The 116,313-nt window shown below is 44.1% G+C and overlaps 3 protein-coding genes across 8 annotated transcripts; 2 read left to right on the plus strand and 1 right to left on the minus strand.

Moving 5' to 3' along the window:
- Positions 1 to 35,960: 35,960 nt before the first annotated feature.
- LOC124003263 (14-3-3 protein beta/alpha-1-like) lies at positions 35,961 to 46,195 on the plus strand. The gene is made up of 6 exons (XM_046311359.1): positions 35,961 to 36,118; positions 41,575 to 41,875; positions 42,204 to 42,327; positions 42,728 to 42,891; positions 44,203 to 44,298; positions 44,432 to 46,195. Exons 2-6 carry the CDS (start codon positions 41,582 to 41,584, stop codon positions 44,486 to 44,488), a joined length of 735 nt encoding a protein of 244 aa, XP_046167315.1. The 5' UTR covers positions 35,961 to 36,118; positions 41,575 to 41,581; the 3' UTR covers positions 44,489 to 46,195.
- Positions 46,196 to 63,149: 16,954 nt separating this feature from the next.
- LOC124004064 (mitochondrial import receptor subunit TOM34-like) lies at positions 63,150 to 82,694 on the minus strand. Of its 6 annotated transcripts, none has more exons than XM_046312827.1 (9): positions 82,556 to 82,692; positions 79,872 to 80,019; positions 66,077 to 66,216; positions 65,786 to 65,882; positions 64,789 to 64,941; positions 64,484 to 64,635; positions 64,196 to 64,343; positions 63,898 to 64,024; positions 63,150 to 63,803 (listed from the first exon to the last, which is right to left on the minus strand). In XM_046312827.1, exons 3-9 carry the CDS (start codon positions 66,204 to 66,206, stop codon positions 63,702 to 63,704), a joined length of 909 nt encoding a protein of 302 aa, XP_046168783.1. In that variant the 5' UTR covers positions 66,207 to 66,216; positions 79,872 to 80,019; positions 82,556 to 82,692; the 3' UTR covers positions 63,150 to 63,701. The 6 variants fall into 6 exon arrangements, with proteins under 6 accessions (XP_046168783.1, XP_046168785.1, XP_046168786.1 ...); XM_046312829.1 differs by having other exon boundaries at positions 79,868 to 80,019; XM_046312830.1 differs by lacking the exon at positions 79,872 to 80,019 and having other exon boundaries at positions 82,556 to 82,694.
- A 23,755-nt stretch (positions 82,695 to 106,449) lies between these two features.
- Positions 106,450 to 108,498, plus strand: LOC124003541 (cytochrome c oxidase subunit 6C-1-like). Its single transcript, XM_046311872.1, has 4 exons — positions 106,450 to 106,607; positions 107,508 to 107,622; positions 107,853 to 107,984; positions 108,397 to 108,498. The coding sequence occupies exons 2-3, from the start codon at positions 107,518 to 107,520 to the stop codon at positions 107,976 to 107,978; spliced, it is 231 nt and encodes a 76-aa protein (XP_046167828.1). The 5' UTR covers positions 106,450 to 106,607; positions 107,508 to 107,517; the 3' UTR covers positions 107,979 to 107,984; positions 108,397 to 108,498.
- The last annotated feature ends 7,815 nt before the right edge of the window (positions 108,499 to 116,313 follow it).

Genomic DNA, 116,313 nt, shown 5'->3' on the forward strand with positions numbered 1-116,313 from the left:
AAGACAAAGAAATGGAGGACATTTTGGCCAGAATGTGCCAGAATATTTTATGATTGACAAGATGTGATATGGACAGGTCATACTGTGAGGCCTGCTTATGAAATATTTCAACGTTCCAACTTTTTTTTTGCAAAATTGTATTTGCGTACTGTAAATGTGAGCTAAACTTTGATATAATTGTTTTGCATAACTGGATTGTATATGTTTAAATTTTGGGTTCATTGCTCTGCCATTTCGTGTGAATCTGTTAATATTTCTCTAAGCTTGTTTTTTCTATTAAGGATATCTCTACATTCCTTTTTTATGTACTTTTCTCTATATGCGCATTCTGACCTTGAATTTAAGCATGAGTATAGAATGCTATTCACCCACTATTAGTTTGGGGTGGAGATGAAATAAATGAAGGTGTGGCGGAGGTGTGTCTACAGATACTCTGTATTCTGGCCTTGACTTAATTCCCTAATAATTCAACCACATTTATGCGTGAGGAAACCATTAATAAAGTTTAGCGACCCTACCAGTTCCAAGTGGGAAAAGCATCTACTATATTTTCAGATAGAAATAACACCATTCTCCATGCACTGTAAATTACAACTTGAGCTATTGATACGAGCTAAAAGACATGTAGTCTAATTAAATCGTTATGGAGCTGTCACGCCCTGACCTTGGTTATCTTTGTTTTCTTTATTATTTTGGTTAGGTCAGGGTGTGACGAGGGTGGTATGTGTGTTTTTGTCTTGTCTAGGTTTTTTTGTATTCTATGGGGTTTTGGTATGTCTATGTTTATGTAGGTTTATTGTGGCCTTGGCCGGGCTAGAATGGGCATCCAGCCAGGAAGGAGGGTGCCGGCTTAGCGCTCCTGGTCTCCAGTATACCTCCTTGGACCAGGAAATCCTGCGCCGGCTCTACGTACTGTGTCTCCGGTGAGTCTGCAGGGCGAAAATAAACATCCAGCCAGGACGGGTTGTGTCAGCTCTACACTCCAGACCTCCAGTGCGCCTCCACAGTCCAGTACGTCCTGTGCCTGCTCACCGCACTCGCCCTGAGGTGCGTGTCCCCAGTCCAGTACCACCAGTGCCGGCACCCCGCACCAGGCCTACATTGCGCCTCGGCAGTCCAGAGCGTCCGGCGACAGTACCCAGTCCAGAGCGTCCGGCGACAGTACCCAGTCCGGAGGGTCCGGCGACAGTACCCAGTCCGGAGCGTCCGGCGACAGTACCCAGTCCGGAGCGTCCGGCGACAGTACCCAGTCTGGAGCGTCCGGCGACAGTACCCAGTCCGGAGGGTCCGGCGACAGTACCCAGTCCGGAGCGTCCGGCGACAGTACCCAGTCCGGAGCGTCTGGCGACAGTACCCATTCCGGTGTCTCCAGCGACGGTCCCCAGTTCAGAACATCCGGCGATGATCCACGCAGCGAGGGTCCCCAGCCCGGGGCCTACAGCGAGGATCCGCAGTCCAAAGCCTCCGAAGATGAACCACGGGTCAAGAGCGGACTCAGAGTAAAGAAGGGGGGAAGCATCCAGAACCAGAGCTGCCACCGAGGTTAGATGCCCACCCAGACCCTCCCATATAGGTTTAGGTTTGCGGCCGGAAGTCCGCACCTTTTGGGGGGGGGGGGTACTGTCACTCCCTGACCCTAGTTATCTTTGTTTTCTTTTTGTTTTCTTTCTTTATTAGGGATAGGAGGCTATGGGTGTGACGAGGGTGGTATGTGTGCTTTCGTCTTGTCTAGGGTTTTTTGTATTCTATGGGGTTTTGGTATGTCTATATATATGTAGGTCTATGGTGGACTGAATTGGTTCCCAATCAGAGACAGCTGTTTATCGTTGTCTGGGGATCTTATTTAGGTTACCATTTTCAATTTTGGTTTTGTGGGTTATTGTCTATGTGTATGTCAGCAGTTTTGTTAGTTTGTTTAAGTGTTCTTCGTTAAATAAAAGAAGAATGCATTCCAATCACGCTGCGCCTTGGTCTCCTCGTTATGACAAACGTGACAGGAGCAGCGAGCAGACCAAGCCATAACAGTTTGAACCAGAGGCATGGCCGTCATCACACAGTTCCATGGTTAGTGCAGGCAATAGACAAGGGTATAACCTACACTATTCTCCCTATTATAATTACACAAATCTTCCAACATTACCATGGGTGGAAAAACTGAAAGTGGCAATTTTAAGAATGATTCAAACCACCGTTTCTTTATTTTGTGCGTAAAGGTTCTCCAAACCTGTTTTTTATGATTCATAAATACTTTCCTAAAACTAAATAATCTACAAGATCATCATATTTTTAAATATACCAATTGGTGCTGAAACCGAGATGGATACTGTAAAGTTTAAATAGCCGCCTATCCCTTTTAATAGCCGGGCATTGTCACATATTTCATCAAATAAACGGCAGTTTCAAATAAACGCTGTGTAACGATTTTCTTCTTCCTCTGACGAGGAGTATGAAATATCGGACCAATGCACAGCGTGGTAAGTGTCCATAATATATTTATTAACCTGAACACAGAATACAAAAGAACAAGAGAAATAAATGAAAACCGAAACAATTCTGTATGGAAAACACAGACACAGAAAACAACTACCCATAACCCATAGTGGGAAACCAGGCTGCCTAAGTATGGTTCTCAATCAGAGACAACGAATGACAGCTGCCTCTGATTGGGAACCATACCAGGCCAAAACCAGAAATACAAAACATAGAATGCCCACCCCAACTCACGCCCTGACCAAACTAAAACAGAGACATTAAAAAAGGAACTAAGGTCAGGATGTGACACACTGGGTATTTAGGAATAGTTTATTAGATTACCATGACTATTTTAAGGTCTCTCCAGATATGTTCAATCGGGTCCGGGCTCTGGCTGGACCACTCAAGGACATTCAGAGACTTGTCCCGAAGCCAATCCTACATTGTCTTGGATATGTGTTTAGGGTCGTTGTCCTGTTGGAAGATGAACCTTCACCCCAGTCTGAGGTCCTGAGTGCTCTGGAGCAGGTTTTCATCAAGGATCTCTTCATCTTTCTCTCAATCCTGTTTAGTCTCCCAGACCCTGCCGCTGAAAAATATCCCAACAGCATGATGCTGCCACACTAATGCTTAACCATAGGGATAGTGCCAGGTTTCCTTCAGACGTGATGCTTGGCATTCAGGCCAAAGAGTTCAATCTTGGTTTAATCAGACTAGAGAATCTTGTTTCTCATGTTCTGAGCGTCTTCAGTTGCCTTTGGGAAACTACAAGCCTGCTGTCATGTGCCTTTTACTGAGGAGTTGCTGCTGTCTGCCCACTCTACCATAAAGGCCTGATTGGTAGAGTGCTACAGAGATCGTTGTCCTTCTGGAAGGTTCTCACATCTCCACAGAGGAACTCCGGAGCTCTGTCAGAGTGACCATCGGGTTCTTGGTCACCTCCCTGACCAAGGGCCTTCGTCCCCGATTGCTCCGTTTGGCTGGGTGGCCTGCTCTAGGAAGAGTCTTGGTGGTTCCAAACTTCTTCCATTTAAGAATGGTGGAGGTCACTGTGTTCTTGGGGACCTTCAATGCTGCATACATTTTTTTGGTACCCTTCCCCAGTTGTGTGCCTTGATACAATCCTGTCTCGGAGACAGACTACAGACTATTCCTTCGACCTCGTGGCTTGTTTTTTGCTCTGACATGCACTGTCAACTGCGGGACCTTATATAGCCTTTCAAAATAATGTCCAATCAATTGAATTTATCACAGGTGGAGTCCAATCAAGTTGTAGAAACTTCTCAAGGGTTATCAATGGAAATAGGACGAACCAGAGTTCAATTTCGTATCTCATAGCAAAGGGTCTGAATACCTATGTAAATTAAGGTATTTCTGTTTTTTGCAAAGTTTTATTAAACTGTTTTCGCTTTGTTTTTATGGGGTATTGTGTGCAGATTGAGGAGGGGGAAAATTAATTTCATACATTTTAGAATAAGGCTGTAACATAACAAAATGTGGAAAAAGTCAAGGTGTCTGAATCAAAATAAAAGTGTCACAGTGTGTAAATGATAACACATTAGTGCAGGAAATGAAGAAATTGATTAAAATGCTGAAAGTGAATGCTGGAATTAAACAATAAACTATGCAAATGATCAAAAGCTGTGTACATTAAAGAAATAGACACCTGGCTCAAATAGAAACATGTCTCTAACAAGGGCCTATTGTGTTCAGGGATTAATGGAAGTTTTATGGTATATTTAGATGGCCCATTCTCTCGATATTCAGTATTCTAGTGAGTCTGTCGACAAAATTCTAACTAAAAGGTACACCATATTTAAAGGAGCACTGTGGAGAAATCGCTCCACCATTTCCTGGTAGCAAAAACTCTAATATTTAGCCTAATTTCAGTTTATTGACAAAACAAATTTCAAGTTTTATTGTCACATGCACAAGTAGAGTGAAATGCCTTGCAAACTCAAAACCCAACAATGCAATAATCAATAACAATTTAATACTTGAAAAAAACACAAGAAATAAGAATATGAAATACACAATATAAATAAGTAAGTAAGCATACTATATACAGGAATTCCAAGCCATACCATAGTTACATGATGTTGGAGGGATGGAGGTAGATATGTATAGGGGTAAGGGGACTAGGCAACAGGATATAAGATAAACAGAGTAGCAGCAGCTTGCATGTGAGTGGGTGTGTGTATGTGCATATTATGTATGAGTGAGCAAGTGATGGAGTGAGTGTTTGTGTGTGTTGTGTAAGGTACTGTGAGTCTGCATAGAGACAAATATTGAAATGAAAGGTCAATAAAGGTACAAGGTCAACTCAGATAGTCCGTGTAGCTATTCTGATAGCTATTTAGCAGTCATATTGCTTGGGGATCGAAGCTGTTCAAGAGCCTGTTGGTGACAGTCTTGACGCACCTGTACCGCTTGCCGTGTTGAAGCAAAGTGTCATGTTTGTCATTTATTATCATGTCTTGTCCCTGTGCTCCCCATTCTGTTCGTTTCCCTCTGCTGGTCTTATTGGGTTCTTTCCCTCTTTCTATCCCTCTCTCTCCCCCTCCCCCTCTCACTCTCTCGCTCTCTCTTCTCTCTATCGTTCCGTTCCTGCTCCCAGCTGTTCCTATTCCCCTAATCATCATTTAGTCTTCCCACACCTGTTCCCGATCCTTTCCCCTGATTAGAGTCCCTATTTATTCCTTTGTGTTCCGTTCCTGTCCCGTCGGTTCCTTGTTTAGTATTCACCGTGCTGTGATTGTGTTTCGCCCTGTCCTGTCGTGTTTTTTGCCTTCATCAGATGCTGCGTGTGAGCAGGTGTCTCTGTCAACTACGGCCTGCGCCTACCCGAAGCGACCTGCAGTCTGTGGCCGCTTCTCTTGTTATTCCCCTCTACAGACTAGAGGATTTCTGTTATTCCCTGTTTGGACTTGAATAAACTCTGTTTCTGTTAAGTCGCTTTTGGGTCCTCTATCACCAGCATGACAGAAGGAACCGACCAAGGAATGGACCCAGCGACTTCAGACGCTCGTTACACTGCCGTCAAGATCCAAGGAGCCATGCTCGGCAGACACGAGCAGGAATTGTCTGCTGCTCGCCATGCCGTGGAGAACCTGGCCGCTCAGGTTTCCGACCTCTCTGGACAGTTCCAGAGTCTACGTCTCGTGCCACCTGTTACTTCCTGGCCTGCCGAGCCTCCAGAACCTAGGGTTAATAACCCACCTTGCTACTCCGGGCAGCCCACTGAGTGCCGCTCCTTTCTCACGCAGTGTGAGATTGTGTTCTCTCTCCAACCCAACACATACTCTAGAGAGAGAGCTCGGGTTGCTTACGTCATTTCACTCCTTACTGGCCGGGCTCGAGAATGGGGCACAGCTATCTGGGAGGCAAGGGCTGATTGCTCTAACAAGTTCCAGAACTTTAAAGAGGAGATGATTCGGGTTTTTGACCGTTCAGTTTTTGGTAGGGAGGCTTCTAGGGCCCTGGCTTCCTTATGCCAAGGTGAACGGTCCATAACGGATTATTCTATTGAGTTTCGCACTCTTGCTGCCTCTAGTGAGTGGAACGAGCCGGCGCTGCTCGCTCGTTTTCTGGAGGGACTCCACGCAGTGGTTAAGGATGAGATTCTCTCCCAGGAGGTTCCTTCAGATGTGGACTCTTTGATTGCTCTCGCCATCCGCATAGAACGACGGGTAGATCTTCGTCACCGGGCTCGTGGAAGAGAGCTCGCATCAACGGTGTTTCCCTGCTCCGCATCGCAACCATCTCCCTCCTCTGGCTTTGAGACTGAGCCCATGCAGCTGGGAGGGATTCGCATCTCGACTAAGGAGAGGGAACGGAGGATCACCAACCGCCTGTGCCTCTATTGCGGAGTTGCTGGACATTTTGTTAATTCATGTCCAGTAAGAGGCCAGAGCCCATCAGTAAGCGGAGGGCTACTGGTGAGCGCTACTACTCAGGTCTCTTCATCTAGATCTTTTACTACTATGTCGGTCCATCTACGCTGGACCGGTTCGGGTGCTACATGCAGTGCCTTGATTGACTCTGGGGCTGAGGGTTGTTTCATGGACGAAGCATGGGTTCGGAAACATAACATTCCTTTCAGACCGTTAGACAAGCCTACGCCCATGTTTGCCTTAGATGGTAGTCATCTTCCCAGTATCAAATTTGAGACACTACCTTTAACTCTCACAGTATCTGGTAACCACAGTGAGACTATTTCTTTTTTGATTTTCCGTTCACCGTTTACACCTGTTGTTTTGGGTCATCCCTGGCTAGTATGTCATAATCCTTCTATTAATTGGTCTAGTAATTCTATCCTATCCTGGAACGTTTCTTGTCATGTGAAGTGTTTAATGTCTGCCATCCCTCCCGTTTCTTCTGTCCCTACTTCTCAGGAGGAACCTGGCGATTTGACAGGAGTGCCGGAGGAATATCATGATCTGCGCACGGTCTTCAGTCGGTCCCGAGCCAACTCCCTTCCTCCTCACCGGTCGTATGATTGTAGTATTGATCTCCTTCCGGGGACCACTCCTCCTCGAGGTAGACTATACTCTCTGTCGGCTCCCGAACGTAAGGCTCTCGAGGATTATTTGTCTGTGTCTCTTGGCGCCGGTACCATAGTGCCTTCTTCTTCTCCGGCCGGGGCGGGGTTCTTTTTGTTAAGAAGAAGGACGGTACTCTGCGCCCCTGCGTGGATTATCGAGGGCTGAATGACATAACGGTTAAGAATCGTTATCCGCTTCCCCTTATGTCATCAGCCTTCGAGATTCTGCAGGGAGCCAGGTGCTTTACTAAGTTGGACCTTCGTAACGCTTACCATCTCGTGTGCATCAGAGAGGGGGACGAGTGGAAAACGGCGTTTAACACTCCGTTAGGGCATTTTGAGTACCGGGTTCTGCCGTTCGGTCTCGCCAATGCGCCAGCTGTTTTTCAGGCATTAGTTAATGATGTTCTGAGAGACATGCTGAACATCTTTGTTTTTGTCTATCTTGACGATATCCTGATTTTTTCTCCGTCACTCGAGATTCATGTTCAGCACGTTCGACGTGTTCTACAGCGCCTTTTAGAGAATTGTCTCTACGTAAAGGCTGAGAAGTGCTCTTTTCATGTCTCCTCCGTTACTTTTCTCGGTTCCGTTATTTCCGCTGAAGGCATTCAGATGGATTCCGCTAAGGTCCAAGCTGTCAGTGATTGGCCCGTTCCAAGGTCACGTGTCGAGTTGCAGCGCTTTTTAGGTTTCGCTAATTTCTATCGGCGTTTCATTCGTAATTTCGGTCAAGTTGCTGCTCCTCTCACAGCTCTTACTTCTGTCAAGACGTGTTTTAAGTGGTCCGGTTCCGCCCAGGGAGCTTTTGATCTTCTAAAAGAACGTTTTACGTCCGCTCCTATCCTCGTTACTCCTGACGTCACTAGACAATTCATTGTCGAGGTTGACGCTTCAGAGGTAGGCGTGGGAGCCATTCTATCCCAGCGCTTCCAGTCTGACGATAAGGTTCATCCTTGCGCTTATTTTTCTCATCGCCTGTCGCCATCTGAGCGCAACTATGATGTGGGTAACCGTGAACTGCTCGCCATCCGCTTAGCCCTAGGCGAATGGCGACAGTGGTTGGAGGGGCGACCGTTCCTTTTGTCGTTTGGACAGACCATAAGAACCTTGAGTACATCCGTTCTGCCAAACGACTTAATGCCCGTCAAGCTCGTTGGGCGTTGTTTTTCGCTCGTTTCGAGTTTGTGATTTCTTACCGTCCGGGTAGCAAGAACACCAAGCCTGATGCCTTATCCCGTCTGTTTAGTTCTTCTGTGGCTTCTACTGATCCCGAGGGGATTCTTCCTTATGGGCGTGTTGTCGGGTTAACAGTCTGGGGAATTGAAAGACAGGTTAAGCAAGCACTCACGCACACTGCGTCGCCGCGCGCTTGTCCTAGTAACCTCCTTTTCGTTCCTGTTTCCACTCGTCTGGCTGTTCTTCAGTGGGCTCACTCTGCCAAGTTAGCTGGTCATCCCGGTGTTCGAGGCACTCTTGCGTCTATTCGCCAGCGCTTTTGGTGGCCGACTCAGGAGCGTGACACGCGCCGTTTCGTGGCTGCTTGTTCGGACTGCGCGCAGACTAAGTCGGGTAACTCTCCTCCTGCCGGTCGTCTCAGACCGCTCCCATTCCTTCTCGACCATGGTCTCACATCGCCTTAGGCTTCACTACCGGTCTGCCTTTGTCTGCGGGGAAGACTGTGAGAGCCGCCAATAAACGCAGGATTAAGAGTCCAAGGTATTGTTGCGGCCAGAGAGTGTGGCTTTCCACTCGCAACCTTCCTCTTACGACAGCTTCTCGTAAGTTGACTCCGCGGTTCATTGGTCCGTTCCGTGTCTCCCAGGTCGTCAATCCTGTCGCTGTGCGACTGCTTCTTCCGCGACATCTTCGTCGCGTCCATCCTGTCTTCCATGTCTCCTGTGTTAAGCCCTTTCTTCGCACCCCGTTCGTCTTCCCTCCCCCCTCCCGTCCTTGTCGAGAGCGCACCTATTTACAAGGTACATAAGATCATGGACATGCGTTCTCGGGGACGGGGTCACCAATACTTAGTGGATTGGGAGGGTTACGGTCCTGAGGAGAGGAGTTGGGTTCCGTCTCGGGACGTGCTGGACCGTTCACTCATCGATGATTTCCTCCGTTGCCGCCAGGATTCCTCCTCGAGTGCGCCAGGAGGCGCTCGGTGAGTGGGGGGGTACTGTCATGTTTGTCATTTATTATCATGTCTTGTCCCTGTGCTCCCCATTCTGTTCGTTTCCCTCTGCTGGTCTTATTGGGTTCTTTCCCTCTTTCTATCCCTCTCTCTCCCCCTCCCCCTCTCACTCTCTCGCTCTCTCTTCTCTCTATCGTTCCGTTCCTGCTCCCAGCTGTTCCTATTCCCCTAATCATCATTTAGTCTTCCCACACCTGTTCCCGATCCTTTCCCCTGATTAGAGTCCCTATTTATTCCTTTGTGTTCCGTTCCTGTCCCGTCGGTTCCTTGTTTAGTATTCACCGTGCTGTGATTGTGTTTCGCCCTGTCCTGTCGTGTTTTTTGCCTTCATCAGATGCTGCGTGTGAGCAGGTGTCTCTGTCAACTACGGCCTGCGCCTACCCGAAGCGACCTGCAGTCTGTGGCCGCTTCTCTTGTTATTCCCCTCTACAGACTAGAGGATTTCTGTTATTCCCTGTTTGGACTTGAATAAACTCTGTTTCTGTTAAGTCGCTTTTGGGTCCTCTATCACCAGCATGACACAAAGAAAGCCTATGGCTTGGGTGGTTTGACAATTTTCAGGGCCTTCTTTTCACACCACCTGATATAGAGGTCCTGGATGGCAGGGAGCTCGGCCCCAGTGATGTACTGGGCTGTCCACACAACCCTCTTGTGCTATTGCCATACCAAGCAGTGATGCAGCCAGTCAATATGTTCTCAATGGAACAGCTGTAGAACCTTTTCAGGATTTGAGGGCCCATGCCAAACTTTTTCAACCTCCTGATGGGGAAGAGGCACTGTCGCGCCTTCTTCAAGACTCTGTGTGTGTGTGTGTGGACCATTTTAAGTCTTTAGTGATTTGGACACCGAGGAACTGTCTACCTGCTCCACTGCCGCCCCATCGATGTGGATGGGGACTTGCTCACCTCACCCGCTTTTCCTGTAGTCCACGATCATCTCCTTGGTCTTGCTGACATTGAGCGAGAGGTTGTTGCTCCGGCATCACACTGCCAAGTCACTGACCTCCTCCCTGTAGGCTGACTCATCATCGACGGTGATCAGGCCTACCACTGCCGTGTCGTCAGGGAACTTGATAATGGTGTTGGAGTTGTGCATGGTCATACAGTCGTGGATGAACAGGGAATTACAGGAGGGGACTAAGCACACATCCCAGTGGGGCCCCTGTATTAAGGGTCAGCGTGGCGGAGGTGATGTTGCCTACCCTCACCACCTGAGGTCGGCCCATCAGGAAGTCCAGGATCCAGTTGCAGAGGGAGGTGTTCAGACCTAAAGTCCTAAGCTCGGTGACGAGCAAGTACAGTGTAGAGAATCATTGTACCATTTAAACTGCTGTGAAATATATATTCTATAACCAAAAATATTGTATTTTCAGCTGTATGCAGCTGGTGTACAAAACTGAAATTAAAAGATGCAAAACTAAAACCAGAATGGGAAGCATAGAAATAGTGCACATAGAATAGATATACCGCTTCTTAGACTTGCTTTCAATGAAAATGACAGATCTAGAAATCACATTTCTATGTGAGCTTGGCCGGGTTACCCAAAAAGATTCATATAGCAGCTTTAAAGGGATGACTTAAGTCACATGTATTGAAAAACCTATTGCCTGAAAAGTCCACAAGAAAATATTTTGGCCTGCAAGTTTGAGGGTTTTCAGTGGTTGAATGAAAAGTATTCAGAGCACGCAAGGTAGCCACATCTGCAGAGCACGTTATGCGACTGAATTAGGTAAGTCTGAATACCAAATACTGATGAAAGGAGTGTGTAGGAAAGGTGTAAAAGTCTGAATTGGCCCCTAAGTGAATTATTCCAACTTAACTTTTGAGGTGATGCACTTTATGAGAACTTAGTATCTGATACAGTAAATGGCCAAAGCATTGTTTTACAACTAGCGTGAGGTACATTTTCGCATTGAGTTACAGTTGAAACACATTACTTTCTTGCAGGGAATGTCTATGTTGTGCCAGTTTTTCCATATTTTGGCCAATTTTGTGCAACATTAATTAGCCCCATAACTCTCGCAGACGCCATTGTGCTAAGTGCACATGATAGATCTTTATTAGAACTGTGACATTTGAACCCGTCAACAATATGTCATATAAATGAGAATTATGTCATGGTTGATTGCAAAGAGCTCAGCAGGGTTGTAAAGAAATGTAATGTATTCCTCTGTCTTAAAAAAGTGGTTCCATTTGTTCGTACCAAATGATTTTGTACAAGCCAACACAAACAGAAGCATATGAAACATTCCCTGTTGAAAGCACAGTTAAGACCCAAATATCTCCCTAACACACACATTATATCTCCCTCTGCAGCTATTAAATGTTAACTTGTAACATCTCAGTCAAATATTGATATCACTTTTAAATTGGAAAATAAGTGTTTCTATGCTCTTTGTTGCAGTGAAGATGACTGCCTTTGCTCGTAAAAACAGTATTATGACATTGAATGTTTGCTTTTTTACTTGTGTGTTATAACTATTAAAAACATAAGCATCATTCAATTTTTATTTTCATTTATATTTTGTAAGTCAAGCTCAATTGCAATGGTCATCGGTGATTCACATCTTGATTGACACTAAAGGGCTTTGTTATCATTGAAACACGGAAAATGCATCTTATCGATAATTGCAATTCCATGTCGGCAGAGCCTTTTTTTCACGGATACCGTCATCTTCTCACTCAGAGCTTGAACAATACCAGGTCTCTCTATTATGTAGCTCTCCAACATGTAGATGGAGGGGATATCATCCATGTGGAAGTACTTACGCTCCATTGATTGTATCTATCCAAACCAAACATAGAAAATGAAACCTAGAACCCCAGATAGAAATAATAAACTAGACTAAAACCCCTAGTCACGCCCTGACCTACTCTACCATAGAAAATACAGGCTTTCTATGGTCAGGACGTGACACCAGTATAACAGTAAAGTAGCTGCATTTGCATTCATTTAAGCTGTTTTCTAGTGACATTTATTTGGATACATAAATAACAAGGAGCTAATGAGGTGTGATTTTGCCTGGCAAAGAAAATGTTCTCACTCGTCTGTTGTCCAGAGGAGCTTGCCAGCAACACAGCTACAGTAAAACAATGACTTCAAACGGAAGCTGGAAATACTGTAAATTAGCTGCTAAAAATTATGCCAGCTGATTCATGATTTCGACTGGCTGAGAAACACTGCCTTCTTGTCTGTCTCATCCCAAATGGTTCATATGGGACAGCGGGAGATCGAATTTGAATACTGAAACAATGTTGCAAATGTCAGAGAGATAGAGCAAGGTATACACAAATCTCCGCTGTTGAAAATTAATTAATGCTTTTAGTTTATAAATTGACTGGCCGGGCTGATGAGACAGTGGATTGCACAGTCAGATGGAACAGAGTAAATAGGCATTTTAACGTCATAGATTTAGCTGGTGGTAACTTGTGGAAAGACAAGCAAAAGTACTCTTTACATTTTGAATGCTTAGTAGGACAGAAAAATTATCTAATTCACGCACTTATCAAGAGAACATCCCTGGTCATCCCTACTGCCTCTGATCTGGAAGAGTCACTAAACACAAATGCTTCATTTGTGAATTTTGTCTGAGTGTTGAACTGTGTCCATGGCTATCTGTAAACTAAAAAAACAAGAAAATCGTGTTGTCTGGTTTGCTTAATACAATACGTTTTTAATTATTTTTACTTTTACTTTTGATACTTAAGTACATTTAAAACCAAATACTTTTAGAATTTTACTCAAGTAGCATTTTACTCAAGTTAAAGTGAAAGTCGCTTTTACTTAAGTTATTTTCTTTTAAAGTATCTTTACTTTTACTCAAGCATGAAAATGGGGTACTTTTTCCACAACTGCAGGCTGCTGATGCTGAGTGAGTGAGTGGTGACTGGGAAGGAGCTTCATACAGTCATTGAAATAGAAGGGCGGGCTGGAGGGGTGTGTGTGTCGTACTGTTGCGTCAGAGACAGAAACTGAGAAATAATCATCCAACAGTTTCAGAGGGAGAAAGGATCAAACAACTTGCTTTCTCTCTGTGTATGTAGCAACGTGCAGAGATGAGGACAGAGGAACAAACCGATTTAACACACTAGTTTACTGGCTATACACGATTCTATTGTCAGTATGCCAGGTAAATGGGGAAAATATGGGCCAAAATATTGCAAAGACTGGGAAGGAGAATGGGATATAATGGATTAAGAGCATCCCAGGAGATGACAGAAAAGCTTACTGTAGGTATTGTAAATCGGAAATGTGAAATAAATCAGAAATTTCTCATGCACAAACGGAGAAACACAAGAGAAATGATGCCCCATTTTCTAATGCAGGAACTACATTTGTAAGTGAGAATAACACAGTTATACCAAATAGTTTTTTATTTATAACTCGACCGAGATAGACCACAGCCTGTCGTTTCCAATGGGAACAAATTAGTCATAGTGGGCAGAACATTTACATTTACATTTACATTTAAGTCATTTAGCAGACGCTCTTATCCAGAGCGACTTACAAATTGGTGCATTCACCTTATGACATCCAGTGGAACAGCCACTTTACAATAGTGCATCTAAATATTTTAAGGGGGGGGTGAGAAGGATTACTTTATCCTATCCTAGGTATTCCTTAAAGAGGTGGGGTTTCAGGTGTCTCCGGAAGGTGGTGATTGACTCCGCTGTCCTGGCGTCGTGAGGGAGTTTGTTCCACCATTGGGGAGCCAGAGCAGCGAACAGTTTTGACTGGGCTGAGCGGGAACTGAACTTCCTCAGTGGTAGGGAGGGGAGCAGGCCAGAGGTGGATGAACGCAGTGCCCTTATTTGGGTGTAGGGCCTGATCAGAGCCTGGAGGTACTGAGGTGCCGTTCCCCTCACAGCTCCGTAGGCAAGGACCATGGTCTTGTAGCGGATGTGAGCTTCAACTGGAAGCCAGTGGAGAGAGCGGAGGAGCGGGGTGACGTGAGAGAACTTGGGAAGGTTGAACACTAGACGGGCTGCGGCGTTCTGGATGAGTTGTAGGGGTTTAATGGCACAGGCAGGGAGCCCAGCCAACAGCGAGTTGCAGTAATCCAGACGGGAGATGACAAGTGCCTGGATTAGGACCTGCGCCGCTTCCTGTGTGAGGCAGGGTCGTACTCTGCGGATGTTGTAGAGCATGAACCTACAGGAACGGGCCACCGCCTTGATGTTAGTTGAGAACGACAGGGTGTTGTCCAGGATCACGCCAAGGTTCTTAGCGCTCTGGGAGGAGGACACAATGGAGTTGTCAACCGTGATGGCGAGATCATGGAACGGGCAGTCCTTCCCCGGGAGGAAGAGCAGCTCCGTCTTGCCGAAGTTCAGCTTGAGGTGGTGATCCGTCACCATGTCTGCCAGACATGCAGAGATGCGATTCGCCACCTGGTCATCAGAAGGGGGAAAGGAGAAGATTAATTGTGTGTCGTCTGCATAGCAATGATAGGAGAGACCATGTGAGGTTATGACAGAGCCAAGTGACTTGGTGTATAGCGAGAATAGGAGAGGGCCTAGAACAGAGCCCTGGGGGACACCAGTGGTGAGAGCGCGTGGTGAGGAGACAGATTCTCGCCACGCCACCTGGTAGGAGCGACCTGTCAGGTAGGACGCAATCCAAGCGTGGGCCGCGCCGGAGATGCCCAACTCGGAGAGGGTGGAAAGGAGGATCTGATGGTTCACAGTATCGAAGGCAGCCGATAGGTCTAGAAGGATGAGAGCAGAGGAGAGAGAGTTAGCTTTAGCGGTGCGGAGCGCCTCCGTGATACAGAGAAGAGCAGTCTCAGTTGAATGACTAGTCTTGAAACCTGACTGATTTGGATCAAGAAGGTCATTCTGAGAGAGATAGCGGGAGAGCTGACCAAGGACGGCACGTTCAAGAGTTTTGGAGAGAAAAGAAAGAAGGGATACTGGTCTGTAGTTGTTGACATCGGAGGGATCGAGTGTAGGTTTTTTCAGAAGGGGTGCAACTCTCGCTCTCTTGAAGACGGAAGGGACGTAGCCAGCTTTCAAGGATGAGTTGGTGAGCGAGGTGAGGTAAGGGAGAAGGTCTCCGGAAATGGTCTGGAGAAGAGAGGAGGGGATAGGGTCGAGCGGGCAGGTTGTTGGGCGGCCGGCCGTCACAAGACGCGAGATTTCATCTGGAGAGAGAGGGGAGAAAGAGGTCAGAGCACAGGGTAGGGCAGTGTGAGCAGAACCAGCGATGTCGTTTGACTTAGCAAACGAGGATCGGATGTCGTCGACCTTCTTTTCAAAATGGTTGACGAAGTCATCTGCAGAGAGGGAGGAGGGGGGGGAGGAGGATTCAGGAGGGAGGAGAAGGTGGCAAAGAGCTTCCTAGGGTTAGAGGCAGATGCTTGGAATTTAGAGTGGTAGAAAGTGGCTTTAGCAGCAGAGACAGAGGAGGAAAATGTAGAGAGGAGGGAGTGAAAGGATGCCAGGTCCGCAGGGAGGCGAGTTTTCCTCCATTTCCGCTCGGCCTTCCGGAGCCCTGTTCTGTGAGCTTGCATTGAGTCGTCAAGCCACGGAGCGGGAGGGGAGGACCGAGCCGGCCTGGAAGATAGGGGACATAGAGAGTCAAAGGATGCAGAAAGGGAGGAGAGGAGGGTTGAGGAGGCAGAATCAGGAGATAGGTTGGAGAAGGTTTGAGCAGAGGGAAGAGATGATAGGATGGAAGAGGAGAGAGTAGCGGGGGAGAGAGAGCGAAGGTTGGGACGGCGCGATACCATCCGAGTAGGGGCAGTGTGGGAAGTGTTGGATGAGAGCGAGAGGGAAAAGGATACAAGGTAGTGGTCGGAGACTTGAAGGGGAGTTGCAATGAGGTTAGTGGAAGAACAGCATCTAGTAAAGATGAGGTCGAGCGTATTGCCTGCCTTGTGAGTAGGGGGGGAAGGTGAGAGGGTGAGGTCAAAAGAGGAGAGGAGTGGAAAGAAGGAGGCAGAGAGGAATGAGTCAAAGGTAGACGTGGGGAGGTTAAAGTCGCCCAGAACTGTGAGAGGTGAGCCGTCCTCAGGAAAGGAGCTTATCAAGGCATCAAGCTCATTGATGAACTCTCCGAGGAACAAGCAAGGAGGTGGGCAGAGCCAAGCACAAGGTCCTAGTGGTGTGTTCTAGGTATGCATCTGCATATTTCCGTTAGGGAACACCTATAGGGAACGCCTACTCTGTGATGTGAGCGTGTACAATAACTCAATTCGTGTCACGTCCTGACCATAGAATGCCTTTATGTTCTATGGTAGAGTAGGTTACGGCGTGACTAGGGTTTTAGTCTAGTTTATATTTTCTATGTGGGGTTCTAGTTTGTTTTTTCTATGTTGGTGTTTTGGTATGATCCCCAATTAGAGGCAGCTGGCTATCGTTGTCTCTAATTGGGGATCATACTTAAGTAGCATTTTTTTCCACCTGTGGGTTATGGGATATTGTTTTGAGTTATTGCACGTTAGCATTCTCTGTAGTCATGGTTCGTTGTTCGTTTTTTTGTTGTTTTGTCTTTGCTAAGTTTCACTTCTTTAATAAATATGTGGAACGAACGTGACAATTTGCCTTTGAGCACCTTCTAAACAATGGCATTTAAAAAAAACTTTTGCAAAGGGTAAAGTATCCTCAAATTAGTCCACTCTGTGTTTAACATATTCTAGTTTTGGAAACAGAAAACTGTATTGAGATCAAATGTTTCATCGATAACAACATTTTCAGAATATCAGACAAAATCCCTCCTTCCATCTTCTCGCACTGCCCGCCAGTGGGATTCCTCTCACTATCATATTGGCTTCACATTTATACAGTGCATTCGGAAAGTATTCAGACCCATTGACTTTCTCCACATTTTGTTACAATACAGACTTATTCTAAAATGGATTAAATCATTTTTTGCCCTCATCAACCTACACACAATACCCCATAATCACAAAGCAAAAACATAAGTATTCAGACCCTTTACTCAGTTCTTTGTTGAAGCAGCTTTGGCAGCGATTACCGCCTAAAGTCTTCTTGGGTATGACGCTACAACACTTGTATTTGGGGAGTTTCCCCCATTCTTCTCTGCAGATCCTCTCAAACTCTGTCAGGTTGATGGGGCGTGTCGCTACACAGCTATTTTCAGGTCTCTCCAGGCCCGAGATCTGGCTGTGCCACTGTAGGACATTCAGAGACCTGCCCTGAAGCCACTTCTGCATTGTCTTGGCTGTGTGCTTAGAGTCCTTGTCCTGTTGGAAGGTGAACCTTCACCCCAGTCTGAGGTCCTGAGCACTCAAGCAGGTTTTCATCAAAGATTTGGTATTTGGTATTTTATTAAGATCCCCATTAGCTGTTGCAAAAGTACAGAATAATACATAATATAGAACATAATTAGACAAGAACAACTCAAGGACAGTACTACAAAACCAACTACATACATCTCTCTGTACTTGGATCCATTCATCTTCCCCCTTGCAGCTGAAAAACATCCCCGCACCACCCTGCTTCATATCACAATCAAATCAAATCAATTTATATAGCCCTTCGTACATCAGCTGATATCTCAAAGTGCTGTACAGAAACCCAGCCTAAAACCCCAACCAGCAAGCAATGCAGGTGTAGAAGCACGGTGGCTAGGAAAAACTCCCTAGAAAGGCCAAAACCTAGGAAGAAACCTAGAGAGGAACCAGGCTATGTGGGGTGGCCAGTCCTCTTCTGGCTGGGCCAGGTGGAGATTATAACAGAGCATGGCCAAGATATTCAAATGTTCATAAATGACCAGCATGGTCCAATAATAATAAGGCAGAACAGTTGAAACTGGAGCAGCAGCACGGCCAGGTGGACTGGGGACAGCAAGGAGTCATCATGTCAGGTAGTCCTGAGGTGTGGTCCTAGGGCTCAGGTCCTCCGAGAGAGAAAGAAAGAGAGAAAGAGACCATTAGAGAGAGCACACTTAAATTCACACAGGACACCGAATAGGACAGGAGAAGTACTCCAGATATACCAAACTGACCCTAGCCCCCCCGACACAAACTACTGCAGCATAAATACTGGAGGTTGAGACAGGAGGGGTCAGGAGACAACTTAGGGATGGTGCAAGGTTTCCTTCAGATGTGAAATCAAAATCAAATCTAATTTTATTTCTCACATACACATGGTTAGCAGATGTTAATGCAAGTGTAGTGAAATGCTTGTGCTTCTAGATTCCGACCATGCAGTAATATCTTACTTCTTATGGCTTGGGGCCAATATTTCGACGTCTGGATGAGAAGCGTGCCCAAAGTAAACTGCCTGTTACTAGGATATGCATATAATTGGTATATTTGGATAGAAAACACTCCAGGCGAAATCCTGAGGAAATTCATCCAGGAAGTAGGATTTTTTTGATTTGGGTATTTTCAATTGAATACCTATAGAGGATCTAATGGGTTAGGACCCAGATTGTAGTTCCTATGGCTTCCACTAGATGTCAACAGTCTTTAGTCATTGTTTCAGGCTTGTTTTCTGAAAAATGAAGAAGAATGAGACCTTCTGTCAGTGGACTGAGGAAGAATGCAGAGCTGGTTTGCGCACGTGACCATTTGTGGGCACTTTGTTGTTTTTCCTTTCTATTGAATACGCTATTGCCTGGTTGAACTATTATTGATTATTTAGACAATTGACAACCTGAGGATTAATTATAAACAGGATGTATTTGTCTGCACGTTTTGAGCATGTGGATTACTGAACAACAAAACAGCGCCAACAAAACAGAGTTTTTGGGTTATAAAGAGGGACTTTATCGAACAAAACAAACATTTATTGTGTAGCTGGGACTCTTGTGACTGCAACCATATGAAGATCTTCAAAGGTAAGTGATTAATTTTATCGCTATTTCTGACTTTTGTAATTCCTTTACTTGGTTGTAAAATGTTTGTATGCTTTTGTAAGCGGGCGCTGTCCTCAGATAATTGCAATGTATGCTTTCGCCGTAAAGCCTTTTTGAAATATGACAAAGCGTCTTTAAGCCGATGTATAACAATTGTATTTTTTCTGAATGATTATTTCATCGGATGTTGTCAAGGTGGGTCGCTAGCGGAACGCCTGCGCCAGAAAGGCCAACAAGTAATCTAACAATTCCACAACTACAACCTTATACACACAAGTGTAAAGGAATTAATAAGAATATGTACGTAAAATATATGGATGAGCAATGGCCGAACAGCATTGGCAAGATGCAGCAGATGGTATAGAGTACAGTATACACATATGAGATGAGTAATGTAGGGTATGTAAAGATGATATAAAGTGGCATTATATAAAGTGGCTAGTGATGCATTTATTACATTCATTCATTTTATTCATTTTATTGATAAAGTGGCTAGAGATGAGTCAGTATGCTGGCAGCAGCCACTCAATGTTGGTGATGGCTGTTTAACAATCTGATGGCCTTGAGAAGCTGTTTTTCAGTCTCTCGGTCCCCGCTTTGATGCACCTGTACTGACCTCGCCTTCATGATAAGCGGGGTGAACAGGCAGTGGCTCGGTTGGTTGTTGTTCTTGATGATCTTTTTGGCCTTCCTGTGACATTGGGTGCTGTAGGTGTCCTGGAGGGCAGGTAGTTTACCCCCGGTGATGCATTGTGCAGACCTCACTACCCTCTGGAGAGCCTTAAGGTTGTGGGCGGAGCAGTTGCCGTACCAGGTGGTGATACTGTAAAAGTTTGTGAGTGTTTCTGGTGACAAGCCAAATTTCTTCAGCCTCCTGAGGTTAAAGAGGCGCTGCTGCGCCTTCTTCACCACGCTGTCTGTATGGGTGGACAATTTGAGTTTGTCCATGATGTGTATGCCGAGGAACTTAAAACTTTCTACCTTCTCCAATACTGTCCCTTCGATGTGGAAAGGGGGCTGCTCCCTCTGCTGTTTCTTTAAGTCCACGAGCATCTCCTTTGTTTTGTTGACATTGAGTGTGAGTTAATTTTCCCGACACCACTCCGAGGGCCCTCACCTCCTCTCTGTAGGCCGTCTCATCGTTGTTGGTAATCAAGCCTACCACTGTAGTGTCGTCTGCAAACTTGATGATGGAGTTGGAGGTGTGCATGGCCACGCAGTCATGGGTGAACAGGGAGTACAGGAGAGGGCTGAGAATGCACCCTTGTGGGGTCCCAGTGTTGAGGATCAGCAGGGTGGAGATGTTGTTTCCTACCCTCACCCCCTGGGGGCGGCCCGTCAGGAAGTCCAGGACCCAGTTGCACAGGGCGGGGTCGAGACCCTGGGTCTCGAGCTTAATGACGATTTGGAGGGTACTATGGTGTTAAATGCTTAGCTGTAGTCGATGAACTGCATTCTTACATAGGTATTCCTCTTGTCCAGATGGGTTAGGGCAGTGAGCGGTGTGATTGCGATTGCGTCGTCTGTGGACCTATTGGGGTAGTAAGCAAATTGGAGTGGGTCTAGCGTGTCAGGTAGGGTGGAGGTGATATGGTCCTTGACTAGTCTCTTAAAGCACTTCATGATGACGGAAGTGAGTGCTACGGGGCAATAGTCATTTAACTCAGTTACCTTAGCTTTCTTGGGAACAGGAAAGCTTTTTTTAAATCAAAATGCATTATTTTGGGCAGAAATACCTTCTGGATCATGTTAACTTTCATGTGCCTTAATAACAAACTTGTATGCCATCTGTAAATACAAATAAAATTGTTAAAGTACGAGCCTAGTTGGTTTAGTTACAGAAAAAGCAAGGAACCTTCCCTTTAGTCATGAATGGCTGAGATAATGAAGGCGCTGGAAATAACGAGCGAACCACATGGACTCGGAGGTGTTCGCGGTGGCACTTAAGGGAAGGGGTTATACTTCTTTGTCTTCCACCACACTGCATCCATGTCCTGCAGCCACTGGACATGGCATACTTTGGCCTTTTAAAGGCTGAGTTCTCCAAGGTAGCTGGAGCCCTCAGCCATTTTGTCCACTCCTACATGGTAAGCAAACTACCCGTATAAGCGCTGCAAGGACATGCACTACAGTGGGTATAGAAAGTCACCACCCCCTTTCAAAATGTTCACATTTTGCTGCTTTACAGCCTGGAATGAAAACCCATCAAATTGGACTTTGTCCAGCTTTATTTATACATAGTAACCCAAAATATCCACACACTTTCTAGTGGGCTTAAATTGAAGACATGGCAAAAAAGTGGCAATAACATCCGCTATTATTCTCAGCAATTTTTCATCTAAGTTGTTAGATACCGCTGGCTTGTGATTGTTGATAGAGAACAATATTTTTTTCACCTCTTCCACACTCACGGAATTCAACATTTGGCAATATCAGTAGGTTTTGTAATGAATTCAATGATTCAATGAATGATGGGGCTGAGTTGACATTTTTCTGGAAAAATTTCATTTAAGGTCCTCCAAGCATTTTACTAACATTCCTTGTCATTTATCTTTGCTTTATAGTGTAGTTTCTTCTTCTTTTTATTCAGTTTAGTCACATGATTTCTCAATTTGCAGTACGTTTGCAGCCAGACTTATTACCATTGCTTTTCCTCATCCCCATAAACATTAATATTTTTCAATACCTCATCAATCCACGGGGATTTCACAGTTTTTACAGCCATTTTCTTAACCTCACATCTATAACGGTCACCCCAGCGTCAGTTTTTTATGCATTTTTTTAAGGCACGCTGTCTGCTTTTATTTATAGGCTGTTTTTAACTTGTCTATTTCAAATGATTTTCTAACAAGTTTTATTTTCTAAGAACAGTTTGAATTGAGGTGTGTTCTGCCTCATTAATTCACACAAAAGTAAGCCATTTGACTTTTAATTGCTTTTAATTTGACTTTTAAAGTAATTGCTGCAGATGTGCTCAATAGTGCTTGGTCAGTTAGGATCAACACTTTATTTTCAGAATGTGAAATGTCAGAATAATAGTGTAGAGAATGATTTCAGATTTTATTTCTTTCACATTCCCAGTAAGTCATAAGTTTACATACACTCAATTAGTATTTGGTAGCATTGCCTTTAAATTGTTTAACTTGGGTCAAATGTTTCGGGTCGCCTTCCACAAGCTTCCCACAATAAATTGGGTGAATTTTGGCCCATTCCTCCTGACAGAGCTGGTGTTGTTATGCAGGTGAATGAGGACCCAAAAGCGACTTGGCGAAAACAGAGTCTTTAATCCAGTAAAGTAAAATACAATCAAAAAACACAATTTCCACTCGTAATGACGAGAACAGACTGGAGACTCGATCTTGAACTGCAGGTTGCCTCGGGAAGGCACTTGAACCTAGCAGACTCGGACACCTGCTCACCACGCAGCATCTGAGGGAAACACGACACGACAGGGCGATACACAAACACAGCACGGTGAACAATAGACAAGGATCCGACAGGACAGGAACGGAAAACAAGGGAAGAAATAGGGACTCTAATCAGGGGAAAAGATAAGGAACAGGTGTGGGAAGACTAAATGATTGATTAGGGGAATAGGAACAGCTGGGAACAGGAACGGAGCGATAGAGAGAAGAGAGAGAGGGAGGAAGAGAGAAAGAGGGGAACGAACCTAAAAAGACCAGCAGGGGGAAAACGAACTGAGGGAAAAGCAAAATGACAAGACAAAATAAGACAAAACATGACAGTACCCCCCCACTCACCGAGCGCCTCCTGGCGCTCTCGAGGAGGAACACTGGCGGCAACGGAGGAAATCATAGATCAAACGGTCCAGCACGTCCCGAGAAAGAACCCAACTCCTCTCCTCAGGACCGTAACGAAAAACGATAAAAAGGGAAACTAGGGTACTACTCTAAAAAAAAAAAATGAGACACGGGTAGAGAACTGAAAGCTTTAGAGCAAACAGGACCAAACAGGCCAGGAGAGTAACAACTAGGGACAGACTAAGACACAGCAAGGGCAGGAACAAGAACAGGAGAGATGCGATGGCAGGGAACAGACTGAGACCCAGCAAGACCAGGAGCAGAAGCAGAAAAAAAATTACCAGACTTCTTCTGCGCGCAGTCTGAACACGCAGCCACGAAACGGCGCGTGTCACGCTCCTGAGTAGGCCACCAAAACCGCTGGCGAATAGAAGCAAGCGTACCCCGAACGCCGGGATGGCCAGCTAACTTGGCAGAGTGAGCCCACTGAAGAACAGCCAGACGAGTAGAAACAGGAACGAAAAGAAGGTTACTAGGACAAGCGCGCGGCGATGCAGTGTGCGTGAGTGCTTGCTTAACCTGTCTCTCAATACCCCAGACAGTCAACCCGACAACACGCCCAACAGGAAGGATCCCCTCGGGATCGGTAGAAGCCACAGAAGAACTAAAGAGACGGGATAAAGCATGAGGCTTGGTGTTCTTAGTACCCGGGCAATAAGAAATAACGAACTCGAAACGAGCGAAAAACAACGCCCAACGAGCATGACGCGCATTCAGTCGTTTGGCATAACGGATGTACTCAAGGTTCTCTTGGTCAGTCCAAACGACAAAAGGAACGGTCGCCCCCTCCAACCACTGTCGCCATTTGCCTAGGGCTAAACGGATGGCGAGCAGTTCGCGGTTAGCCACATCATAGTTACGTTCCGACGGTGACAGGCGATGAGAAAAATACGCACAAGGGTGGACCCCATCGTCAGTATCGGAGCGCTGGGACAGAATGGCTCCCACGCCCACCCCCGACGCGTCAACCTCAACAATAAACTGTTTAGTGACGTCAGGTGCAACAAGGATAGGAGCGGATGCAAAACGCTTCTTAAAGAGATCAGAACAACAATCATACGACCGGTGAGGAGGAAGGGAGTTGGTTCTGGACCGACTGAAGACCGTGCGCAGACCATGATACTCCTCCGGCACTCCTGTCAAATCACCAGGTTCCTCCTGAGAAAAGGGGACAGAACAAACAGGAGAAATAGCAGACATTAAACACTTCACATGACAAGAAACGTTCCAGGAAAGGATAGAATTACTAGACCAATCAAAAGAAGGATTATGACACACTAGCCAGGGATGACCCAAAACAACAGGTGTAAAAGGTGAACAAAAAATCAAAAAAGAAATGGTCTCACTATGGTTACCAGATACAGTGAGGGTTAAAGGTAGTGTTTCATATAATATACTGGGGAGAGGACTACCATCCAAGGCAAACATGACCGTGGGCTCCCTAACTGTCTGAGAGGAATGTCATGTTCCCGAGCCCAGGCTTCGTCCATAAAACAGCCCTCCGCCCCAGAGTCTATTAATGCACTGCAGGAAGCTGCCGATCCGGTCCAGCGTAGATGGACCGGTAAAGTAGTACAGGTACTTGACGGAGAGGACCGTCTAGTAGCGCTTATCAGTCGCCCTCCGCTTACTGATGAGCTCTGGCCTTTAACTGGACATGAAATGACAAAATGACCAGCGGAACCGCAATAGAGACAGAGGCGGTTGGTGATTCTCCGTTCCCTCTCCTTAGTCGAAATGCGAATACCCCCCAGCTGCATGGGCTCAACACCAGAGTCAGTGGGGAAAGATGGTAGTGTCGGAGAGAGGGGAGACACAGTTAATGCGAGCTCTCTTCTATGAGCTCGGTGACGAAGATCTACCCGTCGTTCAATGCGAATAGCGAGTTCAATCAAAGAATCCACGCTGGATGGAACCTCCCGAGAGAGAATCTCATCCTTAACCTTAGCGTGGAGTCCCTCCAGAAAACGAGCGAGCAACGCCTGCTCGTTCCAGTTACTGGAGGCAGCAAGAGTGCGAAACTCTATAGAGTAATCCGTTATGGATCGATTACCTTGACATAGGGAAGACAGGGACCAGGAAGCTTCTTTCCCAAAAACTGAACGATCAAAAACTCTTATCATCTCCTCTTTAAAGTTCAGATAATTGTTAGTACACTCAGCGCTTGCCTCCCAGATAGCTGTGCCCCACTGCCGAGCCCGACCAGTAAGGAGTGATATGACGTAGGCAATCCGAGCTCTCTCTCTTGAGTATGTGTTGGGTTGGAGAGAGAAAACTATATCACACTGGGTGAGAAAGGAGCGGCACTCAGTGGGCTGCCCAGAATAACATGGTGGGTTATTAACCCTAGGTTCCGGAGGCTCGGAAGACCCGGAAGTAGCTGGTGGCACGAGACGAAGACTCTGATACTGTCCTGAGAGGTCGGAGACCTGAGCGGCCAGGGTCTCAACGGCATGTCGAGCAGCAGACAATTCCTGCTCGTGTCTGCCGAGCATCGCTCCCTGGAACTCGAGAGTAGAGTAGAGAGAATCCATAGTCGCTGGGTCCATTCTTGGTCGGATCCTTCTGTTATGCAGGTGAATGAGGACCCAAAAGCGACTTGGCGAAAACAGAGTCTTTAATCCAGTAAAGTAAAATACAATCAAAAAACACAATTTCCACTCGTAATGACGAGAACAGACTGGAGACTCGATCTTGAACTGCAGGTTGCCTCGGGAAGGCACTTGAACCTAGCAGACTCAGACACCTGCTCACCACGCAGCATCTGAGGGAAACACGACACGACAGGGCGATACACAAACACAGCACGGTGAACAATAGACAAGGATCCGACAGGACAGGAACGGAAAACAAGGGAAGAAATAGGGACTCTAATCAGGGGAAAAGATAAGGAACAGGTGTGGGAAGACTAAATGATTGATTAGGGGAATAGGAACAGCTGGGAGCAGGAACGGAGCGATAGAGAGAAGAGAGAGAGGGAGGAAGAGAGAAAGAGGGGAACGAACCTAAAAAGACCAGCAGGGGGAAAACGAACTGAGGGAAAAGCAAAATGACAAGACAAAATAAGACAAAACATGACAGGTGTAACGGAGCCAGGTTTGTAGGCCTCCTTGCCCTCCTTACACCAGCTCTGAATTTTACAAACACTTCAAACTCAGTATGTGTCATGATGTTTTGATAAGCGTGCAATTCTCTCTCGGACAAGGTGGGGTTTATCAATATATTCACCTCAATTTACTTTAAAAAATGTGAAATGCTAATTAGGAACAGAGAAGCCCTCAGCAAGACTACTAATTTCCTGCAGGAAGCTTCTGCCTTTCATCTCTAACTGACAAAGCTACCGTTCACCAGCGTGATTAAAGACCTTTGCCCAATCCATGATGAATCCATGTGCTGTATTGAGATTAATTAAATTGTGTTGGAACTTCTTCCATCCCCTTTCTGTCTTAGCTAGCCACTGACTACACTTTAGCTAGTCAGTTAGCAGAGCAGTAGTTCAATTTGATTTTTTTCTTATCACTTAAGCTTAGATAATTGTTTGTGCAGTATGTCTACTTTGATATCTATTTCAGACTTTATGGCATTTTTCAAGGATGAGCATTAAAAGGGGACAAGTCTGGCCATGTGGAGAAGTGCAGCTATAGTGCGGGGAAATTCACCGGTTTGGCCAAGGCCAGCATGAGGTTTAAAGTTTGTCCTGTGTCGGTGAGTATAGCTATTAAGTTAAGTTTGAGCATCTTAGCAATACAATGGGATCTATACTGCTGTCAACATTCTACAGGGAAAGGGCCACTTAATCAATTATATAATCATGAACTAGATTACCCCAGATACCAGACTTGATATTAATAATATGAGTAATAACTCAGTTCTAGAATGTTGTCATTGATGAGAATAAATCTAAAAAATCTATTAACATTCAGAATGGACTTTGTAATAGACATCCTGTCTCTAATGTAGTTTCATGAAACAAACCTTCAAAGACACAGTCTTGATTTATAGGATCCTTCCCACTATATTATTGATATGTCAGGTGATAAAATCCCAAGTTATCAATTAAAAGTGTATGGAAAAACGCAGCCTCCAAAGCAAATGGAGACATTTGCCATAACTGCAGGAAAAGAGAAATGGAGTGTCTTGCCCTTTTCATTATGGAGTTTGGTGCCATCTGTAGTTTATAGACTGTGTTGCCGCTTTAATTACGGTTTGTTTTGATGTATGTTAGCTGTCAAGTCAAGTTGTGCAAGAGTGAAATAATAAAGCATAATAAAATGTATAGAAATCAAACAGTAAATGTTATTTAATGTGCCGGATAAATAACAAATGAGATGGTCTAGAAAGTCTTTATGAAATGTGCAGTATGTTGTGAATATTTGATATCATATCAGTGCTGTGACTTGAAGCCTGACAAGCGCTTCCTCTCACGAAAGAGTTCAAATCAATGTGCCAACCACAAGCAGTTGGCACTTGTTTTAGCAGTCTGATCAATTTCTCCCACTACTTCTCAACCTAGTTTCAAAAGAAAACAGAGGCAGGCCTGCCAGTGTATATAGAACTTGGAGCTTTGATCTTGATTGCTTCCTTTTTATATTTGAAACTCCTCCCTTAATCATATGATGCTGCTCTCTTTGGGGATGTGGGGTGCAAAATGAAAATATCTAAACGTTTTGAGGAGGTTTTTGCCAATAATGAGACTTGCAGGTTAGCATTTTTAGTCATGAATCTTGTTCTGAAAGCAGCTCACAATGTTAAATCTCTATAAAAATGTAAGACCTTACTTTATGGATAGAATAGAATAAACCCTTTAAATAGAATACATTAAAAATAAAATAGCTTTTTTTCAGAGAAAGAACTTCAGAAAGTATTCATACCCCTTGACTTATTCCACATTTTTTGTTGTGTTACAGCCTGAATTCAAAATTGATTCAACAAAAAAATGTTTTTTAACCCATCTACACACAATACCCCATAATGGCAAAGTGAATACATGTTTTTGGAATTATTTGCAAATGTATTGAAAATTAAATATAGAAATACCTCGTTTACATAAGTATTCACACCCCTGAGTCAAAAACATGTTAGAATCACCTTTTGAGAGCAATTACAGTTGTAAATGCCTCTAAAAGCTTTGCACAACTAAATTGTACAATATTTGCACATTATTCTTTAATAAATAATTCAAACTCTGTCAAGTAGTTGATCATTGCTAGACAGCCATTTTCAAGTCTTGTCATAGGTTTTCAAGCCGGTTTAAGTCAAAACTGTGACTACAGTAGGCCACACAGGAACATTTAATGTCGTCTTGGCAAGCAACTCCAGTGCCGATAACAAGCATAACCATAACATAATGCAGCCACAACCATGCTTGAAAATATGAAGAGTGATACTCAGTGATGTTGGATTTGCCACAAATGTAACGCTTTGTATTCAGGACATAAAGTTAAGTTATTTGCCACATTATTTTGCAGTTTTACTTTAGTGACTTATTGCAAACAGGATGCATGTTTTGGAATATTTTAATTGTGTACATGCTTCCTTCTTTTCAATCATTTAGGTTAGTATTTGTCACGTTCTGACCTTAGTTCTTTTGTTATGTCTTTGTTTTAGTATGGTCAGGGCGTGAGTTGGGTGGGTTGTCTATGTTCCTTTTTTCTATGTTGTGTTTTGTGTTTGGCCTGGTATGGTATGGTTCTCAATCAGAGGCAGGTGTCGTTAGTTGTTTCTGATTGAGAATCATACTTAGGTAGCCTTTCCCACCTGTGTAGGGGGTGATTGTTTCCTGTTTTGTTGTTTGTGTCACCATTCAGGACTGTTTCGCTGCGTATTGGTCCCATCCTTGCTACTCCTCCTCAGACGAAGAGGAGGAAAGCCGTTACAGTATTGTGGATTAACTACAATGTTGTTGCTCCATCCTCTCCTATCACAGCTATTGAAATCTTTAAAAACTTCTTAGGGATCAAATCCCTTTAGCAGGATTGATTTATTAAACTTTCATGAAATCACACATGCAATACACCAAATTAAAGCTACATTTGTTGTTAATCCAGCCAACGTGTCAGATTTCAAAAAGGCTTTGCGGCGAAAGCAAACCAAGCTATTAGCTGAGGACAGCACCCCATCAAACAAAGACAGATAATCATAATTCAACCAACCAGGCGCGACACGAAACTCAGAAATAAAGATATAATTCATGCCTTACCTTTGACGAGCTTCTTCTGGTGGCACTCCAATATATCCCATAAACATCACAAATGGTCCTTTTGTTCAATTAATTAAATTAATTTCATCCAGAAAAACACCGGTTCCAACTCACGCAAAATTACTTCAAAATATCTCATAAATTACCTTTAATCTTTGTCCAAACATTTCAAACAACTTTCCTAATACAACTTTAGGGATTTAACGTAAATAATCCATACAATTTAAGACGGGATAAACTGTGTTCAATACCGGAGGAAAACAAAGTGGAGCGAGCTTTTCAGGTCACGCGCCTCTAACAAACAGTACATTTCACTCGACCCTCGTTCTGGACAGCCCTACTTCTTCATTTCTCAAAGGAAAAACATCAACCAATTTCTAAAGACTGTTGACATCTAGTGGAAGCGATTCTAGATTCCCATTGAAAGCTCATTGAAAAGAGAGTGACCTCAAAAAAAAAATCCTGGGTGTTTTGTCCTCGGGGTTTCGCCTGCCAAATAAGTTATGTTATACTCACAGACATCATTCAAATAGCTTTAGAAACTCCAAATCTACTGGGCACGCTTTTCATCCGGACGTAAAAATACCGCCCCCTAGCCTTCCCTAGCCTTGACTGATTTAAAGTCACCGGGCTCCCAAGTGGCGCTGCGGTCTAAGGCACTGCATCTCAGTGCTACAGTGCCTTGCGAAAGTATTCGGCCCCCTTGAACTTTGCGACCTTTTGCCACATTTCAGGCTTCAAACATAAAAATATAAAAATGTATTTTTTTGTGAAGAATCAACAACAAGTGGGACACAATCATGAAGTGGAACGACATTTATTGTGTTCCTTGTTCTTCATGATGCTCTCTGCGCTTTTAACGGACCTCTGAGACTATCACAGTGCAGGTGCATTTATACGGAGACTTGATTACATACAGGTGGATTGTATTTATCATCATTAGTCATTTAGGTCAACATTGGATCATTCAGAGATCCTCACTGAACTTCTGGAGAGAGTTTGCTGCACTGAAAGTAAAGGGGCTGAATAATTTTGCACGCCCAATTTTTCAGTTTTTGATATGTTAAAAAAGTTTGAAATATCCAATAAATGTCGTTCCACTTCATGATTGTGTACCACTTGTTGTTGATTCTTCACAAAAAAATACAGTTTTATATATTTATGTTTGAAGCATGAAATGTGGCAAAAGGTCGCAAAGTTCAAGGGGGCCGAATACTTTCGCAAGGCACTGTAAGTATTCAGACCCTTTTCTTTTTTCTTATTTTTGAATTTTAGCCCATCTTCGTGGTATCCAATTGTTTAGTAGCTACTATCTTGTCTCATCGCTACAACTCTTGTACGGGCTCGGGAGAGACGAAGGTTGAAAGTCATGCGTCCTATGATACACAACCCAACCAAGCCGCACTGCTTCTTAACACAGCGCGCATCCAACCCAGAAGCCAGCCGCACCAATGTGTCGGAGGAAACACTGTGCACCTGGCAACCTCTGTTAGTGCGCACTGTGCCCGGCCTTCCACAGGAGTCGCTGGTGCGTGATGAGATAAGGATATCCCTACCGGCCAACCCTTCCCTAACCCGGATGACGCTAGGCCAATTGTGCGTCGCCCCACCGACCTCCCGGTCGCGGCCGGTTACAACAGAGCCTGGGCGCAAACCCAGAGTCTCTGGTGGCACAGCTGGCGCTGCAGTACAGAGCCCTTAACCACTGCGCCACCCGGGAGGCCCCATCAGACCCTTTTCTATGAGACTCGAAATGAAGCTCAGGTGCATCCTGCTTCCATAGATGTTTCTACAACTTGATTGGTGTCCTCCTGTGGTACATTCAATTGATTGGACATGATTTGGAAAGGCACAAAACTGTCTATTAAAAATGTCTGCAGCATTGAAGGTCCCGAAGAACACAGTGCTCCCCATCATTCTTAAATGGAAGAAGTTTGGAACCACCAAAACTATTCCTAGAGCTGGCCGCCCAGCCAAACTGAGCAATCGGGGGAGAAGTTCCTTGGTCAGGGAGGTGACCAAAACCCGATGGTCACTCTGACAGAGCTTTAAAGTTCCTCTCTAGAGATGGGAGAACATTCCAGAAGGACAACCATCTCTGCAGCACTCCACCAATCAGACCTTTATGGTAGAGAGGCCAGACAGAAGCCACTCCTCTGTAAAAAGCACACGACATCCCTCTTGGAGTTTGCCTAAAGGCAACTAAAGACTTTCTGGTCTGATGAAACCAAGATTGAACTCTTTGGCCTGAATGACAAGCGTCACGTCTGGATGAGACCTGGCACCATCCCTACGGTGAAGCATGGTGGTGGCAGCATCATGCTGTGGGGATGTTTTTCAGCGGTTGGGAGACTTAGTCAGGATCGAGGGAAAGGTGAACGGAGCAAAGTACAGAGAGAGCCTTGATGAAAACCTGCTCAACAGCGCTCAGGATCTCAGACTGGGTTGAAGATTCACCTACCAACAGGACAACAACCCTAAGCACACAGCCAAGACAACGCAGGAGTGGCTTAGGGACAAGTCTCTGAATGTCCTTCAGTGGCCCAGCCAGAGCCCGGACTTGAACCCGATCAAACATCTCTGGAGAGACCTGAAGAAAGATGTGTAGTGACACTTCCCATCCAACCTGACAGAGCTTGAGAGTATCTGCAGAGAAGAATGGGAGAAACTCCCCAAATACAGGTATGCCACGCTTGTAGTGTCATACAGAAGAAGGCGTGAGGCTGTAATCACTGCCAAAGGTGCTTTAACAAAGTTCTGTGTAAAGAGTCTGAATACTTACATTAATGCAATATTTCAATTTTAAAATGTTAATAAATTAGCAACAAACAAAAAAAGACCTGTTTTTGCTTTTGTCATTATGGGGTATTGTGTGTAGATTGGTAAGGGGGGAAAAAATATTTAATCAATTTTAGAATAAGGTTGTAACGTAACAATATGTGGAAAAAGTCAAGGGGTCTGAATACTTTCCGAATGCACTGTATACACACAAAAATATAAACGCAACATGTAAAAATATAAAGAATGTATTGATCCTTGAGAGCAGCGGGGTCCCACATTGGCGGTTTGGTGTTGGATAAGTTCTAATCATCACAGTAGGAAAAACATCCTCTATGCACTTCCTGATGAACCCAGTCACCGAGTCAGTGTATATGACGATACTATTCTCAGAGGCGACCTGGAACATTTCACAGTCCGCATGATCAAAACAATTTTGAAGCATAGATTTAGATTGGTCAGACGAATGTTGAACAGTCCTTAACATGGGTACTTCCTGCTTAAGTTTCTGCCTGTAGGTGGGGAAGAGTGGAATGGAGGCATGATTTGATTTACCGAAAGAAGGGTGGGGGAGGGTTTTGTAGCCGTCCCGGATGGGAGAGTAGCAATGATCCAGAGTGTTTGTTGCGTGTGTAGCACTGGAGTGTAGCACAGGAGATTATATAATTTCGGTAGTGATTTCCTCACATTTTTCCCCCCTTTTATTAATATCTTCATGGAATTGATTGGTCGGACAACATTTACATGTATATATTATTCACATAATCTTCTCTCGGATCAACTCTTTAGTGATTTGGATGGGAGGCCCCCAAATAGTAAACTCTCCTTCCAGACTCACATTAAGCATCTCCAATCCAAAATTAAATCTAGAATCGGCTTCCTATTTCCCAACAAAGCATCCTTATGCCAAACATACCCTTGTAAAACTGACTATCCTACCGATCCTTGAAATCGGCGATGTCATCTACAAATTAGCCTCCAACACTCTACTCAGACTGCATCCAATTTTCTATCACAGTGCCATCCGTTTTGTATATACTACCCACCACTGCGACCTGTATGCTCTCGTTGGCTGGCCCTCGCTTCATATTCGTTGCCAAACCCACTGGGTTCCTGTTCCCAAGAAAGCTAAGGTAACTGAGCTAAACGACTACCGCCCCGTAGCACTCACTTCCGTCATCATGAAGTGCTTTGAGAGACTAGTCAAGGACCATATCACCTCCACCCTACCTGACACCCTAGACCCACTCCAATTTGCTTACCGCCCAAATAGGTCCACAGACGATGCAATCTCAACCAAACTGCACACTGCCCTAACCCACCTAGACAAGAGGAATACCTATGTGAGAATGCTGTTCATCGACTACAGCTCGGCATTCAACACCATAGTACCCTCCAAGCTCGTCATCAAGCTCGAGACCCTGGGTCTCGACCCCGCCCTGTGCAACTGGGTACTGGACTTCCTGACGGGCCGCCCCCAGGTGGTGAGGGTAGGCAACAACATCTCCTCCCGCTGATCCTCAACACGGGGGCCCCACAAGGGTGCGTTCTGAGCCCTCTCCTGTACTCCCTGTTCACCCACGACTGCGTGGCCACGCACACCTCCAACTCAATCATCAAGTTTGCGGACGACACAACAGTGGTAGGCTTGATTACCAACAACGACGAGACGGCCTACAGGGAGGAGGTGAGGGCCCTCGGAGTGTGGTGTCAGGAAAATAACCTCACACTCAACGTCAACAAAACTAAGGAGATGATTGTGGACTTCAGGAAACAGCAGAGGGAACACCCCCCTATCCACATCGATGGAACAGTAGTGGAGAGGGTAGCTAGTTTTAAGTTCCTCGGCATGCACATCACAGACAAACTGAATTGGTCCACTCACACTGACAGCGTCGTGAAGAAGGCGCAGCAGCGCCTATTCAACCTCAGGAGGCTGAAGAAATTTGGCTTGTCACCAAAAGCACTCACAAACTTCTACAGATGCACAATCGCGAGCATCCTGGCGGGCTGTATCACCGCCTGGTACGGCAACTGCTCCGCCCTCAACCGTAAGGCTCTCCAGAGGGTAGTGAGGACTGCACAACGCATCACCGGGGGCAAACTACCTGCCCTCCAGGACACCTACACCACCCGTTGTTACAGGAAGGCCATAAAGATCATCAAGGACATCAACCACCCGAACCACTGCCTGTTCACCCCGCTATCATCCAGAAGGCGAGGTCAGTACAGGTGCATCAAAGCTGGGACCGAGAGACTGAAAAACAGCTTCTATCTCAAGGCCATCAGACTGTTAAACAGCCACCACTAACATTGAGTGGCTGCTGCCAACACACTGTCATTGACACTGACCCAACTCCAGCCATTTTAATAATGGGAATTGATGGGAAATGATGTAAATATATCACTAGCCACTTTAAACAATGCTACCTTATATAATGTTACTTACCCTACATTATTCATCTCATATGCATATGTATATACTGTACTCTACATCATCGACTGCATCCTTATGTAACACATGTATCACTAGCCACTTTAACTATGCCACTTTGTTTACTTTGTCTACACACTCATCTCATATGTATATACTGTACTCGATACCATCTACTGTATGCTGCTCTGTACCATCACTCATTCATATATCCTTATGTACATGTTCCTTATCCCCTTACACTGTGTATAAGACAGTAGTTTTGGAATTGTTAGTTAGATTACTTGTTGGTTATCACTGCATTGTCGGAACTAGAAGCACAAGCATTTCGCTACACTCGCATTAACATCTGCTAACCATGTGTATGTGACAAATAAATTTGATTTGGCTCCAGGTCATCTAGAAGTCTTTGCTAGGTAAAGCCCCGCCTTATCTCAGCTCACTGGTCACCATAGCAGCACAAACCCGTAGCATGCGCTTTGGCCGCCTTTCCTTCCAGTTCTCTGCTGCCAATGACTGGAACGAATTGCAAAAATCACTGAAGCTAGAGACTCATATCTCTCTCACTAACTTTAAGCATCAGTTGTCCGATCATTGCACCTGTACATAGCCCATCCAACTATCTCATCCCTATATTGTTTTTTTGCTCCTTTGCATCCCAGTATCTCTACTTGCACATTCATCTTCTGCACATCTATCAAATCAAATTGTATTTGTCACAGCAGATGTTAATGCGAGTGTAGCGAAATGCTTGTATCACTCCCGTGTTAATTGCTAAATTGTAATTACTTCGCCACCACGGCCTATTTATTGCCTTACCTCACTAATCTTACCTTATTTGCAAACACTGTATATAGATTTTTTTCAATTGTGTTATTGACTGTACGTTTGTTTATTCCATGTGTAGCTCTGTGTTGTTGTTTGTGTCACACTGCTTTGCTTTATCTTGGCCAGGTCGCAGTTGTAAATGAGAACTTGTTCTCAACTGGCCTACCTGGTTAAATAAAAAAAAGTTAAACCAATAAAATGTAAATAATATACAATCACTTGAACTCTGAGGTACGAGTTTCCGACATGATGTAAACTAGTTATCACAGCCACAAAGTCAAAATTGGCTATCGAAAAATGAATGACAACAACGTGCTTTTGGGTTTTTAATTTAAAAGTTAGGCATACGGTTAGCAGTGTAGGTTAAGGTTCGTGTTAGGTTTAAAATCATATTTTAGAAGGGAGATTGTAGAAATGGGCGGGGTTTATGACTTTGTGTTCGTGGTAAGTGACGATCAGGCACAAGTCTGATACAAAGTGTTTTTTCTCAGTTGCCTCTTAGCTACCTTAATCGTTACGAAACTTTATATCAAGTATGCCACACGTAGCAAATAAGACACATTTTTTTTATTGCAAAATTTGACACTACTATTGACCTCCAAACAAAAACTACTCGCTTGGTGAGCCAAAAAAACTAACGATTTTGGGCCCAGTTATCCCTCTTGTGTAGGCCGTCATTGTAAATAAGAAGTTGTTCTTAACTGACTTGCCTAGTCAAACAAAGGTTAAAAAAACATGTTTTGCTTCGCCTTCTTCTCTGCAGTAACTATGGTGACCACTTACGTCATTCTATGGTGAGTCCCGTAGTCTTTATGACGTTAACGACCCTGTACAACGCTCTGAAAACCCCGGAGTGCTGTTACCATAGATACTGGCGGGGGAGGGTGGGGTTTAGAGGAAGCGGAAGTGGAAGTGTCAGCGCAGGCGGAAGTGGTACTGCCCTGAATATCCCGAGCAGCGAACCGAGGACAGCTTGATACTCCCATCGTTCAGAGAAAAAAAGCAAGATTCAAAATACAGTCTAAATGTGAGTTTACTTGCATAAAGTCGATTCTAGTATTATTTCATGGGTAAGGTAGAGCATTTTGGCACCATAATGACCCAACAATGGCTCAAATCGCTATCTATGGCGGAAGGTGCCTATTGTGGTTTGGGGCTGGGTACAATGACTTAGGCCGAGACGTGTGATTGAATGGCGAACTAGAGCTCACAAACTAGCCAGGATTTAGATTATTGTAAGCCAATAGGGGAGATCTGCCATGGAATATATGAATCAAAAATAGGTCCATAATGAAATGTGTATAGAGACTGAAAAACACATTTTGCCAGGCTAACGTTCCCATCCTGGTCGTCGTGAAATCAAGATATCTTACCAGCGCTAGCAAGCTAATGCTAACTTGACGCTATATCCAGCAAATTTTACAAGTGACTGGACTGCAATACACAGTCCTTTGCGATTCGTGAACAATAACATAAAACTGGTGCTTATAACGAATTAAAATGACATTTAGTAAATCCAACTCATTGGTAGCATTCAATTACGCTAGCTAACGTTACTTGGTTTGCTAACGGTATCACTCCATCTTAAAATTCCGCAAGGGAATGCGACAGAGGGCGTAGCTAGCCAACTACCAACATCTTCAATGGACAGGAATATAGCACGCTAGCTAGCGCCTTAGCAATGAGGTTGCCTACGGATCTTATAGGGCAATGCTGCAGTATTTCCGCAATGGACGTTCCATTGCTAAATCCGTGATTAAAGAATAGCAGGTTGTCATGTTATCGGTTTTATAGCGATAATAACTAATACAGTGGCAATTAAGACGTTTGGCCTTGGTATTTTAGGATACCATACTGTCATAGTATTCCAGGCATTGTAAATAAACTTAACGCAGGTGACAAAATTGACTTAGCGGCCATAATAAGCGTGTAGTTAACATGGCCATAATAATACATTGGTTAAACAATAATTCCTATTAATTATATGGGTAAAACAATATAGCTAAGATTAGAGGTCGACCGGTCATGATTTTTCAACGCAGATACCGATACCAATTATTGGAGGACCAAAAAAAGCTAGTGCCGATTAATCGGACGATTTATTTATTTATTTGTAATAATGACAATTACAACAATACTGAATGAACACTTATTTTAACATAATTTAATACATCAATAAAATCAATTTAGCCTCTAATAAATAATGAAACATGTTCAATTTGGTTTAAATAATGCAAAAACAAAATGTTGGAGAGGAACGTAAAAGTGCAATATGTGCCATGTAAGAAAGCTAACGTTTAAGTTCCTTGCTCAGAACATGAGAACATATGAAAGCTGGTGGTTCCTTATAACATGAGTCTTCAATATTCCCATTTAAGAAGTTTTAGGTTGTAGTTATTATAGGAATTATAGGACTATTTCTCTCTATACCGTTTGTATTTCATTCATCATTGACTATTGGATGTTTTTATAGGCACTTTAGTATTGCCAGTGTAACAGTATAGCTTCCGCCCCTCTCCTCGCCCCTACCTGGGCTCGAACCAGGTACACAACGACAACAGCCACCCTCGAAGCAGCGTTACTCATGCAGAGCAAGGGGAATAACTACTCCAAGTCTCAGAGTGAGTGACGTTTGAAACATTATTAGCGCGCACCCCGCTAACTAGCTAGCCATTTCACATCGGTTACACCTGCTGAATCTCGGGTGTTGATAGGCTTGAAGTCATAAACAGTGCAATGCTTGAAGCACAGCAAAGGGCTGCTGGCAAAATGCACTGAAGTGCTGTTTGAATGAATGCTTACGAGCCTGCTGCTGCCTACCACCTCTCAGTCTCAGACATTCAGTATTTTATCTAACGGGTGGCATCCATAAGTCTAAATATTCCTGTTACATTGCACAACCTTCAATGTTATGTCATAATTACGTTAAATTCTGGCAAATTAGGTGGCCCAAACTGTTGCATATACGCTGACTCTGCGTGCAATGAACGCAAGAGAAGTGACACAATTTCACTTGGTTAATATTGTCTGCTAACCTGGATTTCTTTTAGCTAAATATGCAGGTTTAAAAATATATATACTTCTGTGTATTGATTTTAAGAACGGCATTGATGTTTATGGTTAGGTACACATTGGAGCAACGATATGCACCGCATCGATTATGTGCAACGCAGGACACGCTAGATAACTACACATGGTTGATGATATTACTAGTTTAACTAGTGATTATGATTGATTGTTTTTAATAAGATCAGTTTAATGCTAGCTAGCAACATACCTTGGCTTCTACTGCATTTGCGTAACAGGCAGGCTCCTCGTGGAGTGCAATGTAATCAGGTGGTTAGAGCGTTGGACTAGTTAACTGTAAAGTTGCAAGATTGAATCCCCCGAGCTGACAATGAAAAAATCTGTCGTTCTGCCCCTGAATGAGACAGTTAACCCACTGTTCCTTGGCCGTCATTGAAAATAAGAATGTGTTCTTAACTGACTTGCCTAGTTAAATAAAGGTGAACCAAAAAATAACGGCAAAATCGGTGTCCAAAAACACCGATTTCCAATTGTTATGAAAATTTGAAGTCGGTCGACCTCTAGCTAAGATCCCCTGCGGCGTTGTCACTGAGTACTGGGACCATTTCATGTTATTTTCTATTGGTGTCTAGGGCATTAGAAACATTCCTTGCTCTAGGTGTAAGCTGTGTTTCACCTCAAATTTAAATGAAGTGATAAGGTTAATTTCCTATAATGGTTATTTGTTACAGGGTTTCCCAAATTCCTCCTTGTAGGTTTTTGTTCTAGCACTACACCGCTGATTCAAATAATCAAAGTTTAATGATGAGTTGATTATTTTAATCAGTTGTGTAGTGCTGGGGCAAAAACCTGCATGTGCACACAGGGACTGAGTTTGGAAAACCCTTGTTTTAAAGATGGTCTTCAGATTATGGCCTAAAACTGCCTAGATCCCCAATGGGACTTGATCGACAGTTGAAAGAGTTTAGCATCTGCAAGATACATTTACGATTTCGTCAGCCTTTTTCACAAACACACTGCTAGGGCCTAATAATGTCTTAGCATATGAGGCTGCATGGATGTGTATACTTGCCTACAACGTTTTTATAATAATAATCCAGCCGTCCTTGTCACGTGTAAATGGCAGGGCATAACATTTACATTTTGGTACACCAGCGACTGTGACAGGTAGATTTTTAAAAATCTACCAGCCTCTCAGATTTTTTTACTGGCCAACATGTTTTTTCACACAAATTTCACCAAGAAAACACAAACGAACGGATGAGCATGCTTTGTAAGAAGCAATGTGGGTTATTGTTTTTGACTTTGTGCAATTAATTTACCAGCTATGAAACACAACGGCAGAAATACTTTGAAAACAGCTACTGCAGATAAGTGTGATCATACTTGACTATTTCTATTCACAAATGCGAGGTAAATACTCGCACTGTGGAGCCCTGACCACCCGCCAACGTGGCTGGTGAAATAGACATTTAACCCGCCAACGCCAAAGTCTACCCACGTTTGGCAGGTAACGGGGGTGTTTATTTTAGGCCCTGATAAATTGGCTGGTCAGGCTAGGTTCACCGAGTGTCCAGTAGAGGGCGCAGCTACTCCAAGAATTCACTGAGGTGAAACCTGGCTTAAAAACGAATGAAGCCGATGTAGTAAAAGACACAATCTGATCATGCTTTCCTGCAACACAAGCTGTTAACTGACTGGCCTTAGCCTATAGCCTAACAATAGAGCTCTCTTCATTGTCACGGATGTGTTTTTAGCTTGGCTAGCGTATCGTATCCAAAAATGGTGTTGATATAGCCTAGCCTACTATAGGTTGAACATTGCACGCATTCACACCATATGGTGTCCTCCTTGCTATAACCTATTGCATATGGAACTTTAGTGTAGCCTAAACTTAAAGTATTTATTAGGCCTACACTAATTGTGGTTGTATTGTGAATTGAAGAGCAGGCAACACTTAGTAAATTAATAATATGATAGGAGCATCTTGGAGTCACTCAGACCGAAACACAGGCTATATGATAGGCGTAGTACGGAAATGTTCATCACTACAATGAGTATACCAGAAATTACGTAGATGTGTACACTTAATTATACAAGGTTTTATATGCATTTCGAATTCTCTACTTCGTCACATTTGCACTATTTCACTCGAGGACCAGCAGTGGAGGCTTTCCTCCTTTAAAATAATCTTATATTTGACAACACACGATGTCTCAATACAAAGTTATATAATGTGTTATATAATGTGCCTTTTTTTGTGAAAGTACATGGATGTGTGTTAAATGGATGAGCAAAAACATGTAATTTGGTCATGTATACTCCCGGTCAAAAGTTTTAGAACACCTACTCATTCAAGGGTTTTTCTTATATTTGTACTATTTTCTACATTGTAGAATAATAGTGAAAACATCAGAACTATGAAATAACACATTGAATCATGAGATTCTTCAAATAACCACCCTTTGCCTTGACAGCTTTGCACACTCTTGGCATTCTCTCAACCAGATTCACCTGGAATACTTTTCCAACTGTCAAGGAGGAGTTCCCACACATGCTGAGCACTTGTTGGCTGCTTTTCCTTCAGTCTGCAGTCATGCTCATCCCAAACAATGGTTTGAGAATGCCAAGTGTGCAAGCTGGTCAAGGCAAAGAGTGGCTACTTTGAAGAATCTCATATAAAATATATGAATACACTTTTTTGGGGGTTACTACATGATTCCATATGTTATTTAATCGTTTTGATGTCTACCCTATTATTCTACAGTGTAGAAAATAGTAAAAAATTAAGAGTAGGTGTTCTAAAATATTTTAGACCATAGGTAACAAATTAAACCAAGTATTAGAATTGTTTAACAATCTGCCTCTGGTGGCCTAATGGAACAAATGCAATTGGATGGTGGCTCTACTGTTTAAGGTCTCTGATTGGTTGTTATTTTGTTACCGGATATAAATATCTGCTCAGCTGGTTAATTTGGCCAGGTTCGCCTATGAGAAAAGCTAGCAGCTAGCCATTTTAGACCAATGGTTTAAACAAAGTTCACAAGTATGGCTCCTAAGGAAATAACTTTGGGAGTAACTCCTGAGTGGTATCTGAAAGGTTTTTTATGTTGACATATAATGTTCTGTATCTGTTTTATTTTTATTGAATAATCAGTAATTAGGCCAAATATTAGTACATACTCTGTTAAGGGAGAGCCTCATGTCTGATATATAGACAACCCGATAGCATGTCCAGAGAGTTGTTCCGGGGTTGATGTCAATTTCATTTAAATTCAATCGGGAAGTAAACTGAAATTAAAAAGCATTGAAAGGCAAGTTTACTCAAGTTTATTTCATTGTCAATTGACCGACTTGACGATGACCCCAGCATTTTCTAAATTTTCAATGCTTGCTTGCTTGATTCTCAATGTTGCTTGCTTGTGACTATGACCACAACTCTGTGCCCTTTCGCAGCCTCGACATGGACAAGAACGACCTGGTACAGAAGGCTAAGCTGGCCGAGCAGGCCGAGCGCTATGACGACATGGCGGCGGCCATGAAGGCGGTGACGGAGCAGGGCGGCGAGCTCTCCAACGAGGAGCGCAACCTGCTGTCGGTGGCCTACAAGAACGTGGTGGGGGCGCGCCGCTCCTCCTGGCGCGTCATCTCCAGCATCGAGCAGAAGACCGAGGGCAACGAGAAGAAGCAGCAAATGGCACGCGAGTACCGCGAGAAGATTGAGGCCGAGCTGCAGGACATCTGCAAGGACGTGCTGGTGAGAGAGCGCGGCCGCTTGCTACTCCATATGGGACCCCCTTGCTCTTAAATGAAGGGTCCCGTGATGTTATGGGTGTAACACTGGGGCTTTATTTCAATTAATTTATAGTCCGGTTCATTTAGAGTTCAGGCAATTTGGGAATGCCCTATACTCAACAGGCATTTTTCATTAGGAATTCTGATTGTGAGCTGGAATGGATTTGACGCCAAAGACAGGTTACAAAGCATAATATATTTTGGGTTAATCTTTTGTTTGGTCCTGTGTGTTGAAAGGGCGGACTTGAGTTAACTGACACCCAACCAACCCCTCTTTTTTTCTGTTTTAGGCACTCCTCGACAATTACCTCATCGCCAATGCGACTCAGGCAGAAAGCAAGGTGTTCTACCTTAAAATGAAAGGGGACTACTACAGATATCTGTCTGAGGTGGCATCTGGAGAATCAAAGAAGAGTAAGTTGATCATCTCTGTTCATTGGGGAAGCTTCTGAGTCACCCATATTTGTTAATCAGCTACTTTTCTTCAACCTCTGATTTTCATGGAAATAAGCAAAACCTCCAATTTGATGTCCTCATAGTACATTTATTTCTTTTATTTAACCTTTATTCAACTCGGCAAGTCAGTTGAGAACAAATTCTTATTTGCAATTACGGTGGGTGTCCCTTGTTCAGGGACAGAACGACAGATTTTTACCTTGTCAGCTCGGGGATTCGATCTAGCAACCTAGAAGATCTAGACTATGTTTAATCAGTATCCATTATACAGGAGATGGGCTGTGAAATGAAACATGAATTCACTTCAACAAAAGCATGATTCTGTTAATTAATTAGACCTCTTCTCCCTCTGTCACAGCCACAGTAGAGAACTCCCAGCAGGCCTACCAGGAGGCCTTTGACATCAGCAAGAAGGACATGCAGCCGACACACCCCATCAGGCTGGGGCTCGCTCTCAACTTCTCTGTCTTCTACTATGAGATCCTCAACTCCCCCGAGCAGGCCTGCAGTTTGGCGAAGGCGGTGGGGCACCGCTATACACTGTCTCTCTCACACAAACACACGTTCCTCCATCACACAGCAGCGCCTGTGTGATCAGCATGAGTCTGGCCTAACCGAATCAATACAGAGCACAACCACGCCCCTCCTGCTCAGCTACACTATAGATACAAAAGTATGTGGACACCCCTTCAAATGAGTGGATTCCGCTATTTCATCCACACCAGTTGCTGACAGATGTATAAAATTGAGCATACAGCCATGCAATCCCCATAGACAAACATTGGCAGTAGAATGGCCTTACTGGAGAGCTTAGTATCTTTCAACGTGGCACTGTCATAGGATGCAACCTTTCCAACAAGTCAGTTTGTCAAATTTCTGCCCTTCTAGAGCTTCCCCGGTCAACTGCAAGTGCTGTTATTGTGAAGTGGAAACTTCTAGGAGCAACAGTGGCTCAGCCGCAAAGTGGTAGGACAAAGAAGCACACAGAATGGGACCGCTGAAGCGCGTAGAGGGTAAAAAATTGTCTGTCCTCGGTTGCAACACTCACTACTGAGTTCCAAACGGACAAACCTGGCTTTGGCGGATGCCAAGAAAACGCTACCTGCCCAAATGAATAGTACCAACTGTGAAGTTTGGTGGAGGTGGAATAATGGTCTGGGGTTGTTTTTCATGGTTTGGGCTAAGCCCCTTAGTTCCAGTGAAGGAAAATCTTAATGCTACAGCATACACTGACATTCTAGACGTTTCTGTGCTTCCAATGTTGTGGCAACAGTTTGGGGAAGGCCCTTTCCTTGTTTCAGCATGACAATGCCCCCGTGAACAAATCGAGGTCCATACAGAAATGGTTTGTCGAGATCTGTGTTGAACAACTTGACTGGCCTGCACAGAGCCCTGACCTCAACCTCACCGAACACCTTGAGCCCGGCCTAATTGCCCGACCTCACTAATGCTCAGCGATGTTCCAACATCTAGTGGAAAGCCTTCCTAGAAGAGTGGAGGCTGTTTTAGCAGCGTGGGGGGGCGCAACTCCATATTAATGAAATGAGATGTTCGATGACCAGGTATCCACATACTTTTGGTCATGTAGTGTACGTGACAGAAACCTGCTCTTTAACACCGGTGCTCGTGCTTTTGGAATTTGCCAGATATTGAATCAAAAATAGACTTTAATGGATGGTGCTTTGTCATCTGGTATGCCAAGATTTGTTAGTTGGTAAGCCCTTTTTTAGGGGTACTACATTTAAAATATGTTTGAGGCATTGTAGGTTTTTGTATTCTGGGTCTTTCAGAACACATTTTTTACGCCCTTCCATACGCCTGTTTACCCTCTAGGCTTTCGACGAAGCAATCGCAGAGCTTGACACCTTGAACGAGGACTCTTACAAAGACAGCACCCTGATCATGCAGCTACTAAGGGACAACCTCACTGTAAGTGCTTACTGCCAATACATGCCTTGTCGATGTAATGCCATTCAAATGCGTAATAGTTTTGGAACTGAAAACTCGAGTGTCTGAATCCAATGAACTCAATGGTTGGATTTGTTTTTCTCTCCCTCTGCAGCTGTGGACATCAGAAAACCAGGGTGATGAGGGGGATGCCGGCGAGGGGGAGAACTAAAGGCGTTGCACATCACTGTTAATCCACCCACACCCTTCTCTCTTCTCTTACACATATACAGCCCGTACATTCCCGCTCCATCCAGCCTCTTCCTTTCTGTATGACGAGCAGCATGAATTGTACCTGACCTACCAGTTGTGCCCTTTCTCCGATATGCTCCAAGGCAACAGGGTAACACTCAGTTGTTAACAAGCCGAGTCTTGTTTTGTGAGGAGAGAGAAATTATAAAATTGCCCAGTTGAGTGGCATGGCCATTCTCTCCTCCACCTCCCTTCCTTTTGATTCCCTCCAAACATTTAAAAAAATATGTTCTTTCACCTAGCAAGTTTATGCATTTATAGTATCCATTTTTTTGCTTTCCTAGTGTACTTGCGATTTGCTGGTTTGACTCAGAAAATGTATTAAACTGTCGGTTTTATTTTCAACAAACACTGTGATGCTTAGTTATTCTCCGCATAATCATATTCTGGACAATAAAATTCAGGACTGTATGGTTTGAGTAGCAGTGCAATTCTGCTGTGACCTCATACAGAATGGTATAACGGGCTCTATTATGACACTGACTAACATGCGTATTGCTGTGTATTGTTTGTTTATTTTGCATATGGAATTAAAATGAATAAAAGGGACCCTACTGTAGGTTTTGCCATTCCACATCTGTCCAGTTATAAACAAGAAAAAATATAACATTCCATCAGAACCTAACATTAAGACAATATACCTTTCTTGAACAAACCTGGACCATTCTCCTGAACAGCTGTCATCAAGGTGCTGTTTGAAATCAGTACAATGATCCTGGTTTGTTCTTAAATGTTACTTTTTGCTTTGTGTAATAATGACTCACTCTTTGGCTCAACTGTAAATTGTAAACGTTTGCGGTAAATATAAATCTGTCTTAAATGTAAATGTTAACCTGCTTGCAAAGAAACACCTTAAAGCCGTTTGCGTTGAACTTTGACGTCTTGGTTATTCGAGCCTATCTTGATAGCCTTATGCTGACAGTACAAAACTGACCAGTTTCCTTCATGAAATGATATCTAAGCGAATGTATGCTTTTGCCCACGACGAGTGTGTAAGCAAGTCCCCTAATGTAAGTTGTGTAAGGAGGTTGTCTATCATAGTCAGAGATGGCATTGATGCTTTTGTTTTGTGTATCTCCAGAGGAGACCATATTATAGTGGAATGCGGTCAGTGGACGGGTTAGATTCTGGAGTAGTGCAAGGACCCTTAAGAGGTAGCTGAATTCACTCAGTGTCACAATACCTTGTCATCACCATAACATTCACTTAGGTGTCGAATTGATCTGTCTCAGTCGGTCTTGCTGAAGACCATGTTTCATGCACTGAAGAAAAATCTCCCCTTTTAGCTGAGCAAATGGCAGTTATTCTACGCTTGATATATATAAAAAAGAAATGCAGTAGTGAATGTGGAACCGAGCCTGTCTGTATATCTGGTATCTCCAATTGCTTTATTTTTACTGACCGGTATTCTGCCTAAAGTTTGCTTCTGTGACGGTTTTATTGCTTAGTGCGCACGTGGTTGTGACATTTTAGACTAGCATTAAAAAAAATACAAACAAACAAAAAAAACTGGTTATTGACGTAAAACAACATTTGTGTATGTCTTTTAAAACAATTCTAGTTTCACCTTACATGTTATCAGGAAATGTAAAAGACAATTTAAAGTGAAATAAAAGTTTTATCAGTTCCAAATGTTCCTGTTTTGTTTTTATACCCACTGGTTTGTGTCTCTGACGGAGTTGCTGCCTAAAACACCAGTTGAAAACCCTCATTTAATGACGAATTAAAATGTTATTTAATGTCCAATTAAAACATTGGCTACTTATTTGACAGAAATTGCATTCCACCTCAGAAGGCCTAATCTTTTCCTCAGGCGTCCTGTTTTTATTTGTTCCTGTCTACTAAGGGCTCTTGAATATTTTAAACTAAGTAGTTTGGGTCTTGGATGCTGATTGGGTGAAAGCTGTGGCATATCAGACCGTATACCACTGGTATGACAAAACATTTATTTTTACTTCTCTAAATAGGTTGGTAACCAGTTTATAATCGCAATAAGGCACCTCGGGTTTGTGGTATATGGGCGAAATACCACGGTCACACCTCCTCGGGCATTATTGCTTAAATATACTATTACACACAACATAAAAATTGAAATGAAGCATCAGGGCATTACACTATATATACAAAAGTATTTGAACACCCCTTGAAATGAGTGGATTCGGCTATCTTAGCCACACCCTTTGAAGTTTGGGGAAGGCCCTTTCCTGTATCAGCATGACAATGCCCCCTTGCACAAAAGGAGGTCCATACAGAAATGGTTTGTCGAGATCGGTGTGGAAGAACTTGACTGGCCCGCACAGAGCCCTGACCTCAACCGCATCGAACACCTTTGGGATGAATTGGAGCACTGACTTCGAGCCAGGCTTAATCGCTCAACATCAGTGCTCGACCTCACTAATGCTCTTGTGGCTGAATGGAAGCAAGTCCCAGCAGCAATGTTCCAACGTCTAGTAGAAAGTCTTCCCAGAAGAGTGGAGGCTGTTATAGCAGCAAATGGGGGACCACCTCCATATTAATGCCCATGATTTTGGAATGAGATGTTCGACGAGCAGAAGTCCACATACTTTTGGTCATACATTGTATATCCTCAAGTGCACCCATTGGCCACAATGAAGATACATGGTGCAACAAAATAACGATTTCCCTTAACAAAAGGTTTGCCAAATATCCAAGTTGATTGAATAGCCTCAGGAAATGCCTCCCAGTTCTGAAAATAGGAGGATGGGCTTCCCATTGAGATATTGACCACACTTAAATGCACACCAATATCCTGTTATTACTTGGGATAATCAAGTATTATCTTTTTGAGTTGATATAAACATCATATCCGTTTACAATAACCCGGATAAGATGCCTGGAATATGCTGATTTTAGACTGGATACTGTGGCATGTCTTATACTGTTTACTGTTATTTTTCGCTGTGTGCGCAGGCTCAGCTTTGCATATTATAAGTGTTGTGTGATGTTTTCATCTGATGGTCAAACATATCACTTCAAAAAGTAGGCTACCTGCACCATAATAATTTGCTTTGCGAATACTCCGTACTGGACCATATAGCCTACTGGCTTAGGCTACTTTCACCCCTAATTTAGCAATAATTATAATATCCAACATTTGGTAGGCCATATTATAATTTTCCATTTCTGCTTATGGGGAACACTATGGCTCCTAATTCATATATCTAGGAAGGTTTGAAAAACAGCTGGTGCTGAATTCAGACCTTAATGCTTTCCCCTCCAATATTCTCTTAATTCTGAGATATTTGGATGACATTTTCGTGATATATACAGTGACCCAGGAAGAACTTTTGGAATTCCATGCTTATCTAAAGTCTATGAATGAACACCTTAATTTCACCATTAACTATGACCTACCACAAATCCGTTTTCTCTCTACAGATCTCTATAGGTAACCTACAAACAGGAATACCCTCCTAAGAGGTGACAGCTTTCGTCCACATCCACCTATTAAAAGTCTCCCTATAAGTCAATTCAGTCGCATCAGAAGAATACGCAGCTCTGATGCTTCTTATCAGAAACAGACCACAGACCTCACACAACGGTTTAAGGAAAGGGGGTACAAAGACAATTGGGTAAAACATGCAAATGGTCGTTGTGAAGGACTAACAGTTGGAAAGCCTTCAACAAAAAGTTAAAGGAAAAGCAGAACATGTCCCATCATGCTTCACCCAATACTCACCATTGGGGAAGCCATTTGAGGACATTATCAGGAAGCACTGGTACATTATTGATACTGACCCACAATTGAAACCCATTTTTAAATATCACCCACATATGGTATTTAAAAGACCCCCAACTGTGAGAGGCATTGTGGTTAAATCTGATTAGCCACCAGAGAAAAGGGAAACTGTCTTGGACAAGGTTCTAGAGGGTAATTACAAATGTGTCTCAATGCAGCTTCACGTACAAATGCAACTCATTTATCCACCCCCACACAGGACAAAGATCAAAGGCCATGTCCACCAATGTTATTTACATGTTGAAATGTCCTTATGGTCTGTCTTACATAGGGAATACCCATAGAAGCCTCAAGACACGGATCAGTGAGCACCGCAGCAATATACGGACAGGTTGAGACAAAAAATCTGGTTGCTGTTCATTTTGTACAAGATGAACATCATGTTAGTTATCTGAGATACATTGGAATTGAAATGGTCAAGATGTCACACAGGGGAGGGGACATTGAGAGGAAACTTCTTCAAAGGGAATCTGAGGAAGTTTGACATTAAACCGTTTTTATAAAATGTCCAAATTGTGTTGTTTTTTTATTCAAATACTTGCTCATTTGGATGCCTGTGTTGCTGTTGAACACTTTCTGGGAGTGGGAATGCCATTTCCACTTCTACCAGCTCATGTTAATTGCCTAAGGTGATGTTCCTCTTCCCAGACATTGCTGAACTTACAATGCCTGGATAGGTATTTTACGCTTTGCGTCATGTGTAAGAACAGCCCTTAGCCGTGGTATATTGGCCATATACCACACCCATCGTGCCTTATTGCTTAAATATACTGAGATGACATTGCTGAAACATAAAAATATTGATAATCCAAAAATACATTTACCAAAAAATATGCTCAAGCCTCCCAGGTGGCGCAGTGGTTAAGGGCGCTGTATTGCAGCGCCAGCTGTGCCACCAGAGACTCTGGGTTTGCGCCCAGGCTCTGTCGTAACCGGCCACGACTGGGAGGTCCGTGGGGCGACGCACAATTGGCCTAGCGTCGTCCGGGTTAGAGAGGATTTGGCCGGTAGGGATATCCTTGTCTCATCGCACACCAGCGACTCCTGTGGCGGGCCGGGCGCATGTGTGCGCTAACCAAGGTTGCACGGTGAAAAGGTGCACGGTGTTTAGTCCGACACATTGGTGCGGCTGGCTTCTGGGTTGGATGCATGCTGTGTTAAGAAGCAGTGCGGCTTGGTTGGGTTGTGTATCGGAGGACGCATGACTTTCAACATCCGTCTCTCCCGAACCGGTACGGGAGTTGTAGCAATGAGACAAGGTAGTAGCTACTAAAAACAATTGGATACCACGAAAAAGGGGTAAAATTCACAACAACAAAAATATTTTAAAAATATGCTCAAACATCCTGTAATTGAAGCAAAAACTAGACAATGAAAAACAACTGGTTTCAAAACTGGTATCATCTAATTCAGTCTTTATCAGGGAGGATGAGTGTCTCTGATTTGTCCCCCATTTGTTTCCCAAATCGAAATCTGCCATATAACTACATCTAAAGATTATGCATTACTGATAGAATTGTCAACATGTCAGGTGATAGAGATTGTAATATGTTTCAATATGCTCATAAATGCAACTATACTGAAACCCAAATTGGTCTACACGGACATGTTCTGGCCTGGTTTAGGTCTTATCTGTCGGAAAGATATCAGTTTGTCTCTGTGAATGGTTTGTCCTCTGACAAATCAACTGTACATTTCGGTGTTCCTCAAGGTTCTGTTTTAGGACCACTATTGTTTTCACTATATATTTTACCTCTTGGGGATGTTATTCGAAAACATAATGTAAACTTTCACTGCTATGCGGATGACACACAGCTGTACATTTCAATGAAACATGGTGAAGCACCAAAATTGCCCTCGCTAGAAGCATGTGTTTCAGACATAAGGAAGTGGATGGCTGCAAACTTTCTACTATTAAACTCGGACAAAACAGAGATGCTTGTTCTAGGTCCCAAGAAACAAAGAGATCTTCTGTTGAATCTGACAATTAATCTTAATGGTTGTACAGTCGTCTCAAATAAAACTGTGAAGGACCTCGGCGTTACTCTGGACCCTGATCTCTCTTTTGAAGAACATATCAAGACCATTTCGAGGACAGCTTTTTTCCATCTACGTAACATTGCAAAAATCAGAAACTTTCTGTCCAAAAATGATGCAAAAAAATTAATCCATGCTTTTGTCACTTCTAGGTTAGACTACTGCAATGCTCTATTTTCCGGCTACCCGGATAAAGCACTAAATAAACTTCAGTTAGTGCTAAATACGGCTGCTAGAATCCTGACTAGAACCAAAAAATTTGATCATATTACTCCAGTGCTAGCCTCTCTACACTGGCTTCCTGTCAAAGCAAGGGCTGATTTCAAGGTTTTACTGCTAACCTACAAAGCATTACATGGGCTTGCTCCTACCTACCTCTCTGATTTGGTCCTGCCGTACATACCTATACGTACGCTACGGTCACAAGACGCAGGCCTCCTAATTGTCCCTAGAATTTCTAAGCAAACAGCTGGAGGCAGGGCTTTCTCCTATAGAGCTCCATTTTTATGGAACGGTCTGCCTACCCATGTCAGAGACGCAAACTCGGTCTCAACCTTTAAGTCTTTACTGAAGACTCATCTCTTCAGTGGGTCATATGATTGAGTGTAGTCTGGCCCAGGAGTGGGAAGGTGAACGGAAAGGCTCTGGAGCAACGAACCGCCCTTGCTGTCTCTGCCTGGCCGGTTCCCCTTTTTCCACTGGGATTCTCTGCCTCTAACCCTGTTACGGGGCTGAGTCACTGGCTTGCTGGGGCTCTCTCGTGCCGTCCCTGGGGGGGGTGCGTCACCTGGGTGGGTTGATTCACTGTTGTGGTCGGCCTGTCTGGGTTCCCCCCCACCCCTTGGGTTGTACCGTGTCGGAGATCTTTGTGGGCTATACTCGGCCTTGTCTCAGGATGGTAAGTTGGTGGTTGAAGATTTCCCTCTAGTGGTGTGGGGGCTGTGCTTTGGCAAAGTGGGTGGGGTTATATCCTTCCTGTTTGGCCCTGTCCGGGGGTGTCCTCGGATGGGGCCACAGTGTCTCCTGACCCCTCCTGTCTCAGCCTCCAGTATTTATGCTGCAGTAGTTTATGTGTCGGGGGGCTGGGGTCAGTTTGTTTATCTGGAGTACTTCTCCTGTCCTATTCGGTGTCCTGTGTAAATCTAAGTGTGCGTTCTCTAATTCTCTCCTTCTCTCTTTCTTTCTCTCTCTCGGAGGACCTGAGCCCTAGAACCATGCCCCAGGACTACCTGACATGATGACTCCTTGCTGTCCCCAGTCCACCTGGCCATGCTGCTGCTCCAGTTTCAACTGGCCTGGGCCCTAGGACCATGTCCCAGGACTACCTGACATGAGGACTCCTTGCTGTCCCCAGTCCACCTGGCCATGCTCCTGCTCCAGTTTCAACTGTTCTGCCTTACTATTATTCAACCATGCTGGTCATTTATGAACATTTGAACATCTTGGCCACGTTCTGTTATAATCTCCACCTGGCACAGCCAGAAGAGGACTGGCCACCCCACATATGCTCTCTCTAATTCTCTCTTTCTTTCTCTCTCTCGGAGGACCTGAGCCCTAGGACCGTGCCCCAGGACTACCTGACATGATGGCTCCTTGCTGTCCCCAGTCCATCTGACTGTGCTGCTGCTCCAGTTTCAACTGTTCTGCCTTATTATTATTTGACCATGCTGGTCATTTATGAACATTTGAACATCTTGGTCATGTTCTGTTATAATCTCTACCCGGCACAGCCAGAAGAGGACTGGCCACCCCACATAGCCCGGTTCCTCTCTAGGTTTCTTCCTAGGTTTTGGCCTTTCTAGGGAGTTTTTCCTAGCCACCGTGCTTTTACACCTGCATTGTTTGCTGTTTGGGGTTTTAGGCTGGGTTTCTGTACAGCACTTTGAGATATCAGCTGATGTACGAAGGGCTATATAAATCAATTTGATTTGATTTTGATTTGAAATGAAATATCCCAGAAATGTTACATATGCACGAAAAGCAAATTTCTCTCAAATTTTGCGCACAAATTTGTTACATCCCTGTTAGTGAGCATTTCTCCTTTGTCAAGATAATCCATCCACCTGACAGGTGTGGCATATCAAGAAGCTGATTAAACAGTATCATTACACAGGTGTACCTTGTGCTGGGGACAATAAAAAGCCACTAAAATGTGCAGTTTTGTCACACAACACAATACCACAGGTGTTTCAAGTTTTGAGGCAGTGTGCAATTGGCATTCTGACTGCAGGAATGTCCACTACAGCTGTTGCAAGATCATTTAATGTGAATTTCTCTACCATAAGCTGCCTCCAACTTCAATTTTGAGAATTTGGCAGTATGTCCAACCGGCCTCACAAATCAAATCAAATGTATTTATAAAGCCCTTCTTACATCAGCTGATAGCAGCACTGAATACCCGAATAGCAGCACTGTAGAAACTATTACACTCAACGGAACGACTTGATTAGTGTAGTGTCAACAACGCAGCCACTGCCAGCTAGCCTACTTCAGCAGTACTGTATCATTTTAATCATTTTAGTCAATAAGATTCTTGCTACGTAAGCTTAACTTTCTGAACATTCGAGACGTGTAGTCCACTTGTCATTCCAATCTCCTTGCATTAGTGTAGCCTCTTCTGTAGCCTGTCAACTATGTGTCTGTCTATCCCTGTTCTCTCCTCTCTGCACAGACCATACAAAAGCTCCACACCGCGTGGCCGCTGCCACCCTAATCTGGTGGTCCCAGCGCGCACGACCCACGTGGAGTTCCAGGTCTCCGGTAGCCTCTGGAACTGCCGGTCTGCAGCCAACAAGGCAGAGTTCATCTCAGCCTATGCCTCCCTCCAGTCCCTCGACTTCTTGGCACTGACAGAAACATGGATCACCACAGATAACACTGCTACTCCTACTGCTCTCTCTTCGTCCGCCCACGTGTTCTCGCACACCCCGAGAGCTTCTGGTCAGCGGGGTGGTGGCATCGGGATCCTCATCTCTCCCAAGTGGTCATTCTCTCTTTCTCCCCTTACCCATCTGTCTATCGCCTCCTTTGAATTTCATGCTGTCACAGTTACCAGCCCTTTCAAGCTTAACATCCTTATCATTTATCGCCCTCCAGGTCCCCTCGGAGAGTTCATCAATGAGCTTGATGCCTTGATAAGCTCCTTTCCTGAGGACGGCTCACCTCTCACAGTTCTGGGCGACTTTAACCTCCCCACGTCTACCTTTGACTCATTCCTCTCTGCCTCCTTCTTTCCACTCCTCTCCTCTTTTGACCTCACCCTCTCACCTTCCCCCGCTACTCACAAGGCAGGCAATACGCTCGACCTCATCCTTACTAGATGCTGTTCTTCCACTAACCTCATTGCAACTCCCCTCCAAGTCTCCGACCACTACCTTGTATCCTTTTCCCTCTCGCTCTCATCCAACACTTCCCACACTGCCCCTACTCGGATGGTATCGCGCCGTCCCAACCTTCGCTCTCTCTCCCCCGCTACTCTCTCCTCTTCCATCCTATCATCTCTTCCCTCTGCTCAAACCTTCTCCAACCTATCTCCTGATTCTGCCTCCTCAACCCTCCTCTCCTCCCTTTCTGCATCCTTTGACTCTCTATGTCCCCTATCTTCCAGGCCGGCTCGGTCCTCCCCTCCCGCTCCGTGGCTTGACGACTCATTGCGAGCTCACAGAACAGGGCTCCGGGCAGCCGAGCGGAAATGGAGGAAAACTCGCCTCCCTGCGGACCTGGCATCCTTTCACTCCCTCCTCTCTACATTTTCCTCCTCTGTCTCTGCTGCTAAAGCCACTTTCTACCACTCTAAATTCCAAGCATCTGCCTCTAACCCTAGGAAGCTCATTGCCACCTTCTCCTCCCTCCTGAATCCTCCTCCCCCTCCCCCTCCTCCCTCTCTGCAGATGACTTCGTCAACCATTTTGAAAAGAAGGTCGACGACATCCGATCCTCGTTTGCTAAGTCAAACGACACCGCTGGTTCTGCTCACACTGCCCTACCCTGTGCTCTGACCTCTTTCTCCCCTCTCTCTCCAGATGAAATCTCGCGTCTTGTGACGGCCGGCCGCCCAACATCCTGCCCGCTCGACCCTATCCCCTCCTCTCTTCTCCAGACCATTTCCGGAGACCTTCTCCCTTACCTCACCTCGCTCATCAACTTATCCCTGACCGCTGGCTACGTCCCTTCCGTCTTCAAGAGAGCGAGAGTTGCACCCCTTCTGAAAAAACCTACACTCGATCCCTCCGATGTCAACAACTACAGACCAGTATCCCTTCTTTCTTTTCTCTCCAAAACTCTTGAACGTGCCGTCCTTGGTCAGCTCTCCCGCTATCTCTCTCAGAATGACCTTCTTGATCCAAATCAGTCAGGTTTCAAGACTAGTCATTCAACTGAGACAGCTCTTCTCTGTATCACGGAGGCGCTCCGCACCGCTAAAGCTAACTCTCTCTCCTCTGCTCTCATCCTTCTAGACCTATCGGCTGCCTTCGATACTGTGAACCATCAGATCCTCCTCTCCACCCTCTCCGAGTTGGGCATCTCCGGCGCGGCCCACGCTTGGATTGCGTCCTACCTGACAGGTCTCTCCTACCAGGTGGCGTGGCGAGAATCTGTCTCCTCACCACGCGCTCTCACCACTGGTGTCCCCCAGGGCTCTGTTCTAGGCCCTCTCCTATTCTCGCTATACACCAAGTCACTTGGCTCTGTCATAACCTCACATGGTCTCTCCTATCATTGCTATGCAGACGACACACAATTAATCTTCTCCTTTCCCCCTTCTGATGACCGTTCCAGACATATCAGTGTGGGTGACGGATCACCACCTCAAGCTGAACTTCGGCAAGACGGAGCTGCTCTTCCTCCCGGGGAAGGACTGCCCGTTCCATGATCTCGCCATCACGGTTGACAACTCCATTGTGTCCTCCTCCCAGAGCGCTAAGAACCTTGGCGTGATCCTGGACAACACCCTGTCTTTCTCAACTAACATCAAGGCGGTGGCCCGTTCCTGTAGGTTCATGCTTTACAACATCCGCAGAGTACGACCCTGCCTCACACAGGAAGCGGCGCAGGTCCTAATCCAGGCACTTGTTATCTCCCGTCTGGATTACTGCAACTCGCTGTTGGCTGGGCTCCCTGCCTGTGCCATTAAACCCCTACAACTCATCCAGAACGCCGCAGCCCGTCTAGTGTTCAACCTTCCCAAGTTCTCTCACGTCACCCCGCTCCTCCGCTCTCTCCACTGGCTTCCAGTTGAAGCTCGCATCCGCTACAAGACCATGGTGCTTGCCTACGGAGCTGTGAGGGGAACGGCACCTCAGTACCTCCAGGCTCTGATCAGGCCCTACACCCAAATAAGGGCACTGCGTTCATCCACCTCTGGCCTGCTCGCCTCCCTACCACTGAGGAAGTACAGTTCCTGCTCAGCCCAGTCAAAACTGTTCGCTGCTCTGGCTCCCCAATGGTGGAACAAACTCCCTCACGACGCCAGGACAGCGGAGTCAATCACCACCTTCCGGAGACACCTGAAACCCCACCTCTTTAAGGAATATCTAAGATAGGATAAAGTAATCCTTCTCACCCCCCTTAAAATATTTAGATGCACTATTGTAAAGTGGCTGTTCCACTGGATGTCATAAGGTGAATGCACCAATTTGTAAGTCGCTCTGGATAAGAGCGTCTGCTAAATGACTTAAATGTAAATGTAAATGTCTGATATCTCAAAGTGCTGTACAGAAACCCAGCCTAAAACCCCAAACAGCAAGCAATGCAGGTGTAGAAGCACGGTGGCCAGAACCTAGGAAGAAACCTAGAGAAGCAGGCTTATGAGGGGTGGCCAGTCCTCTTCTGGCTGTGCGGGGTGGAAATTATAACAGAATATGGCCAAGATGTTCAAATGTTCATAATCACAGTGGTTGTCATGGGTGCAACAGGTCAGCACCTCAGGAGTAAATATCAGTTGGCTTTTCATAGCCGATGATTCAGAGTATCTCTACCGCTCCTGCTGTCTCTAGAGAGTTGAAGACAGCAGGTCTGGGACAGGTGGCACGTCCGGTGAACAGGTCAGGGTTCCATAGCCGCAGGCAAATCAGTTGAAACTGGAGCAGCAGCACGGCCAGGTGGACTGGGGACAGTAGTAAGAAGTCATCAGGCCAGGTAGTCCTGAGGCATGGTCCTAGGGCTCAGGTCCTCAGAGAGAAAGAAAGAATGAATTAGAGAGAGCAATCTTAAATTCACACAGGACACCGGATAAGACAGGAGATATAACAGACTGACCATTGCCCCCTCACACATAAACTACTGCAGCATAAATACTGGAGGCTGAGACAGGAGGGGTCGGGAGACAAACAGGCAGGATATAACCCCAAACAGGGAGGATATAACCCCACCCACTTTGCCAAAGCACAGCCCCCACACCACTAGAGGGACATCTTCAACCACCAACTTATCTTCCTGAGACAAGGCCGAGTATAGCCCACAAAGATCTCCAACACGGCACAACCCAAGGGGGGGCGCCAACCCAGACAGGAAGATCACGTCAGTGACTCAACCCACTCAAGTGACGCACCCCTCCTAGGGACGGCATGGAAGAGCACCAGTAAGCCAGTGACACAGCCCCTGTAATAGGGTTAGAGGCAGAGAATCCCAGTGGAAAGAGGGGAACCGGCCAGGCAGAGACAGCAAGGGCGGTTCTTTGCTCCAGTGCCTTTCCGTTCACCTTCACACTCCTTGGCCAGACTACACTCAATCATAGGACCCACTGAAGAGATGAGTCTTCAATAAAGATTTAAAAGTTGAGCCCGAGTCTGCGTCTCTCACATGGGTAGGCAGACCATTCCATAAAAATTGAGTTCTATAAGAGAAAGCCCTGCCTCCAGCTGTTTGCTTAGAAATTCTAGGGACAATTAGGAGGCCTGCGTCTTGTGACCGTAGCGTACGTGTAGGTATGTACGGCAGGAACAAATCAGGAAAGATAGGTAGAAGCAAGCCCATGTAATGCTTTGTAAAGGTTAGCAGTAAAACCTTGAAATCAGCCCTTGCCTTAACAAGAAGCCAGTGTAGAGAGGCTAGCACTGGAGTAATATGATCAAATTTTGGATTCTAGTTAAGATTCTAGCAGCCGTGTTTAGCACTAACTGAAGTTTATTTAGTGCTTTATCCAGGTAGCCAGAAAGTAGAGCATTGCAGTAGTCTAACCTAGAAGTGACAAAATAATTAATACATTTTTCTGCATCATTTTTGAACAGAAAGTTTCAGATTTTTGCAATGTTACGTAGATGGAAAAAAGCTGTCCTTGAAACAGTCTTGATATGTTCGTCAAAAGATAAATCAGGGTCCCGGGTAATGCTGAGGTCCTTCACAGTTTTATTTGAGACGACTGTACAACCATCAAGATTAATTGTCAAATTCAACAGAAGATCTCTTTGTTTCTTGGGACCTAGAACAAGTATCTCTGTTTTGTCCGAGTTTAAAAGTAGAACATTTGCAGCCATCCACATCCTTATGTCTGAAACACAGGCTTCCAACGAGGGCAATTTTGGGGCTTCACCATGTTTAATCGAAATGTACAAATGTGTGTCATCTGCATAGCAGTGAAAGTTAACATTATGTTTCCGAATGACATCACCAAGAGGTAAAATATATAGTGAAAACAATAGTGGTCCTAAAACGGAACCTTGAGGAATACCGAGATTTACAGTTGATTTGTCAGAGGACAAACCATCCACAGACACAAACTGATATCTTTCCGACAGATAAGATCTTAACCAGGCCATAACTTGTCCGTGTAGACCAACTTGGGTTTCCAACCTTTCCAAAAGAATGTGGTGATCGATGGTATCATAGGCAGCACTAAGGTCTAGGAGCACGAGGACAGATGCAAAACCTCGGTCTGATGCCATTAAAAGGTCATTTACCACCTTCACAAGTGCAGTCTCAGTGCTATGATGGGGTCTAAAACCAGACTGGAGCGTTTTGTATACATTGTTTGTCTTCAGGAAGGCAGCGAGTTGCTGTGCAACACCTTTTTCATTTTTTTTTTTGAGGAATGGGAGATTCGATATAGGCCGATAGTTTTTTATATTTTCTGGGTCAAGGTTTTTTCAAGAGAGGCTCCATTTATTATGTGCAACATAGGAGGGCCAAGCACAGGAAGCAGCTCTTTCAATAGTTTAGTTGGAATAGGGTCCAGTATGGAGCTTGAAGGTTTAGAGGCCATGATTATTTTCATCATTGTGTCAAGATATATAGTACTAAAACACTTGAGTGTCTCCCTTGATCCTAGGTCCTGGCAGAGTTGTGCAGACTCAGGACAACTGAGCTTCGGAGGAATACGCAGATTTAAAGAGGAGTCCGTAATTTGCTTTCTAATGATCATGATCTTTTCCTCAAAAATGTACATGAATTTATCCCTGTTAAATTGGAAAAATAGGATGATCGAGAAGTAGTGAGGGCTCTTTGATACTGCACGGTACTGTCTTTCCAAGCTCGTCGGAAGACTTCCAGTTTGGTGTGACGTCATATCCGTTCCAATTTTTTGGAAGCTTGCATCAGAGCTCGGGTATTTTCTGTATACCAGGGAGCTAGTTTCTTATGACAAATGTTTTTGGTTTTTAGGGGTGCGACTGCATCTAGGGTATTGCGCAAGGTTAAATTTAGTTCCTCAGTTAGGTGGTTAACTGATTTTTGTACTCTGATGTCCTTGTGTAGGCGGAGGGAGTCTGGAAGGGCATCAAGGAATTTTTGGGTTGTCCGAGAATTTATTGCACGACTTTTGATGATCCTTGGTTGGGGTCTGAGCAGATTATTTGTTGCAATTGCAAATGTAATAAAATGGTAGTCCGATAGTCCAGGATTATGACAACATTTATTCCATGGAACAAAACTGGGTCAAGAGTATGACTGTGGCAGTGAGTAGGTCCCGAGAGATGTTGGACAAAACCCACTGAGTCAATAATGGCTCCGAAAGCCTTTTGGAGTGGGTCGGTGGACTTTTCCATGTGAATATTAAAGTCACCATAAATGTGAATATTATCTACAATGACTACAAGATCCGATAGGAATTCAGGGAACTCAGTGAGGAACGCTGTATATGGCCCAGGAGGCCTGTAAACAGTAGCTATAAAAAGTGATTGAGTACACTGCATACAGTATTTTTATTCAGTATAATTCGGTAACCATCTGCCTCTGGTCTAGCCTTCCTTTCCAAGACTCAATGAAAAGGACATAGTCTGTTGTAGATATCCATGCAATTTTAAGATAACTATGACCTTAAAAGGATAGTTTACTTATATAGGTACTATAGATAACATAATAGAAATAGGTGCCTATATTAGCATATTCACGCTTCACATACAAATCATCCCAAAATATGAAAACATTTACTGTGTAACTCAATGAACATACTTAAAGATGATTTGGCAAAAATGCTAATTTACAGTGCATGGAGAAGTAAGTCAAGATCCCTTGACTTTTTCTTACGTTACAGCCTTATTCTAAAAATGGAAAAATTAATTAAATAACTAACAATTCACAATCTACAAACAATAACCCATAAGGACAAAGCAAAAAAGGGGTTTTAGCATTTTTTTTCAAATAAAAAACATACCTTATTTACATAAGTATTCAGACCCTTTGAATATCCTTGACATGTTTCTACAACTTGATCGGGGTCCACCTGTGGTATATTCAATTGATTGGACATGATTTGGAAAGGCACACACCTGTCTATATAAGGTCCTACAGTTGGCAGTGCATGTCCGAGCAAAAACCAAGCAATGAGGTCAAAGGAATTGTCCACCAAGACTCTTCCTGGAGCTGGCCACCCGGCCAAACTGAGCAATCGGGGGAGAAGGACCTTGGTCAGAGAGATGACCAAGAACCCGATGGTCACTCTGACAGAGCTCCTCTGTGGAGATGGGAGAACCTTTCAGAAGGACAACGATCTATGCTGTACTACACCAATCAGACGGAAGCTACTCAGTAAAAGGCACATGACAGCCCACTTGGAGTTTGCCAAAAGGCAACTAACTAAAGACTCTCAGACTATGAGAAACACGATTCTCTGGTCTGATGAAACCAATATTGAACTCTTTGGCCTCAATGCCAAGCGTAACGCCTGGAGGAAACCTGGCACCACCCCTATGGTGAAGCCAGGTTAGTGGCATCATCGTGCTATGGGGATGTTTTTCAGCAGCAGGCACTGGGAGGATCGAGGGAAAGATAAACAGACCTAAGCACAGAGAGATCCTTGATGAAAACCTGCTCCAGAGCTCTCAGGACCTCAGGCTGGTGCAAAGGTTCACCTTCCAACAGGACAACGACCCTAAGCACACAGCCAAGACAACGCAGGAATGGCTTCGGGACAATTCTCAATGTCCTTGAGTGGCCTAGCCAGAGCCCGCACATGAACCTGATCGAACATCTCTGGAGAGACCTGAAAATAGTTGTGCAGTGATGCTCCCCATTCAACCTGACAACAGTTTGAGAGGATCTGCAGAGAAGAATGGAAGAAACTCCCCAAATACAGGTGTGCCAAGCTTGTACTGTCATACCCAAGAAGACTCTAGGCTGTAATTGCTGCCAAAGGTACTTCAACTAAGTTCTGAATAAAGGGTCTGAATACCTATGTAAATGTGATCATTCTGTAAATGTTTTATTGTGGGGTATTGTGTGTAGATTGAGGAAAAGAAACAATAGGTTGTAATGTAACAAAATGTGGAAAAAGTCAAAGGGTCTGAATACTTTCCGAATGCACAGTAGGTACCATTGACTTGCAGTGGATTTGTGCCACAAATGCTAAAAAGTTAGCATTAGAAACAGTGGCCAGGTAAAAGCAACACATGGATTGTTATCATATCTTGTCCATAGACTGGTATGATAAGTACTGTAGAACTTGGTTCTAAAGCTGTATCTGTACCCATTGGATGCAGTGATCCACAATATAGTGCCTATATCCAGGAAAGCCAAAGTTCCAACAGCTGGGCCTAAAATAGTGTATAAAGATCATACAAAAGATTTTGCTGTGACTCTTATGTGGATGACTTTAAAAATATTTGTTGGTCTGATTAATGAGCATCCAGACGCCGCACTTGATGAATTTATGAAATTGCTTCTTTGAATTATTTATAAACATGCACGTGTTACGAAACTGACCATTAGAACGGTTCATTAAGGATTGATAAGGAATTGAAAAACCGTATGGTTGAAAGAGACGGGGCAAAAGGTGTGGCTAATATGTCTGGCTGCACATCTGACTGGCTGACTTAGTGCAAATTGAGAAATTATGTGACTAAACTCAACAAATAGAAGAAGAAGCTGTATTAGGAAGCCACGGTCAATGATATAAAGAGTATTTTAAATGAAGTTATGGGCAGAAAGAGCGAGGATGGTAGTTGACTCTATAGCCACTCCTATCTCATATGTTTAATCTGAGCCTAGAGGAAAGTGTCTGTCCTCAGGCCTGGAGGGAAGCTAAAGTAATTCTGCTACCCAAGAGTGGTAAAGTGGCCTTAATTGGCTCGAACAGCAGACCTATAAGCTTGCTGCTAGCTCTCAGCAAACTGTTGGGGGAAAAAATTGTCTGACCAAATACAAGGATATTTCTCTGTAAACAAATTAACAGACTTTCAGCATGCTTATAGAGAAGGGCACTCAACATGTACTGCACTGACACAAATGACTGATGATTGGTTGAAAGACATTGATGATAATTAGATTGTTGGAGCGCTACTGTTAGATTTTACTCTTTTCTAATTTTTACCAATGGCCTGCAACTGGCATTAAACAAAGCATGTGTCCCCATGTATGCTAATTTTTCAACCATATATACATCAGCAACCACAGCTAATGAAGTCACTGAAACCCTTAAGAGTTGCAGTCTGTTTTGGAAGGGGTTGCAAGTAATAAACTGGTCCTGTACATCTCTACAACTAAAATCATTGTATTTGGTACAAATCATTCAAGTTCTAGACCTCAGCTGAATCTGGTAATGAATGGTGTGGCTGTTGAACAAGTTGAGGAGACTAAATTACTTGGCGTTACTTTGATTGTAAACTGTCATGGTCAAAACATATAGATTCAATGGTTGTAAAGATGGGGAGAGGTCTGTCCGTGATAAAGAGATGCTCTGCTTTTTTGACACCACACTCCAAAAACCAAGATCTGCAGGCTCTAGTTTTGTCTAATCTTGGTTGTTGTCCAGTCGTGTGGTCCAGTGCTGCAAGGAAAGACCTAGTTCAGCTGCAGCTGGCCTAGAACAGAGCGGCACGTTTTGCTCATTGTAAATCAGAGGGCATATATAAATACTATGCATGCCAGTCGCTCTTTTATTTATATCAGCCCTCTGATTTACAATGAAGAGCAAAATGTGCAGCTTGAGACTGACTGCATCACTTCTTTTTATATTAAACATGTGTTGGAAATCCCAAATTGTCAATTTACACAGCTCTGACACACTTACCACACCAGACATGCCACCAGGGGCCTTTTCAGTCCAAATCCAGAATAAATTCAAGAAAGCATACAATATTATATAGAGCCCTTATTGCATGAAACTTCCTTCCATCTCATGTGCACAAAAACAGCAAAACTGGTTTAAAAACCAAAACAAATAAAGCAACACCTCACCCCTACTTGACCTAGATAGTGTGTATTCATTGATATGTAGGCTATGTGTGCCTTTTTTCATGTAGAGTTCTGTCCTTGTCTATTTTGCACTTTCATGTTGTGTGGACTCCAGGAAGAGTAGCTGCTGCTTTTGCAACAGTTAATGGGGATCCTAATAAAATACCAAACCAATATGTAATTTTGTTATTTGGGTGAATTATCCCTTTAATTACAACAGTCATTTTATTGATCACGACATAGCATAAATGAAACATGTTTATCGAACAATCGGTTATTATACTAGTGGAAATACAGTACAGATGCATAGTCCTTGTTATTCAACAATTGTTGAATGCTATATTTCCAGTTTCATGCAGTGATTGCATGATGTACATGAAGGCTAAATATGCAATGCATTCACTGTGCTTCCTCTTTAGTAGTCACAGCAATACTCCAACTTGAGTGGGTTTAAACAATTTTTTACAACCAAATCTTTAAAAAATGGTCATGTAAATTTCATGTTACAGAAGGGTCCGATTTCACTTCTTTTAGAGAAACACTTTCCCCAAAGAGCAAATCAATTCCACTTCAAAAATAGAGATTTGGTTGTAAAAAAAAAACTTAGACTAAGTTAGAGGCCAGGAAATAGATAGGAAAAACTGTTTCTGTGAGTGAACACAGGCACTTCAGGCATGTACACCAGGTCAGCATAGGGTCCTTCACATCCACAGGCATCCGAATCACAAGCTCACTTTTTATTTTGCACTTTCAGCAGTAAATTCTGTGCGGCTGTGTTCTTTGGCTCAACCTTCAGCAAGCTGTTTAGATCTTCCACGCAAGCTTTGTAGTCCTGAAGGGCAAAATTAACACAAATCAAACAAAATGCTAAAACAGGTACATACAATATATATACACTGCATTTCTTGTTCATCGGAAAGTCTCACTTTCAGCTCCTTGTGTGCTTGAGCTTGTCTGTACAGCGCCTTGATATTGGCGGGGTCGAGCTGCAGGGCCTCTCCACAATCTCGCACTGCCTCCTTGTACATCTTTACAGAGAGGTAGCAGAGTGCCCTATTCAGTACAAAGGTACAAATTAGTCCCAACATAGGAATTATGCACATTCCAAGTCTGACAGGAGCTGGGCAATTTCACAGAATTATGACAATGCAGAGATGGGAATACAACTCCCATACAAGGTTTCTATGGCAATGTGTCTACACACCAGACAGACATAAGCCTCACCTATTTGTGTAGGTTGTGATTTCTGAGGGATTGTGTTTGAGGCTCTGAGTGTATTTCTCTATGGCTTTCTTGTACTCTGCTTTTTTCACCAATGCATTGCCTTCCTCTTTCAGGTATAGGGCTTTTTTAATGACATCCTCTCCTGGGACTGGGGGAAAAAAAATGATTTTTTATTTCTGGGACTACTATTTCTGTACACTTGTGTATACATCTGTTACAGGTTGTGCAAAGAAGATTATTAACAGTTTTCTGTTTCTATTCATATTTGGACAGCAAAACCAGACAAACCAGATGTATATTTTTCTCTGGTGCCATTGTGTTGTGTCGTTTGGCATGTTGTCTGAGAAAAGTTCTCCTTGACGGCCATCGGAACAATGGGAATGGGTGGGAGCTTCTCTCGCCAGGAGTGTCCATCCACCTCTGTCAGACACTTTGTCATTCTGGAAGGAAAAGGGGTTATCCAGTTGTTCACAATTCCACCATCTTGATTATGCCCCCTATGCATGACATTGAGAAGTTTTCAGAAGTTAAAGGACTTCAAGGCTTTTAGTGAACAAAAATAAGTTCAAATGGATATGTGCAACATGTTATACCTGTTGGTACCATCTTGGGCTGCAGGTATGTGACAGTCTATCTGTAAGGCCGTCTTGTAGTCTACGTAGGCTAATCTGTATCTCTCAAGGGCTTCATACGCTGCACCCCGGCGAAGGAGAGGCTTGATGCCAAATGGAACCAAGTCAAGAGAGCTAGAATATAAAAAGTTTTAGGTACGAGTGTTGCTGCAGTAGTAAGTACAAAAAAATACAGAACCTATTCAACAGCAAACAAAGTAATGAGCTACTAAAGTATTGGGAAAATATGATGTTGATATGTTTTAGTTAAGAGTGTTACTTCAGCAGTATGAACCACCTGAAGCCCTTGATCATGACTCAATTCCATTACATTACACATAAAAATCATTGGACGAAGGAGTCTTCTGTAGGGGGGAGTTTAGTTAAGAGCCACGACGCTCGGTCTTAACATTAACACTCATTGCTTGCAGTACGGTTCGTTTAAGTACCTCATCTTTCATATTGGCGAGAAATCATTTTCAAAAAACAAAAGGTTAAATTGATACACTTTTATAGGGTTAGGCTTCCCACAGCCATGTTTCCATGTCACAGCTCGTTTAAAGAAAACAGATGGAAAACAGAGTGGACTACCTGTGATAATTAGCCATCTGTCTCTGAACACCTGTGTGTAAACGGAAGACTGACACCACAAACGTGTTGTCACTGAAAAATACTGTCAGCTGCAACTGTTAAAACCAGTTAAAAAGTGTACTGTATTTTGCATTTCTTAAATTATTTTGAGTTGAGGGATTTACATTTCTAGAACCATAGAGAATCGATTCACGTTTTGATGGAGTATTTGGCTGTTTAGGCTTCCAGGAGCCAATTCACCCTTTAAACAAAACATGTAAGGTCCTTGGACTAAGGACTATAACATCATGCACCTTTAGTCCAATATTGGGCTAGAACTACCTATAGAGCAGAAGATCTAGGTCTGCGTGGCCTACCACAAAACATATCTACAATGTAGGCTACTTACACTGTGCAGTCCTTCACACACTCCGCACAATTTCCATCCTTCAGATAACTGGCTGCACGGTTAGAATACAGGATACTAAGATCCTCTGAATTCTTTCCTGTAAATTAATTTACAGTGGTAACAATCTATCAGAACATGGAAAGCTTGTGCTGGTTTCAGAAAACGTGTCTTAATTTATGCACAATATATATATTTTTTAAACACGTAGCTAGATCAGAGAAAACACTAGATTCTAATCTAGAACATTGAGCCGATTATTCTGACTGGTTAGCTGACTAGTTAGCTGCCTACCTGACTTCTCCACATCTTTTATCGCCTGGCTGTAAAGACAGGCAGCCTCTCCATATTGTCCAGTTTTAAAGCATTCGTTGCCTGCTTTTTTCAACTCTGTCCAAGACTGGGAACGACGCTTATGTGGCATATTTGATTTGCTGTAACAAGACAGACACAAGAAAGGTTAGCTATCTAACGTTAGCTTGCTAGCGAGCCAACTTTTACAAACCAAAACAACTTATTATACATTTTAGACTGAGCCAGCCGGCTAGTTAGCTACATACTTACCATGAATATAATTGTATAAATATATATGTCTGGCTAGCTAGGTAATTCCTTAGAAGTGGTTAGCCAGCAGCTAGCCTGTGTCGACTTACCAATTAGTCAATGTAATATTGATAGCTACGCTATCTTTACTCTCCTGTACTCGTCCGCAAATCGTCTAACTAACAAATAACGTAGGACGTAAAACCAAGATCTTAAACAATCTCGTTAGATGCGTAAAATTAGTCTTCCTTACACGCTAACCAACATCGGTGTGTCTTCAGCAACAAGTACTTCCGGTTCACATCATTTTGAAACATCCGAAATAAAAGCCCTCCACTTAATAGTAGGAACTTGTCAATTACCTGTATTATTCATGATCTATGAAAAATAATTGTCTAAACATTAACAATGATTCATATTTGTTTCTATTTAAGTGACATTTGCATAAAATGTGGGTTTTAATACATGTTCCAAGGTCAAATAAATGGCCACAGTGCAAATAACTGTATATGGAATACATATTGGCTTATAGAGCAAAAACTATTATGGGTGCCACGTAAAAGTATTGTAGGGAATACTCAGTGCGGTCTGTAGAATGTATACATGGTGTCTCTTCATGGAGTTTTGAATAATACAGAGTGCACCTATAATGGAATGGCGCTGTAGGGGCTGGCTGCCGTTTTACATGCTCCTAACCAACTGTGTTACTTTGTTCATTTTTTCTCGTTTGTTACTTATTTTTTAAACTTATTTTGTAAATAATGTCTTATGACCGAAAATCTATTCTGGACACTGCGATTACTCACCTCGAACTAGACAAAGATTTTTCCTTTAATGAATCTGACGCAAAGGGTATACTGTTTTCTCAGGTATGAGACCAAATCCCCGTCATTTGTGTGAAAAGATGTAGAAAAGGTAGGTCTGCCTTCTGAGAATTTGTAGACGAGTGAGTAAACCCTCTCTACCATCAGTCCTATTAGCCAACGTGCAATCATTGGATAACAAAATGCATGAGCTCCAATCAAGGACATCCTACCAACGGTACATTAATATCCTATGTCTCACAGAGTCGTGGCTGAATGACGACATGGATAACAGAGCTGGCGGGGTTTTCGGGTCAATCGGCAAGATAGAACAGCTGCATCCGGTAAGGGGTGGTGATCTGTGTATTTGTAAACCACAGCTGGTGCACAAAATCATATATTAAGGAAGTCTCAAGATTTTGCTCGCATCTCATGATAAGCTGTTTCACCACACTATTTACCAAAAGAGTTTCTATATTTTTTGTGGCTGTCTATTTCCCACCACAACCCGATACTGGCACTAAGACAAGCTGTATAGGGCCATAAGCAAACAGGAAAATGTTCATCCAGAGGCGACACTCCTAGTGGCTGGGGACTTTGATGCAGGGAAACTTAAATCAGTTTTACCTCATTTCTACCAGCATGTTACATTTTTAACTGTTAACAATACTCTTTCTAGCAAGCAATCTGGCTTCAGACCTAAACACAGTACCATTATGGCCACTGTACATGTTGTAAATGATATCACGAATGCCCTAGATAATAGAAAGTACTGTGACGCCTTGTAGATTTGTCTAAAGCTTTTGACACTGTAGACCAGGGGTGTCAAAGTCAAATGGACGGAGGGCCAAATAAAAAATTTAGCTACAAGCCGAGGGCCGGACTGTTCGAATGTTCATTGAAATTTTTTAAATGACGCATATAGTCTAGTGAACCTAATTGAACCTACTGAAAACCTAACAAATATATTCCAATATGATCAGATAAATAAAGCAATATTTTCTTATGGCTCTGTCAGTAATCTTTAATTTTCAACAGACACAAAAGACAAATTTCCTTTATATAAAAATCCCCATAACATGAACATTAAATGAAAGAAACCGGTATTCAAGGCACCATCAGTAGCCTATATTTTCTATTTTAGCAAAAGTGGGCTAAATTTACTTCAAAGAAAAAAACAATAATAGCAATTTTCTATCATCCACTCAACTGAAATATTTTTTAAATATAATTGGATTGAAATACAATAAAATAAAGTGCAAAAATCTATTAATCAAAAACAACACTTTGTTTAAGGAGAAGTAACATGCAGTGAAAACAAATATTAAACTTTAACTTTTAAACTTGAACTGAGTAAAAACTCTAAATATGTGATTGCACAGTAATGTTCACTTGTTTGAGGTTGAGGGTGATACTTGGTGGTGTCCCATCTTTTCCACAAGTTCATCAATGTTCGGGGTAAGGCTCTGAGCTGAGGAAATCCTCAGAATTGAGTGGAGGTGTTCAGCAGTAAGTCGACTTCTGTGTGATGTTTTGTTCAAGTTCATCAAAGAAAACAGTTGTTCACACAGGTATGTGCTGCCAAACATAGACAACGTTTGAGCAGCCTGGATGCGCAGCTGGGGCATTGTGTCGGGGAGGAAACGGGCGAACTCCGCAGCACCCACTGCCGCATATTTTGCCCTCAGTGCATCATTGCATTGGAGGTCAATCAACTCCATTTGGAGGTTTGGTGGTGAGCTTTCCACGTCAACAGCAAATGGGTTACCGAGCAGTTCCAACCTGCTTTTTTGTGCTTCAAAGTCAGCAAATCGGCGTCGAAAGTCAGCGGCAAGCATACCTATTTTATCAGCCAACTGTGCGCTCGGGAACGCACTGGTAGAGAGCTTCTCTTTCATGGTCTGGCAGCTGGGAAAGTGGCTCAAATTTTCTTTCCGCATCTGCGTCTCCCACAGAGTCAGTTTGGTTTTAAATGCCTTCACTGTACTGTACATATCAGAGATGACACGATCCCGACCCTGCAGCTGCAAGTTCATTGCATTCAGATGACTCGTAATGTCACACAGAAAAGCCATTTCACACAGAAACATTTCGTCTCGGAGTTGTGTTGTGCCTTTCCCTTTGCTGTCCAAGAACAGACAAATCTCCTCACGAAGCTCGAAACATCTTTGAAGCACCTTTCCCTGGCTTAGCCATCGCACCTCTGTGTGATAAGGCAAATCACCATGCTCCGTTTCTAACTCCGTCAGAAATGCCTTGAACTGGCGGTGATTCAAACCTTTGGCTCTGATAAAGTTAACTGTGCGCGTGATGATGCTCATTACATGCTCCATTTTCAAGGCTTTACCGCACAACGCTTCCTGGTGTATGATACAATGATAAGCTGTCAGCTCACCTGTCGCGTTTTCCTCTTGCATCTTTTCCCGTATCTTCGCCAGCAGTCCGCTCCTGTGTCCACACATCGCAGGTGCTCCGTCGGTTGTCAAACCCACGAGTTTTTCCCAAGGCAGCTCCATCTCATTTACACATCTTGACACCTCTTCATACAAATCATGCCCCGTAGTTGTGCCATGCATAGGACGTAAAGCCAAAAACTCCTCTGTCACGCTTAGGCTGGAGTCCACTCCGCGGATGAAAATTGACAACTGGGCAATGTCAGAAATGTTGGTGCTCTCATCCACAGCCAAGGAATATGCAATGAAATCTTTTCCCTTTTTCACAAGCTGCTCTTTTAGATTGATGGACAACTGGTCTACTCTCTCGGCAATGGTGTTTCTGCTCAGACTCACATTTAAAAAGAGTTCCCTTTTTTCTGGGCAAACTTCGTCACAAACTTTAATCATGCAGTTTTTGATGAAATCCCCCTCCGTAAATGGCCGGGCTGATTTAGCGATCTCTTCTGCCAAAATAAAACTGGCCTTGACAGCAGCCTGGCCTTGTGATTTGGCTTTTTTGAACAGAGCCTGTCGAGATTTGAGGCCTCGTTTTAATTCCTCTGCCTTTTGTAGCCTTTGTTCCATGTCCATATTCTTGTTGTTGTCCGCGTGTTTCGTTTCATAATGTCGTCTCAGATTATACTCTTTCAGTACCGCCACACTTTCTCCACACAGAAGACACACAGGTTTTCCAGCTACCTCCGTGAACAAATACTCCGACTCCCACCTTGTTTGAAACCCCGGTTCTCAGTGTCCACCTTCCGTTTTGCCATTTTTGATGGGTATCTGAAAGTTAATTTTACTGTGATGCTGACAACTGCTGTGCCAATAAATATTGAAATGAAGCAGCCTACTGCTCGGTGCGTCACCGTTGCATTGTGGGAAATGTAGTATTGGTGCGTGTAAAAGATCTGCGGGCTGCCGGCTTGCTGCGGTCTGCGGGCCGGTTCTAATAATAAATCAAGATCATCCCAGGGGCCGTAAAAAACCTTCTCGCGGGCCGGATGTGGCCCGCGGGCCTTGACTCTGACATATGTGCTGTAGACCATGCGATACTTTTGCGTAAGCTGTCGTTAATAGGACTGGGATCGGGTGCCTGTCGTTGGTTTCATGTCTATGTCTATCGCCTCCTTTGAATTCCATGCTGTCACAGTTACCAGCCCTTTCAAGCTTAACATCCTTCTCATTTATCGCCCTCCAGGTTCCCTCGGAGAGTTCATCAATGAGCTTGATGCCTTGATAAGCTCCTTTCCTGAGGACGGCTCACCTCTCACAGTTCTGGGCGACTTTAACCTCCCCACGTCTACCTTTGACTCATTCCTCTCTGCCTCCTTTCCACTCCTCTCCTCTTTTGACCTCACCCTCTCACCTTCCCCCCTACTCACAAGGCAGGCAATACGCTCGACCTCATCTTTACTAGATGCTGTTCTTCCACTAACCTCATTGCAACTCCCCTCCAAGTCTCCGACCACTACCTTGTATCCTTTTCCCTCTCGCTCTCATCCAACACCTCCCACACTGCCCCTACTCTGATGGTATCGCGCCGTCCCAACCTTCGCTCTCTCTCCCCCGCTACTCTCTCCTCTTCCATCCTATCATCTCTTCCCTCCACTCAAACCTTCTCCAACCCATCTCCTGATTCTGCCTCAACCCTCCTCTCCTCTCCTCCCTCTCTGCATCCTTTGACTCTCTATGTCCCCTATCCTCCAGGCCGGCTCGGTCCTCCCCTCCCGCTCCGTGGCTCGATGACTCATTGCGAGCTCACAGAACAGACCAAAGCAGCCGAGCGGAAATGGAGGAAAACTCGCCTCCCTGCGGACCTGGCATCCTTTCACTCCCTCCTCTCTACATTTTCCTCCTCTGTCTCTGCTGCTAAAGCCACTTTCTACCACGCTAAATTCCAAGCATCTGCCTCTAACCCTAGGAAGCTCTTTGCCACCTTCTCCTCCCTCCTGAATCCTCCTCCCCCTCCTCCCTCTCTGCAGACGACTTCGTCAACCATTTTGAAAAGAAGGTTGACGACATCCGATCCTCGTTTGCTAAGTCAAACGACACCGCTGGTTCTGCTCACACTGCCCTACCCTGTGCTCTGACCTCTTTCTCCCCTCTCTCTCCAGATGAAATCTCGCGTCTTGTGACGGCCGGCCGCCCAACAACCTGCCCGCTTGACCCTATCCCCTCCCCTCTTCTCCAGACCATTTCCGGAGACCTTCTCCCTTACCTCACCTCGCTCATCAACTCATCACTGACCGCTGGCTACGTCCCTTCCGTCTTCAAGAGAGCGAGAGTTGCACCCCTTCTGAAAACCTACACTCGATCCCTCCGATGTCAATTACAGACCAGTATCCCTTCTTTTCTCTCCAAAACTCTTGAACGTGCCATCCTTGGCCAGCTCTCCCGCTATCTCTCTCTGAATAACCTTCTTGATCCAAATCAGTCAGGTTTCAAGACTAGTCATTCAACTGAGACTGCTCTCCTCTGTATCACGGAGGCGCTCCGCACTGCTAAAGCTAACTCTCTCCTCTGCTCTCATCCTTCTAGATCTATCGGCTGCCTTCAATACTGTGAACCATCAGATCCTCCTCTCCACCCTCTCCGAGTTGGGCATCTCCGGCGCAGCCCACGCTTGGATTGCGACCAACCTGACAGGTCGCTCCTACCAGGTGGCGTGGCGAGAATCTGTCTCCTCACCACGCGCTCTCACCACTGGTGTCCCCCAGGGCTCTGTTCTAGGCCCTCTCCTATTCTCGCTATACACCAAGTCACTTGGCTCTGTCATAACCTCACATGGTCTCTCCTATCATTGCTATGCAGACGACACACAACTAATCTTCTCCTTTCCCCCTTCTGATGACCAGGTGGCGAATCGCATCTCTGCATGTCTGGCAGACATATCAGTGTGGATGACGGATCACCACCTCAAGCTGAACCTCGGCAAGACGGAGCTGCTCTTCCTCCCGGGGAAGGACTGCCCATGCCATGATCTCGCCATCACGGTTGACAACTCCATTGTGTCCTCCTCCCAGAGTGCTAAGAACCTTGGCGTGATCCTGGACAACACCCTGTCGTTCTCAACCAACATCAAGGCGGTGGCCCGTTCCTGTAGGTTCATGCTCTACAACATCCGCAGAGTACGACCCTGCCTCACACAGGAAGCGGCGCAGGCACTTGTCATCTCCCGTCTGGATTACTGCAACTCGCTGTTGGCTGGGCTCCCTGCCTGTGCCATTAAACCCCTTCAACTCATCCAGAACGCCGCAGCCCGTCTGGTGTTCAACCTTCCCAAGTTCTCTCACGTCACCCCGCTCCTCCGCTCTCTCCACTGGCTTCCAGTTGAAGCTCGCATCCGCTACAAGACCATGGTGCTTGCCTACGGAGCTGTGAGGGGAACGGCACCTCAGTACCTCCAGGCTCTGATCAGGCCCTACACCCAAACAAGGGCACTGCGTTCATCCACCTCTGGCCTGCTCGCCTCCCTACCACTGAGGAAGTACAGCTCCCGCTCAGCCCAGTCAAAACTGTTCGCTGCTCTGGCCCCCCAATGGTGGAACAAACTCCCTCACGACGCCAGGACAGCGGAGTCAATCACCACCTTCCGGAGACACCTGAAACCCCACCTCTTTAAGGAATACCTAGGATAGGATAAGTATTCCCCCCCCCTTTAAGATTAGATGCACTATTGTAAAGTGACTGTTCCACTGGATGTCATAAGGTGAATGCACCAATTGTAAGTCGCTCTGGATAAGAGCGTCTGCTAAATGACTTAAATGTAAATGTAAATGAAAGAAGTCAGGCTGTTGGAGTCAACGGCATCCAGTCAGAGCCATTGGAGTTGGTTAAAGGGGTTCCACAAGGTTCTATACTTGGTCCATTACTGTTCACTCTACATAAACAATATTGGTGATGAGATAAGTGTAAAATTGACGTATATGCTGATAACACTATCATGTACTCTATCGCTTCAATGGCTGACCAAGCATTATCACAATTGGAGACAGATGTTAAGATTTTACAAGGGTCTTTTATACAGCTGAAACTTAAATAGGCTACTAGGCTACCCTGGGGCGGCAGGGTAGCCTAGTGGTTAGAGCGTTGGACTAGTAACCGGAAGGTTGCAAGTTCAAACCCCCGAGCTGACAAGGTACAGAATCTGTCATTCTGCCCATGAACAGGCAGTTAACCCACTGTTCCTAGGCAGTCATTGAAAATAAGAATGTTCTTAACTGACTTACCTAGTTAAATAAAAGGTTAAAAATAAAATGCAAAGAAACACATTTTATGATTTTTAATAGGTTCAAAAAGTTGTTTGAAAATACACTTGTGCAGAGATGGCTCTCGAATTAAAATAATGTCTCTGCATATAAATACGGTTGGATGATAAACTGTCTTAAAATGCATATTGACGAACTTTAAACAGCTAAAAATCAAGCTCGGCTTCCTCTATAGAAACAGGACATGTTTGTCCTCTACAAATAGAATACAAATTGTGCAAGCTACTTTTATGTCTGTTATAGATTATGGGGATATTATCTACATGCATGCTACGGCATCCACACTTAAAAAAATAAAATAAAAATCGCTGGATTCTACTCATCATTGTGCATTTAGGTTTATTACCGGTGCTAGCTACAGAACTCACCACTGTGTTTTATATCAAAATGTGGTTGATCGTCGCTGTCCATGAGACGAGAACATATAAAGCACTTCTGAATAAACTACCTTCTTATTTATCACTCATCAACATTATAATTATAATTCCTAAAACTAGGTCTGAAGCATGGATTACACTTGAGGCCCATGCGATTTCCACAGACTTGGGTATGGCTGCCTTTTCCTGTTACACTCCTTGCAAGTTCAAACCCCCTGAGACTCTTGTCCCCTTGCCCATTTATTGGAGGATTTTCTCTTCTTCTATTGCTTGCTTCGGGTAATGCAAGTTCTTGTGTTGTTAGGGGAATAACCTGTGGGTAAATGTAACAATCTGCTGCTGAATTTTTTTTGTGTCATCTGTGATCTTTTTGTTTGTCTTGTGTAGTTTCTTAAATCATTGTATGTGTATACATGCATACCAGGGCCCAGCTGTAAAAATAGACCTTGGTCTCAGTCTGTGTTCCTTGTTGAAATAAAGGTATAATAATAATCAAATGTGCAACCAGAGGGAAAAAAAAGCTCTAGCCCACCTTTACTCCACACACAAAGCTCTCCCTCGCCCTCCATTTGGCAAATCTGACCATAACTCTATCCTCCTTATTCCTGCTTACAAGCAAAAACTAAAGCAGGAAGTACCAGTGACTCATTCAAGGTCAGAGGGTGCAGATCAAAGGACGCAGATGCTAAGCTACAGGACTGTTTTGCTATCACAGACTGGAATATGTTCCGGGATTCTTCCCATGGCTTTATCACGAAGTGCATCGATGACATCGTCCCCACAGTGACCATACGTACATACCCCAACCAGAAGCGATGGATTACAGGCAACATCCGCACTGAGCTAAAGAGTAGAGCTGCCGCTTTCAAGGAGCGGGACTTTAACCAGGATGCTTATAAGAAATCCCGCTATGCCCTCCTGACGAACCAACAAACAAGCAAAGTGTTAACTTCTTGGTGACAGGGGGGGCAGTAATGAGTAGCTTGGATGAATAAGGTGCCCAGAGTAAACTGCCTTCTACTCTGTCCCAGATGCTAATATATGCATATTATTAGTAGTATTGGATAGAACACTGAAGTTTAAGACTGTTTGAATGATGTCTGTGAGTATAACAGAGCTCATATGGTAGGTGAAAACCTAAGAAAAATCCAACCAGGAAGTGGGAAATCTGAGGTTTGTAGTTTTTCAACTCTGCCATTCCAATAGTGTAAATGGAGTCACATTGCACTTCCTAAGGCTTCCACTAGATGTCAACAGTCTTTAGAACTTTGTTTGAGGCTTCTACTGTAAAGGGGGAGAGAATGAGAAGGGATTGAGCCAGGTGTCTGGCAGAGTGCCACAGGCTCGCGACGCGCGGTCACGAGAGAGTTAGCTCTCGTGCCATTGCTTTTCTACAGACATAGGAATTCTACGGTTGGAACATTATTGAAGATTTATGATAAAAACATCCTAAAGATTAATTCTATACTTAGTTTGACATGTTTCTACGACCAGTAATATAACTTTTAACTTTTTGTCCGACTGGAACTGCACGCGCGTTTGGATTTGTTTACCAAACGCCCTAACAAAAGAAGCTATTTGTACATAAACTGAACTTTATCGAACAAATCAAACATTTGTGGAACTGGAATTCCTGGGAGTGCATTCTGATGAAGATCAAAGGGAAGTGAATATTTATCATGTTATTTCTGACTAAATGTTGATTACACAATATGGCAGATATCTTTTTGCCTGCTTGGTTGTCTGAACGCTGTACTCAGATAATTGCATGGTTTGCTTTTTCCGTAAAGTTTAAAAATCTGACAAGGCGGTTGCATTAAGGAGAAGTATATCTCTAATTCCATGTATAACACTTGCATTTTCAACAACATTTATGATGAGTATTTCGTTAAATTGATATGGCTCTCTGCAAAAATCACCAGATATTTTAGAACTACTGAACATAACGCGCCAATGTAAAATGTGATTTTTGCACTTTATCAAACAAAACATACATGTATTGTGTAACATGAAGTCCTATGAGTGTCATCTGATGAAGATCATCAAAGGTTAGTAATTCATTTTATCTCCATTTGTGCTTTGTGACTCCTCTTTGGCTGGAAAAATGGCTGTGGTTTTCTGTGACTTGCTGGTGACCTAACATAATAGTTTGTGGTGCTTTCACTGTAAAGCCTTGTACACACAGCTTGCGCTGACCAACTGGCAAGTGTCTTCACTGATATTTTCAACCTGTCCCTGACCGAGTCTAATACCAACATGTTTCAAGCAGATCACCATAGTCCCTGTGCCCAAGAACACAAAGGTAACCTGCCTAAATGAAGACCGACCCGTACCACACATGTCTGTAGTCATGAAGTACTTTGAAAGACTGATTATGGCTCACATCAACACAATTATCCCAGAAACCCTAGAACCACTCCAATTTGTATACTCTATTGCAGTCCACACTACCATTTCCCACATGGACAAAAGGAATACCTACCTGAGAATACTATTCATTGACTATTCATTGACTACAGCTTCAACACCATAGTGCCCTCAAAGCTTATCACTAAGGACCCTGGACCTCCTACTTCTGCAACTGTATCCTGGACTTCCTGACGGGCCGCCCCCAGGTGATAAGGGTAGGTAACAACACATCTACTACATTGATCCTCAACACAGGGGCCCCTCCGGAGTGCGTCCCTTTCCTGTACTCCCTGTTCACCCATGACTGCATGGCCAAGCACGACTCCATCAACATCAAGTTTGCCGATGACACAACAGTGATTGTGTCATCGGCAAATCACTGTGATCACTAACAACGATGAGAGAGCCTATAGGGAGGAGGTCAGAGACGTGATGAAGACAAAGGAGATGATTGTGGACTACAGAAAAACAAGCACCGAGCACAACCCCATTCTCATCGACGGGGCTGTAGTGGAGCAGGTTGAGATCGTCAAGTTCCTTGGTGTCCACATCAACAACAAACTATCATGGTCCAAACACATCAAGACAGTCGTGAAGAGGGCATGACAATGCGTATTTCCCCCTCGGGAGACTGAAAAGATTTGGCATGGCACCTGTATATCAAAAATGTTCCACCACCAAAGGACATCCAGCCCACTTGGCACAATTGTGGGAAGCATTGGCATCAACATGGACCAGCATCCCTGTGGAACACTTTCAACACCTCATTCCCCCTCAGGAGACTGAAAATATTTGGCATTGGTCCTCAGATCCTCTACAGCTGCACCATTGAAAGCATCCTGACTGGTTGCATCACCGCCTGGTATGGCAACTGCACGGCCTTCCGACCGCAAGGCACTACAGAGGGGAGTGCATACGGCCCAGAACATCACTTGGGCCAAGCTTTCTGCTATCCAGAACCTCAATACCAGGCGGTGTCAGAGGAAGGCCCAAAGAATTGCCAAATACCCCAGCCACCCCAGTCAGACTGTTCTCTCTGCTAATGCACAGCAAGTGGTACTGGAGTGCTAAGTGTAGGTCAAAATGGGTTCTAACCAGCTTCTAACCCCAAGCCATAAGACTCTTGAACAGTTAATCAAATGGCTACCCGGACTATTTGTTTAGTCCCCATCCCATATTTTTATACTGCTACTCCTCTCTGTTTATTATCTATGCATAGTCACTTTACCACTACCTACATGTACATATTACCTCAATTACCTCGACTAACCCGTGCCCCCCGCACATTGACTCTGTACCGGAACCCCCTGTATATAGACTCGCTATTGTTAGTTTATTGTTGCTCCTTAATTATTTGTTATATATTTCTATTAAAAAATAAAACTGCATTATTGGTTAAGGATTTGTAAGTAAGCATTTCACCTGTTGTATTCGGTGCATTTGACAAATAAAATGTTTTTTTGATTACATTGGCCACAATGTGAATCACTGTATATGGAACACATGAATTAAAATTAGATTTGTTTGTCACTGGCCGACACACAATACCCCATAATGTCAAGGTGGAATAATATTTTACAATTTTTTTACTAATTCTTTAAAAATTAAAAGCTGAAATGTCTTGAGTCAACAAGTATTCAACCCCTTTGTTATGGCAAGCATAAATAAGTTCAGGAGTAACAAAATGTGCTTAACAAGTCATACAAGTCGCATGGAATCACTGTGTGCAATAATGGTGTTTAACATGATGTTTGAAAGACTACCTCATCTCTGTACCCCACACATACAGATAATTGTAAGGTCCCTCATTCGAGCAGTGAGATTCAACCACAAAGACCAGGGAGGTTTTCCAATGTCTCACAAAGGACCTACTAAACATTGAATATCCCTTTGAGCATAGCTTGGTGGAGTTCTTAATTACACTTTGGATGGTGTATCAATACACCCAGTCACTTCAACTATGCAGGCGTCCTTCCTAACTCAGTTGCTGGAGAGGAAGGAAACCGCTCAGGGATTTCACCATGAGGCCAATGGTGACTTAAAACAGTTACAGAATTGAATGGCTGTGATTGTTGTTCATCCATCCTCTGGAGAAAACTTTGTAGTTACTCCACAATTCTAATCTAAATGTCAGTGAAAAGAAGGAAGCCTGTACAGGATGAAAATATTCTAAAACATGCATCCTGTTTGCAAGAAAGTACTAAAGTAATACTGTAAAAAATGTGGCAAAGCAATTAACTTTTTGTCCTAAATACAAAGTGTTATGTTTGGGGCAAATCCAATGCAACACATTACTGAGTATCACTCTCCATATTTCAAGCTATGTGGTGGCTGCATCATATTATGGGTATGCTTGTAATCGTTAAGGACTGGGTAGTTTTTCCAGATAAAATAAACAGAATGGAGTTAAGCACAGGGAAAATCTTAGTGGAATACCTGGTTTATTCTGCTTTCCACCAGACATTGGGAGATGAATTCACCTTTCAGCAGGACTATAAACTAAAACACAAGGCCAAATCTACATTGCTACATCTACTTGCTTACCAAAAATACAGTGAATTATTCTGAGTCTCCGAGTTACAATTTTGACTTAAATCTACAGCCACACACTATTGTTCAGCATACAGTATTATTCAGAGCCCCATGAACTAACACCATATATAGATTCTACAGATCTTATTGAGTATTACCGAACCCCACTTTTACATTGGCACATAGAATAGCATATTCCTCTCTCTGTAAGCCAATATGTAATTTATAGACCCACAGTGTATTGCATTGGGACCAATAGAATGGGTGGAGTAGAAAGTCCTGCTGGGTATTTAGACTCCTGTCATCCAAGATATAACACCCTATATAGATCAATTGGGTCTGTAGAATATTATGTTCTTTACATTCATTTACTTAAGCTCCAACAATTTCTCAGTGTGCTCCACCTTATATTATGTATCTTATATAAAGTAGTCATTTGCTTTAGTTTAGAAAGTGTTTTTAAAAACATTCTTTTCACATTATGCGTTATGTAAAGTTGCAAAAATGATTGATTTCGTACTGTATCATAGAAAGAGTGTTTTACTGCAGACTTTTATTTTGAAGGCAAAATCGAAAGACCGGAAGTGATAGTGTTGCTGCTGGGACACTAATGTTGCATTCATGAGGCTAATCTAACCTACCACCAGCCTCTTTTCAGAAGCAAGTTCACTTCTGTTCTGGGAAAGGAGGCGCAGGCTATCACAAGAACATATACTTGCTCAAGTCGGCTCTTGTATGGTGTTAGATTTCCTTTCCGGTTCTTCCTTTCATTGGACAAGGGCTTGCCTCGTTTCTATTTGAAGATCAGGCTGGATGACCAGTAACCCATCCAGTGTTACTCTCACCAGCAGCCATGTAGCTAAAATCCTAAACAGAAAATCACAGAACAGTTTGTCCTTGAAATTAAACAGTTAAAACGAGAGTTTCTACTGGAGAAATTCTAGGTAGGTCCCTCCCCATTCCGTTCGCTTCTGCGTTTTGCAACAGAATGCGTAATGAATACCACCCAGCTGTCATACTTTATCTCAAATACTTTCTCCACTGCTCATGAGGCCACTCAGGGATCTGGTGCCAATCAATTGAACGCTGCTGTTAGTAGGCCTATCAGTCAAGGAAATGTATGCAAGTCCTTTTTGACATTGGTTGAAGTACTTTACACCATGACAATAACCCAGGGTTATGTCTAGAAATGATACAGCGTTTGTAAAATTGATTTCAAAAGTTTTTATTTTAGCTAACACTTTTCCTAACCTGAAATCAATTATCCTAACTTGCTGTGTAAGTTCTCCTAAACCTGCTACCAAAAGTCCAATTTGACAGCTGTACCCTAGACAAAACCATAACCCAGCCCAGTGCCATAAAACCATCCTAAAGAGCAAGCAGAAGCAGGTGGCAAGCAAACACTACATGGAAGGAATATATGGGTTGTTCCACAAATTGAGTGCCTTTTGGGACCCTTTGATATTTTAAGTAGAACTTGTGCACAAGTATTACATTTCTTATTTGTGTCCTTTAGTAGTGGTTTCTTTGCAGTAATTCGACCATGAAGGCCTGATTCACGCAGTCTCCTCTGAACAGTTGATGTTGAGATGTGTCTGTTACTTGAACTCTGTGAAGCATGTATTTGGGCTGCAATCTGAGGTGCAGTTAACTCTAATGAACTTATCCTCTGTAGCAGAGGTGACTCTGGGTCTTCCTGTGGTGGTCCTCATGACAGTTTCATCATAGCGCTTGATGGATTTTGCAACTTCAAAGTTCTTGAAATTTTCTGGATTGATTGACCTTCATGCCTTAAAGTAATGATGGACTGTCGTTTCTCTTTGCTTATTTGATCTGTTCTTGTCATAATAAGGACTTGGTATTTTACCGAATAGGGCTATCTTCTGTGTACCACACATACCTTGTCACAACACAACTGATTGGCTCAAACGCATTAAGAAAATAAATTCCACAAATTAACAAGGCACACCTGTTAATTGAAATGCATTTCACACCTGCTCCTGTGCATCCACTATTTGGATCCTTAGATTAATCTTTGAAAATCTCTAAAAATATATAAACTTTATCGATGCAATTATCAACCAATTTCCCTCTATCACTGACTTCTGACCAATCTTTCCTTTTCTCTACCAAGGTTCGATCAACAAGCTATGAGAGGGTGGGAGAGTTGAAATATGCCTTGCATGGCTACACAAGTATATTGCTAGCTGAAGTATCTGCCTTCTTAACAACACTATCAACAAGCTATGATAGGGTGGGGGAGTTGAAATATGCCTTGCATGGCTACACAAGTATATTGCTAGCTGAAGTATCTGCCTTCTTAACAACACTATCAACAAGCTATGAGAGGGTGGGGGAGTTGAAATATGCCTTGCATGGCTACACAAGTATATTGCTAGCTGAAGTATCTGAAGTATCTGCCTTCTTAACAACACTATCAACAAGGCAGGTCTTCCAGGCCCTAGTTTTCTTGCACCTAGACTACTGTTCAGTCGTGTGGTCAGGTGGCACAAAGAGGGACTTGGGAAAATTGCAGTTTGCTCAGAACAGGGCAGCACGGCTGGTCCTTAAAAGTACACGGAGATAACAGTAATGACATGCATGTCAATCTCGCATGGCTCAAAGTGGGAGAGATTGACTTCATCATTACTTGTTTTTGTAAGAGGTGTTGACGAGCTGAATGTATCGAGCTGTCTGATTTAAATACTAGTCGGGCACCCATGCATACCCAACAAGACATGTCACCACAGGTCTCTTCACAGTCCCCAGAACAGACTGTGGGATGCACACAGTACTACATAGAGCCATGACTACATGGAACTCTATTCCACATCAGTTAATTGATGCAAGCAGTATAATGAGATTGAAAAAGCTGGTAAAAATACACCTTATGGAACAACGGGGACTGTGAAGAGACAAAGGTACAAACACATGCATATGCACACATTGTGATATTGTTGTATGGTGGTGGTATTGAACATTTTGTGCTGTGGATATGTAGGGATGTTAAATTATGTACCGTTTTATCTTTAGCTCATTCAGTACAAGCATAGTTCACTTTTATCAGCAGCTAATGGGGATCCCTAATACATACAAATATTAAAAGTAGTTAAACCTATGCCCCGGTTTGTAATTATACAAGGAACAAACATAACATGGTGTCAGACACTATGAAGAGAGAGAAAAAAGAAAGGATTAACTATGCAAATTTCCACGACAGAAATGGAACATTCTGTCACAAGTGAAGTGACGTGAATAGTCGAAGATGCTAGCTAGCAAGAGCGATGCCAACGAGCCGCAAGCAGCGAGAGTGGCAGCAGTGAGAATGGGGCTGCTGCATGAGAATCTGTTGACGAGCAAGTTGATGAGTAACTTACCGAAGTAAGACAAATTGAAACTGTACCTGTTCTCTGAGTGTTTCCTGTCATGGATAGGCTTAGTCCTCCTACTCCTATGCAGTTAACAGGCAATCTAGCTGACAATTGGAAACGTTTAACAGGCAGAAATTCAATATCTACCGGCAGCTAGTTGAGCAGGGGGAGATGACAGCTTCCTTGTGCAAACTAATTGCACACAAACAAAGAACAAGATCCCACACAGAAGGGGGGGGAGCTACCTAAGTATGATTCCCAATCAGAGACAACGATAGACAGCTGTCCCTGATTGAGAACCATACCTGGCCAAAGAAATAAAAAACATAGAAACATGAACATCGAATGCCCACCCAAATCACACCCTGACCAAACCAAAAATAGAGACATAAAAAGCTCTCTGCGGTCAGGGCGTAACATAAAGGAATATTTGTTATTCTGTGTTAATAACATTAAGACTACGTTACCCAGCAAGCTATGTAAGGGTGGGGGAGTTGAAGTAGCCCTGCATGGCTACACAAGTATGTTCCTAGCTGTTTATTAAAAGTAGTTAAACCTATGCCCGGTTTGTCATTATACATGGAACAAACATAACACTATATACTGGATTCTGTCCAGCCTCTGAAGCCTAGTCTTCACCTCTGTTCCATAAACTATACACCCGTAATCAGTTGTCGTCCTAATCAGAGCTCTATAAACATCCCTCAACGAATGTCTGTCGCACCCCATTCATAACCAGAGGCTGAGCGCATACGATTCACCACCTTCTTAGACTTTGTTTCAACATTTATGACATGATCTTTCCATATATATATATATATATATATATATATATCGCTCATTGAACCATAGACCCAAATATTTGTACTTAGAAACCCTCCCCACAGGCTGTTGTCCGTACAGAAACAACTGTATATTATCAGCAACTTTATTCTTCGAGAAGAACATAGCGCAAGACTTCGCCAACTATGGAGTTGACAATGGTATTCCTTAAGGCAGTGCTATCAGTCCTATTTTGTTCAACATTATGATTAATAATGTGGTTCAGATCAAATGGATCCTATTTTAACTCGAAAAGAGTGATTAAATAAGAATGCCAAAATCCAGGTATATAATCTCCCACCAATACCAAGTCTTTCCATCTTAATAAGTAGGCCTTCTCTCCACATAGTGTCACAAGGTTTTCAATGTCAAAAAAGACAGTAGCCATTACTTCTTTCATGACCAGAGTTTTCCAACTTCATTGATCACTGAAGTTGATCTACCTGTACAGAATCCACTTTGACATTAACTCAATAAATCTCTATGGGGCTCCCGAGTGGCGCAGTGGTCTAAGACACTGCATCTCAGTGCAAGAGGTGTCACTGCAGTAACTGATTTGAATCCAGGCTGCATCACATCCGGTCTTGACTGGGAGTCCCATAGGGCGGTGCACAATTGGGCCAGGTTTGGCTGTGGTAGGCCATCATTGTAAATAAGAATTTGTTCTTAACTGACTTGCCTAGTTAAATAAAGGTTAAATTAAAATGTGTTTTTTTTTAGTTCCAGGAAATATGACAATCTTTTCCATCAGTTTAACAACCAGCACATGAAGGGTCTTTACCAGGCTTTACAAAAGGAAATATTACTGCCAGTAGGAGGGCGAATTGTTTTGTCATGAGCATGGCCTTATTTCTATTACAACACGTTGGATGACTGTTATTCATATTCCATTCGCCCAGTTCAATGTAACATTGGTAGGTTTAGGCTACTACATGATACTCTAATTTTCCTTGTACCTGTAGTCTATGAATGAAAGTTTACAATGTAGGTGCACACAGGTCGAGAGACATTTTAAGATGACAGACAGTGACACATTGTAACGCCCGGGGTGTAGTGGAGGAAGAAGTCAGGCGCAGGATGGGGAGAGTTCAGGGTAGCACTACTTATAATACACCACACCGGCGAAACGACGCCAACCCAAACAAACGCCCCAAACAAGGGGAACTTTAAACAGTACAGCAAAATACACACCTTCAGTCGTGTACAACCGTACACTGAAAATAATTCCGCACAACCAGCAGGCGGGCCGGCTGGTAAATAAAGCCCAACCAATTATCCTAACTAAACACAGGTGCAACTAATAAACAGAAAAGGGGGAAAAGGGATCAGTCGCAGCTAGTAGGCCGGTGACGACGAGCGCCACCTGAACAGGAAGGGGAGCCACCTTCGGTAGGAGTCGTGACACACATGGACAGACAGTGACACATTCAATTCCACCTTTCATACTCGTGCCTGCATCTTGCTTATCTAGGGTGTAATCATTAGTCCAACAGTTGCAAACGAGAGTTTATTGGACAAATTCAGGTATTTTTTTCATCCTCGTTTCATTTTCTTCCGTTTAAGAAACGTTTTTCAACAGAATTGGTGGGAATGAATACACCCCTGATCACTCAAACACAGTTTACTTTCATAGCAGCCACGTTGTATTTCTTCTTGCATCTTTGCACTCTCCTCCTCTCACCTTTTCCCTTCGTTTGTGGACTTCAATGAACAACACATCAGCTGTATGTGACCAGGCGAAAAAACCTTTCCAAACCAAGTCATAACCTATACTAGGGACTCTCCTGGAAGAAGCTAGCTAGCTTACAAAGAATAACAACAAAAAATATCTAGTTAACAGAAGAAAGGAAGACAAAATAAGGACAAAAGAAGGACAGAAGAAAAAGGAAAAGAAAGAGGACAACAAAGTGAAACAGTCAGCACTTCTATTGCAACTTCGTATTTCGTCGTCCTAACGTAGTCTACACTGCTATCTGCCCAGCAGCTAGCCAGCTAGCAAACGTCCACCGTCTACCGAATAGCAGCACTGTAGAAACTATTACACTCAACTGAACGACTTGATTAGTGTAGTGTTAGCTAGCTACATAGTTGTCTTTGCTGTCTTCGTATCCAAGATAATTGTGTAGTTTAGAGCGTGTAGTCTTAGAGTGATTATCTTAATTTACCGAGGTTAGCTAGCCAGCTATTTGTCGTCCTTAACGTAGGAGACACTGCTAGCTAGCCAACAGCTAGCCAACGTCTACTGAATAGAACTTCCGCACTCAACAACCCGGTCGCATTCCGCTTCGCTCCACAGGTAGTATCACATTTTTCATTTCATTTCATTACAGCACAACGGTTTGATTTGTTTGATCGTAGCTAGCTACATAGCTAGCTACATAGCCGTCTGTGTATCAAAGATAATTGTGTAGTCTAGAGCGATTTTCTAGGTTAGCTAGCCAGCTATTGTCGTTCTTTTAACGCAACGTAACGTAATCAACACTGCTAGCTAGCCAGCTAGCCCCCGAATAGCAGCACTGTAGAAACTACTACACTCAACGGAACGACTTGATTAGTGTAGTGTCAACAACGCAGCCACTGTCAGCTAGCCTACAAAGTCAACAACGCAGCCACTGCCAGCTAGCCTACTTCAGCAGTACTGTATCATTTTTAATCATTTTAGTCAATAAGATTCTTGCTACGTAAGCTTAACTTTCCGAACATTCGAGACGTGTAGTCCACTTGTCATTCCAATCTCCTTGCATTAGCGTAGCCTCTTCTGTAGCCTGTCAACTATGTGTCTGTCTATCCCTGTTCTCTCCTCTCTGCACAGACCATACAAACGCTCCACACCGCGTGGCCGCTGCCACCCTAATCTGGTGGTCCCAGCGCGCACGACCCACGTGGAGTTCCAGGTCTCCGGTAGCCTCTGGAACTGCCGATCTGCAGCCAACAAGGCAGAGTTCATCTCAGCCTATGCCTCCCTCCAGTCCCTCGACTTCTTGGCACTGACAGAAACATGGATCACCACAGATAACACTGCTACTCCTACTGCTCTCTCTTCGTCCGCCCACGTGTTCTCGCACACCCCGAGATCTTCTGGTCAGCGGGGTGGTGGCATAGGGATCCTTATCTCTCCCATGTGGTCATTCTCTCTTTCTCCCCTTACCCATCTGTCTATCGCCTCCTTTGAATTTCATGCTGTCACAGTTACCAGCCCTTTCAAGCTTAACATCCTTATCATTTATCGCCCTCCAGGTCCCCTCGGAGAGTTCATCAATGAGCTTGATGCCTTGATAAGCTCCTTTCCTGAGGACGGCTCACCTCTCACAGTTCTGGGCGACTTTAACCTCCCCACGTCTACCTTTGACTCATTCCTCTCTGCCTCCTTCTTTCCACTCCTCTCCTCTTTTGACCTCACCCTCTCACCTTCCCCCTACTCACAAGGCAGGCAATACGCTCGACCTCATCTTTACTAGATGCTGTTCTTCCACTAACCTCATTGCAACTCCCCTCCAAGTCTCCGACCACTACCTTGTATCCTTTTCCCTCTCGCTCTCATCCAACACTTCCCACACTGCCCCTACTCGGATGGTATCGCGCCGTCCCAACCTTCGCTCTCTCTCCCCCGCTACTCTCTCCTCTTCCATCCTATCATCTCTTCCCTCTGCTCAAACCTTCTCCAACCTATCTCCTGATTCTGCCTCCTCAACCCTCCTCTCCTCCCTTTCTGCATCCTTTGACTCTCTATGTCCCCTATCTTCCAGGCCGGCTCGGTCCTCCCCTCCCGCTCCGTGGCTTGACGACTCAATGCGAGCTCACAGAACAGGGCTCCGGAAGGCCGAGCGGAAATGGAGGAAAACTCGCCTCCCTGCGGACCTGGCATCCTTTCACTCCCTCCTCTCTACATTTTCCTCCTCTGCGAGTTGCAGTAATCCAGACGGGAGATGACAAGTGCCTGGATTAGGACCTGCGCCGCTTCCTGTGTGAGGCAGGGTCGTACTCTGCGGATGTTGTAGAGCATGAACCTACAGGAACGGGCCACCGCCTTGATGTTGGTTGAGAACGACAGGGTGTTGTCCAGGATCACGCCAAGGTTCTTGCGCTCTGGGAGGAGGACACAATGGAGTTGTCAACCGTGATGGCGAGATCATGGAACGGGCAGTCCTTCCCCGGGAGGAAGAGCAGCTCCGTCTTGCCGAGGTTCAGCTTGAGGTGGTGATCCGTCATCCACACTGATATGTCTGCCAGACATGCAGAGATGCGATTCGCCACCTGGTCATCAGAAGGGGGAAAGGAGAAGATTAATTGTGTGTCGTCTGCATAGCAATGATAAGAGAGACCATGTGAGGTTATGACAGAGCCAAGTGACTTGGTGTATAGCGAGAATAGGAGAGGGCCAAGAACAGAGCCCTGGGGGACACCAGTGGTGAGAGCGCGTGGTGAGGAGACAGATTCTCGCCACGCCACCTGGTAGGAGCGACCTGTCAGGTAGGACGCAATCCAAGCGTGGGCCGCGCCGGAGATGCCCAACTCGGAGAGGGTGGAGAGGAGGATCTGATGGTTCACAGTATCGAAGGCAGCCGATAGATCTAGAAGGATGAGAGCAGAGGAGAGAGAGTTAGCTTTAGCAGTGCGGAGCGCCTCCGTGATACAGAGGAGAGCAGTCTCAGTTGAATGACTAGTCTTGAAACCTGACTGATTTGGATCAAGAAGGTCATTCAGAGAGAGATAGCGGGAGAGCTGGCCAAGGACGGCACGTTCAAGAGTTTTGGAGAGAAAAGAAAGAAGGGATACTGGTCTGTAATTGTTGACATCAGAGGGATCAAGTGTAGGTTTTTTCAGAAGGGGTGCAACTCTCGCTCTCTTGAAGACGGAAGGGACGTAGCCAGCGGTCAGGGATGAGTTGATGAGCGAGGTGAGGTAAGGGAGAAGGTCTCCGGAAATGGTCTGGAGAAGAGAGGAGGGGATAGGGTCAAGCGGGCAGGTTGTTGGGCGGCCGGCCGTCACAAGACGCGAGATTTCATCTGGAGAGAGAGGGGAGAAAGAGGTCAGAGCACAGGGTAGGGCAGTGTGAGCAGAACCAGCGGTGTCGTTTGACTTAGCAAACGAGGATCGGATGTCGTCGACCTTCTTTTCAAAATGGTTGACGAAGTCATCTGCAGAGAGGGAGGAGGGGGGAGGGGGGCGGAGGATTCAGGAGGGAGGAGAAGGTGGCAAAGAGCTTCCTAGGGTTAGAGGCAGATGCTTGGAATTTAGCGTGGTAGAAAGTGGCTTTAGCAGCAGAGACAGAGGAGGAAAATGTAGAGAGGAGGGAGTGAAAGGATGCCAGGTCCGCAGGGAGGCGAGTTTTCCTCCATTTCCGCTCGGCTGCCCGGAGCCCTGTTCTGTGAGCTCGCAATGAGTCATCGAGCCACGGAGCGGGAGGGGAGGACCGAGCCGGCCTGGAGGATAGGGGACATAGAGAGTCAAGGGATGCAGAGAGTCTTCTCCCAGGCACTACACTACCTTGGGGTCGATTGTGTTCTCTGTCTGGATCAGAGACCAAAGCTATGGAGGAGTACATAGAGGAGTCTCTGGCCTCTGGGGCAGTCCGTCCATCTGCATCTCCTGCCGGCACATGGTTTTTCTTCATGGAGAAGAAGGACAAGACCCTGCATCCATGCATTGACTACTGGGGGCTTAATGACATTACTGTCAAGAATCGCTACTCCCTACCGCTCCTCTCCTCAGTGTTTGAACCTCTCCAGAGGCCTACCATATTATCAAAGTTCAGCCTTCGAAATACCTACCACCTGGTTCATACAGCGAGAGGGATGAGTGGAAGACGGTCTTCAACACAGCCAGTGTTGAAGTACCAGGTCATGCCATTTGGACTCACCAACACCCCCGCTGTTTTCCAGGTTTTGGTCAATGATGTGCTCCGGGACATGCTAAACCAGTTTGTGTTCCTGTACCTTGACGACATCCTGTTTTTTTCCTTAACTGCACAAGAACATGTTCTTCATGTCAGACAGGTCCTTCAGCGCCTCCTGGAGAACCAACTGCTCGTGAAAGTTGAGAAGTGTGAGTTCCACCGCTCTCCCATCACCTTTCTGGATATGTCATTGCTGAGGGGAATGTTCAGATAGATCCTGAAAAGGTGAAAGCAGTGGTGGATTGGCCTCAACCAACATCCAGGGTGCAGTTGTAACGGTTACTTGGTTTTGCAAACTTCTACCGCCGTTTCATTTGGGACTACAGCACCCTTGGCGGCCCCCCTCTCGGCACTCACCTCTCCCAAGGTACCATTCAAATGGTTTCCAGCTGTTGACAAAGCCTTTGTGGACCTGAAGCATTGGTTCACAACAGCACCCATCCTCATCCATCCGGTCCCCTCGCGTCAATTTGTGGTGGAAGTGGATGCTTCAGATATTGGATCGGGGGCCATCCTGTCCAAGCAATCTGCCCAGGACCAGAAGCTTCATCCCTGTGCCTTCCTGTCCCATCGTCTCAATCCTGCTGAAAGGAACTACGATGTTGGCAACCGAGAACCCAAGGCGGTGAATATGGCATTAGAAGAGTGGAGGCACTGGCTGCAAGGAGCAGAACAGCCATTCCTGGTCTGGACCAACCAAACCAAAACCTGGCGTATCTCCGTACGGCCAAGCGCCTCAACTCCAGGCAAGCCCGGTGGGCCCTCCTGTTCACCAGATTTAACTTCACCATCTTCTACCGCCCAGCGTCAAAGAATGTAAAGCTTGATGCCCTCTCCCACCTATACAGTTCCTCTGCCACAACCTCAACCTCTGAAACCATTCTCCCTACCTCATGCCTTGCTGCCACTGTGGATTGGGGTATTGAGGACCTGGTCCGTGAGGCACAACACTCCCAGTCTGGACCTGAAGGAGGCCCGGCTAACCGGCTGTTTGTCCCTAATACAGTCTGGTCCCGGTTCCTGGAATGGGCTCATTCCTCCAGGCTGACCTGTCACCCAGGGTCCCGTCGTACACAAGCCTGCCTTCAACAATGTTTCTGGTGACCCACAAGCTCATTCTGGCCTCCTGCAGCCACTACAAGTTCCTCATCGTCCCTGGTCTCATATATCTCTGGACTTTGTCACTGGGCTCCCTCCGTCTGATGGCAACACTGTTATTCTGACGGTAGTCGACCAGTTCTCCAAGGCCGCCCATTTCATCCCTCTCCCCAAACTAGAGACTAGAGACTGCCCAGCTTATGATGCAATATGTCTTCCAGATCCATGGACTCCCGGTAGACATGGTCTCCGATTGGGGCTCCCGTCTCAGTTCTGGAAGGCATTTTGCACCCTTATATATATGGCCAGCCCGTCATCTGGATTCCATCCCCAAACGAAAGGTCAGTCAGAGCAAGCCAACCAAGACCTGGAGACCACCTTAAGGTCCCCGGTCTCAACCTTCAAGTCTTTACTGGTCTCCACTACCTGGAACTGTCAACTGGTCTGGGTGGGGTATGCCCGGAACACTCTTCCCAGTTCTGCCACAGGACTCTCCCCTTTTGAGTGCTCCATGGGGTATCAGCCTCCACTCCTGAACAAGAGCAGGAGGTCAGAGTACAAACATCGACCCAGATGTTTGTCCGCCGCTGTCGACATATCAGAAGATGAGCCAGGGCGGCTATTCTCAAGACCAACTCCAGTGTCCCCTCGTTTCATTGATCCTTATCCCATCTCCAGAGTCCTGAGTTACACTGCTGTCCGTCTTGTATTACCCCGTACCCTCCATATTCACCCTACCTTCCACGTGTCTAAGATTAAGCCTGTCTATCACTGTTCTTTGTCTTCTGTCACCAGGCCCACCCCCCCCTCCTCCTTGCGTCACATTCTTTTGGAGAGATTGGAAACCCAAATTGGTCTACACGGACAAGTTCTGGCCTGGTTTAGATCTTATCTGTCGGAAAGATATCAGTTTGTCTCTGTGAATGGTTTGTCCTCTGACAAATCAACTGTACATTTCGGTGTTCCTCAAGGTTCTGTTTTAGGACTACTATTGTTTTCACTCTATATTTTACCTCTTGGGGGTGTCATTCGAAAACATAATGTTAACTTTCACTGCTATGCGGATGACACACAGCTGTACATTACTCAGACAAAACAGAGATGCTTGTTTTAAGTCCCAAGAAACAAAGAGATATTCTTTTGAATCTGACAATTAATCTTGATGGTTGAACAGTCGTCTCAAATAAAACTATGAAGGACCTCGGCGTTACTCTGGACCCTGATTTATCTTTTGTTGAACATATCAAGACTGTTTCAAGGACAGCTTTTTTCCATCTACGTAACATTGCAAAAATCTGAAACTTTCTGTCCAAAAATGATGCAGAAAAATGTATCCATGCTTTTGTTACTTCTAGGTTAGACTACTGCAATGCTCTACTTTCCGACTACCCGGATAAACACTAAATAAACTTCAATTAGTGATAAATACGGCTGCTAGAATCCTGACAAGAACCAAAAAAATGTATCATATTATTCCAGTGCTAGCCTCCCTACACTGGCTTCCTGTCGAGGCAAGGGCTGATTTCAAGGTTTTACTGCTAACCTACAAAGCATTACATGGGCTTGCTCCTACCTATCTCTCTGATTTGGTCCTGCCGTACAGACCAACACATACGCTTCGGTCACAAGACGCAGGCCTCCTAATTGTCCCTAGAATTTCTAAGCAAACAGCTGGATGCAGGGCTTTCTCCTATAGAGCTATGGAATGGTCTGCCTACCCATGTGAGAGACGCAAACTCGGTCTCAACCTTCAAGTCTTTACTGAAGACTCATCTCTTCAGTGGGTCATATGATTGTGTAGTCTGGCCCAGGAGTGTGAAGGTGAACGGAAAGGCTCTGGAGCAACGAACCGCCCTTGCTGTCTCTGCCTGGCCGGATCCCCTCTTTCCACTGGGATTCTCTGCCTCTAACCCTATTACAGGGGCTGAGTCACTGGCTTACTGGTGCTCTTTCATGCCGTCCCTAGGAGGGGTGCGTCACTTGAGTGGGTTGAGTCACTGATGTGATCTTCCTGTCTGGGTGGCACCCCCCTTGGGTTGTGCCGTGGCGGAGATCTTTGTGGGCAATACTCGGCCTTGTCTCAGGAAGATAAGTTGGTGGTTGAAGATGTCCCTCTAGTGGTGTGGGGGCTGTGCTTTGGCAAAGTGGGTGGGGTTATATCGTTTCTGTTTGGCCCTGTCCGGGGGTATCATCGGATGGGGCTACAGTGTCTCCTGACCCCTCCTGTCTCAGCCTCCAGTATTTATGCTGCAGTAGTTTGTGTCAGGGGGCTAGGGTCAGTTTGTTATATCTGTAGTACTTCTCCTGTCTTATCCGGTGTCCTGTGTGAATTTAAGTGTGCTCTCTCTAATTCTCTCTTTCTCTCTCTCGGAGGACCTGAGCCATCAGCTGATGTACGAAGGGCTATATAAATACATTTGATTTGATTTGATGGCCATCCGTGCCTACACGGTAAAACTTCTCCAGGGTGTTTGACCACGGGGCAGGGGTTTCCAGTACCTGGTTGACTGGGAAGGTTACGGCCTGGAGGAGAGATGCTGGGTTCCCGCTAGAGACATCCTGGATCCAGCCCTCAACACCGACTTCCAGCACCGACACCCCGGTCAACCAGGTATGCGCCCAGGTAGGACGCTAGGTGGTATCCCTAGATGGGGAGGGGGTTACTGTCACACCCTGATCTGTTTCACCTGTCCTCGTTATTGTCTACACCCCTTTCTGGTGTCGCTTGTTTTCCCCAGTGTATTTATCCCTGTGTTTCTCTCTGTGCCAGTTATACTGTATGTTTCCAAGTCAACCAGAGTTTTTCCCGTTCTCCTGCTTTTTGCATTCTCCTTTTTCTAGTCCTCCCGGTTTTGACCCTTGCCTGTTTCTGGACTTTGTACCTGCCTGCCTGACCTTTCTCCCTGCCTTGAGCACGAGTCTGTCTGCCACTCTGTACCTTCTGGACTCTGATCTGGTTTTGACCTTTTTGCCTATTCACGACCATCCTCTTGCCTACCCCTTTGGATTAATAAACATTGTAAGACTCCATCCATCTGCCACCTGTGTCTGCAGAAGAGCAACCAGATATAAACTCATTGTTTTAAACTTGATTTCCAAGGTGTCAGACTCAATCATTCCACTCACCACCCAATTACAACTAACATTTTATGACAAGATAGAACTGCCAAAGGGGGCGGTGTTGCAATCTACTGCAAAGATAGCCTGTAGAGTTCTGTCCTACTATCCAGGTCTGTACCCAAACAATTTGAACTTCTACTTTTAAAAATCCACCTCTCTAAAAACATGTCTCTCACCGTTGTCACCTGCTATAGACCACCCTCTGCCCCCAGCTATGCTCTGGACACCATATGTGAACTGATTTCCCCCCATCTATCTTCAGAGCTCGTGCTACTAGGCGACCTAAACTGGAACATGCTTAACACCCCAGCCATCCTACAATCTAAACTTGATGCCCTCAATCTCACACAAATGATCAATGAACCTACCAGGTACCTCCCCAAAGCCTTAAACACGGGCACCCTCATAGATATCATCCTAACCAACTTGCCCTCTAAATACACCTCTGCTGTCTTCAACCAAGATCTCAGCGATCACTACCTCATTGCCTGCATCCGTAATGGGTCACCGGTCAAACGACCTCCACTCATCACTGTAAAACGCTCCCTGAAACACTTCAGCGAGCAGGCCTTTCTAATCGACCTGGCCGGGGTATCCTGGAAGGATATTGATCTCATCCCGTCAGTAGAGGATGCCTGGATATTTTTTTAAATGCCTTCCCTAACCATCTTAAATAAACATGCCCCATTCAAGAAATTTAGAACCAGGAACAGATATAGCCCTTGGTTCTCCCCAGACCTGACTGCCCTTAACCAATACAAAAACATCCTATGGCGTTCTGCATTAGCATCAAACAGCCCCAGTGATATGCAGCTGTTCAGGGAAGCTAGAAACCATTATACACAGGCAGTTAGAAAAGCCAAGGCTAGCTTTTTCAAGCAGAAATTTGCTTCCTGCAACACAAGTTCTGGGACACTGTAAAGTCCATGGAGAATAAGAACACCTCCTCCCAGCTGCCCACTGCACTGAAGATAGGAAACACTGTCACCACTGATAAATCCACCATAATTGAGAATTTCAATAAGCATTTTTCTACGGCTGGCCATGCTTTCCACCTGGCTACTCCTACCCCGGTCAACAGCACTGCACCCCCCACAGCAACTCGCCCAAGCCTTCCCCATTTCTCCTTCTCCCAAATCCGTTCAGCTGATGTTCTGAAAGAGCTGCAAAATCTGGACCCCTACAAATCAGCCGGGCTAGACAATCTGGACCCTTTCTTCCTAAAATTATCTGCCAAAATTGTTGCCACCCCTATTTACTAGCCTGTTCAACCTCTCTTTCGTGTCATCTGAGATTCCCAAAGATTGGAAAGCAGCTGCGGTCATCCCCCTCTTCAAAGGGGGGGACACTCTTGACCCAAACTGCTACAGACCTATATCTATCCTACCATGCCTTTCTAAGGTCTTCGAAAGCCAAGTCAACAAACAGATTACCGACCATTTCGAATCTCACCATACCTTCTCTGCTATGCAACCTGGTTTCAGAGCTGGTCATGGGTGCACCTCAGCCACGCTCAAGGTCCTAAACGATATCTTAACCGCCATCGATAAGAAACATTACTGTGCAGCCCTATTCATTGATCTGGCCAAGGCATTCGACTCTGTCAATCACCACATCCTCATCGGCAGACTCGACAGCTTTGGTTTCTCAAATGATTGCCTCACCTGGTTCACCAACTACTTCTCTGATAGAGTTCAGTGTGTCAAATCGGAGGGTCTGCTGTCCGGAAATCTGGCTGTCTCTATGGGGGTGCCACAGGGTTCAATTCTTGGACCGACTCTCTTCTCTGTATACATCAATGAGGTCGCTCTTGCTGCTGGTGAGTCTCTGATCCACCTCTACGCAGACGACACCATTCTGTATACTTCTGGCCCTTCTTTGGACACTGTGTTAACAACCCTCCAGGCAAGCTTCAATGCCATACAACTCTCCTTCCGTGGCCTCCAATTGCTCTTAAATACAAGTCAAACTAAATGCATACTCTTCAAACGATCGCTACCTGCACCTACCCGCCTGTCCAACATCACTACTCTGGATGGCTCTGACTTAGAATACGTGGACAACTACAAATACTTAGGTGTCTGGTTAGACTGTAAACTCTCCTTCCAGACCCATATCAAACATCTCCAATCCAAAGTTAAATCTAGAATTGGCTTCCTATTTCGCAACAAAGCATCCTTCACTCATGCTGCCAAATATACCCTTGTAAAACTGACCATCCTACCAATCCTCGACTTTGGCGATGTCATTTACAAAATAGCCTCCAATACCTTACTCAACAAATTGGATGCAGTCTATCACAGTGCAATCCGTTTTGTTACCAAAGCCCCATATACTACCCACCATTGCGACCTGTACGCTCTCGTTGGCTGGCCCTCGCTTCATATTCGTCGCCAAACCCACTGGCTCCATGTCATCTACAAGACCCTGCTAGGTAAAGTCCCCCCTTATCTCAGCTCGCTGGTCACCATAGCATCTCCCAACTGTAGCACACGCTCCAGCAGGTATATCTCTCTAGTCACCCCCAAAACCAATTATTTCTTTGGCCGCCTCTCCTTCCAGTTCTCTGCTGCCAATGACTGGAACGAACTACAAAAATCTCTGAAACTGGAAACACTTATCTCCCTCACTAGATTTAAGCACCAACTGTCAGAGCAGCTCACAGATTACTGCACCTGTACATAGCCCACCTATAATTTAGCCCAAACAACTAACTCTTTCCCTACTGTATTTAATTTTTTTTTTTATTTTGCTCCTTTGCAAATCTACCATTCCAATGTTTTACTTGCTATATTGTATTTACTTTGCCACCATGGCCTTTTTTTGCCTTTACCTCCCTTATCTCACCTCATTTGCTCACATGGTATATAGACTTTTTTATACTGTATTATTGACTGTATGTTTGTTTTACTCCATGTGTGTCGTTGTATGTGTCGAACTGCTTTGCTTTATCTTGGCCAGGTCGCAATTGTAAAGGAGAACTTGTTCTCAACTTGTCTACCTGGTTAAATAAAGGTGAAATAAAAATAAATAAATAAAATTATATGTGGCAACAAGTGCATGACCAAATATTGCATATTTCAAATTGAGTACTTCAAAAACACCAGAAAACACATTGTAGAATGAGTAGATCACTACATCAACGACTTGATATAATCATAACTCAGAACAGTAAATAAAAGGACATTAAATTCATTACCCATTTAACAAACATGTCCCTTTAAAAAAAAACATTACAGGCTCCTGGATCTCCTCTTCAACGAGGTCACCCTTGATCTACGCCGTATTGGGGAAGCTGTGCGAGCTATCAATCCCAACAACACTGTCTGCCCAGCGTGAGAGGCCTGTCAAGGAGGAGGCCATAGCTGGATTTGTCTCCCACTTCAATCTTGGGGGTAACTGAAGCAAAGTGGGTGACTGAAGCCTGCTTGATTGAAGTAGGGGTACATGGGTCTCCCGCTCCCCATCCCCATCAATCTCTGTAGTTGGTTGCATTTCTTAAAGCCTAAGTAATTCACTTTTATGGGATATGATATCACATTTTGCTACTTTGTATAGTTTTATTTTCAAGCATTCGGATGGGAGATGAGTATTACAAATTGTACGAATCAATGGGGTCCTGTACACTACAGGATGGCCGGGGCCCCATATTAGGCTTAAGGCTCTAATCATTTTTTAATGTTAAATTATGTTTCACCATTATTTCTAACCTTTATTTCGCATGAGTGTTCATGTTGATCGATATTTTGGCTATGCTGGCCTATTCTAAATGATCAAATAAATGTTGGATCAAAACATACAATTCTGAACATATGGTCATTTATAATGCTAATGCAGAGGCATCAATAAATTGTCCATACATTTATTGTGGGGGTGGCAGGGTAGCCTAGTGGTTAGAGCGTTGGACTAGTAACCACAAGATTGCAAGTTCAAATCCCAGAGCTGACAAGGTACAAATCTGTTGTTCTGTCTCTGAACAAGCAGTTGACCCTCTGTTCCTAGGCCATCATTGAAAATAAGAATTGTTCTTAACTGACTTGCCTAGTTAAATAAAGGTAAAATAATAATAAATGGAGTGCTGTTTTCATGTACATTCCCTTATTTCTAAGGTGACTCTGGCTTTACTAATTCTTGTGAAGTGTATCAGTGAACTTTATTCTGTAAATAGCTACAAAACAATAGTTATGCACTAATTGTATTTTGTATTACTGCTGTTTGTCTGATATCCAAGAGGCCATGATCAGCTCTGTTGACCATGAGAGCATTTTGGATACTATTTAGGCACAGAATGACGTGGCCCATTGTTTAACTGGTGTTTCAAAGAGCCATCCGTCAAGGCGAGCTGTTCTTTCAGGCTTCCTGGTAGTTAGAGATGAGGAAAAAAGGTCAAATGTCTTAAATTCTGAGCATTAAAATAGTGGAAAAATATTATGGGTGATGTTTTGTTCATTCAAAAGCTATTTTTATTTGGGGAAATAGGAAGAATGCGTGGTACCTTTAAGAAAAAAATCTGTGGGAATTTCAGTACTCCAGCATAACATTTTCTGCAGGATTTCTCATGGTTTATTTAAACATTAAAACTTTCCATAGAAAATACAACACTTCAAATGTTCAAAGAACATCTAAGAACGTTATTTGAAAACCTAAACATTCCGTTCTCAGCGTCAATAAAACTCTCGCTCCTCTAACTTGCTAAGTGTGTTCAGGTGTTGGCTGCGCCCACTAATTGGCCACAACTGATCTTAATTAGTGCTCGTTTTCTTTTGAAATGGGGTCTGTTAGAATAGACTAAAATTAACTGCTTTGTGTGAGTTTAAAAAAACATGGCATGCTAGATCCATCCTGGTGGCGCAGTGGACAACATTTAATGGATAGAGCACAGAAGATCAGGTCGAATCTCACTGATTCTGTGCCACGATAAAAAAAAAAGTGTTTTCCTGATTAATGCCTCAGCGAATGAATTTCCATGTGTCCTATCTGTGCTTCGAGTTTAAAACAGTTAACCCAAACAGTGTTATGTTGTAAACTGTGGGGTGTTGGGTTGAACGTGCACAGATGAACACAGGGAGGTTCTGGTCAGAAAACACAACTTTACTAGGGAACAAAAGAAAGATAACAAAATTGGCTCAGCCCTTCACAGATTCGGCTCTGTGAGCTTCGTTCCCTTCCGTAGGCTCACTCCTTGCCTCTCTCTGGCCTCCTTGTGGGTGCCATGGTGCTCCCTTTATGTGGCATGCACGGCTGGTTGACCCTCTCCCCTCTACTTGGGGCCATCAGCGTCGGGGTGCCCAGCCCGTGTACTCCCAACGTCGCTGCACCTCTATCACCAATCCCCGGGGTAGACCTCCCGGGCGGGATACTATGGAACCCCGTTTGGGGCTTTGCGTGTCAAAAAGATACACGTCAAATAACACAATTTGTCAGGTCAAATAAGCTTATTTACCAATCAGGACCTGAATATGACTCCACGTCACATAATTTAACACGTTAATTCATTGTGTACGTAGTTATTAGACATTGATTACACTCTCACTCGTATTTCATATGTCACAACGATGCAACGATATGTATGCTATGAGTCATAGATTTTGTCACTGTTGACTACATTTGCATAAAAGTTGTTTGGACCCAATTCTCAGGTACTGATGAAAGACGTTCACTCAACTTCTGTTCTTAGCTAGCAATGGCTGCCCAATTTCTAGCATTAGCTAGCAATGGCTGCCCAATTTCTCACAAATTGTAAATCTACCACCTCTGATTGCACCAGATTGCTGCTCACGGACAGAAGAGATGGACTTCAACCACCAATTAGCCAGGTAACGTTAACTTAATGTTAGCTAGCTATCTAACGTAGGTGTTAGATATACAACCAGAGGCTGGAGTGGCTGTGGGGGGACCTCTGGCATGGAGTCTCCAACGGTTACCATGACCTGTTCACCTTCTTGGAGACGGAGCAGATCATCGACATCAACAATGAGGTGCACCTGTGGGCACTGCACTTTGTGTTCCTGCCACAGGTGAACAGAGATCTTGCTGTGTTTGCCAGTCAGTGGAACCACCATGGGCTGAGGACTGAACAACGACAGTCACCTCTACAGTTGTTCGTCTCGGGTTCCCTGGCAATGCAGAGGGCCAATCTGACCACCGTAAGGGATTTGTTCACCCCAAATTCAACCACCATCAGCTCTCAAGCCACCACCTCAGCTCCCCCAACCACCACCTCAGCTCCCCCAACCACCACCTCAGCTCCTCCAACCACCACCTCAGCTCCTCCAACCACCACCTCAGCTCCCCCAACCATTGGCGCCGCAGCTCTTTATTGGTCGGAATGGGGGATTGTGCCACAAATCCAGTTCACCATCAGCAACACACAGATGTAAATGTTGCGGAAAAATCATTCCATTTGAAGGCCCCAGAGGCAGCCTGGGAGTTGACAGTCTACAGAGGGTTATGGCATATCTTCAGCGCCACTCGTTCCTACTCCAACCTGACTTACTACATACACCCCTGATACTCCCCTACTGGGATGAGGTATTGGGCGCTATTTCTTCAGCGCCACTCGTTCCTTTGAATCAGTTCATTTTTATATTATACATTTTATAATACTAACATTCCCCCTCTTTCACACACTGTATGATTTGGTATCTAGAAAGGTAAGATAGACATCTTCAACTCTAAACGGATGGGGACCAGAGTTTAGACACAGGTGGCCTTAACAAAAGTTAAGTACTTCCCCATTCCAGTACGATTCTGTCTGGTCATATTTGGAGAGTCAGGTACTGTTAAGATACACGGCCACTAATATATATATATATATATATATGGTTATTGTATTTTGCTCCATGGCACTTTAGCACAGCTTTCCATCTGCTGACACAATTTGTCTTCCATTCAGTACAATACGACCCTGGAGAGGCTTCTGCAAGCACTGGATTGGAGCCTTCAGAGCGTGCTTGCTGTGGGAAGACAACAGAACATTCTGAATGGATGTTATTAAAACAGAACTTACATTTTTGTATTGCCCAATCGGAATTTTTATAAACTGTTAAAATAAATAATTGTGTGGAGAATGCCCTATGGTTAAAAAAAATAAACTATGAAGATAGTGGTTAGCCCGTGTTACATTTGATATAATTGTGATTAACAGCAACCTATTAGTTAGTAACATAATATTGTTGACACAAGTGCAGGGCTCCTAACCTTGTTCCTGGAGAGCTACTGTCTTGTAGGTTCACTACGACTCTAATCTAGTGCACCTAATTTTAATCATTACCTACTTAATAAATTAGAGGTTACAGGAGGGGACCTCTCCAGGAACAGGGTTGAGGTGAAAACCTACAGGAGGGTAACTCTCCAGGAACAGGGTTGAATTGAAAACCTACAGGAACAGGGTTGGATTGAAAACCTGCAGGTAGCTCTCCTTGGACTAATGGATCTAGTTCTTTAGATCAATGCATTTGAAAGTCGATAAGTCACTACGAAGGTGCAGTTCCCAAAGTGGATGCAGGGGATGGGAAGCCTTATTTCATGTAGTTCTAATTAAATTATAATGGCTGAAGTTAATTTGTTCTTAATGTAGGACATCAAATGATCAGATTTGGATGAGTTGGCTGCAATGTGGCAGCAGAACTTCAGTCAATATCAGCAACGGATATTGGTTATTGTCATGTTCGTCATAATGATTAGACCAAGGTGCAGCATGTGTAGAGTTCCACATGTCTGCTAAATGGCATATATATATATATATTTTAATAAATTGAAACTCACTATACAAAACAACAAAGCACAACCGAAACGTGCCGCTATACAAAATAGTGCTGACAGGCAACTACACATAGTCAAGTTCCCACACCAGAAAGTGGGGGGAAAAAGTTTACCTAAATATGATCCCCAATCAGAGACAACGATAAACAGCTGTCTCTGATTGGGAATCATATCAGGCCAACATAGACATACAAAAAACCCTAGACATACAAAAACCTAGAGAACCCACCCTAGTGTATATAAACAGAGATATCTAAGGCCACAGTTATTAGTGAAGTGTCAGTAAAGTGTTTCTAAAAAAAACAACCTTAACACCAAGACAAGCAATATATATTGTATAATTTAATTTGAATGATCATTAAGTGAACAATAAAAAGCCAATATAGAAATACAGTACATTTGGAAAGTATTCTGACCCCTTAACTTTTTCCACATTTTGTTAGAGCCTTATTCTAAAATGTATTAAATAAATATGTAGCGTCATACCCAAAAAGGCTCTATGGTGTAATCGCTGCCAAAGGTGCTTCAGCAAAGTACTGAGTAAAGGGTCATAAACGTAATATTTCATTTTTCTTTATACATTTGCAAAAATGCCAACCTCTTTTTGCTTTCTCATTATGGGGTATTGTGTGTAGATTGATGAGGGGAAAAAAGTATTGTATCCATTTTTTAATAAGGCTGTAACATAATAAAATGTGGAAAAAGTCAAGGGGACTGAATACGTTCCGAATGCACTGTACAAGCAATACAGATGTAAGTAGATAATTGTTAAATGTTAAAGTGCAGTTACATTTTCAAACACTCAATTGCTACTGTAGTTTAGTGCTACTAGATACAATTATGTATCGTAAAAATGTTTTTATGCAACACCGAAATGTGGGGAATTCACAATACCAGAGTTCATGAATTCCCTAAAGGCATTGTAGGTGCTATGAAGAGGGAGCCTTAGTGTGACAGCACACGTGTTTGCCTCTGGGTACTTTTTCTTCTGCTGCCCAGCGAGACGTCTTAAAGGCCTCTACATTTGGATATATCTGGGGGAATGTTTCCCCCAAAACCTTCAAGAAGCTGCTCTCCTCCTGACCATAGGGCACTTTGATCTCCCTCACAGGATACTCTAAAGATACTGAGATATGGAAAAATGATTTCAATCTTATAAAAAGTATCCTAATATAAAACAGGGAAATAGTCCATAATCTTTAAATCAGTAAAATAACCTAGAACAAGTCTATGTTTAATCACAAGATAAGAGTCACACCTAGCTTACTTACAAAGCAAGCACTGTGCATCGCACTCTGCCTCATGCACTACATGGATATAGGGAAAATGTACCTATCCTGTTCAGCTGCCGGATGGCAGGGTTAGCGATCAGGCAAACCCTCATAGTTATCAACCTGCTTCTCCAGGTTTTCCGCCTTTGGACTCCAGCATTATTCCGTCTCCTGAACGATTGAAATCTGACATGTGCAAATGTTATAAAAATGACAATAATGACACTAAGCATAATCGACACCGTCCATACTCGCACACCCCACGGTAGCTGTTGCAATCATTAGCAAGCTAACGTAATTGTGTTGTGCCGGTTAATGTTGATTTTTGCCAGGTATTACCTAACCTACCAGAATTAATCCTACCTTTGAACCACACGATCCTCCTGGGGTGGTTGTAAAGGTGGTTGCACTTAGCTGGCAAAACTTAAAAAGCAGTCTCTCATGTTTTCAAGTTTCGACATGACTTAGTCGTTTGTTGGTGATGATGAATGAGAAGCTTTTCATATAGTGATTGGCCAACATTTGCATATAGTTTACATATTATTTGACATGTCAAATAGTGTTATTTGACACACAAAGACCCAAACGGCGTTCCATTGGATACCACAGTTATTAAAAGTCTTATTGAAACATTCAATGAAAGTTATGAAAAAACCTCCAAATAACCTTTAAATGTCATTGAAAACACTCATAACATTTGGAGAATGTCCTCTGAACATTATTTAATTACCTTCAAATAACCTATCATTTTAATTCTCAGAACGTGAATAAAACCTGGACAACTTTCAGGGAACCATAGTGAAATGTTATCAGAACCTCCTTGCAATCTAAAAATGTACGTTCCCAGAACAGGCTAAATTTTCATTTCTGTTCTCAGACTATTTTAAAAAAAGTTCAGTTTTACCTGTCAGGAAACATATGGCTTCATTCCCAGAACCAATGGAAACCCAAAAACATCTGTTCCCATAATCTCCAAGGAACCAAATGTGCTAGTTAATTGGCCTACAAATGCATAGGCCTACATCCTATGCATTGTGACAGCACTGTTAAGCCATTGGCACATTGGGATTTTGCGTCCGAGAATTTCGATGGAGCTAATACTTTGTCAATAGAAGTCATCCATGCTGGATGAATGACAACAGATGATGTCCGACAAAAAACTCACAACACTTGAAGATTCTAAAGTCGGATGACTTTGCAGCAGGGTAGCATGCCCAGTAAAGTCAGGACAGGGGTCCAGCTGCAGGCAGAACAGCAGCATGACCAGGTGGACTGGGGACAGGAACAGCCAGGAATTATCAGGCCAGTTCGTTCTCAGGTTGGGTTGATTGAAATGTGGGGTAGAACTCGCACAAAAGCCAGGCCCTATAGAGTACCACAGTATGAGTCTTAATACCAATAAAACCTAGCGATCTAGAAGGGAAATGGTTCCAATCATTTTTCCACCATTCATTTTTCCATAGGGGATTTTAGAAACACTTTTAAAAAAGGGCTGTGTTTCGTGTAGGCTTACCCTGGCATGACCTTTTGATACAAGTCTCTAGGACAAGGTGAGTTTTATCAATATATTTGCCTGTATTTACCCTCCCAAAAAAATGAAATGCTAATTAGCTACTAATGTGGCTATCATAAAGAACTATAAATGTCATAATGATCTAGACAAGACTGACGAATCAAGGCAAAGGTTAGAATCTCTGGATTAACTATGTAATCTTAGCTAAAGGTAGTAATTAATAAATTGGCAACATTTATTTAAATGGACAATTTTGTAAACTGTCCTGTGCAAGTTCTGAATTGACACAATCCCTGTTAACAAAGAGATGATGTGCAGGAGCTTGCAGGGTTTTGTTGTTTTGTTATACTGAAGTACTGAAATTCCCACAAAAGAACATGCTCTGAACAATGAGAACATTACTTTAAATAGAACCATGAGGAAACCTGTAGGAAACTTGATGCTGAAGTAGATATGGTTCTCAGTATGTGCTAGCTGGGTATCCTGCACCATTCCCAGAACATTGTGGGAAGGTTATATGCAAAATAACTATAGGATAACCACGCTCTCACCAAGCTAAGAATGTTATGTGCTAGTTGGGTACCTTCGCTGCCACCAGTGTAGTGTCTGAATTAATCTATGAAATGTAATTTAAGGATGGAACTTCACGTTGAAGATTTACAGTACTTGACTCAGTCTACAAAAATAATCACCACTCATTGTTCAACTAGTCTCCACTATCTATACCATAGGCATCAGTGGAGGCTACTGCGGGGAGGACGGCTCATAATAATTGCTGGAATGGAGTTAATGAAATGGTATCTGACATATCAAACATGTGATTTCCATGTGGTTGACGCCATTCCATTTACTCCATCTCAGCCATAATTATATGCTGTCCTCACCTCAACAGCCTCCTCTAATAGACATTAAAACCAGTAGTTAGTTATAGCGCTGATGGCGCATGATGCCGGAAGTATTTGAATTTGAAACGTGCCATATTGCTGAATGGGGTTGAATGGCACCAAAAACATCGCTAAGGATCATGGTGAAAGTGGCCGTAACTAGCAAAGGATCATGGTCGATGTAGTTATTTTCACCCTGCCTGAGCCACACATGCAAAAAGCGTGCATATGAGGGCGCAAGCCCGTGGTCCTGTGTGACATTTTTTTTTCCCCTGTGTGACTAAATGTAGTAGCCAGAATGGATCACTATTTAAAAAAAATAGCTCTATTTTTAGCGAACCTTTAAACTATTCACTGTGTGGAACGAATTTAATCATATATTTTTTTAATTGCCCAAAATACGTGTAATTTTGGGGGGTTGGCCATTCTGACGATAGTAATTTACATATATTTTCTAGGGCTGAACAGGGCTTTTAGCACCGCTAGCAGCAAGAGCTCATGATTTCACTCTCCAGACCAGACACTGGGGGGCTGGTCTATACCAAGGGGCCAGGTTTCCAGTCTAGAAGCACGGTTTAGACTGCACTTACAGTTTTGCTTCAATTTCCATAAACGGCCACATAGAGAAGTCAAGTTTTAAAATTCCTAATAAGACATCAGCTTTGTGCACAAAACATCCGTTGAAATATTGAAATAATTGTCGCGGAGGCAATGATTTTTTTTTTCATCACTCACACCGACGATATTAAGATCTTATATTCATCCAATATCTGCCATGTTTTTGGATGACGTAATGATTACATAGCTAATCGTGCTGCTCGCTCATGGGATGTGGGACGGTATAAACAGGATGAACCCCGGATTTAGAAGGTTCATAAATCGGCCTATGCAAATGTCAGTAAATTACCTTGAAAACGAGGTCGGATATCTTGGACACAGTCTCCAATTAATATTATACCTCTATGGTCTATACACCTTGAGTCATTGATGCCAGTAAAAAACCGTGTGCAACAGCAATGTCATCATCAGGTATACTGATATATTTCATGTTTTTTTTTAATATTTTATGTTAGTTTATTGTACCATAAAGAATATAAGCAGGAATCATTAGGGCTGCTAACCATATGCCTAACCCTAACCTTTAAATTAAGACCAAAAAGCTCGTTTTTGTTTCCATTAATGTTTCTAGTACAAACCAAGATAATCCCTCTGCAAAACCAATTCCTTCCATCACCCGTCCCTTTTTCCCTTTCCCTTTTGTGCCACAACGTCAAAGATTTTCATAACTAAACCAAGATAGCCTGTCGTTTCCAATGGGAACAGATTAGTCATAGTGGGCAGAACAAGCAAGGAGGTGGGCAGAGCCAAACACGAGTTAGCCTATTGACCCGTTCTAGCATACATCTGCATATGTCTGTTTTGGGAACAGATCAAATGTTTCATCAATGAGAACATTTGCAGAATGTAGGCCAAAATTCATCTTCCGGTTCCATCTTCTCCCACTGCCCGTGGGCTTCCTCTCACTACCATATCTGTGAATATGAATAGGGAAACCGACCGACCTCCAGCACAGTAAGTGGCGGTGTATGCGCCTTTCAGTTGGTTGCGATCCGCCAATACAAATTTAAAGAAGAATAAATATTCCATCCGCATAAATCCGAAAGATCAACGCATCAGAGGTGCACTAACACATTTTGGTGAAGGTCGTGAGTGCTTGTAAGTATTTAGTAAATGTGAAACCAAATGCTTTCTATGAAACATGTACAGACAATATATACTTAGTTGTTTAAATGTTATGATTCTCTCCTTACATGGTCAATTTGTAATTGTCGACATTACCCGTTAGCAACAAACTAAGTTTGCTAAACCTATCTGTTCAATTTTGTGTGTGTAGTAGTTTATCTGTCAGAATACACATGTATATATATCTAGCCAATTGCAGCTAACATTTAGTTAATTATGTTGACTTTCTTTTCTTTACAAATATAAGCGGCCGACAGCGCTCATCTACCCAATGGCCAGGGTAGAAGGACCTACGTTAGCTAGCTAAGATAAGGAGCTTGTTAGCATTACATTTTACATTTGAGTCATGACATTGATAGTTTTAATGGTTTTCTGAAATTGTGACACTAAGGTAGGTAAGTAAGTCAACTATTGACATAACTAGCTGCCAGTAGTTAACGAAGGTAGCACTTGATTCTGTACCAGCACACACATTGGCTAGACTGATATAGCCCATTAGAAAAAGTATGGCTAGCTATTTCTAAATAGAGGCATTTTACATACAATATATATGGATCACATTAGCCAATATCAATAGCATCACCAGCTTCAGATGGAGATATTCAACCATGTTTTTCTGAATTGCCAATCCGATTGGTGTCCTTTCTTTTGAAGGGGAATCTGCTAGCTACCACTTGGGATTGATCCAAATGTGACTTGGATGTTGGTCACGCAGCTAAATGCCTGATTTAATTTTCACCTCACAGCAAAGTCATTACAATCAACTTAAGTGTGACCTTAAGTACAACCAATATATTTCTTGATATAAGGACATTTCTGAAAGCAGCACTTGAACCCAAGTCGATTATGTGCCATTTCTCTTCTGAACTCCAGGAATTCCACAATGTCTCTGGCTAAGCCTGCAATGCGAGGACTCCTTGGGAAGCGTCTGCGGTTCCATTTGCCCATTGCCTTCGCTCTGTCATTGGTGGCTGCAGCAGCTTTCAAGGTCAGCTGACAATCATGTTTTTGTTTAAGGTGGTCCGGGATTTCAGCAAGGTGGCCACCTTAACATTTTCGATGTAGGAAAAGCCCTGGGGAGAGAAGTTTGAAATGAAATGGTTAAAGTCCATCATGGATTTTGTCACATTGAATGGATATAATCAGCAACTGGCATGTTTTTGTATTCATAAGTAAATACTTCCTTCTGATGAGGTAATAATGTCTTTGTCTTCTCAGTATGGTGTAACAGAGCCCAGGAAACGGGCCTATGCCGATTTCTACAAACAATATGACACCACAAAGGAGTTCAACAACATGAGGGACGCTGGTGTTTTTGAAAGTGTCAGGCCAACTGGCGAATAAACCCCTGTGAGTATTTTGCAACCAATGAGGCATCATTTAATCTATCTATTAGGCCAGTGTTCTTCACTCCTTGTCCTGGAGGGCTGCAGTGGGTGCAGGCTTTTGTCCCAGCCAGCCCCACATTGGCACACCTCGGTTGTGTTCTGTAGGCACAAATCAGAACATTTGTCAAAATGTTCAACTTGTCCTGTAAGTGTGCAAATGTTTCTAAAATGTTTCAGAACATTGATGACAATTGAATAAGCCCATGAATTAGATAAACAAGGTCTCAACAATTTTTTTGGCGCTAAACTTAACAAGGAGGATAAAAGAATGCTGCAGTGCTCTTGGACCATGAGTGGATGGTTTTATAATAATGTGTCAATGTTATAGCTGCAATACTGCATTGTGTTATGATCTGTCCCTTTCTCTATTACAGCTGATGTCCCATTGTGCATTCCTGGTCTGATGTTCCAGCTCTGTGATTTACTCATCGAACACTGCGGTTATGTTCTCGTGAATAAATTATTCTCTATTGGTGCCAGTGCCTCATTATGATTCATCTGTGTTATTGTGATAAACTGTTTTGAAACATTTTTGATTAATAAGAATGCAACAATGCTTTCATTCCCAAAGAATACCGGGAGTGTGTTCATTACGTCTTGCAACGGAAACCATTTACGAACCAAACCGAAGCAATCAGAAAGCTTTAGCAAAAAAATGTTTAGCAACAGAATCAGCATTTTAAAAATTACATTTCAGTTGAAGTCATGTGAGTAAAAGTTGTACCATAATAAAACAATCATGACAGCTGTGATGGAAAATAGAACTTTACATTTTTTTAAATGGTAACAGAATTTGATTGTTTGACGTGGTGGGATGTTTTTGTGTTGGGTAAAAACAATTATGTGAGAGATGCTGGTGGAAACGCCTTTATGCACAAACATTGAGAACCATGATATCGAAGTTAAACTTGTAGTCATGCGATAATGTGTGTGGTCCTCACACTAAGACTCAGGGAAACCATGTTTATTATTAGGCTATAGATTAAATATATGAATAACTTCCCAGGGTGGTGAGCCTGATGCCCCTTTCCAATAAATATCGAGGGTCTTATTGTGGAGACATTATCGATGCTTGACTGCAGTTTTCACAAGTACTCTGCTCTTATCTATGATAATCTCATGTACACTAGCCTACCCACAATGTATCTGTAAACTGTTGGCTAGAGCACAAGTGCCAAGATCAGAGTAGGCCTATTTGCTATTTAATGCAACATTTTTTGTGACGACAACTAGAGGTAGAGTTGAAAATGCGATGGGAACACATTGAACTTTTATTTCGTACATGAAAACGTAAGTGAAAGTACATGTGTGCAATTCGTCATCACGCACTGCTTTTTATCCACAAGTCTGTTGGGAAAATGCACATTGTCTTTACATTGGGTTTATAATATTCACATGAAAGTCTGTCGCCAATTGGATGGAAACCAGTTGTGTGATAGGGAATTTCTATAGGTCGTTATCATTAAAATGTCACAAGGTGCTGAGCGTTAGATTTGCCTGGTGTGTGTGAGGGGACACCCAGCTCTATATACAATCATGCCATTTAAAAGGGAAAAAAACGTCCTTTAATTTACAGTGTCAAATAACCCGTGAGAATCTTTTTTTTGTGAACAAATGTTTAATTTTGGCTGTCAGGTTGGTAGCAACATGGAAAATCGTTGTGGAAATCAGTTGCAACTCAAATCGACAATACAAAGCTCCCTCTGTTGCCTGGCTTGCTAGCTAGCAAGCAAGCGTTGCCACACAACACCAAAGACAATATCAGCATGTAACGTAGCTAGTTGGCTCTAAAATAGCTTAAACAAACTGCACTATCAATGTAGGGGTCTACAATCTCACCATGTTCAACCTGCAGATCAATGTCACTCGAGTTGCACTCTTAACATTCACAATTGCAGATATACTTTTGAGATGGGAAACGTTTCCCATTCTACGTTAATGAAACGTGTTCTCCAAGTTCCGAATTGGAGTATTTTGGGCGCTAGATCAAAAAAAAAACATTAGCCCGAATTTCGTCAACAAGAAGTGAAACATTATAAATACTTTACGGGATGTGGGATAATTAACTTGCTATCTGTAGTACTGTATAGCTCTGGAATCGTGACAGCCGCATTCCTATTAACTTCCAGAGTAGTGAGAGCGACTTTATCACGCCGCTGCTTCATACCGCCCGGATGTCTGCCTGCTTGAACGCCAATACTTCAGATATACATGAAAACATGCAATGACCCAGCAATTCGATAGAACATCACTCGGAGATGCACAACAACAGTATTACATTCAAATCGGATGAACCATTCCTTTAAGGGATTGTTAAAGCTGCAATATGTAACCTTTTGGGCAACAACACCATATTCACATATTTATAAATAAGTTATAGTCACTTATTGAAAGCAAGTCTAATGAGAGGTAGTTCTGATCTATATGCGATATTTCTATTCTTTCCGTTGTTAAATTTCGTTTTTGCCTCTTGCTTTCTGTTTTGTACACCAGTTTAAAACAGCTGAAAAAAACTATATTTTTGGTTATGGAAAGTATATTTCACGGGCGTTTAGGTGGTATGATTATCTGCTGATTTGGTCACAAACTGAAATTAGGCGAACTATTAGAATTTTAGCAATCAGGAAATTGAGCGATTTCTACATAGTGCATCTTTAAATAAATGTGAATTATTTGGTTGTAATATCATCACATCTAGAAGAGCATTGTCAGAACTACACATTTCCGATTATTCCATGGAAAACCATAACACACATTTAGCTCAATTAGAGTTATACAGCAAGTAACTGCATGCTTTTCGTGATCAGTAAACATCAATTGATCATGTAATTTCAGATATGTGAGGGTTGCATCACGATATCTCTGTGGTCCTTCTGTAGCTCAGTTGGTAGAGCATGGCGCTTGTAACGCCAGGGTAGTGGGTTCGATTCCCAGGACCACCCATACGTAGAATTTATGCACACATGACTGTAAGTCGCTTTGGATAAAAGCGTCTGCTAAATGGCATATATTATTATTATTATTATTATCTCTCAATATTGGCCACCGTATTTAAAAAATGGACCTCACAATGGGCCCCATTCAACCTGCCATCGATAAAATGAAATTGTGTTTGTTGTCTGTAGCTTATGCCTGCTAATACTATATCCCCACCACCATCATGGGGCACATCAGCAAACTGCTCGTCCACACGACGCCATACATGTGGTTTGTGGTTGTGAGGCTGGTTGAACCTACTAAAAAATTCTCTAAAATGACATTGAAGGTGGCTTATGGTAGAGAAATTAACATTTAATTCTCTGGCAACAGTTCTGGTAGACATTCCTGCAGTCAGCATGCTCCCTCAAAACTTGAGACATCTGTGGCATTGTATTGAGTGACAACTACACATAGAGTGGCCCTTTATTGTCCCCAGCACAAGGTGCACCTGTCTAATTACCATGCTGTTTAGTCAGCTTCTTGATATTCCACACCTGTTAAATGGATGGAATATCTTGGCATAGGAGAAATGCTCACTAATAGGGATGTAAAACAATATGTGCCCAGAATATGAGAGAAATAATGTTTTTGCGTATGGAACATTTCTGGGATCTTTTATTTCAGCTCATGAAAGATGGGACCAACACTTTACATGTTGTGTTTATATTTTTGTTCAGTGTATATGTGCCTGACAGGTTTGAGGGGTTTAGGTTAATTTCCCGTCCTTTGTGGGCTCTGCCTGTCAAGCAGAAGGGCGCATTTGCTGATGTACTGTCAGCTGATGTTAACTTTGCAAGCTACCGGTAGAAACTTTGTACACTTGTCCAAACATAGTGGTAAGAAGACCGAATATTCAACCAACATAAGCCTACCTAGTGACGTTAGCTAACCTTAACCCCTTTTTAACATTGTTTTTAAGATTGTTTAATTACAATGGCTGCTGACAGACATGATAAACTACATTGATTGATGAACCACGTCAAATTAACTAGCTAGCTAGCTAGCTAATAACTAATTTTGTATTTTTGGTATTTTATTAGGATCCCCTGTCATGTTTTGTCTTAGATTGTCTTGTCATTTTGGCTTTTCCCTCTGTTCATTTTCCCCCTGCTGGTCTTTTTAGGTTCGTTCCCCTTTTTCTCTCTCCCTTCCTCTCTCTCTTCTCTCTATCGTTCCGTTCCTGCTCCCAGCTGTTCCTATTCCCCTAATCAATCATTTAGTCTTCCCACACCTGTTCCCTATTCTTTTCCCTGATTAGAGTCCCTATTTCTCTCCTTGTTTTCCGTTCCTGCCCTGTCGGATCCTTGTCTATTGTTCACCGTGCTGTGTCTGTGTATCGCCCTGTCGTGTCGTGTTTCCCTCAGATGCTGCGTGGAGAGCAGGTGTCTGAGTCTGCTAGGTTCAAGTGCCTTCCCGAGGCAACCTGCAGTTCTTGATCGAGTCTCCAGTCTGTTCTCGTCATTACGAGTGGAATTATGTCTTATGTTTGTAGAATTACTTTACTGGATTAAAGACTCTGTTTTCGCCAAGTCGCTTTTGGGTCCTCATTCACCTGCATGACAGAAGGATCCGACCAAGGAATGGACCCAGCGACTACAGACGTTCGTAACACTGCCGTCGAGATCCAAGGAGCCATGCTCGGCAGACACGAGCAGGAATTGTCTGCTGCTCGCCATGCCGTGGAGAACCTGGCCGCTCAGGTTTCCGACCTCTCTGGACAGTTCCAGAGTCTTCGTCTCGTGCCACCTGTTACTTCCTGGCCTGCCGAGCCTCCGGAACCTAGGGTTAATAACCCACCTTGCTACTCCGGGCAGCCCACGGAGTGCCGCTCCTTTCTCACTCAGTGTGATATTGTGTTCTCTCTCCAACCCAACACATACTCTAGCGAGAGAGCTCGGGTTGCTTACGTCATTTCACTCCTTACTGGCCGGGCTCGAGAGTGGGGCACAGCTATCTGGGAGGCAAGGGCTGATTGTTCAAACAATTACCAGAACTTTAAAGAGGAGATGATTCGGGTTTTTGACCGTTCAGTTTTTGGTAGGGAGGCTTCTAGGGCCCTGGCTTCCCTATGCCAAGGTGATCGATCCATAACGGATTACTCTATAGAGTTTCGCACTCTTGCTGCCTCTAGTGACTGGAACGAGCCGGCGCTGCTCGCTCGTTTTCTGGAGGGACTCCACGCAGTGGTCAAAGATGAGATTCTCTCTCGGGAGGTTCCTTCCAGTGTGGACTCTTTGATTGCTCTCGCCATCCGCATAGAACGACGGGTAGATCTTCGTCACCAAGCTCGTGGAAGAGAGCTCGCGTCAACGGTGTTTCCCTGCTCCGCATCGCAACCATCTCCCTCCTCTGGCTCAGAGACTGAGCCCATGCAGCTGGGAGGTATTCACATCTCGACTAAGGAGAGGGAACGGAGGATCACCAACCGCCTGTGCCTCTATTGCGGATTTAATGGACATTTTGTCAATTCATGTCCAGTAAAAGGCCAGAGCTCATCAGTAAGCGGAGGGCTACTGGTGAGCGCTACTACTCAGGTCTCTTCATCTAGATCCTGTACTACTATGTCGGTCCATCTACGCTGGACCGGTTCGGGTGCTACATGCAGTGCCTTGATTGACTCGGGGCTGAGGGTTGTTTCATGGACGAAGCATGGGCTCGGAAACATGACATTCCTTTCAGACAGTTAGACAAGCCTACGCCCATGTTTGCCTTAGATGGTAGTCATCTTCCCAGTATCAGATTTGAGACACTACCTTTAACTCTCACAGTATCTGGTAACCACAGTGAGACTATTTCTTTTTTGATTTTTCGTTCACCTTTTACACCTGTTGTTTTGGGTCATCCCTGGCTAGTATGTCATAATCCTTCTATTAATTGGTCTAGTAATTCTATCCTATCCTGGAACGTTTCTTGTCATGTGAAGTGTTTAATGTCTGCCATCCCTCCCATTTCTTCTGTCCCCACTTCTCAGGAGGAACCTGGCGATTTGACAGGAGTGCCGGAGGAATATCATGATCTGCGCACGGTCTTCAGTCGGTCCCGAGCCAACTCCCTTCCTCCTCACCGGTCGTATGATTGTAGTATTGATCTCCTTCCGGGGACCACTCCTCCTCGGGGTAGACTATACTCTCTGTCGGCTCCCGAACGTAAGGCTCTCGAGGATTATTTATCTGTGTCTCTTGACGCCGGTACCATAGTGCCTTCTTCCTCTCCGGCCGGGGCGGGGTTCTTTTGTTAAGAAAAAGGACGGTACTCTGCGCCCCTGCGTGGATATCGAGGGCTGAATGACATAACGGTTAAGAATCGTTATCCGCTTCCCCTTATGTCATCAGCCTTCGAGATTCTGCAGGGAGCCAACCAGGTGCTTTACTAAGTTGGACCTTCGTAACGCTTACCATCTCGTGCGCATCAGAGAGGGGGACGAGTGGAAAACGGCGTTTAACACTCCGTTAGGGCATTTTGAGTACCGGGTTCTGCCGTTTGGTCTCGCCAATGCGCCAGCTGTTTTTCAGGCATTAGTTAATGATGTTCTGAGAGACATGCTGAACATCTTTGTTTTTGTCTATCTTGACGATATCCTGATTTTTCACCGTCACTCGAGATTCATGTTCAGCACGTTCGACGTGTTCTACAGCGCCTTTTAGAGAATTGTCTCTACGTGAAGGCTGAGAAGTGCTCTTTTCATGTCTCCTCCGTTACTTTTCTCGGTTCCGTTATTTCCGCTGAAGGCATTCAGATGGATTCCGCTAAGGTCCAAGCTGTCAGTGATTGGCCCGTTCCAAGGTCACGTGTCGAGTTGCAGCGCTTTTTAGGTTTCGCTAATTTCTATCGGCGTTTCATTCGTAATTTCGGTCAAGTTGCTGCCCCTCTCACAGCTCTTACTTCTGTCAAGACGTGTTTTAAGTGGTCCGGTTCCGCCCAGGGAGTTTTTGATCTTCTAAAAGAATGTTTTACGTCCGCTCCTATCCTCGTTACTCCTGACGTCACTAGACAATTCATTGTCGAGGTTGACGCTTCAGAGGTAGGCGTGGGAGCCATTCTATCCCAGCGCTTCCAGTCTGACGATAAGGTTCATCCTTGCGCTTATTTTCTCATCGCCTGTCGCCATCTGAACGCAACTATGATGTGGGTAACCGCGAACTGCTCGCCATCCGCTTAGCCCTAGGCGAATGGCGACAGTGGTTGGAGGGGGCGACCGTTCCTTTGTCGTTTGGACAGACCATAAGAACCTTGAGTACATCCGTTCTGCCAAACGACTTAATGCCCGTCAAGCTCGTTGGGCGTTGTTTTTCGCTCGTTTCGAGTTTGTGATTTCTTACCGTCCGGGTAGCAAAAACACCAAGCCTGATGCCTTATCCCGTCTGTTTAGTTCTTCTGTGGCTTCTACTGATCCCGAGGGGATTCTTCCTTATGGGCGTGTTGTCGGGTTGACAGTCTGGGGAATTGAAAGACAGGTTAAGCAAGCACTCACGCACACTGCGTCGCCGCGCGCTTGTCCTAGTAACCTCCTTTTCGTTCCTGTTTCCACTCGTCTGGCTATTCTTCAGTGGGCTCACTCTGCCAAGTTAGCTGGTCATCCCGGTGTTCGAGGCACTCTTGCGTCTATTCGCCAGCGCTTTTGGTGGCCGACTCAGGAGCGTGACACGCGCCGTTTCGTGGCTGCTTGTTCGGACTGCGCGCAGACTAAGTCGGGTAACTCTCCTCCTGCCGGTCGTCTCAGACCGCTCCCCATTCCTTCTCGACCATGGTCTCACATCGCCCTAGACTTCATTACCGGTCTGCCTTTGTCTGCGGGGAAGACTGTGATTCTTACGGTTGTCGATAGGTTCTCTAAGGCGGCACATTTCATTCCCCTCGCTAAACTTCCTTCCGCTAAGGAGACGGCACAAATCATCATCGAGAATGTGTTCAGAATTCATGGCCTCCCGTTAGACGCCGTTTCAGACAGAGGCCCGCAATTCACGTCACAGTTTTGGAGGGAGTTCTGTCGTTTGATTGGTGCGTCCGTCAGTCTCTCTTCCGGGTTTCATCCCCAGTCTAACGGTCAAGCAGAGAGGGCCAATCAGACGATTGGTCGCATACTACGCAGCCTTTCTTTCAGAAACCCTGCGTCTTGGGCAGAACAGCTCCCCTGGGCAGAATACGCTCACAACTCGCTTCCTTCGTCTGCTACCGGGTTATCTCCGTTTCAGAGTAGTCTGGGTTACCAGCCTCCTCTGTTCTCTTCCCAGCTTGCCGAGTCCAGCGTTCCCTCCGCTCAAGCGTTTGTCCAACGTTGTGAGCGCACCTGGAGGAGGGTGAGGTCTGCACTT

This window comes from Oncorhynchus gorbuscha, linkage group LG18, assembly GCF_021184085.1.
Source record: "Oncorhynchus gorbuscha isolate QuinsamMale2020 ecotype Even-year linkage group LG18, OgorEven_v1.0, whole genome shotgun sequence".
Lineage (NCBI taxonomy): Eukaryota > Metazoa > Chordata > Actinopteri > Salmoniformes > Salmonidae > Oncorhynchus > Oncorhynchus gorbuscha.

What these genes read in the sequence shown, in the direction of transcription:
- LOC124003263 (XM_046311359.1), top strand. Translation starts at nt 41,582, where the DNA reads ATGGACAAGAACGACCTGGTACAGAAGGCTAAGCTGGCCGAGCAGGCC. An exon ending in ACATCTGCAAGGACGTGCTG is followed by an intron (nt 41,876 to 42,203) that starts GTGAGAGAGCGC and finishes TTTCTGTTTTAG; the next exon opens with GCACTCCTCGACAATTACCT. An exon ending in CCTGCAGTTTGGCGAAGGCG is followed by an intron (nt 42,892 to 44,202) that starts GTGGGGCACCGC and finishes TTTACCCTCTAG; the next exon opens with GCTTTCGACGAAGCAATCGC.
- LOC124004064 (XM_046312830.1), bottom strand. Translation starts at nt 66,206, where the DNA reads ATGCCACATAAGCGTCGTTCCCAGTCTTGGACAGAGTTGAAAAAAGCA. An exon ending in AAAAGATGTGGAGAAGTCAG is followed by an intron (nt 65,883 to 66,076) that starts GTAGGCAGCTAA and finishes ATTAATTTACAG; the next exon opens with GAAAGAATTCAGAGGATCTT. An exon ending in GCCCAAGATGGTACCAACAG is followed by an intron (nt 64,636 to 64,788) that starts GTATAACATGTT and finishes TTTTCCTTCCAG; the next exon opens with AATGACAAAGTGTCTGACAG.
- LOC124003541 (XM_046311872.1), top strand. Translation starts at nt 107,518, where the DNA reads ATGTCTCTGGCTAAGCCTGCAATGCGAGGACTCCTTGGGAAGCGTCTG. An exon ending in TGGCTGCAGCAGCTTTCAAG is followed by an intron (nt 107,623 to 107,852) that starts GTCAGCTGACAA and finishes TTGTCTTCTCAG; the next exon opens with TATGGTGTAACAGAGCCCAG.